The 144,179-nt window shown below is 31.5% G+C and overlaps 1 protein-coding gene and 5 long non-coding RNA genes across 8 annotated transcripts; 3 read left to right on the forward strand and 3 right to left on the reverse strand.

The window, feature by feature from the left end:
- Positions 1-18,547: 18,547 nt before the first annotated feature.
- On the reverse strand, positions 18,548-71,377 carry LOC139526483 (techylectin-5A-like). The gene is made up of 5 exons (XM_071321635.1): positions 71,317-71,377; positions 55,617-55,756; positions 52,664-52,760; positions 41,184-41,348; positions 18,548-18,834 (listed from the first exon to the last, which is right to left on the reverse strand). Exons 1-5 carry the CDS (start codon positions 71,375-71,377, stop codon positions 18,593-18,595), a joined length of 705 nt encoding a protein of 234 aa, XP_071177736.1. The 3' UTR covers positions 18,548-18,592.
- LOC139527885 (uncharacterized) lies at positions 21,289-25,587 on the reverse strand. The gene is made up of 3 exons (XR_011665477.1): positions 25,506-25,587; positions 22,764-22,851; positions 21,289-22,065 (listed from the first exon to the last, which is right to left on the reverse strand). It is a non-coding gene; the product is annotated as an uncharacterized lncRNA (long non-coding RNA).
- Positions 33,050-34,793, forward strand: LOC139527886 (uncharacterized). The gene is made up of 2 exons (XR_011665478.1): positions 33,050-33,104; positions 34,105-34,793. It is a non-coding gene; the product is annotated as an uncharacterized lncRNA (long non-coding RNA).
- Positions 71,378-97,304: 25,927 nt separating the features above from the next.
- Positions 97,305-102,874, forward strand: LOC139526130 (uncharacterized). Its single transcript, XR_011665141.1, has 5 exons — positions 97,305-99,351; positions 100,011-100,049; positions 100,964-100,999; positions 102,463-102,493; positions 102,807-102,874. It is a non-coding gene; the product is annotated as an uncharacterized lncRNA (long non-coding RNA).
- A 2,839-nt stretch (positions 102,875-105,713) lies between these two features.
- Positions 105,714-125,732, reverse strand: LOC139527887 (uncharacterized). 3 transcript variants are annotated; one of them, XR_011665480.1, is made up of 6 exons: positions 120,827-120,854; positions 120,374-120,394; positions 110,567-110,642; positions 109,588-109,650; positions 108,447-108,853; positions 105,714-107,214 (listed from the first exon to the last, which is right to left on the reverse strand). It is a non-coding gene; the product is annotated as an uncharacterized lncRNA (long non-coding RNA). The 3 variants fall into 3 exon arrangements; XR_011665481.1 differs by lacking the exons at positions 120,374-120,394; positions 120,827-120,854 and adding an exon at positions 125,329-125,732; XR_011665479.1 differs by lacking the exon at positions 120,827-120,854 and having other exon boundaries at positions 120,374-120,416.
- On the forward strand, positions 120,891-135,181 carry LOC139527888 (uncharacterized). The gene is made up of 3 exons (XR_011665482.1): positions 120,891-120,979; positions 130,983-131,106; positions 133,823-135,181. It is a non-coding gene; the product is annotated as an uncharacterized lncRNA (long non-coding RNA).
- The last annotated feature ends 8,998 nt before the right edge of the window (positions 135,182-144,179 follow it).

Here is a 144,179-nt window from a genome sequence, read left to right on the forward strand (position 1 = left end):
AGGCAATAGTAGTGTACCGCTGTTCGAAATTAAAGAGTTTATTGAGAAAAAAACAAAGGGGGTTTACAAGCTAAAACTGAGGGAAACGCATCAAATATAAGAGAACTATGACACAAGAGAAACACAACATTAAAAGGCAACACACACAGAAACGAACTATAATATTATAATGGCCATTTTCCTGACTTGGCACAGAACATTTTAAGAAAAAAAAGTTGGGTTGAACCTGGTTTTGTGGCATGCCAATCATCCTGCTTTTATGGCTATGTTAAATATCTATAATACTAAAATTACGAGGTCCAATTTGTCAGCCGTCATCGGGTAAAAACGACAAATCAAAGAATTCAACTCTATATATAACTAATATAGGACAATGGTGTAGATTAAAAATTACACCACTCCAGACCCTTTTGTTTTCCACATAATTAATATTGCCAATAATTAACAAGTTCCGGGTCTAATCCGATACCGATACCAATAGTATATACACCTGTTAGCTATTACCTTATCTGTACGTTCCGCATTTGACAGGCGCACCACCAAACGGTGTATTTAGGATTTTGCTATATACACGGGTCATAATCAAAGGGCTGACACTACTAAATTCAATCATTGTCAAATTGTTCCCTATTGTAGCTTTATTCAGCAATCAGCAAGACTTTCTAAGATAACTAATATAGGACAATGCTGTTGATTAAAAAATACACCATTCCTGGATAGCCTGGACCTTTTGTTTTCCAAATAATTAATATTTCAAATAATTGATAAGTTCCAGGTCGACGGGTTCGAACAGAAAGATTTGAAAGCAGAGAAAACTGTGTATCTTATAATCGACATGACTTTATCAGATGACAATACCAATTACTAAAATAAGGCTTAGGCATAGTTATATACTTTAATTCAGTCACGGACCCGCGATATCACGGGTATGTACTTGTAACATTAAAATGACAACATTACATGACAGGACTACAATACAAATACATAGGAGAACATATATTACAGAGAAACACACGAATAATAGCTAACAAAAGGTACCAATATTAAAATTCAACACGCCAGACGCGGTCTGGTCAATAAGGTCAATTGTTGATTGATTTAAGGTGTTTAACATCACGACTGTCGGTTTTAGTTTGAGAAAGACATCTGACATAACCTAGTCAATTTGCCGTTTAAGAATCTAATGCATTCTTGGTAATATTTTGACATTAAACCAATGACATGACGTTATTTTCACTTTAGGATCGGAGATCAATGAAAACTACCAATAATCCTTAAGATTCTATAATGTTCATATTAGATTAGAGTCAATCGTGCAATGCCACAAACGGGGATTGAACTTGTGACGTCAGAATCAATGGAAAGAATTTTGTATAGAGTTAATATGCCAATGGAATACATGAATCAGTAACAAAATACATTGTCCAACATACAGTTCTGTCCGTCCGTTTTTCCAATCGTCCATACCATAACATGCATAAGTCCATTCCATATCGGGTTAATGCTTTAGAGTTATAGTAAACATCATACCATAACATGGAAATTTGACAGCAGGTGTCTCAACTCACATTTCTCCCTCTAAACTCAATTTCGTTTAAGAGCATCCAGGATCAACAAATTTTCAATAAAAACAAACTTATACACTTACCACTGATTGTCAAGAAATACAAAATAAAAAATTAAAAAACAGATGAATTCAAAAATTAAAACTGGAAAATTGGTTGTGTTTGGAATAACTTCTAAACCATGTGGGCATTTTCGGTTTTATCAGTTCTTCAGCGTTCTATAATGGTTGATTTTTTTTTCTATTAGGGCGTAAACACGTATAGGAAACTTCCCAAATATTTGTAGCCAAACACACTTTCTAAAAGTATGAATGTTCTTTGCATAAACATCAACTGCGTATCTTAGTGTGTCAGTTTTATGAAGATTGACCAAATGAATCATTTAAACTTGTTGTATCTCTTTAGTAAGGACTCTTTGCATAACGTTAACGGCAGAAACGTTCAAAATTTGAATACTACGATACAATTAGAAGACAAAGTAAAGATTGTCTGTTCGAAACAATTCATTGATTGTTCTAATGTATCCATATTCTTTAAAGTAGCTATTTACTATGGACCAATTCGAGTGACCAACCCTTCCAAACAGCTCATTGCATGCTCGTTTTAGTAATAGTATATACCTCAAATGTACTCATATTACTTCGAGTAGCTAGTTTCGCAGCTACTACATTTGTAGCATGGTAGTGTGTGCGCTGTTGTTGTTTCTTCGTCACAGTGAACTATGTCTGTTATATTTAGAAACAATATCACTGCAATGCCTTATGGCTTTCCAATATTTAAGAGTGTTTCATTTTTTTCTGTATAGAAATAAATGACCGATATATCAGATCAAGTCTTTCTGTAGTGCTTATGACTTTGTTGTATAACATATTTTATGAAGAACCTAAACCGATATTAGGCATAACCATAAAGCATAAAAGATTTATTTAAAGTCGGTTATACATATAACAATACAACATAAGCTCTGTAGAGCTTTTATCCGACATACATATATGACAAGCACAATACATAAAACACATAAAACATAAAGCACATCGGGCAAAATAAATAATGTTATCAAGCACATAAATTAAGGTGCTTCAGTCAGATAACTCTGTAAAATTAGCAGAACGTTTTAATGACATTGTGTGCATAAGGGAATAATAAGCTTCGCAATGATCAAAATAAGTGTTTGTCAAACTGCTATATAACCAGTGTAATTTTTCTGATTAAACGGTTGGTTCAAATATTTTAAAATTTTTATATTTTTGTCAAAGGGTCAAAGTAAATACTTTGTCAAAATTTAAAGGAAATTAAACGAACCAAATTAATTTTAGTTAAAGAGCTAGGTACCACCCAAATAAGCACAATTGAAGCATATGAAGCGAACATAATAAAATTAACGGTACCAATTTTCATGCCCTCCAAAATTACTATTGTATATTGTTAACCAATTCAAACAGGAAACTCAACGGTCTTATCTATATAAAAAACGAGAAACGAGATACACTTATGGACCACATCAACAAAAGAAAACCACTGGACAGGCTGCTGACTTAGGACAAGTGCATACAAATGCAGCGGGTTTAAACGTTTTAACAAGCACCACTTCACCCTAACCAGAAGTCTGTTTAAACAATATTCGCTTACTCCAATCAAGTTCGATGTTTTGCTTGAGAACTAACGAAACATTAAAAAATAATTGTGCCTTGTATTTTTACAGAGATCGAAATACAATTCCCTCCAGAACAGGCACCATCTAATGATCAGATAATAGAATTTATCAAAAAGAAGTATAACATACGTTTTCGATCATTAATACATCTTTCAATGTGAAAACTTTATTTTCTATGAATGCAAAAGAGTACAATCATTAAAGATGGCATTTTGTTGGAAGTAATATTGATTCACTCATAGGGTCTTTGCATCAGAAATAAACCCAAAAACAGTAGTTGGCATGATACGGGTTATGTTCTTCTAGCATATTTATGATGTTATTATACTAAAACCCTAACGGGAGAGATTGTGCTTGATTTTCATATGATGAAGACATAATTTTTCAATCAGTTTAATTGAGGCCTGGAGCTGGCATGTCAGTAACTGCTAGTAGTCGTTTGTTAATTTACGTATCATTGTCATTTTGCTTAGTTTATTCTTATACTTATTCCGACATTGGACTCGGATTTCATTTAAACTGAGTTTTAATGTGATTATTGCTGTGTGTTCGTTTATTCTATATCGGCTAGAGGTATAGGGGGAGGGTTGAGATCTCACAAAACATGTTTAACCCTGCGACATGTTTGCACCTGTCCTAAGTCAGAAGCTTCTGGCCTCAGTTATTCTTGTATCTTTTTTTGTTTATTTTGGTTCATTTATATGTTTCTGAGTTTAGTTTGACGTCCATTGTTGCTGAATTAGTAGACATATTTGTATAGGGGCCAGCTGAAGCCCGCCTCTAAATGCGGCATAATAAACATTCATATTTAATTATTTAAATCGGAACAAAAAGTCCGATTGACCAGTTAACTATTTTTGTATTTGCGATAGCGCTAATTTGTGTAAATTGTGCACCTTCATTTGGAAATATTTAAAAACATTAATTTTCTTTAACTTGTTATTTTTGGACATTCACTGATCGGTCATAAAATGTTATAAAATGTCATTATATTGTTTTTCTTATCATTAATTTATCGGAACCATTTGATTTGCGCAATATTTGTCCGTCAGTCAAGGTTATTTTATCAACATGTAACGATTTTTCTTTATAAAGGTTTTTGTGTTATGAGTAACAATTGAGTGTCAGAATATTATCACGAAGACGTAAATTTGTTTCAAGATATAAATATTTTTGATGAAAAATAAATAAAGCCACAGCTTTACACAGTTCTCAAGTTTTCTGATGTAAAGAATAATTAATCCTTTGGTCGCTTATTTAGCCTAAAACTCAAGTCTTAGATGTTTTTTTTTATATTCTTTGGTTAATCCTATAAGTGCTAAAAGTATTATCTAATTGTCATTCGATAACCTTGTTTCTATTATGAGATATTGTAACCTAGCAAAATTCTTAATTTAGATATGATTTCTAAAATGTTTTACTTCAGTGAGAGACAGACAATCATACTGATAACTTCCGCTTATTTTTAAAATTACATGTATTCCATCCTGAAATCATTTAATTTTTGACTCCTGCATAGGACTTGTGTCTTATTGTACCAGTGGAGTTAAAGCGAGTATTTTCAGGCCAGTGACTAGGTCAAATTAACTAATCATAGATACCAGGATTGACATTTTGTATTTACGCCAGACGCGCGTTTCGTCTACAAAAAACTCATCAGTGACGCTCGAATCAAAAAAAGTTAAAAAGGACAAAAAAAAACGAAGTTGAAGAGCATTGAGGACCAAAAATTCCTAAAAGTTTTGCCAAATACAGCTAAGGTAAGTCATTGTCTATCGTTGGTATTGCTAATTTCTGCAACCGTTCGTGTTGCATCTCGTTATCTACGTTATTCCAGTAGCCAGTTGCCCGGTTACATTTATAGATATTCTGACGGTTAATCGACTGACAGCACTACTGTTAACTGTTAGTCAAGCATTCCCTATGTATCTGTAAATCGGGTGTTCATAATTAAATTGAAAGCGAAGTTTTCGTGATTTAATATTTAGTCATTTATTCATTATTTGACAGTTCGAAAGATATATTTTTATGATTAAGTCATGCGTTTGCGTTTTTTTTTAGGTAATAGATTTGAACTAAACAATGGAATGAAATTTACTACAAGAGATCGTGACAACGACCTTCACCCGTATCATTGTGGGCTGGGACAGCAAGGTGCGTGGTGGTACAATGTATGCGAAGAATCTAATTTAAATGGCATGTTCAAACCAGAGGGAACCGCTATCTCCAAGATGATATATTGGAGCACAAAAAAACTACCGAAATGAAAATAAGACCTATCAATTAAAATATCCCTTAATTTTTTGCCTCCTCTTTTAGTTTGCATAGATGTTGTGGCATTTATTCAGTTAAGAAATAGTGTTGCTTTATGATTTTTTTAAAGGAAATAATTGAAAATATTTGTTAGACTTTATTGTTATTTGTAAATGTTTTGTATTTTTTTTTTTATTTTAATAAAAAGTTGGAATTTTGTAACTTATAAATGTCAGTTGATCCTAGTATGTTTTAAAACCAACCACAACGCCATACAAAATCTAGCCTTTTTAACTTTTTTGATTCGAGCATCACTGATGAGTCTTTTGTAGACGAAACACGCGTCTGACCCAAATACAAAATTGCAATCATAATATCTATGATGAGTTTATATACACAATCATAGGCATTGTCAACGGCTAGTACCCACCAAATGTAAAATTCATGACCCAGCTCTCATAGAGCCATTCTTCTGTCGAGACTTTGCAAAGTATCAATACATAGCTAACGTTACAACAAACCAACAAGACTATATAACATCTACACGAATAGCACCGTCATCCTTCTCTTTGATACACTATTAACCTTCGTCGGGAACATAAACAGTTGAAAGTCGAGGATCTACAAAAACGAAGAAAAGTTAAGATCTTGATAATAAAAAAAGACCTTAAACAGATCTTTATTACATCTAATATCTACTAATATTAATTCTATGGGCTTTTGAACATTACTTGATGTGTTTGTAAAGTTTGATGAAACACAATTATCTTTTTAAGAGACATGTTTCAATGTGAAGTATTCAACAATCAACCAGCTTTACAACAAGACAACATAATCAGCCGACAGCAGAAAGTTTTAGACGATATTACAAATCAACAATTCCCTGTGTCGTTAACTCTATCCTTTTTCCATTTCTTTTTTGTTCTGGATAAAATCACATCATACGATTTATTTATTTTCAATTAACAATATCCCAGACAAACTTGAAAAGTGCGCCGATAGATCGCAGAGAGATATTCAATTTGTATTAGCTTATACAAGAATATACATTTAAATTGTAATGTTACCTCCTTTATTTAATAATTTATAAGTTTTTGTGGATTTAGTAAATCATAAATTAATTAAAAACGAACTCCGAGGAAAATTGAAAACGGAAAGTCCTGAATAGAAAGACAAAAACATGAAAAATCAAAAACTCATAAACACATAAAAAAAAATAGTTAACAACTGTCATATTCATAACTTGGCACAGGTTTTATTTTATGTAGAAAATGGTGAAATCTACTTGATTGTCTGAATTATATTTGTGAAAATTCCTAAAGCTTTGATTTGAGTTGGAGTGTCCATATTATAAACTCGCCGCAGAGTGATAACATTGAAAAAAGTTTTACTCGACAAACGTCCTCTAGTAAAATCGCTTTTTGCCAATGCATCATGAGCAATGTTAGTTTATGACGTCGTTGTGATCCCACTCTACTGAATTGTTACAAATCAAACACGGAAAGATTAACGCCAAATGTCAAAAATTCAATTCTCGTTTAAGTTTACCTTAATCTTACAAATGTCTACGCAGTTGTTGAAGCGTTTAGTTTATTGCAACAATAATGCAGTTTTCTCAAATAAATTTGCGATATGCCCTTATGAAATGCAAATTGGAATGCTTGCTTACTGTTAAACCATTTAGTATACGCTCCTTCATTGGTGTTACAATTAAAAACATACACAATACATCAGTCAACAGAACACCAGTCTTCATTACACATAACACATGAATTTATTACACAATGCACAATACACATTACACAATAAACATTACACAGTACACATTACACAACAGACATTACACAATACACAATACACAATATACATTACACAACAGACATTACACAATAAACAATAAACATTACACAATACACAATACACAATACACATTATACAATACACAATACACATTACACATTACACAATACATCATCACACCATTACACCATACATCGTTGCATAATACATGATAACACATTACACCTTAATCCATGTAGATATGACACAATAAACATTTCATCAGGAACTATTACACATTACACCATGAAGGCTTAGGAAGGGTAAGCAGATTCTGGTCAACATGTGGCACCCATTGTGTTGCTCGTGTTATATCAAACCCGGTAAATAGTCTTATTCAGTAGGTAACATTCATGAAAAGGGAAGGGGATTGTAGTTACAACATAAGGAACATAAATGATATCAACTGTGAAACGGTTATTCCATAACTGTCAACACATTTCTTATGGCGTCCTTAAAATTTACGAAGGGAATATTTCAACTTCACCATTTGGAACTCTGGGTTTAATAGCTTTCTTGTGATCAGCAACCCTCTATCAAGGAAAGCATGATAGAAAATCCAAGCCCGGGAATATCGTATCGATTGGGAGATATATACTCCGTATGCAGTCGCTGCTGGAATGTTACTACATAGAAATGAAAAATTCAGAATTGGGAAGCTAAAATCATCTCTTTTGTCGTAAAGGTTTGTTTTCAACCCACACTCATTGTCAATTTTTTGTTGTAAGTCAATGATACATTTTCCAATGTCGAATGCATTATTTCTATTCATGATTCATTAGAATAGAACCCCCGAATCCTATATATGTATCACGCATGAATAGATCACAATAAAGGTTATGAAAATAGTTTCGGACGCATGGTCTGTCGAATTGTCAACCAACATAAAACACGCTAACTAACCAATCCAATTGAAGTATTTGTAGATATTCAAATCATATAAGAATTATTACACAATTCACCATTACATAATACAGTGTACATCATTACACAATATATTATTCAACAACACACATTAAATTTTACACCAATACAACATATATCATAACACTGAACCACAAAGAAATGACAAAAACAACATCATGGACGTCGATAAACAAGTACTGACAATCCAAAGAATCGACACCATCGTCAACAGAATAATAATATCTTTTAACAAAAAAAGACAAAACAGTGAGTAAGAAGGTCGAAACGTTTCAACAAAAGTCAACCAAATAATACTGTGGGAACCAGGGCTTTAACCAACAGTCTCGTCAACAGAGATAATTAATTATCTGACAGTACTTTGTACGATTTTTATCCTGAGCTTTATCAAAGACCAAAAAATTATAATTTGTCTAGCGCTGTAAGACATATTTAGAATCAAACTCTTATTCAAACAACACCATACTAACTAGTTTATCTATTACAAATAAGATCCAAATCAACACTTAGTTATGCTTAACCTTAACGTAAAATTTGTATCTGTTTTGGGTTTTTACACACATCGTTGTCATGTAATCTTATGTGACTGTCATGCAAGTAAGAGATTCTGCTAGCTTTAAAATCAGGTTTGATTTACCATTTTCTACATAACAAACTGACTGTACTAAGTCAGGAATATGACAGTTCTTATCCCTTCATTTGGTGTATTTTAGCTTTCGATTTTCCGTTCAAACCTTTCCACGGAATTTGGTATTTTTGTTATTTTACTTTTTACTAACGACACAAAATTATCACCATCATTAATCAAATCAACTAACTGATATAAAAAAAAACCAAACAGCATTATTTTTTTAGAATTATTTTTTGTAGCACAACACAATTAGACATGATTAGCAATTAAATGGCATTGCATAAGTCATCGATAGAAAAAATTACGGTAATTATTTGTTTTCTCTTTTTTTTATATAGATTCCCTAGATTTTTTTCTGCAAAGGAATATATATATGGTTATCGAGTTTGCTTACATTATGGAGACTTTTAGTGACTGAAAACAGTCAACAACCAGTCGAGCATAACACAACCAGGAAATCCAAAATTGGCCAGTGGATTTTAACTGTTGTTATTGTATCACTAGCTTTTGTCTATGGACTATTATCACATTTACAGCTTCCACGAATATCAGTTTTCTTTACAAAGACATTTTTCAACATAACTGTTACTTAGTCGCCCTTCTTGATACTTATAGTTCTATCATTTCTGTTAAGCTTATGTTTACGAAATGCAATTTTGATGAGACACACAAGTATGACAATAATTAAGCAGTCAACTATAAGTAGAGGCAGACAAACAAGTAGGTCGGTTGGAGGTCACGTGGTTTACAATACAAGAAGCCAAAACAAGAATTCATCAGTAGGAGTGCTCAGCGGAACGAAAACACAAGAAAAAAGGTCTTCAGGAAGACGAGTGTTCTGTAGTACAGTAAGTCAACAAAGCACGTCATCAGGGAGACAGGTGGTCTGCAGTGCGAGAAGAAAAACATACAGGACAAGAGGGGGGCATTTGTTTCGTAGAGTCGTGTATTCGATTATACAGCATGTATTTTAATACTGTTTCCATATTGCTTTTTGTTTATATTAGAATTTCCATCATGGAACATATTTACTACTATTGCACATACAATGGCATCCGAACAAAAATATCATTTTGCTTAATACAAGCAAAGCTACCTCTTCTACATTTTCTAACCTTTGGCATTTTTGGAAATAAGGATTGCTTGAATTTGATCGCTTGCTTTTTGTTTATGAAGCAAACAGCAATTAACACTCGACCTGCTAGAGATATCAGTTGCATTACCAAGAAATCGTTAGGGAAAACAGTAAGCCTTCATAAAAATAGGTCTGTGTCAGTCAGTTCTTCACTTAGACTTTCTACAACTAAGTCTGTAAACAATGGTAAACTTTCTACAACTGAGTCATTTCACAGTGGTAACGTAATGATAATAAGATGCTCGAATAGCCTAGAACATCCAAGATCATTTGTGGTTTACAAGTCAAGGTCTAGTTCTCTTAACAGAATTGAAAATTAATAAAACAGACGAAGCTATTAGAAAATGTACTATGAACTCCAACAACAGTTTTCATTTGGTGAGACAAACATCATCGAAAACATCAGACATAACTAAAGGTGAAATTACACTTTCCACTATATCATGCAGCTCTACAACGAGATGAAGTCAATGTCTTTTTAACAAGAAATGGTGGAGGTCGCCGGAAGAAATTGTGAACAGCAGATCTCTTCGGAACTCAGCAAATAGTATTTCATCTATGATAAGAAAATCTTCAAGTTTGAAAAATAGGAGTGGCCGCAGAGCGAGTATTTACTTATTTCCTAGCTGGATAAAAACTCATTTTAATAATTACCAATAGATTTCTTTCTTATAGTTTATTAAAATATATTATTTGAATTCATTGTCTCATAATTCAATTCTTTTCTTCAATAATGGGAATCTTTGATACATATTTCATGTTTTAGTTCTTGACAAAACTTACTTTGTGAAAAACCAAACTACTTGTCAAAGAAATAATCCGAAATTTTTATCATACATGGACATGTTGATAAAGAACTTTTTTGAGATAGGAGAATTTATATTATAAACAAAACCGGTTTGTAAAAAGGTAATATATGTGCATCCATACTGGCAGAATCTTGATTGTACTGTTATCAAGCAGAATTCATACAAGACCTTCTCCAAGACAAATAGAAACAAATATGGCATTTTTTTTTTATTTCAAGATATATCGATGATGTCCTGTCACTCAGTAGCTCAAATAGATGATGAATTAAACGACAACTTTTTTGGGATAGCAAGAAACTCAGCGATATAATTTTAAGGTGAGATATGAGAAGACAGCTTTTAAATTTTGGAAATTAAATAAAAATATTGGGTCGAGGGACTCGTTTTCTCCTTGCATAACAGCAAAATAGATACATTTACAACAAATTCAATCACAATCAAACAAAACATATTCTGCATTTTAAAACCTTTGATAGAAGTTGTTTCATTATATATGGTAATGATTTTTTATTGGCTGTTTGACTTCCAGTTGGTACTATTTATCCATATTTGGGAGCAAAATAATGAGTGAGGTGAATATGTCTTGCGTTCTAAAACAACATCCTGAGAAAGATAGTTATATGCTATACATATAGATCCCATTGTATTAAAATATTCCCTTAAAATACCTCTTACCCCATTCACATGCATTATTCTGACTGACAAAAATATTAATTTCTTTTGCTCTTAAATGCTGCAATGCATTTAAAACGTTTTTGCTTGAGAGAAGTGGTTGAACCAATTACACACCTCTAATAATTATGAGCATGTCAATCACAATACCATCAATTTGGTCGTTTGAAATCTTAAAAGTTCCCCCATACAACAAAAGTGTTTTGCTTGCATGCCAAAACAATAACAAGGGATATCAGTTTGCATCAAAATTAAATGCTTTTGTGATTTTCATGGGAATTTACAATTCAATTCATCCACGATAGATAGGTCTATCTATGCCTGTTGAAACAAGGATCAGGGATGACGATGGTTCTTTCACATATTGGTGTGTTTGTGTCATCTAAAAAACGATTTTGTTTTTATTTCTGCATCCTAGAACAGTTCTTCAAAGCTTTAGCGAGAAGAATATCGGATAACTGTGTGTTCTATAACTACTTGTTCACAGCAGTGAGTTGACACAACTGCATGTTGACAACCCGATTTTGGACCTTTTAATTACAAATCGTACGTTTGAAATGATCGGAGCATTATGTACAACAGACGAGCGTCTATGTGAGAAAAAAAAATCAAGGAGAAATTAATTTCGGAGCGGCATGCGGATCAAATATTTGCGGAAGCGTTAATTAATTGTTTTTATTGAAAAGTCAATTTCTCCAAAACAAAATTCCAAAATTCCAAAGAACTAGAAATGAAATTGGTGTGGCCTTGTACTGTGAAAGTACTTTTATTCGTGGGGTACCAATTTTCGTGGTTTTCGTGGATGACTTTATCCACGAATTTAAGTGTCCAACGAAATAAAATAACCATTGTCTAAATCAAGACCTGGAAAGATTCCAATCGGTAGGATTGACTACTGATATGACATGTATGATCTAGTCTAAGAGAAGATATTGAATAGCACCAACTCTGAGAATACTTTAGTAGCAGTCACAGAACTACAACTGCATGCAGGATTATACCCATTTAATCTTTAATAACCTAAAATGTACAACTTTTGTTTTTGATCAATGAAAGTCAGATTTCCGGTATTGATATGCTAGTATGATAAAGTGTTCATTTTATATCCTCATAGTTCTCGTACATATAAGAAATAAAAAAATTATGCTGGTCTTGATTTTGCTAAGAATTATTTGGCAATTCATAGCATTTGTTTATGTTACTGTTTTCTTTAGGTGACATGTCAATGACCTAATTAACACCTTTGATGGTCTTTAATCTGTTGATCACTTTATCATGGGTTAATTAGTGTTATCACTACGATTTACACGGGTCAATGTTTACTTTGCAATTTCCTTCAATCTAGACTATTTGTAACCCTCGTTTCTAAAGGCTTCAATTTTTCAATTTTTTTTTTTTTTTAGAAAACTTAAATCCACGAATTTAAAAACCCACGAACATGTAAATATTGCTCAAACCACGAAAATTGATACCCACGAATTAAAGTACTTTCACAGTATATTAATTTGCGTCTGTCAAAATAACTGTTGACAATTTTGATGAATTTCTAAGCAAAGCTATCAATATGGTTACCAATGTGTGAATACTTTATTTATCTTTTTATTTTCTATATCTTTATTTATTAAGATGCTTGAAAAATATGCACCATGAATATAAGGCAAAACAATAACAACTAATGCATTCTTGTTTATGCTTGTTATAGTCTAAAAAGTTCATAATACTTTGGTTGCATAATAAAAAATTATAAGTCATTTTGTTTATTTAATATCTTTTAAAACAAGGGGTCATAACACAATTGTAAATTGACATTACTGCGTGATACATATAGATTCTACCACTGCATCGAGTGTGATACGATATTTATCCACTATCGACAGTTAAATTTTCAAATTTAAAACGCGAGGCTCGCCGAGCGTTTTAAATATTTAAAATTTAACTGTCGAGAGTGGATAAATATCATATTACACGAGCTTTGGTGGTAGAATCTGTTTCTCTAATGAATTTCAAACAATATGCAGGCAAACGTATACCTTCTTTTCGAATGATCTGCAAAAAGATGTGTTCTTTCTATGTGACGTCATCAGGCATGGTCGCCTTTTTTAATGCCGTCACAATAGGAAACTCAAAGGAAAGCAAGAAAATTCGACGTCATAATCGGATTTTAACCAATGAAGAACTGAGATCAAACGAACCACACGTTGATTAAATTTTTATACAATGGGTGCAGAGAGGGATAAATTGACGAAGAATTAGAGAAATGATGTTATAACATTAAGAGTACCAATTCTACTGAACTAGTTGCACATTTCAACAATAAATATATCTTCAAATAATGTAATTATTTTTTCCCATGTTAATTTGTGTTGCTTACTGACGTAGATGTGGAAAGTGTTACAGAAGATCCTATCAAACAGAGTCGGAACACCAATGCGTAGTTTTTAAGGTTGTTGACATCGATTGGTATGAGTGTTCCTAGTACAAGATTCAATGATTATTCTTTAAACTTTTAAATAAATTGGAGGACAAAAGTATGAATGTTTTCTATTTTAAAAAACTTGATATATGTATGTGAACTCCTGGTTGTAGTATAATTGACTGGTCCTTCGCTGATTTGTAAAGAACAAAAACCTTTGATAAAAAATTTTAATCAAATAACTCAATATATGACTTTTTGATTTTTGATTATTCTAATCGGAAAAAAAACAAGAAAATTAACGCCAAACCATCCTCCGGTGATATTGTAGCTGAGAACCATCCCCAAACTCAGGCTCAAATATTTTTGGAGGACCAAAAATTTAAAAATGCTATCGGAGGATAATTATAAATTATGCGTATGAAAAACAAATTTAATTTCTGTCACAAAAGTGACTATTTATTTTCTCGTTCTTACTATATTCAAAGTTAATTACCGTATTCGACATGTTCGAGCAGTTCCTCAAGTATCTTAGTTTAAATTGTATTATCTCAGTTGACGAGGAGGTATGCTAATGCCATGGTTCATATGGTATGATTCAATTGACTAATGTCGATATGAAAATGAATCATATAGAGTTTAAGTTCATTAATATAGTTATAACGATGTGTTGGACAATTTGTTTTATGAACATGTCAATTTGAATATTGTTATTAATCTAGTTAGATTATTATGTATTTTACATTGTTTAGAAGAGAAATGAATAAGTTACTGCGAGCAATCAAATCTATATTCGATTCTTTTTCTTATCTATACTGGTACTGTACTTTAAATTTGGACGAGCATGTCGAGAATTCACAAAACAGTTTTGCAATACGCGGCAATGTATTATCATAGTTAGTTTAAAATGTATTGTTTCTATTGATGAAACGGTTGGGTAAAGTCCCTCATGGGGGGTCCTAGTAATCACATAATCACCATTTTTTTGCCAATATAATCACATAATCATTAAATATTTGCTTATCTTTAGTAATCAAATAATCATAAACTAAAAATACAGTCCTAGGTAATCAAATAATCATGAAATATTTGGCTTAATAATCAAGTAATCATTAAAATAACGGCCAAGTAATCACATAATCAAAAACCCCATGAGGGCCCTCTTGGGTAAAGCCCTGGTTCCCATGGTATGAATTGGTTGACTATTGTTGATATGCATTGTCCATCTAACTCACGGATTTGTCTTTCTCTTGAAAGTGATTACTATTCTGTGGACGATGGTGTCGTTTTTTCTAATGATAATCACGTGTTTGTTGACGTCCATGAGGTTTGTTAATTGCATTCCGGTCCAGTGGCTCTAAAACTTTTTGAAAACTGAAGATTTTTTCATTTCGTTTATTTGTATACAATGCGTTTATTGTGACCTTCCCTCTATCAAATTTAAAGTTTATTAAAGTGTATTTACTTTAATATTGTCTAACTGAAAATTCCATTACAACTACACAATAGCTGTGTATGCCTAATTTTTAAACATTTCTGACTTAACGTAACTTACCATTTTTTCCGCTGGCCCAGTATTATCAATAATGGCAAGGATATTAAACGGAAATGTATTAATTAATTTTATGATTTACTAATTCCACAAAAACTACGATCGAGTTTTTCTGGGATATTGTTTATTGAAAATAAATAAATCGTATGATGTGATTTTTTTCAGAACAAAAAAGAAATGGAAAAAGGATAGAATTAACGACACAGGGAATTATTGATTTGTAACATCGTCTAAACTTTCTGCTGTCGGCTGATTATGTTGTCTTGTTGTATAGCTGGATGATTGTTGAATACCTCACATTGAAACATGTCTCTTAAAAAGATAATTGTGTTTCATCAAACTTTACAAACACATCAAAAAGACCAAGCAAACATTAAAGTACATTATACCCGCGTTTCGTCTAAAGAAGACACATCAGTGGCTTTCATATCACAGCAGCTGGCAGATGAAATCATAACGAAGTGGACGAGCATTGCACTTAAACAATTCCAAAATATTGTGCCAAAAACGATTTAGTCCATCTGTGATTGGGAGTAGAAAACCTTGATGTTTTGTATAATTCAGCATTTATAATTAGTAAGTTTAAATGGAATGACCATATTATTAACATTCAGTAAAGCACCAGAATAGATTAAAGTATCAGGAAGGCCAGCCATATGAGATTTGAATGCAAAATTATTTTGCAAACAGATAATTAATAACTAAAAAGAGATCGATCAGAAAAAAAACAAAAGGTGAAAAGATGATTGACCAGTTATTCACTGTTGGATTAATAACTCCTTGATGAGAAAAATAGCAATAAAAAGTAAAATATAACCTCTAGGATATAAAATTATTCGAATCTGAAAAAGTAGAAACGAACGGCATAAGTTGAACAATGACTTTTGTTATGCCTTTGTATACCATGTTCGAATGATTGTGTTTTGGCAATTTAAAATAACTACATCACATATATGCAAGTTTGTTTTGTTTTTTTGTTTTGTTTTTTCGTTTATGTATTTACTTGTTGTTTCGAAATGTGCAAGGTACTGTTTTTTGCAATTCATCTGAAGATGACACTAGTCTTACTGAACCTAAAACTAGTTGTGTATTTTGTTTGTTTCACATCAGTTAAAAATCAAAAAAAGTATTTCCTTACTGCTGGATATGTTTACTTTTCTCAGCACGTGAAAAAACAGTACCGTTAAAATATTCCTTTTATACTTCGGCCTACCATCTCAAATGAAACGGAAAAACCTTTTATACATATGTAACGATCGAATCGGGTTTGGTTTGTTTTTTTTGGCATTAGACACGCTAACACGACGGTTGCCACATGTGGAGCAGGATATGCTTACCTATCCGGAGCACCTGAGATCGACCCCCTCCCCCAGTTTTTGGTAAAGGTTCATGTTGCTCAGTCTTTGGTTTTCTAAGTATTGTTTTGTGTAATGTTGTTTGTCGGTTTGTATTTTCCTATTTTAGCCATGGCGTTGTTCGTTTATTTTCGACTTATGAGTTTGAATATCCCTTTGGTATCATTTGCTGCTCCTCTTCTTTTTCTAATAACCCCAAAATTTGAAACTAAGGATATATAACGTGAGGGTACCCAAATTGCACCTATTTTGACAGGGTTATTTTTCGCCTATGTTTATTTATTATCCAGACAAACGTTTCCAATCTGTGTTTACTTTGTAGACGAATCATTTTTCACTATAAGGTTCCACCAATTAAATTTTGAATCCATATGGATTCATAAAAAATGAGTTTGAACAGACCTCCAAACGATCCATGATTCTGTAATGACGAGTACCCAAATTGCATCCATGCTAAAATTCACATCCTTAAAAATCGAATTATAGACATTAATTTTAAAAATCGAATTATAGACATTAATCTATGCTTACTATTCATTTGTTAAGAAATGGAGGCTTGTAACATATTTTATTTGCTTATTTTTAAAAGATGACCTTTTTGTGGACGTTGCATGGCGACGTTTCCGTAAACTATACTTTTTCCAGTATACACTTCATCTGTTGATGTATACTATGAACGTTTTGTGTATATTTGAATATATATACCTATGTTGAAAGACGTGCATATTGTCAAATCATAAAAATACAAACTGTTGAGTCTCTAAGAAGAGAAGGATGACGGTGCTATTCGTGTAGATGTTATATCGTCGCTGTTATGCAAAAACCTCGTATCTCAATTTTTTGTGGAAATCTTTTTATTGATTATTTAGAATTAAATATGTATGTTCCACTGTATGCGAAAATATCTGATCTTCTTACCAATCATTAACCTGAATTCTGACATGTGACGAAAAAGTGTAGTCGGATTGGTGAGACATTTTGTTGTTCGAAAATATCGTATCTCAAAAGAAAAACACACGGCACGGCAGCTGGCATCATAACAGCTACAGTTTACTGAATCAATTTTAGGTTCTCAAAGCTAATAAAGCTAATAAAGCTTAGAAATAATATGAAAAGCTTTTAAAATACAATATAGGTGCAGACATTTTTGCTCGTCTTGGTAATTTATTGGTTAGAAGATCAGATATTTTCGCAGTGGAACATACACATTTAATTCTAAATAATCGATAAAAAGATTTCAGTTTTTACTGCCTGGTGTAAAATAATCAAAACCTTAGATACGAGGTTTTTGTATAACAGCGACGATATAGTCTTGTTGGATTGTTGTAACGTTAGCTATGTATCGATACTTTGCAGAGTCTCAACAGAAGAACGGCTCTATGAGAGCTTGGTCATGAATTTTACATTTGGGGGGAACTAGCCGTTGACCATGCCTATGATTGTGTATATAAACTCATCATAGATATTATGATTGCAATTTTGTATTTGCGCCAGACGCGTGTTTCGTCTACAAAAGACTCATCAGTGATGCTCGAATCAAAAAAGTTGTATCTTGTTTTTTTAAGACATACCAGGATCAACTGACATTTATAAGTTACAAAATTCCAACTTTTTATTTAAATAAAGAAAAACAAAAAAGATACAAAACAGTTACAAATAACAATAAAGTAAAAACAAATATTTTCAATTATTTCCTTTAAAAAAATCATAAAGCAACACAATTTCTTAATTGAATAAATGCCACAACATCTATGCAAACTAAAAGATGAGGCGAAAAATTAAGGGATATTTTAATTGATAGGTCTTATTTTCATTGCGGTAGCTTTCAGTGTAGTTCCTCTCCATAATTTCCAATATATCGTCTTTGCACCTGTGGTTCCCTCTGGTGCGTAAATGCCATTTAAACTAGATTTTGCGCATGCATTGTACCACCAAGCACCTTTCTGTCCCTGTCCACAATGATACTTGTGAAGGTCGTTGTCGCGATCTCTTGTAGTAAATTTCATTCCATTGTTTAGTTCAAATCCATTACCTAAAAAAAAAACGCAAACGCATGACTTAATCATAAAAATCTATCTTTCGAACAGTCAAATAATGAATAAATGACTAAATATTAAATCACGAAAACTTCGCTTTCAATTTAATTATGAACAACCGATTTACAGATACATAGGGAATGCTTGACTAACAATTAACAGTAGTGCTGTCAGTCGATTAACCGTTAGAAGGACCGAATATCTATAAATGTAACCGGGCAACTGGCTTCTGGAATAACGATGATAACGAGATGCAACACGACCGGTTGCAAAAATTAGCAATGCCAACGATATACAATGACTTACCTTAGCTGTATTTGGCAAAACGTTTAGGAATTTGTGGTCCTCAATGCTCTTCAACTTCGTACTTTTTTTGTCCTTTTTAACTTTTTTTGATTCGAGCGTCACTGATGAGTCTTTTGCAGACGAAACGCGCGTATGGCGTAAATGCAATATTTTAATCCTGGTATCTATGATGCGTTTATTTGACCTAGTCACTTGCCTGGAAAAAAAACTCGCTTTAATTCCACTGGTACAATAAGACACAAGTCCTATTCAGTAGTCCAAATTAAATGATTTCAGGATCGAATACATGTAATTTTACAAACTGGCGGAAGTTATCAGTATGATTATCTGACTCTTACTGAAGTAAAACTTTCAGAAATCATATATGTTGCTAGGTTACAATCTCATAATAGAAACAAGGCTATCGAATGACAATTAAATAATACATTTAGCACTAACAGGATTAACAAAAGAATATAAAAAAAACATCTGTGGCTTCAGTTTTAGGCTAAATAAGCGCTAATTGAATTGATCAAAGGATTAATTATTCTTTACATCAGAAAACTTGAGAACTGTGTAAAGCTGTGACTTTATCTATTTTTTATCAAAAGTATTATATCTTGAAACAAATTTACGTCTTCGTGAAAATATACTGACACTCATTTATTATTCATAACACAAAAAGCTTTATAAAGAAAAATCGTTACATGTTAATAGAATAACCTTGACTGACGGACAAATATTGCAAATCAAATGGTTCCGATAAATTAATAATTAGAAAAACAATATACTGATATTTTATGACCGATCAGCGAATGTCCAAAAATATCAAGTTAAAGAAAATTATTTTTTTAAATATTTCCAAATGAAGGTGCACAATTTACAAAAATTAGCGCTATCGCAAATACAAAAATTTAAATAATTAAGTATGAATGTTTATTAAGGGAGGGACGACAGACTAGGTGCTGCTTGCAAAATGAGTCAGGTTACATGGTAGGATTTCAGCTTCCGTGTGGTAATTTTGAATATTGTAAAAGATCGATTTGTTTTTGTTTTAATATCAAATAATAAATAGAATGGAAACGGGAAATGTGTCAAAGAGACAACATCCCGACCAAAGAGCAGAAAACAGCCCAAGGCCACCAATGGGTCTTTAACACAAAGGGAAATTCCCGCATTTAGAGGCGGGGTTCTGCTGGTCCCTTAACTAACATGTCTACTAGTTCAGCAAAAATGGACGTCAAACTAAACTCAGAAACATATAAATGAACCAAAATTAAAAAAAAAAAAAAAAAAAAAAAAAAACATACAAGAATAACAGACGCCAGAAGATCCTGACTTGGGACAGGTGCAAAAATGTTGTAGAGTTAAACATGTTTTGTGAGATCTCAACCCTCCCCTATACCTCTAGCCGATTTAGAACCAACAAACACACAGCAATATGCACAGTAAAATTCAGATTAAATGAAGTCCGAAACAGCCTCCGGGACAAGTTTGCAATTCCGCTGAGTGCAAAAGTTGTCACCTTAATTTTTGGAGTTAAGTCAAAACAAAGTTGATAACTTGGTTGGTATTGGTTCCCTGATATTTGTCCTAAAAAATTTTGGATCTAGCACCACTGTTGCAAAAGTTATGCCCCTTTTTTCAACAATTTCCTCAGAGGAAAAGTACTTTTCCTCAAGGGAAATCAAATTTCCCTGAAGGAAAAAGATTTTTCCTCAAGGGAAATTGTTTTTTCCTCAAGGGAAAAAGATTTCCCTTAGGGAATTTGCTGCATAATTATTTCCTTTGAGGAAATTCTATTTCCTTAGAGGAAATTCTTTTTCCTTAGAGGAAATTCTTTTTCCTTTGAGGAAATTTGCAACTTCAAATTTTCCTTGGAGGAAATACTTTTTCCTGTGAGGAAATTTGTAGCTTCAAATTTTCCTTGGAGGAAATACTTTTTCCTGTGAGGAAATTTTTGACAAACACTTTTCCTTGGAGGAAAATTCCAGACAACAAATTTCCTCTAGGGAAATCATTGTTCTTCAAATTTCCTCTAAGGAAATTTCTGAAGATCAAATTTCCCTTAAGGAAATGTTTTCCCTTATTTTTACTTGTTGAACATTTCTTCACTACACCATGTATACAAACAGTATGAATATACTTATTACAAGACTGTATAATTGATGCAAATGATATTTAAAACTTTAATAAATGTTTGACTCAACATTTTAATGACATTGAAAATAATACAGTCTGACTGTTTAGATCTAGGTATTGTTTATACTTTTTTTATAAATTTAACTTTGATTTATAATTTTTTTTTGGAGCAAATGCTTCTATTTTCTTTGTAATTGTTTCAATGCGATACATTAATAAGCAACCAATTTGAATGTCATACCATTTGTGGTGTTCTAAAGAATTTGTTTATATATTTGCAGATTAAATAATAAAATAAACACTTTTCGTGTTATTTTAATTAGAATTTCTTCTGTTTCAGCTTGTGTACAGTTATTCAATCCACTACGTAAGAATTCAGTGAATACATTAGTCCATTCACTAAACAATTCCCTTCAATTCTAAGAGAAATCATTTTTGCAAATTGTTCTTCAATGATCTTCTTCTGTATATTTGATATGAGGGAGCGATGTAAATGAGTGGATAAAACTGGTGTTCCTTTTTTCAACAACAAAATAGTATTTGTTCAGCATTCTCCTTTCTTTTGATTAAGATATGTTGTTGCTTTTATGCAATAGTGTTTTTGTGTATCTATGATAGAACTCCATTTTGTTTATGGTCATTATCATGTGATAATGTTGAAATTTCCTATTTCTTTTTTGCAGGAAAGCACACATTCCATTTCAAATTAATCCAATTATGCACTATGTAAATAAATTTCAACTATAAGTTTCCTCTTCAGTAATGACCTATTGATCATGAAAACCAAGATGTCTGATCACCTACAAATACACAAAATAAACAAATAAAATGTTATAAATGGAGAGAGAAACAGCAATAAATGTTTTTCATGTGTATCTTTCCTTATTAAAATACATTAAGTAAACTTGAACTCGAGAAAAATAAATAACTGCGATGTAGACTAGAAAGTATAAAATGCCAAATAAAGTATTCACGAAAAATTAGTTGATTTACAGAAGTCAAGTCCGTGTTTGCAGGAAATTTACATCATTGGTTGTCTGGTGGAGAGTTGTCTTATTGGCAATCATACCACATCTTATTTTTATATAACCTTGCCATATTCCTATTGTGCCTGTCCAAAGTTCAGAGCCTGTAGCTTTTGTCAGTTTAGTCTGACACTAAAATTTAGTGGTTGTTGTTGTTGTTGTTTCATACCGGTCATATTTATTTTTTGTAATTTATTTTGTTATAAACTAGGCAATTACCATGATTAGTTTTACTGTTGTTTGGATTGTTTCAATGTTTCATCTTTAGGTCTTTTATAGCTGCTTACTTTGACTATAGTATAGGGTATGGATTTTCTCATTATTGAAGGTCGTAACAGGCCTACAATTGCTTTCTCAAAGCCATGATAGTTTTCATATTTAATATACCACATCTTTTAATTTTTATAGTAATCATGATACTAGTAATCATCTTTCAAGTTCAATAACTTTTTTTAAATTAAAAGGTGCCTTACCATTTAGGTTTAGTTGGCTTCTGCAAATTTTACATTGCCTATCATTTCTGCTGTATATAATTTCTCTGTATCTTCTATAGTTCTTGTCCTATACATAAAAGAGTAAAAGTTGAATGACATCTTGCATCAATATTTTTTTCTGTTTAATGTACATTATGTATATTAATGTGTGTTTAATAAAAATCTAAACCATGGTCTTTAAGCTTTAAATGAATTTTAATGATCGACTAAAAAACTATGAGCACTGTGCAAATAAGACCCCTACCCTCCAAAAAAAACAAAACATGCACAAACAGTGGTATTGACATAAAACATGTATATAATTTGGCTCCATTTATAGATATATATCTCAAGTGACTATAAGTTTAAGGCTGTGATTTTTTTAACAAATCCATAAATTTCTAAAACCTTTCAAAGTTTTTGAAAATGGACAATTTTAAAATAACTTTGCAACAACTAAAGTTCCTTAACTCTGCATCTTATAAAAAAATATACATGATAAATAGGGAATGATACTCCAGCTTGCATATTATTCAAAGTTTTAAAGGAACATAACTGAAGAACGGTAAAAGTTTTACTACCAAAATTTAAAATTGATCTGATTAAAATTGTGATAAAAAGTATTTTTTTAAAGTTTAATAAAATTTGGTTGAGGGAAACTTAAGTTAGAAGGCCGAAACATTTTTTTCCATTTTTAAAGAACATAACTATAGAATTTAGTAAAAGAGACACTACCAAAATTCAAACTTAATCTGTATTTTGTGATGATAAGCATTGTGTATTGATTTCATAACATTTGGTTGAGACAAACTAAATTTTAGAGAACAGGAAACCAAAAATTCAGCATATTTTCCCCATTTCTAAAGGGGCATAACTCTGATACTCTAGTACAGTAACACTGACATCATCAAAATTCAAACTTGATATGAGAATTGTGATAACAAGCTTTTGTAAAAGTTTAATTGAATTTGGTTGAGGCAAACTAAAGTACTGTAAGAGAACAAAAAACAACTTTGGGACAGACGGACAAACGATATGACAAGTGTTAAACATTATGCCCCCTCCACTTTGGGTCATAACAATAAAAAGGGAGTTTGTCAAGATATAAAAACAATTCACCAAAGTTTCATAAAAATTTGTGAAAGCATTCTTGAGACTATCCTAATCCCAAGTCATGATAGTACAATGACATAAATCAGATTTTTTTTTAAATTAAAAGGAAAATTATCATGTTTATGTTATACAAAAATAATTCACCAAGTTTCATGAAAATTGCTCAAAGCATTATTAATAGTATACGTACTGGAAAAATCCCCCCTTTTATGAATAAAATCCCTAACTTTAAATTAAAAATTTAAAATCCCTAAAAATTAAAAAGGAGCTTAATTATCATGATTATATCAATAGATAATTCACCAAAGTATTATGAAAATTTTATGATTAATGTATTCTAATTCCAAGACTATCTAAGACATGGTTTGTTTGAATTAAAAAAGTTGGAATAAAGTACCTGCTAGAATTCAGGAGAATTATACCAAATCAGGCTATCTTCTAGATTATCAGACAATTGACTGTACATAGAAAAGGAATTTTCTTTTTTCTTATTTAGCTATTTGTTATCTCTGTCCTTAATATATACTGAACTAAGCCATTTTTTCACATATTTTTTTTGTTTTTTCTCTCTTGTGACTTGTTATTTAACATAACAAAAAAAACCAAAGGCAATGAAAGAGAAACTGACAATGCCAAGGCAAAACATAAGATGCAGAAAAGAAAAACAATTAAAACAAAACACTAAGCAACACCAACATCACCAAAAAACTAGTGTTGAATTCATGTGCTCAGTCAGTCAGTCAGTGAGAGTTCGCAGATCCTGACCTACTATATCTATGCTTAAAAATCTAAAAATCATATAGTTCTTAACATATTTTGTAAATTTATACTTGATTAAAATGTTGTCATAAATAGCATAGACACCTCTGAGTTTTGAGAACCACATGTGTTAATTGTGTGAGTATAATCATTGATAATCATGCACAAGATTGACAGCCTATATATTGAAATTTTCTGAAAATATTGCATGCAATTATTAATATGACCAATTTCAAGAAATGCACAAAGATGTGAGATGATTTATATAATTGTAATTTCAGGAATTTACAGTAAAGGCTTTTATCCTCACTGCATTTTGCACTTTTCCTAATTCAGGAGCCAGAAGTTATGGCCTTTGTGACCTTTGTATGATTTTTATTTTAGTTTCTTTTTTTTATATTGAAGAGTTTAGTATGACGTCCATTATCACTCAACTAGAATACATTTTTGTTTAATGGCAAGCTAAAGCATGCCTCACAGGCACGGATCCAGGGGGGGGGGGGGGGGGGCTGAAGGTTGGACATGTTGGAACCCCCCTTTCTTTATTGGACGATCAATGCATTTGAATGGGGACATGTAGTTGGAAACCACCCCCCCCCCCCCAAAAAAAAAATTGTCCTGGGTTAGGAACCCCTCCTTTAAATGACTAGATCCACCCCAGTCTCAGGTTGCGGGATTTTCTCGTTGCAATGAAGACCCATCGGTGACCTATGGCTGTTATCTGCTCTTTGGTCATGTTGTTATCTCTTTGATACATTCCCCATTTCCATTTCCATTTTCTTTTCGGTTCTATTATAAATATTAGAAACGAGTTTGGCGCCTTTACAAAAATATAATTGTCTGTGCTGATAGGGGAGTATGTGTGCATACCAATATTTAAATTTTCTAGGCCTTCTTTTTGAATATTTTGTGCATTTCTTGGTAAAATACTGTCAGACCTCGAGTGCTGTTGTATTACAAAAACGGTCAAGTAATGTAGGGGAAAGAAACTAACTAAAAAGACCAAAATAAGCCACAACTAATGGGGGTCTCATTGGGGGTTCTGTTCACGGATCCCGCTTAGTTACTACTTATTTTTTTAGATTCTCGCATGATGCCATCCCGCGTACACTATGTAAGTGAACAATTCTGCTATTTTTGTAATTTCCTATGTCCCGCTAAACTTCATTTCGCGTTTTCATGGCACAATAATTTGAGGGAGGATAGGACCTTTATCGGGACTGCGGGATCGGGTGTTTTTAAGCTCTGGATTTCGGGATTGACCCTTTCGGGATACGATAATTCTTTTTTCGAATTTCGGGACCTCTGGATTTCGTGTTTTTTAAGCCCGGGATTTCGGGATTTCGTGTTTTTAAGCTCGGGATTTCGGGATCAGTACCCCTCCTACCCTCCCTCATAATTTGACTTTCATGTGTCACGTTTACAAAAAATACGCCTCGGCAATCCCGAGTCCCGCTCAGACCCCCCTTATAGGTACATAATGAATAGTTTACTATGTAGTCAGTAATCGGGTCAAATACACATGTATACACTTTTAGACGACCTTAGATTCATTTCACAGCGAAAATTAAATACTCATTAATATTGAACATTTTAGATCACTTTACATTTAGATTTTATAACTTTTAAAATAAAGACTATATAGATTTAAGATCATTTAATCGAAAGATTATAATTTGTCAATGCGCAACTGTAACCAGGTACTGCATTTTTTTTTTTGCATGCGTTAAGTTAAAAGTGCCGGGAATAGAAAAGCAAGTTAAACTTCTCATCTGGACTTTTTAATAAGTCTGTATACCGGACCTCTTCTCTATTTTGGGATTGAAAAAAAATCTAAAGTTAAAAATGCGGTTTTGAGCCTATTTCTTCTTTTTAATTTGGTAACACGTTAAGCCATTAGTGACACTAATATGGTATATTACCAATAATAAGGCCATATATTTCGGTGTGTAGAAATACCGCAAAAGACTTCTTAGTGCACTAAGAAGAAAGTTTTTGCATTAAGGACACTAAAACGATGTTTTAAGATCACAGCGAACATGAATATAAGAGGATATGATTAAATACCTCAAATCTATAAAGTTAGGTATCAATAGATTTTGTAATTTTGAAGTTAAATGACTTTTTAATCAACGCCTGCCACTCGCCACGTGACCAACGGTTTATTGCAGATTCCCGAATCATCATGTTCAATCAACCTAATCCAATAAACAATTGTCTTTTGATCGTTACTTATTGATTAATCAATGGTTGTTAACCTAACGGTTTAGCGTGGTATAAATTCAAGTTTATGAAAGAAAAATGAAAAATAAATTTTGTGTTTTAAAACTTTGCCTTTGTTATATATTTAGTTTTTAAGGAAATTGCTATGCAAGCTTTTTTTTTATTTAAAGAACCCTATTTTGAGATAAAAATTGAGAAACAAATGCTTTTGATATTTCATTTCCTTACTAACAACACAAGAGTTTTAACCCCCTAAATCCGCTAATGATGTGGGAAAACTAAATTATTTAGTTAACTTAATCATATATGACTCTTAAGCCCGTTCTGCCATTATTAAGAAACGCTAAAGAACGGAAATGTATGATTTTATGATTTGGAAATAAATGAAATTGGTGTCACAAATGGTATGTCTGCTTGTATTTAAAATATTTTATAAATAGATATAATGCTCATATACATAATTATTAACGGTTGTTTTACTTCGTTTATTTATAGCATTTAACAAATAACTTCGTACGTATTCTTATTTTCGGCATCAAATAAAAATAATGGAATAAATATATTTTAAAAGACAAGGAAAGTGAATTAAAAAATATATACAACAAAAATAAGCGAAAGGAGATGTGGTACGGCTGTCAATGAAACACCTATCCACAAAAGTTAAAAATGAAGAAGATGTCAGAAATAAATTGGTCATAATTTATTTACAGTCTAAAACATCGAAGGGACTAAACATCAACCTATACATATTTATACTTGTAATGCATTTGTATATAAACATCGAATCAGAAATATGTTCCTTTCCTAAACATGTTTAAAAACATTGCTGTGATAGTTATCAAAAGTACCAGGATTATAATTTAGTACGCCAGACGCGCGTTTCGTCTACACAAGACTCATCAGTAACGCTCAAATCGAAATATTGATAAATGGCATAGTTCTTAACATTAGAAAAATGAATGAAGTATTGGCAACTGGACGTTAAGCAACCAAATATCAATCCTCACTTTTCCGTGAAGTGTTCACAATTATTTGTCTTTTTAAAATTAAAAGGATGAAAAATCCCAAACTGAAAAGAGTTGAAAATACGCTATTAATTTAGAAGTAAAAAATATAGCAGACAGAATAAATACGGCAAAAACAAACAAATGAAAAAAAAAAATAGAGAACAATTTGAAATACCATATATACATGTTTAATCAGTATACTAGTAGATTATTCACGGGCCAAGGTTGAGCGAACATGAATTGCTATCGATTATACTAAAGGTGACAATCAACTTTTTGAGGCACGTGTCGAGAAAACATTAGAAAAAATATAATTTAAAATTATGAAAGGAGTAGGTCCTTAGTGCACATTTTTGTTCTTAGTGCACTAAGGAGGTCCTTTGCGGTGTTTCTACGGACCCCATATATTTGAAGCTGTTCAAAATTCTGTACATTATAGGTACGTGTATCAGATCGGACAATAATTTTCATATATATATAAAAAGAATTACTGTATAAGTTATCTAGTATGAAATATGTCCACTGGACCGACCGTGTAAGTGCTATATATATTATATCATGTATATAGCCAGTCAAAAAGATGTGGTATGATTGCCAATGAGACAACTATCCACACAAGACCAAAATGGCACAAACATTAACAACAATAGGTCACACAAGGTCGTTAAAAACTTCCATTTGTTGTTGTCCACTGAAAATAAGCTCATAAAAACACGAATCACCGTTTACTGAATTCCACCTTTATTTGTTAATATTTCTTTATCTTTTTCTTTTGATTTTATCATATATCTTTTTTGTGAAATATTTTGTGTGGTCGAACGTGAAATTGCCTCCGATGCTACAAAGAAAATTTGTTTAATGTCATCTGTTGCAATATATGCTAAGTACTACACGTGGACAGGATGTTCCCCAGAAAATAAGTTATACACACCCCGATATAACCCCGAGGGTACACGCTACTGTCATATGGAAAATTACTGGGTCACCTGTAAGATGGTAATCAGCCATGCAACTAATTAGGTTACTGACCATGTCACTTCAATTTAAAAAGTTTATCGTTAGATATCAAAATGATAAATTCATTTTAATTAAAAATTTAAGAACTAAAGGATTTATCATTAAAATGAAGTGAAATAATTCAACCAAATCGTATATAGATTATATACATATTTTTTTTTTATCTATGCCGGAAAGAATTGAAAAACTGTATTTATAATTTTTGATTTGTTTTATAGAAATCTGTGTAGGTCTCATGAAATGGAACTCACGCAACGCATGCCTAATTAAGATTTATAAATTTATTGAAAAATATAACAAAAATTTAGTTTTGATATTAAATTAAAGTTACCTTTCCGCGCTGTAATTTATTTGATATGACATGAATCAAGCAATTTTTGTTGAGGGATATATGGGTTTGTCCATACAACGTATAAAAAAAGAAGTGTATGTTATTAGTATTTCACGTGCCTTGTTTTCGCCTTGAAGCTCATTATTCAGAGTGTTTCAGACAAGATGATGAAAATAACGTGCAAGATACTTTTTTCGATCATCGTGAAGAGACAATTTTAATTCCCATTCCTCGATGCACTCTACCCCTGTTGAATTGTATATATTTATAATTCCTCGTGCTTTTAATTAGCCCCCCCCCCTTTCGTGGTTACCGTTATGCCAACAAATACCCGGGGCTTGATTTACATGTAAAATCATGGGCGGATCCAGCCATGATAAAGGGGGTTCCAACTACATGTCTCCATTAAATAAGGGGTGTCGTTGCCGCTGGTTTTCTGTTACCCCACCCTTTTCATATAATTTAGATTTCAAAAGTGTATACCTTATTCATATATTGTGTAGGTTAAAATGTTATCTTTTCCCATATTGTTTGCGTTTTGATTGGTGTGTAATGCAACAGTGCAATACCTAAGTGTCAAAAGAGAGTTTTTCCCGACCTATTCACATATTTTTAAGGTTCCTATATACAAGGTGATAGGACGTTCGGTTCCGTTGGAATAGGTTACCTTTTCACGCTATGCCTTAAAACTTTTCCTGATGCACAGGTAACCTATTCCAACGGAACGTCCTGTCACCTTGTATATAGAAACTTGAGAGGATTCCCGAGATTATCATTTATGCAATGATTGCTCACAAAATGCTAGGGGAGGCCAACCCCGGATTCCATCCCCTTCGACCCGCCACAGAATACAGATATAATTGATAATTGTTATTTAAAAGTCATATACTATAGCCACTATATAGTACTAGAACCGAACACCTGTTTTCGGATATATATATATATACATACACCACATCTTCCTATGTCTATATAGCTGATTTACCGTAAATAACTGCGAGAAAATGAATAATACACAAGTTGATAATTGTCTCTTCTCTGCTAATTTTAATGTGCATGCAATATTCACTCTGATTTACTTGTGAGACCACCGACACTAATAATAATTACCTACAAAATAATAGGTGCTCCTTTACTGGGAAGAACATTTCGGATCCGATCAATTTATTGGTTCCATTCCCCCATTCTACACTTCTCCTTAGAAAAATGCCTTGCAATGCGTCATAATTATCTGGACTACTAACTTACTTCCATATAACTTCGAAAACAGACTATAATCTATTTCACTGGATGAGATTGGGCTCACGGATTTTTTAATGGATTGGTAATTTTTATTTATAGCACAAGTTTACAAAGCAAGATTAATCACATTTTTCACCCGGCCTACAAATCAAATGGTTGCCTCCTTACTGACTTACACCTACACAAGCTAAAAAAACATATTCATGGGGGGGGGGTTCAGATGGGGGATGCTTGCCTCAGTCATGTTTCTGTGATTCCCTATATAATCAACAAAATTTTTCACACAAAAAGGGGGGCAGGGATTTCTCCTTAATAAGAAATCTCTATTTTCAGCATAAGCTCATATAAATTTGCCTTTTGAAGAACTGAAATAAATATGAGACGGCTAATGATTTTTCAGATGCTTTACATTAAAATACATCCATGTGACATTCACAATTATATATAGATCCAAATTTAAAAAGCTATTTTTTTTCAATATTTAAATAATGTAGGATCAAATCTTGATACATGTATGTAGTTGAAATTGTTAGCTTTAAACATGTTAAACATTAAAAAATGAACACCCAAAGTTTAAACCACATTTAAACATAAGAATGACCATGTAGTCTTTATTAATGTATGCTATTGCTATGAAACTAGGTCATTGTAGGTAAACTGTCATCTATTCCCTTAAATCTTTGTTCCCAGTCACCCCAAGTTTGATTTAAATTAGTCAAGTATATCTACTCTATTAGGTCTCTAGTTTGGATAGTTAATAACTTGCAAATTACAAATGAATTAAAATCATACTCCTCCCAAATTTATTTCTTTAAATATTATGGATGAAATACATGTAGCAAGTAAGGGATGAAATTAAATTGGATGAAATGTGGCATTTTTTTTTTGATAAAGTAGTATGTCGTCTGATGTTGTCAAACTTAATTATAGACCCTTAAGGGGCGGATCCAGTCATTTTAAAAAGGGGTGGGGGTGGGATTCTAACCCAGGACAAAAGGGGAAGGGGGGTCCAATTACATGTCCCTATTCAAATGCATTGATTATCCAAAAAAAGGGGGGTTCCAATCCCTTGAACCCCCCTCTGGATCTGTGCCTGCCCTTTAAAAATAAAATTATCCTTATTTTGAGTTAAAGCTTATAGATTTTTTTTATAATGCTTCTCAGGGGCGGATCCAGCCATTTTAAAAGGGGGGTCCCAACCAAGAGCAAAGAAGGGTTCCAACTATATCTCCCATTCAAATGCATTGCTCGGTAAAAGAAAAGGATTCCAACCCTCAAATCTATGGTCAGGTTGTTGTCTCTTTTGACACATTCCCTTTTTCCATTCTCAATTTTATCATGTAGTCGTCGTTGTCCCAGGACATTTAGTTTTCGCTTAATAACTTTAGTACAAGTAATAGAAATCTATGAAATTCAAACACAAGGACTTAGGTTTGTGACCAGAGTTTTTGTTCAGAGTTTAGGAATTACATGAATTAGGGGCCAATAGGGGCCAATATTAAACTTTGTTTGATTTTATAGAAAATTGAATTATTGGAGTTCTTTAATATGCCAAATCTAACTGTGTATTTAGATTCCTAGTTTTTTGGTCCTGTTTAAATTGGTCTACCTTAAGGTCCAAAGGGTCCAAAATTAAACTTATTTTGATTTTAACAATATTTAAATTCTTGGTTTTCAGATTAATATGCTGAATCTGAATATTTACTTAGATTTTTTTATTATGGGCCCAAATTCAAGTTGATCCAAATCGGGGTCCAAAATTTTACTTTGTTTGATTTCAACAAAAATTGATTATATGGGGCTCTTTGATATGCTGAATCTAACCATTCATTAAGATTTTTTTATATTTTGACCCATTATCAAATTGGTCCACATTGAGTTCTAAAAGGTCCAAAATTTAACTTTATTTGATTTCACCAAAAAATGAATTATTGGGGTTCTTTGATCATGTTGATATGCTGCATCTAACCATGTATTGAGATTTTGAATATTGGACCATTTTAGAGGTTAATTGTCAATTTAAAATTTTTTAAGTACTTGGACCGCATTCATTCTGTGTCAGAAACCTATGCTGCATCAACTATTGAATCACAATCCAAATTTAAAATTCAGAGTTGTATCGAGCTTGAATGTTGTGTCCATACTTGCCCCAACTGTTCTGGGTTCAACCTGTACGTTTGTATCAAGCTGAGCCATGCATAGCATTTTTATCTGATTTATATATTAATTTGAAATTTTGACAAGTGAGACACATACAGATTATACTGTTAACAATATTTCAGAGTTTAACGTAGTCAAGCGAAACAAATTTTAGAAGAATAGTTGAATCATGTCTTTGTTGTCAAATGAAAAATTAGTACGAACACCAAGAAAAAGTATGGGAATGTTTGTTTTTTAAACTATTGACCAGGGTGAGAGTCTTTGAAAGTCATGACTGGCAAAAAGTTTGTGAAATGAAATAGCACAAATATTCCATTCTTTTTAAATATAACTGAATATAAAGAAAAACACAAACTGATGTTTTATAATAGTTTTTACCCTTTTTATGTTTTATAGGACAAGAAATATAGAAAAATGATGAAAAATATAAACAGTTACAATAGATATGAGCGCAAAACAAGATAAACAGAATACAACAAGGCCTAAATGGTAAGACCACTTCTATATACTGTAAATTCAGATTTTTCAGGGAAGGGACAACTTATTGTGATTACAAAAAAAATCTGCATAAAGATCTATATAGTTATGTTTCTGTTATCAAAATATGATTTCTTATTTTTGCGATACTCACCCAGTCACATTATTCGCATTACTAAAAAGTTTCGATAATTTCTGAATTACAGTAATAAAAGAAATTGCCTTTGAATGATGACTCATATAAAAATAAGAAAATGTGGTATGGTAAATGAGTGACTTATCCACCAGAGTTCAATGAAGCGGATGCAAGAAATTAAAGGCCAATCATAGGCCTGCCTTCAATAATGAGAAAACACTTCCTTTATAGGTCATCCATTAAAGATCTCAACATATAAAGATTTAAACAATCCAATATAGTTCAACATGTTCAAAGTCAATAACAATTAATAAAAAAAATCATGCCTAATATAAAATATTGTTTGTTTCTCCAATCCTGACCGACCCTGCAAAAATGGCCCTACTCATAAAATTTTATTGTCAAAACTAAGCCAAATATTATTTTATTCATTTCTGATTTTCAGGCTTGCCGGATCATCCGATAATATTCAGGCTTTTGGGAAAAATAAAATTATTTACCTACCTACCTACCCACACCTGGCTTGTCAGAATAGGGATTAGGGAAACAAACAATAAATTAATTTAGGCCTCATGTCTGTGAGCACTCAACCTGACCATAATATAGGACAGTGGTTCAAATATTAACACAACATATGAACATTCTATAACAACTATTGCAAGTGGCTCAACTTTAAATATCACTGCAAGGCACTAAACAACGAATATTAAATCTTGGACACAAAGCACTGAAATAAGAGAACTCTTAAGCATGACAAGTAAGAATATCAAATGAAAGTTTCTCAAAATGTTCATAAAAACATGATAAAATAAGCTTATTTATATTGCTGTTTTTTTCTCCATTTATAACATTTTTTTTTATTTTGTGTATTTATAGGTCAGATATCTTGGTTTTTATGATCATCAACAGGTCCTGCAGGTCTATACTGAAGAGGAAACTTAATTGTTAATACTTTTCTACATAATGTGCTAATTGGATTATTAATGTGAAATGAACTCAACTGTGTGTTTTTCTGGAAAAAGAAATAGAAAAAATCCTACAAAATTGCTATAAACAAAATGGAGTACTATCAAAGAACACAATTGTGTAAAATGTAACAACCTACATTCATATTAACTGATGGATTATGGAGAAATTAAGAAAAAAAATAGTATCTTTGTCATGTTTGTTGTCGAAATAAACACCTGCTTTATCAATTCATGTACATGGCTCCATCATATCAAATATACAAAAGATGTTTGAAGAACATACGTTGCCAAAATTTATTCAACCAATTGAAGGAAGATGTCTTGTGGATTGAATTATTTATGCACTGAACTGTTATGTAGGGGGTCTAATACACAGCAGCTGAAACAGAAGACAAGTTAATTTGACATGAAAAGTGTTTATTTTATTTAATATGCAAATATGAGCACAATATTAATAACATCACAAATGGTATGATATTCATAGCATTTTGCTTATTATTGTATTGTCTTAAACATGCTAAACAGTCAGCCTTTTGTTTTTGTATGTTTAATACTCACCATGAAAATTTGTATTACAGTATTAAAGTTTTAATTATCTTTTGTATCAATAATTCAGTCTAGGAGAAAATATATTAATACTGTTTGTACTGTTATGAAATTTCCATAGAGGAAAAACATTTCCTTAAGGGAAATTTGATGTTCAGAAATTTCCCTAGAGGAAATTTGAAGATCAATGATTTCCTTAGAGGAAATTTGTTGTCTTGAATTTTCCTCCAAGGAAAAGTGTTTGTCAAAAATTTCCTCACAGGAAAAAGTATTTCCTCCAAGGAAAATTTGAAGCTACAAATTTCCTCACAGGAAAAAGTATTTCCTCCAACATTTGTCCAAGGAAAATTTGAAGCTGCAAATTTCCTCAAAGGAAAAAGAATTTCCTCTAAGGAAATAGAATTTCCTCAAAGGAAATAGAATTTCCTCAAAGGAAATAATTATGCAGCAAATTCCCTAAGGGAAATCTTTTTCCCTTGAGGAAAAAACAATTTCCCTTGAGGAAAAATCTTTTTCCTTCAGGGAAATTTGATTTCCCTTGATTTCCTCTGAGGAAATTGTTGAAAAAAGGGGCATAACTTTTTCAACAGTGGTGCTAGATCCAAAAAAATTTAGGACAAATATCAGGGAACCAATACCAACCAAGTTATCAACTTTGTTTTGAATTAACTCCAAAAATTAAGGTGACAACTTTTGCACTCAGCGGAATTGCAAACTTGTCCCGGAGACTGTTCCGAGTCCAATGTCTCAATAAGTATGAGAAGAAACTAAGCAAAATGACAATGATACGTAAATTAACAAAGGACTGCTAGCAGTTACTGACATGCCAGCTCCAGACCTCAATTAAACTGATTGAAAAATTATGTCTTCATCATATGAAAATCAAGCACAATATCTCCCGATAGGGTTTTAGTATCATAACATCATAAATGTGCTAGAAGAACATAACCCGTATCATGCCAACAACTGTTTTTTGAATAAATGGGTTTATTCCTGATGCAAAGACCCTATGAGTGAATCAATGTTAATTCCCCAAAAAGCCATCTTTAATGACTGTACTCTTTTGCATTCATAGAAAATATAGTTTTCACATTGCAAGATATATTATAATCGAAAACGTATTTTGTACTTCTTTTTGGTAAATTATACTATCTGATCATTAGATGGTGCCTGTTCTAGAAGGAATTGTATTTTGATCTCTGTAAAAATACAAGGCACAATTATTTTTTAATGTTTCGTTAGTTCTCAAGCAAAACATCGAACTTGATTGGAGTAAACGAATATTGTTTAAACAGACTTCTGATTAGGGTGAAGTGGTGCTTGTTAAAACGTTTAAACCCGCTGCATTTGTATGCACTTGACCTAAGTCAGCAGCCTGTTCAGTGATTTTCGTTTGTTGATGTGGTCCATAAGTGTTTCTCGTTTCTCGTTTTTTATATAGATAAGACCGTTGAGTTTCCTGTTTGAATTGGTTTACAATAGTAATTATGGGGGGCTTTACTAGCTTGCATTTTAGTGTTAGCCAATGTTCTTTGTTGAAGGTCGTACTTTGACCTTTAATTGTTTACTTTTTACTCATTGTGGCTTGGATGGAGAGTAGTCTCATTGGCATTCATACCACATCTTCTTATTTCTATAAAATGTAAACGAGTTCCTTAATGTTCAATCCGTTGCTGCATAGTAAGTTGACAAAAACAACGATTTTCAATATATTTGTCAAATCCGTGAATAGATATGTTGTGTTTTGTATACTTATGTTTATCTTTTGGTCTTTTTCTTTTTTAGCCATGGCGTTGTTAGTTTATTTTCGACTTATGAGTTTGAATGCCCCGCTGGTATCTTTTGCCTCTCCTTTAGCCACAAAAACATTGTTTTGTTTATTTTAATTGTATCCAAGATAGAATGAAAAAAGTTCACACGAAAAACCATGTAAATTAGCTTTTTATTTATAAATTTTGTATTACAAAATGTATTTGTGTTTCGGTAGGGTTACGTTCTTTATTGTGTTTTCTCAGTTAAACCTTTTATGCTAATATATGAAGAAATTCCGATATTTATAATTTTGTATTTAATAAAATTGTATCCGGATAAGTTAAAACTCAATTAAAAGAATTAAAAACACTAGCAATCATTTAATGTCCATGGCGTACAAAATTTGCCCCCGGGTAAGGTGATTTAATAATATAAGGTGATAAATATGTTTAATTCGGCGTTTTGCATTTGCGCCGATCTGCATTTCATTTGCGCCGATTTTTTCTTTCATTTGCGCCGATTTTTTTTTCTTTTGCGCCGATTTTTTTACAGGTAAATAACAGGTAAATTACAGGTGAAATGATATAAGAAGATGTGGTATGAGTGCCAATGAGACAACTCTCCATCCCAGTAATGTTATTTTCATTTATCATTAAAGACCTCTTCCGTTAGCCAGTTGTACATGTGTTATGAATTGTCGATCATAACATGTATATAACTGTTGTCTCCTGCTTAAAATCAAGAAGTAAAAAACCTAAGATAAAAGAACTTTGTTTATACTAAAATGACGAATTAAAAATATATGTAGCAGCATTTAAATCCATAAAAACGGAATACATTCAAATCATAAATCTGTTCTTGCTGAGTATTTATAGGCAACACATCTAATGTATTCCTTTCTTATGATTTCGTCTCTATTTCTTCTATATTTGGCAAAATTGTCGATAACGAAGGCCTCTTTTCTTTGTCTGGCATACGTACTTGTGGGGACATTTCTAGAGTTTGCATTTTTTCACAAGGAAGCTATTAAACCAAGAGTTCCAAATGGTGAAGTTGAAATAATCCCTTCTTTAATTTATGAACGCCATCACGAATTGGTTGACCGTTATGGAATGTGTACTTGTACGTTGTCTAAGAATGTATGACATTCGCCATCAGAAGGAGCGTCAGACAATGTCAAACGTGAAGCAGTCATCGATTTCATTTAGGGAAAGGAACCGTAACCCGAAACATTGGGATAGCCATTTACCAATTACAATGTCCCTTGATTTGTCTGTATACTCTGTGCTCAGCCAATGTAAAAGTATGAACTTACCTGTAACTTACCTGTAAATCCAATTAAAATATAAAATCGGCGCAAATGAAAAAATGAAATCGGCGCAAATGAAAGGATGAAAATTTTCAAAATCGGCGCAAATGTCATACGCCCGTTTAATTATCCCGACAAATACTGTCAATAACGATTCCCAAATTCGTTTATTATGTATATATTTATGTATGTATATTGTGTAACCATATCAACTGTATATTACTTATATATATATAATATCTTTCAACAAATGAATGTCCAGGGAATGTTCACACCATGAAATGCTTGTAATTAATGACATATCATCACTACGACTGATTGATATTATAAGACAAATCTACTTCGTTAAATCAATGATTAAGTATATTAGATAATCAGTGATTGACAATGTTATCCTAAATAATTAGTTCACGTACATATATCAGCTTGGGACAAAATCTAAATTAAACATAGTTTATTTAACCGGTATAAGAGTGTACAATACATTTAACAATTGTAAGCTGGTCAAAGTTGACGACTTTCATTACTTACTTAAACTGAATATTTCGCAGATGTCAATGTAATAATGTTAAGCATTTACACAAGACGTTGCCATATTTCAAACAATATCATAATTAAAAAATTGTGTAATGCATGCGCAAATTTATTTTAAACACTGGTCGTACCAGCAACTTGCAGAATGTCAGGATAAACATCCACTCAGATATGCAATTAGCATCATATAGTTTTGCATTCGTAAATGTCTGCAGACAATGTTTTTGAACATAATCTTAAGTACCGATTAACCGGTAAATCAGTCGAAGTACTATCTGTGCAACCGGTTATTAGTTAAAAATGTTTTAATTTACAACACTATAGTTAAAAGATGATTTTATAGGTAAATCTATACTATTAAATGAGAAGACCTCATTTTGTGTGTCGCTTCTCTTCCTTTCATAAGAAATTAATCATCATGCCTTTGTGTCCAATATGTACCATGCATAGTCGCATTTGTTCCAAAATGTATCCTCGCTTATCCTTATTCCGTTTGTGATATATTGGGAGGGAAACCAAAATTAAGGCGTCCGGATATTGTTTCCGTCATCGGACGGACTTTTAAGTCATAGACAAGACTTCCGTTTAGGACTATTTAGAATTACACATTATTTTATAATAATAAAAATAGATAAAAAAATAAGCTTTATTTAGAGTGGGCATAGTGTACAAACAAGGACATAACATACGCTCTAATGAGCTTTTAACCGACATGGATACTTGGGGACAGGACAATTATTTTCGCGTATTTCAGTATACTATGAACATACATATATACTATAATAAATAAAGTGTATTTGCTATTTTATCAATTCCAAGTTTACTATCCACGGCGGTCACTGATATATAAAGACAGTCTCTATATAATATATCAGTGACCACCGTGGATAGTAAACTTGGAATTGATAGTATGTAGCAAATACACTTTATTTGACATAGTATACAGTCTACAGAAAAACGCGAAAATAATTGAAATAAAAAGAAAACAAAAAATAACTGATTTTGGGGAAAAAGGGGAGGGCTAAACAAAAATTGTCCTGTCCCCAAGTACCTATATGACTTTTGATACCTTTCCTGTAATTCTCCAGTCATAATCTTTTACAAAAAACGTGACAACCGTTTACATATACTTTCAACCACGCTCTAAATTCCCGAGATTTTGCGGGTGTAGTCTAGTAATATTGAAATTACAAAGGTGTAAAAAATGTATCGATCAAACGTTTTTTGGAAGGGACGTTTAACTTCATAAAGAAAATACACACTACACTCAAGACTTTACCCTAACCAACAGAAATTTTTAACGATTTTTGAAGTTCAATAGCAATTCATCATGACTATTTTCGTCGTTTATCCAAGTACATCAATATCATAAATTCCAAACACAGCGAAAATTCTAGATTTTATAGACATGAGTTTAATCTTTGAGTAAAAACATGTGGTTGGTAAAAAGAATGTTTCTGACGACACGAATGTCCCGCTTAAGCTTAAAAAAAACGAAAATGTGACAAACAGTTGGGCAAAAATACTGACAGACAGTCAAAGGCAACACATAATGCCCCTTTGCCTACGATGAATTTCTATATCTCAATTGAAGAATTCCAAGTTGTATAGGAGAAGCGTTTGAGAGCAAATGAAACCACCACGTAACAGAGACTAACGTATGAAGTAACTAAAACCTACAGGACACCGTATAGTCTTCAACAGTTAGCGAATCCAATACCGTATACTAGTAGTAAAAATCTGACAGCAGGTTTATGAGTGTGTACGCCAAACAAAAGAACAAAGTTGACGAGCATTGAGAAACCAAAAAATACTAGCAGGTTTTCCCAAATACAGCTTATGTAATTTATTCCAGTGGTAGAAAACCCTTAGTGTTCGAATAACGTTGGAAACATTAAATGTATGAATATGACCATATCAATGATATTTCAAAACACACATGCTGACTAATGACAAGCTACAAAAGGACGCGGCTTGATAGTGTGAAACAATTCATAAAACAATGTAAAATGGAACAAACAACGGTCTGATTCATTGAAGGAACAATACAAGAAAAATGCAACACCTGTTCGTAACTGTATTTGCTTTTTTCCAAGAATATCCTTTGTATCTTTTGTATCTTTGTATCCAGAAACATTTGGTGTAGTGACCGAAAAATTGGTACCACAATATATATATAGATGTTACGTTTGGTAATTTTGCTCCAGAATAACGGATCAAATGCATTTTGCTGCTTTTTGTTATATGTAAGACGAAGGTAATCTGTATACAAACAAACTACAGTTGGTTGTCAAATTACCATTTATACCAAATCTTAATTAATTCTTATCTTTATACCTCTATCCTAGGTATGGGTGATGAACAGTATTTTTATAGTTGCTGTTAGTTGTTGTCTGTCATATATGGTTTTAGTGTATTGTCTTTATCATAAATCAGGACGCTGTTTTTCTCTTTTTAACCGTTTTGAATATTATTATGTTTGGGCCTTTTATATTTTATTTTACGGTATGGGTTTTGCTCATTTATCCTCTATTATCCAGGAAATGGTGAACGGAAAAGCAAAATCTGAAATATGTTTTCAACTTGGAGATATATTGTTCGATATACAGGTGCTACTGTACATGGGATATTGCGACATTGAAATGTTCACTATTAGAAATATACCAATTCAGGTATTTGATCGTTTCCAACAGACCCTTTTAACTATTACTAAGAAACTAACACTTACCAGCAGTTCCCGTGTATCCAGAAAATGTAACCCTGTATTGTGAAGCTTCGTTGACTTACCAGCAGTGCCCGTGTATCCAGAAAATGTAACCCTTTATTATGAAATTTCGTTGACTTACCAGCAGTGCCCGTGTATCCAGAAAAGGTAACCCTGTATTGTGAAGCTTCATTGTCGACTCTAAATGATTGATATTCTGCGTAAGCAGTATTGTTATTGAAATCCTGCACTTCAAATCTCACGACATAATTTCTTGTTTTGGTTAAAATATGTAAATTGTCGTTACCTAAAAAAGAGATTTTGAGAATAATCAAATTAACAAAGAGACATCAATGCAAGAAAGACGGTTTTCCGAATCGAATCTACATGTTCGCACCCAAACTTTTGTGATAGCTTTAAGTCATCGGCTGACTTATCATTAAATTAAGACTTTGTAAAAGAGAGGCGAAAGGTACAAAAGGGACATTCAAACTCATAAGTCGAAAATAATTTGACAACGCCATGGCTAAAAAGAAAAAAAGACAGACAGACAGACAAACAACATTACACAACACACACATAAAAAAACTAAAGACTAAGCAACACAAACAACATAAGAACGGGGTCATATAAGGTGCTCCAGAAGGGAAAGCAGATCCTGCTCCACATCGTTTGCTCATGTTAGCACAAACCCAGTAATAAATCTAATTCGGTAGGTCACAGTCGGGGAAAAGGGGACGGGATTGTAGTTACGATATTTGGAACATATCTGCTAACATCTGTTAAACATCTGTAAAACATTGAGAACCATATTTTCGATCGACAGAGAATCGAAAAAAAAACAGATTCTTTGTTTGCACTTGAAGATAACGTTTCTCATTATGAACCTTTACTTAGATGTGTAGAATAGTCATTCGAAATTGTGAATTCGGAAATGATAATCAACATGATCAAAACAAAAGGTCGTAAAGCCACGTGTCGCGAAATATAAGACACGTAGAGCGATAAATTATTTAAAACATTCGGTTCAAATCCTACCTGCGCTCGAAACTATATTGTTTTAAGCGTATAGTGTATAACATGATGACATTGACCACAGTGACTTTGGTGAAATTTTTTTTAATGGTCTAATTTTAAATGACTATTATTAAATGGATGTCTACGGGAAAACCATGCAAAATCAAAAAAAAATTATGAAAGGGGTTGTGGAATTTTCAGCTGATTTTGGGTTCCTAGTAAAGTATTAAGTACATCTAATAGTTCTATGGTTAAAAAATGACAATTTATCTCAAATTATGTGAATACAGGGCAATTCTAGTTTAGTACCAATTTTGCTGGAAAATGTTGTTGAAAATGGACATTTTTGGTTTTTATTATTGAATAGTTCAAAGTATCATATGACAAAAAAATTTGTTTGGCCTTAAAATTCAGACATTCTACTAAAAGAAACTGTAATTTGGATCTTATTTCAACCTTTATTTTTGTTTTTATAATTGTGTTTTTTTTAAATTTGAAGTCAGCCTGTACTGAAAATGTCCATAAATCCTCAAAAGTCACTCAAATTGAAAAAAATATTTTGTTAAACGTTATGGTTCACTACAAACTAGTATTCCTTAACGGGATTTTGGTTGCAAATTGATAGAAGCTTATTTGAATAAAAGATGAAAAACTGAAAAAGATAGCTAAAATTATCTCCCTTTGTAAAACTCTTCACAATAAAAGGTAGATTTAGTGTCAAAAACAGAAGGAGGGAAATCAACAAATGTGCAGAAGGACAGGAAATAATGGTATTTTTGATGAATATGGTGTAGCCAAAAACTTATTTTTATTGAAAGAGTGTAACAAAGACATAGCAAACCATGTGGCAAAGACATGCCCACTGCTACTGGAATAAGTCTGATCCTGATCAGATAGTCTAGACATGACTCATGAGGCTAGACTATCACTAGCATGTCTAGGTTTCAGACTCACATTTTAAAATGCATATGCTGCAAACATGGACAGGAGTTGGATTGCAGTAGACAAGAAGACAAAATGAGTTGCTGCCATCCTTTCATGACCCTTCCAAATCTAGCAACGGAAATTCCAAAGCAAAACTTTCAGTTTCAGTTGGATCTGGTAAGTTTGTTAATTTTTTTTGTGGTAAGATAAAGCAATTTGACACCATAAAAAGACCTACTGTGGAAACATCACATCAACACATAAATATAGGAAGAAGAGCATAGACCATTTCTCTTTGGGGGAAAGGGGGGGGGGGGGGAGGTATTTACATAATTTTCTTGAAGCAAACACGTGATTTAATTTTCATTGACATACATTTATAATGATTTAAAATTCTTCTGAAACTAAAAGATTTATGTGTTTGCCTTCTAAATTTTAATAGAAAAACTTTTTTCTCTCTCAGTCTCTCAAGAAATCTATAATAATCATGATAAAATATTCTATTACAAAACCCTCCGGTATCAGGTCTGTTCGCCCTGAGTTTGTTTGCAAAATTGTCAATAGGGTCCATTGACTCTGGTTTTTTTCTCCTAATTTAAAAATAATGGTTGCTTCAAATCCCGTTTTTTTTCAAATACAACCCATTGAAATAGAAAACATTCAGTAGATAGATATACATGTAGGAAGATGTGGTATGAGTGCCAATGAGACAACTATCCATCCAAATAACAATTTATAAAAGTAAACCATTATAGGTCAATGTACGGCCTTCAACACAGAGCCTTGGCTCACACGGAACAACAAGCTATACACATGATAAAGTACCCCTAAATTACTAGTGTAAAACCCTTCGAACAGGAAAATCAATGGTCTAATCTATATTAAAAAAGGAGAAACGAGAAACACGTATAAATTACATAAACATACGAAAACTACTGTACATTTATGCCTACTAAAAAGTATGTGTGTTAACCGCACTACCCTTACCTACCTTTATTTTTATCCCTACCCTAAAGATTTTTGTGACAGGTTTTGATTAAGCACTGTTAAAGTCACAATATAGCTCCAAAAGAGTTGTGAATTTCCTGTCTTTATTCATTCCTTTACCAGTACTACATGTACATTGTACAATGCAGCTAGATTGATACAATATATGGTTCTCAAACTCAAAAAAATGTTTTACAGACTATGAGCTGGGTTTTTTTCTCTCTAAAAATTGGTTACTGTGAGACTTTTTCTTTACATTTCCTTAGTGCAGGTCATGTATCACAGTTATAAACATGGAAAGAGAACTTGTACATGTCTTTACTTCTATCGTTAATAAAATAGAATCTGAATAGAATATGCTTACAAACGTATTCCAAATTAAAGGGCCCAGAAGGGGCAACATGAGATTATAACATTACAGATTACTCAGATAAAACAAATTCAAAATAACAATACTGAAGAAATGAATTACTTGATGATGTGATTGATATCATAGCATTTGTGACATTTACACAAATTAATTATCACATCTACAAAACTTTTTTTTTCAATGAACCAATGCATTATGTTAATAAAATTGAGAATGGAAATGGGGAATGTGTCAAAGAGACAACAACCCGACCAAATAAAAAACAACAGCAGAGGGTCACCAACAGGTCTTCAATGTAGCGAGAAATTCCCGCACCCGGAGGCGTCCTTCAGCTGGCCCCTTAACAAATATATACTAGTCCAGTGATAATGAACGCCATACTAATTTCCAAATTGTACACAAGAAACTAAAATTAAAATAATACAAGACTAACAAAGGCCAGAGGCTCCTGACTTGGGACAGGCGCACAAATGCGGCGGGGTTAAACATGTTTGTGAGATCTCAACACTCCCCCTATACCTCTAACCAATGTAGAAAGGTAAACGCATAACAATACGCATATTAAAATTCAGTTCAAGAGAAGTCCGAGTCTGATGTCAGAAGATGTAACCAAAGAAAATAAACAAAATGACAATAATACATAAATAACAACAGACTACTAGCAGTTAACTGACATGCCAGCTCCAGACTTCAATTAAACTGACTGAAAGATTATGATTTCATCATATGAACATCAGGCACAATCCTTCCCGTTAGGGGTTTAGTATCATACCATCATAACATATATGAGAAGAACACAACCCGTGTCATGCTAACAACTGTTTTTAGAATAAATGTGTTTAGTTCCGATGCAAAGACCTTATCAGTGACTCAATATTAACGCCAAAATATGCAATCTTTAATGACTTGACAACAGTATCGTAATTATATCCCTTCTTAATAAGTCTATTCAAAGGTTTTGTAAGTTTCTGAGGTGAATACTGACACCTTTGTGCTTTATAAAGAATATTTCCATAAAAAATTGGATGTGAAATACCTGAACGTATTAGAAGTCTGCATGTTGAGCTATATTTACGAATGATGTCTGTATACCGATGATAAAATTTAGTAAATGTTTTGATGATATCGAAAACCCTGGTGTAATAATTTTTCAGTAATTCATAAATTTCTCTCGTTAAAATCTAAAACATTGTTACATACAAGAGCGAATCGTACAAGTTGAGATATATAAACACCGTAAGATGGTGACAAGGGAACGTCACCATCTAAAAACGGATAATTAACGATAGGAAATGAAAAATCATCCCTTTTATCATAAATTTTAGTATTCAGCTTTCCATTAGTGATATAGATATCAAGATCGAGAAAAGGGCAGTGGTCATTGTTAGTATTAGCTTTATTTAAAGTAAGTTCAACAGGATAAATTTCATTAATATACATACTGAAGTCGTCATTATTGAGAGCCAAAATATCATCCAAATATCTAAAAGTATTATTAAATTTGTTTATCAGATGTTGTTTCGATGGGTCTTTGCTTATTTTTGTCATAAATTGTAACTCATAACAATACAAAACAAAACAAAAACCAACTTAATGTACAATGTACATGTAGATGTAACTCACTGTACTGATCATGCAAATGTACAAATATTCAATATTTTATTTCTTAATCAACAGGTTAATGTTGAAGATGGAAAAGCACAAAAATAATGTTAAATGAAAGCAGATATGATAGGAGATCATATAGGTAAATATATGCATGATATGATTGATAAAAAAAAAGATTAATCAAACAAGTCATAACAAGAGACTACTAAATAGACAGCAAATAAGACCTGTGTTGTGGCATTATTTGTGAAATATAATCATATATATAGAAATTGAAAATTGACCAGTTACATTTATTATTGTAAAAACATGATAAATAATAAATAAATTAGATTAACCCTTCAATTTTAAAAGTTCAATCTGGTAAACAAAAAGTAAAAATAACACACAGAACACTCAAATTATTATTTTATGATCAATTGAGGGCCATATCAGTACAATTTACACAACAAAATTTTCATTACTCATCATTGGAATTGTTTTCTTAGAAACCTAGAAAAAAATATGTGTTCTTGTCAGCTTGACTCTGAGATCCTCATTTATAGTATACATGCATTTATGGTAAACCTGAAGACTACATTTGTATTTTTCAATTTTGAAAAAACACTTTTACCATTATTACAGCTATTTTCCTAATGCGTGTAGAGTAAAACTTTGGTAGGTTTGCTTGCTCTGTTTGTATAAATATTGATTCAAGCTTTGTAATTAAGGTTGATATCTTCAAACAATAAATATAGGCATATTTGAACCTTTATGGAGTACTTTTAAATTTGATTAGACGTTATGTCAATTGCAATTGTACAATATACAAACAAACCATGCAAGCTAACCGAAGTCTTAGATTTACATGCCGTAGGAAATTAGCTGTAAAATTAATTATATATTTGTTTCCAATGCTTATTGTTTTACCAATTTCAAATGCTTTGGCTTGTTTTTAAATTGGTCTATATCAGCTATAGGGTCAAAAGGGTCCAAAGTTAAACTTGATTTCATAAAACAATTGAATAATTGGTGTTCTTTGATATTATGCAAAATTAAACGGTGTATTGTACTTTTTTGGGTTAAATACTTCTTATATGTTTAGATATTTAATATTCGTTTTCAAATTGCAAAAAAGATCATGGGGGCAAAAAAAACTTTTGTTAGTTTATTAAAATATTAATGATTTTTTTTTCTATGCTAAATGTTATCATGCATTTAGCATGTTTAGATTTATGATTTGGGCTCAGTTTTCAAGTTGATTCAAATTGGGGTCCAAACTTAAACTTTGTTTAAATTCATTAAAAATTGCATATATGGGGTTCTTTGATATGATAAATCTAATCATGTCTTTTAGACTTTAGATTTTGGATATTGTCCAATTTCAAAATCATCAGTTCTTTTACCACATTTATTCTGTGTCAGAAACCTACATGTATGATGAGTCTAATAATTCATCACAATCCAAATTCTTAACTGTATCATGTGAATCAAGTTTGAATGTAGTGTCTATATAGTCCCCCCCACCCCCCAACCTGATGAAGGTGCAATCTCTGCATTTGTAATAGAATGTACCCTTGAGCTGTTTTATTCTCATTGTTGAAGGTTGTACAGAGGCATTACATTCATTTCATTTGAACTTTTGTGGATATTTGTCTCATTTGCAATCAATACTCATCTCCCTATTTTTGTATTGTCATAACGTCATGAATACAAGATGAAATCTGCAAAATTAACTTCATTAAAATTAAGTTTGCTGCAGATTGGAATAAAAAAAAAAATCAAATTTAGGTCCATTTTTAGCTAGTATACTTTATTTCTTATTCTATGTACTGGAATGTCAGAGTTGTGATAATCGAAACACATTTCACACTAAGACCAAGTTAATAATTAACTTGTTTTTAGGGAATTTCAACCATTAAATGATAACAATTGATTTCTTATTATTTTTTACAGACATTTGGTTATCCAAAAATAACTGGAGTTCATGAAAGAAGACTGATTGCTGAGACACATTTTTGTTGATAAACATGTTTATGATGAAAAAAAAATTAGATAATATTACTGATACTTGAATAAGGCTCTGATCTGTCTTTGATTTTTCCTGTTGATGTTGAAAAATTGCAAGCTTAAATAAAAATGAATTGAAATGGAACTCATATGCTTTGAAAAAAAGGAAAAAAACGGCAATGTGAATCTCGCTGAAGTCTTGAAAATCACCAAGTCAACACACAGTTGCAACACAAATGAGAAGAGAGAGATATTTACTAGGAAATAGAATGTTCTCACTGTCTCACCATCAGCAAGGCTTTCTCATCAGCGAATAAGAAGTCTAGAATTACTTCTGTATTAAAAGGTCATCAGTATTGAAGACAATCAAGAAGATTACGAATGTACTTGGCCATTTTATAAACATAATAATATTTTCATTTGTCAGAAATTGTTTCTTAGATTGACTTACTAGTTTTATTGATTGAATTATTAGTAAATTACCTTTCATAGTTCATGCAGTTACATGTATGTAAATTCTTATAAGATAGTATGGAAACAATTTAATACTTCCCTAAATTCCATACCTAATGCAACAATTGTCTTGTGCTGCTAAGTCAATTCGAATTATGTATTATGTATGTTTATAATAAGCTTATTCTTGCATGTAAGCACCATTTAGTGTTATTGTATTATCTTCATTGATTGTTAAATATAATACTAATGCTATAAAAAATAATAACTTTTATGATCATTTATACAGATTGAGATATTTAAAAATTTATCAATGCTAAAAGAGAATTTATAAATTTAGACATTGTTTTAGGAGAATTTTAGAAAGTACTACAACAAAAGCAAACCAATAGTATATGCACAAATGCACCAATGCACTATTAACTCTCTCTCCAGATAACCAAATAGAGATATGTTTATATTTGATTAAATTGATGCAGTGTATGTTAGTTTAAATTAATATGTACATGCAATTTTAAGGTTTTAAAAATCAGCATTTTTATTGGATTATCTCCCTTTGTACAATAGAAATTCAGATTTTATCCACACTGTCTTAGGTACTCATGATCAAAATGACTTATATGGTAACCAGCATGCAAGTAAAAGGTTGCAACGTGTCTTAATTTTGTTTACCTGTCAGACGCAACTTCTGAATGTCAATACTTAAGATTTTTCAATATGATGAACTTGACATTGAATTTCATATCATTTTTCAGTAACCAGAATACAACTTTAGTAATTAGCAAGCTACAATAACTAAAAATGGGATTACTAGGAAGAAATGAATGGATTTTACTCTTTAAAGTAATAGGGACAAGTGTACTGAAGGAATTTTGAATAAAAAAAAAATACCAAAAAAAAAAAATTGTCTTTGGCAGCTCCTCCCCCTTTTTTAAGCCTAATGCTTACTATTGTTTGTGACACAACAATCCATTTCACTTTGAATTTTCTTTTTGATTTAACTATATTGCATGTTACAATCTGTATAATTCAAGTATTTATTTTTGAATGCTTGGTTTCATTAAAATATGAGACTTTCCTCAATTTATTGCGAAAATACAAAAAAAGGGGGAGGCTATCTAAATGATCAATAAAATCTATAAAATTAATTTGCAACCGAAATCCCTTCAAATTATTTTGAAGCAAAGAAAATGCAAAGCATTTCTGAAATTTAGGGTAAATTAAAGCGACTTTTGGGTTGTACTACGTATAAACTGGTTCTCCGTTAAAGCGCCCATTTTATGACGTTATTTTGTCCCTCCGTAAGAAAGCAAACCCAACGACTTCCAGTTATATACCCGTAGCTTGTTATACTTATATTTGAGAATTTTAGAATTCTTTATTATCTATATTTTTAATTTTTATAAAGTTTAGTACATATTGCACAACGATCGTGATCGTACCGGCCGTCCATAATGTTTTCTTCGAAAAGCTGAAATTTCCATTGATGGATTAAAAGACCAAGCAGGACAAAATATTTAGTACAGTATAGAGTGTAATATGAGTTAAATTTGATCATAAGGTTACCATAAATAATGTTGTTTATAACAATGGTCATTTATTCCAAGTTACATCAGTCTGAAAAACGAAGCAAAGTTGAAAACTGCAGAGATTTGTTAAGCGTGTAATCTCCGTGGAATGGCCAATTCTTAAAAAAACATCAATTATGAAAACAAATTTCACATTCAACAGATCGATATGGATGTCAACATTAAATTTTAGTTTAACTCCGATCTTTAGATATACATATTATGGTTCATAATTGACGAAATCGTCGAAATGTAACCTCCGTGGAATGTAATCTCCGTTGACATTTTGGTAAAGAGTGCTTTCTATCACGTCCGCACTTTTATCGATTATGGCGTGCCAAATAAACATATTAGATAGTTATAATGGATGGCGGATATATCACTTACAGATCAATAATATATTGTAATCCAGACGACATAAGAAGACAACATGTAACATTTTTTAAAAATCTATTGTTTGGTCCATAATTGTTTGAGTGTAACAAAGTTGCTTCTTTCTCAAATCTAGATGAAGAAAAAAACAAAACGAACCGGATGTTTTTATATCAATCGTAATGCATGTAAATAATTTATACCTGTTTTCAATATTCAAGATATGAAGCTTTATGATTAATATAAATTTGATACCGAATTCAATACTACATAGTGTCTGTTTTAGTGTGATTTGATGAAAAGGCCATATTTTTTATCATTTTATGTGTTTTGCCACACCCTTATTTTCTATATATATCATTATGTTTAATAAAATTATGTGATTTATACTTCATACACATCCTATCTGTGCTATTAAAGTATTTAAACACTCAGAAGTATAATAGTATTTATTTCTATTTGAGAAATTTATGAAATCTATTCATTTCAGTAAATGCATCTATAAATAAACTCGAAAATACCCTAAATCCCTATCGTTGCCATGGTTACCAGCAGTGTAAGGGCTTCAAACTTGCATGACTTTCATATGAGGTCAACTTGAACATGTCAGCAAAGTTTCATCAAAATCAAACAACTTTGCATGGAGCACCATCTGCATGGTTTTCTCATAGATGTCCATTTAAGACAAAGGAGTAGGTCCGGTAAGGACCGATTTTGGCCTCAAATTTCAGGTTCATCTGACAAAAGATTTTGACTACTTTTTAAACACTTAAGTGTCTATTTCATTTGAATCAATTAGTTTATGTGAAAGATTTGAACTGATTTAGTCATTAAAAACGATCCGATTGAAGCTCAAATATGAAAAATCAACCAAATATGCAGAAAAATGGCACTTTTCAGATGTTTTTTGTCAAAAATGAAAGTGGCCGCATCCGTGTTCATCCTCAACCTTTATATATGTTATGTATTATTATAAAATACAACTTCCATTTCAATATTAAGGATGAACACGAATGCGGCCACTTTCGTTTTACACGAAAACCGTCTAAAATTTAACTAAAATGCTAGAATTGTGAAGATTTCAGTAATTAAGCATGACTTTAAGGTGCTAGTACCCGATACATGTTCATTGTATAGTCAAAAATAGCCCATATTTACGTTGCAGAAACATTCTACTGTTCAATGAATAACTAAAAGTTTACATTTTATCAACTTTGTAAAACTGCTATATTTTGGGGCCAAAATGGGCTCTTACTGGACCTACTCCTTTTATTCCATTTTTTTTTTTGGCAATTTAAATCATGCAAATTAAGAAAGTTATTTGCCCTGATTACCAAGTTTTGGAACAAATATTTCACAAAAAACAGTAGTTCATACCGAATGTTGGAACCAGTAGTGTACATACGTCAGTGGTTCATACCGCGAAATCTAACCAGTGATGTCACACTTCAGCGGTTCATGTCGAAGGAAAGACACAAGTAATATACACACTTCAGTGGTTCATACCGAATGTTAGAACCCGAAGTGTACAAATCTCAGCTTATCATATCGAATGTTAGATCCAGTAATGTACAAATGTTCGTGATTGGTACCGAATGTTGGAACCAGTACTGTACACACTTCAGCGGTTCATACTGAATGTAAAAGACCAGTAATGTACACACTACAGTGTTTTATACCGAATGTTAGAACAGGTAGTGTATAAACCTCAGTTGATGCACACAATTTCGAGGTTTGAACTTAATGAGTGCTAGAACCAGCAATATACCAACGTTAAATTTGATATTGAATACTGGAATCAAAAAATTATATCAAACTTATAAGCTATGCATACTAAATCTTTGAATCAGTAATGTTTAAACTTCAGCAGTTTATACCGAATGTGGAAACCAACTGCAGTGGTCCATATTGCATATCAGAATCAGCAATAAACCAACTTTAGTAATTGATACTTAATATAAAAACCTAAGTCATGTAAGTATTCCAGCATCAGTTTTTCATACCGTATGTTTGAAACAGTAAGTAATGTGCAAACTTCAGTGGCTCCTATAAAATATTTGGATCAGAATGTAAACTGTGGATTCATTTATTCTCGTGAGTATTAATTATCGTGGATTCGGAAAACTTGCATTTTCAAAGAAATTTAATTTCATGGTTTTGCCAAAGTCTGTCTACAAGGCTATAGTAAATTTGTAATTCATTGAACATTTACAAGTGTGGTTCACCTTTACCAACATATTCCACGAAAAGTGATATGCCACAAATACTCACACAGTCAGTGGTTTACGAAACACGTCCAAAAACATTCTTGTAATCATGGATAATGATACTCACCGAGCCAGTGGTTTTCGGAAACACTTCCAAAACCATTCTTGTAATCTTTCCAGTATCTGTAGAAATCTACAGAATCGTCAACTCGTCGCTGTACTATCTAGAAAAACAAAAATAAAATATTTCATGCATAAATGTCATGAATTTAAAACCTATGTTAATTAGTTTTTTTACAACAACTTTATCACTCCCTCACCATATTTATATTTTCATCAGTCGTCAGATACTTTATCCTGTATGAATATACTGTTATTAAAAAGGTTTTCTTATGGCATATACATGCACGATATCTTCAATAGTTTCTTTGAAATTTATTTTTTCTATTGAATTTAAGCACACTACAGATGGGTGCAGTCCTAACCTGTCCAAAACTTAGCTTGGAGTAGACATTTTGACTGCTTTCCAAGTTAACTTGAATAATTTTAAGCAGACAAGCAAGTTCACTTCATCGTTGATAGACCAGACATTGGTCTGCTTTTTTAGGACTGCTTCAGACCTATTGACAAGTCTGATCCAGACCAGACCTGTGGACAAGTCTGCTATGGATCAGCCCTGAGGACAGCTGCTCTAGACCAGACATGAGAGCATGTTTGCCCCAGACCAGACATATAGACTGGTCAGCTCCAGACCAGACCTCAGGACAGGTCTGCGTATGACAGATTACCGTGTTTAAACAATAATCGTATTGTTTTCCCCAGTATAGCAAATTATTGGTGGTGACTCTATAAACATACTATACACATTATTTTTTTTATTTCACACTCGTTGATCGACAAATGTAAATGCAGCTATCATAAAAGAAAGGAAAGGGTGTTTTTTTTAACCAGAAGCGCATAGATATGTTATCAAACGCATTGGTTAAATATTTTTATATGATGAAATATAAACATCATTGTTTACATAATATATTACTGTCAGTATTTTGATAAGAACAGGACATGCTGGTACTCTTAATTGATGCGGACAAAATTTGTAGTCATTGTGCTCCAAAATTGATGTCACTTGTATTATACAATCCATCCTGACTAAAAAATATGTACTGATTTATTATGCGGCTGTATAAATATATATAATAAAGTGCAAAAATGGTTTGTTGAGGTTGATGCGGTCTAATAAGTTTGTTATATAACCCAGCCTAAGGTATCAAAACTAATGAACTTTTGTTAAAATCATTATTTTAAACATAAAGAAGACATGCAGGCACTCTTAATTGACGCGGACAAAATTGTGTAGTCATTGTGTTCAAATATTACTGTCATTTGTATTCTACAATCCATCCTGACATAAAAAAGTTAGTAACTGTACCCCAATACTGTTTTTATTGATCATAAATATTTTACAATTCATCTGGACATAAAAACATTTGCTGATTTATTATGCGGCCATATAAATGTACATGATAAAGTGCAAATTTGGTCAGTTATGGTTGATGAGGTCAAATAATTTTGTTATACAAGCCATCCTGAGGTATCAAAAAGTAAAATCACAAAAATACTGAACTTCGAGGAAAATTCAAAACGGAAAGTCCCAAATCAAATGGCAAAATCAAAAATCCATCCTGACATAAAGTATTAGTAACTGTACACCAATACTGTTTTCATTTAACATGAATATTTTACAATCCATTGTGACATAAAACATTTGCTGATATATTATGCGGCCATATACATTTACATGAAAAAGTGCAAATTAGGTCAGTTATGGCTGATGGGGTCAAATAATTTTGTTGTACAAGCCATCCTGAGGTATCAAAACTACTGAATTTTTGTTACAAGTCAATATTTTGAATAAAAAGAGGACATAGTGGCACTCTTAATTGATGCACACAAAATTTTGTAGTCATTGTGTTCCTATATTGCTGTCACTTGTATTATACAGTCCATCCTTACATAACATGCAAGTAACTGTACACAAATATTGTTTTCATTTATCATGAATATTTTATCTAAGTGCTATGCGTAATTGCCATTGTGTATCGATTTTATCTGATAATATAACCATTTTATAAGAATATTGCTACGTTTTAAAACAGATCAGAACATTTTATATATAAAATACATATACATATACGACTTAAAAAATTGGACATTTATTGAAATATATATTCAATGCACGTTAGCAGTGAAACCAACATCGTTTTCAATTCATAAAAAGGCAGACCACGAACAAATTTTATAACTAGCAAAGTTTTATGCGTACTTTATTTACAGACATTAATTTAATTTTTTTTTAATCGATGTAGAGCGGTGCTGGGTACAAGTAATTAAGTGTTGAACAGTCAAGCCAAAAGTTAACTTGAGATCAGGTCTGGTTCGATCGGAGTTGTCATAATCATACTTAACTTATGACAGGACTGGTTTCGGAGTTAACTTATAATAGTAGCAGACCTGTTCCCAAATTAACTTTTTCCGCAGTCATAAAACAGTCCTAGGACCAAGTCTGCTTTTCGAGTTAACTTGATTGTGGTCATAGGACTAGTAAGAGCAGTCCTAAATCCTGTCACAAGTTAACTTACTGTACTGGTTAGGACTGCATCCATCTGTAGTTTTACCATTATCACGAATGTTGTATTATAACAATCGTTACTTTGAGTTTTGTTTGAATTTTTACAAAATTGTAATAGCTTTTGCTTCAATGTCCACATTTGAAATTAAAAACAATGATAAGGACTTTCATATCTAACTAATCTGATTTAAAACAGAACCTTCGACCATGATTTGATTACATGGATACGGCAATTTCCTCTCAACTATCTGTTGTAGAGACCTTCCGGGATGCTTGTTTCTGTTATGACACAAACCTTCAATAAGTGAAAGTCATAGGCTGATGTGATACAGTAATTACCAGAACACAAAGTAGGACGAAGTGTGTAGTCAAATTCTTGTAAGCGGTTGACACATGATCTCGTTTTAAATCAGATTAATGCATGATTTAACTATTTCTAATCTAAATATACCGTCCATCCACCGCTATCAGTATCCATATCACAGTATACATCTATCTTGTTAGTTACAACCGGGTATATTTCAAATACTCCGCTTATCGTGCAAGCAGGAAGTTCACTGCAGTCACTTAGTTGAAGGTTATCAATTGAATCTATAACAATTACAAAAGACATCAAATACAGAATGAAAACTCATAAGACGAAGAGAGACTAGAAAATCATGGCTAAAAAAAGAAGATCAAAAAAGAGAAACCAAACATTTATAGATAAGTGCAAACAATTCTCAGTTTTATTCTATACTAGAACACACCCGCGAAATCGCGGGCATATATAGCTTGTAAACTGTTGTAGGATGAATTTTTGTAAAAGATATTATGACTGTAGAATTTCATATAAGGTATCAAAGACACCCTCCCCCTTTTTTCCAAAGTCCGTTATTTGTTTCTTTTCTGTTAAATTCAATTATTTTCGTGTTTCTTGCCTTATACCACAATTATTCTTCCCCTTTGCTACAATACATTATTTAATAAAAGTAAAATTAGATTAAAGAATTGCACCGCTTCAAACATGAAATCAATGAAACTGTTAATAGACCATTATTATTTTTATAAAATATGCTTCTAGGACAATCCAACAGTGCTTTTCCTTTTGAGAGCCGTATTAACATGCGAATGGTAGGATTTGAATCTCGTATACATGACTATGTTCATTTGAGGGGTGGTCGGAGGGCCCTGATCCCGAAATCCCGGGCTTAAAAACATGAAATCCCAAGGTACGTATTTTAACGAAATTCATATCCCGATATCCCGAAATTCAATTAACATATTCCCGCATCCCGTAAGGCTCAATCCCGAAATCCCGAGCTTAAAAACACTCGATCCCGACGTCCGGAATAAGTCCTGCCTCCCTCTAATTTCTACCCTACTCTCATTTAGGCCAAATCACTACTTTCACTTTCAACAACATTTTTTATGTCCCATTTATGGGCATTATGTATTCTAGTCTGTGCGTCCGTCCGTTCGTTCGGCCGACCGCCTGTCCCGCTTCAGGTTAAAATTTTTGTCAGGTAGTTTTTAAAGTTGAAGTCCAACCAACTCGAAACTAGGTAAATATGTTCCCTATGATATGATCTTTCTGATTGTAATGCCAAATTAGAGATTTTACCCCATTTCACGGTCCACTAAACATAGAAAAAAATTGTCGATATGGCATCCGTATACTATGGACACATTCTTGTTTCCACATGCTTTACTTATTTCAATTATAATTATGCACCTGGTATGACCCCTTTGATAGTAAATATTTCAGAAAACAGTAAACAGAATACAGAGAGTCTCTATATATATTATAGAAGTTGTATAATCGTAGTTTACATGTGGATAAACCCGAAAAATGATTGTCTATAAAGAGGTATAATAGTTGTGATTCTTGCGATCTAAAAACCATGATATGGAGAACGGTCTGATTGGTTAATTTTTTTTTCATGCTTTTAATATATCATACGATTGGTTGTTTTTGTGCATGTATAAACCCGGAAGTCTTATCTATGACTAAAACTCAGTCTGATGACGGAAAAATATACGGACACCTATTTTGTCGTTTTTCTCCCAAAATAACTCAATCTGAATAATTATAAAAATGGATGACAAATGCGACTATGCACGTTACCTAAAGAACACAGAGGCATGCTGATCAATTTATTGTGGAAGGAAGAGAAGCGACACAAAAAATGAGGTCTTCTCGTTTAATAGTATAGATAAGTTATATGATAAGATAGTTAAAGAAAGATATTACCCATATTAAAGTTCTGCTGTTGCAGAAAATCTACGAAAGAGCATTCATTTGTTGGATCACCTGGGAAAACTACCTTTTTAAAATTAAAAAATTAAAAAAACAAACGGTTAACTGTGGCATCAAATATTAGGAATATATAATTGGATAGTATACGTTTAAATGATTGAAAATAATTTTGACAATGCACTAAACGTAAAGGGTTAAAAAGGTTATGCAATTGTGGTATTATTCGAATCTTTCAAGTTCAGATAGAAAAACAAATTCTGAAAAAAATCATCAATTTGGAAGTTCGGTATTTTTAAATATGCAACCACGTGTTTTCGGAATAGGTATGTTAAATCTACTGCCTCGAATAAAGAGGGTGTTACCCTCTCCTTGCATATGCATAGACCACTAAAAATATATGTTCAAAACAAAAGCTTATCCTTTTAAAAAAAAAAGGAATTTGAAGTGGTTTGTCTAATCTATGTTAAAGAATTATCTGTTTCTAAACCACTAACGTCACATTGCCCCCATTAAGCAAAAATAGCAGCGGAAAGTTTTCAAGTTTTCTTAAAATATATTACATGCATCTATTTCTGAAGGAATGAATGGTAAGTTTAGACTATTGGTGAATTGTACTAAATATTCGAAGAAATAAAAAAATACATCAGTTATTAGATGAATGTGAATTTAAGCATGAATGCAATTTATGTTCTCCTCATAACAGAATCATGGATCGTTTGGAGGTCGGTTCAAAACCATTTTTTACTCATTCAATAGGGATTCAAAATTAAGTTGGTGTAACTATATAGTTATTAAGGATTCACCAACACAGAATGGAATACCTGTGTCTGAATAATCAATATAACTACCCGAAAAAAAACCTGTCAAAATAGGTTTAATTGGAGAATTAAAGAACGATCTTTTACAAATTATGTCAGAACCGAAGCACTTATTTTTGAGCTAATGACATGATGGCGATTACGTGTAACAGTCTACTATCTGCGGTATTGACCAATTGCTAGTAAAAGAAAGCGCTTATCCGGATCAACATTCACCAGGAACGCACAAACCCAAACTTTTAATATGTGAGTAAATATATAATATGTATATCTAAAACGGACCTATAAGGATGACAGAAGCAACCCGAGGACAACATTACACCAAGAAGTTGGCGTGGCAGTTACTACACAGTGTGAGAAAAACACTAAATGCTTTTAAATCGTTTTTTTTTTTCATTTAGAAGACTGTCATGCTAACGCCGCCATAACAAATATATAAATAATAAAAACGACATAGTAATGTCAGACTGATCGGTCAAATTTGTTTCAGAAAAGTTTTTCAAATAGCCAAAAAAACTCACGTTGCTACAGCAATTTAAACAAATGTCACTTTTCTGTTACCAAGTTTTTCTTCTATTTAATTTAATAGCCATTGTCGCTGTAGAAATTGAAATACATTTATTATCTTAATGTCGAAAATTTGTATTAAGCTGTGCAAACTATGTTGTTAATAATTTCCAAATTGTATATTTTGCAAAGAGTTAAGTGTCATATGACCTTGAAAAATATCAACCGGAAGTGAGCGTTTACAAACCGGAAGTAGCTATTTTTGCAGTAATTCACGGGAAAAATACTTAAATTTATGAATGAATTAGTATACATCATACATATGGGAGTACCAAAGCACTCACTACTGACGTCAAAATACCCTGGAGACCATCAGTCTGTCTTCATCGGTATTGACAAGGTACTAGAAAATGAAAATGAATTCCTCTAATGTGGCTTATAAACTATGTATATAATACATAAAGGTTGGTGGCTGTTCTGCTTTGAAAAAAACAAACTTTTTAGAAGACTATAATACATTTATAGTATATACACAATGACACAAAAAAGCAGAAAAAATGAAAGGTCCGTCTTTGTTTTAGAGATTTATGCAATAAAATTTGGCTGGACACTACATATCGGAGCTATAAGGTAGAAAGAAAATGAAAGATTCGTCTCCTTGTTTTTGTGAGATAAACCATTTGAAAGTTATTTTCTTGAGATCTTTATACGTTTTACATTCAATTTGATTACTTTTTCTTTCGAAAACTTCGAAATTAAAAAGGATTTTATAAGGCTTTCAAAAAAGCTGTTAATCTATATGTTATAAAATTACGAAAAGAGTAGAAATTAGAGTGCACAAGTTTCAAATGTAACTACAGTTTCAAATTAAAGAATCCCGAACATCTGACAAAAAGTTTAAACACAATCAGCGAACATTGTTTTTTAAAAATGTTTAAAGCTAAAAATAATTAAAAAAATACCTGGAATCTTCACCATTACGTTTGAATTGTCAGTTGTCTCTGTTTCTGGTGTACTCAGTGTATCTAAAATGCAGCGTCCAGATGACGTTTCATAGGTTGAAGAACAACACTGTTGGACTATGGAACACACACCTGCGCATTCAACTGATGATCGCACGATATCTATCGATAATGTAGTGTTACCCGAAACTATTCTTTTATTTTTCTGCTTATCAAATATATTTCGGTAAAAATCCGTCGACGCGAAAGAAATAGATAGTGATATATGTAGAATAATAAATACTGTGTAAAGTGAAAACATTTTGTCTAGTTAAGAAATAAACGATAGACAAGTCACTATATGAATTTCAACTAAAAGTTAAGTTTCAGAGATTTTCTTACTTATCGTTTAAATGCCGCACAGACGTTATATATATCTCGGACATAGTTCACATCTTATATATGACAATAATCTAAATTGCTTTATCAATATGTGAAAAGAACCATATAATTCATACAGGAAACACGATTGAGCTTCCAAAGAATATGATCTACAACAACTAAATTATGCATGATTCTATAGAGTTACAAAGGTACATCTAATTACTGAAAAAGGTTTGACATTTTGAAAAATATTTGATATTTCCTTGATTTCTTTGAATTTCAATTTAAGGACTTATTTAAAGGTTACATTTGATGGCACTCGTAAATTAAATACAAATATTGATGACCAAATTCCCTTGATTCGATGCTCTGTCTGAAATATTAATGATTACTTCACTTTTAAGGATTATGTGTGATAGAACTATACACAACTGTCATTTAAATGGCTTTAAAAAAACACGTTTAACCCATCATTTCCTTTTGAAAATGCCTGATTTAAGTCAGGAACATGGCAGCTGTTTAACATCCGTTCCGTTTGTTAATAACGTTTGACTTTGGCAGTTTTTATAGACTTTTATTTTAATTTTTCCTTGGAGTTCGGTATTTTTCATTTACATTGTTCACTGAAAAAATTATGAGATTCGGACTCAGAATTTAAATCCGCCTCTGAATATATTTCAACATTTACTATTCATTTGCGTCCTTATAATTTCCGTCAATAAACGTTAATATCAAGTTTTTATCTTAAGGAAAGATCAACCAAGAGACACTAAAACCTCTAGAGATGAGTGCACTAAAACTAAAGAATATCACGAATCTGTGATGAAAATTTGAGTTATAGACCAGGGCCTCGGTCATAACTCTTTACTCGGTAATATTTGTTTCAGAATTTGTACTCGAAACACCAAACCGATAATCTGATTAGTTGATTTCTAAGTCTGAGTACTATAATCCAGTATTCTGATTGGTTTTGATTTCTGAGTCTGAGTACGATAATCGTTCAACCTTTTTGTAAATATCCTCCGTCTTTAGTAATTTTAAAGTCGGTTATATTGAAGTGTCTTTTGTTTGCTTTGTTTTAGAATGTGTATGGGGAATAAAAAATGTATAGTGTTTTTCATGCTCAAATGTATTTTCAAACATTCGTTGTTTTCGGATTTGACTACTGACCTGATGATACGATCGGGGACATGACAGTCCACTAGCAGCATTTAATTTTATGCTGTAAACATGAAAACAACAACACTTTATTAACTTCATGCGTCCGACGCACTTTATAAAAGTTAAAGTGGTCGTTGTAACAAGAAATTTGTTATATTAAAGGAGATAAAGAAACCTATATGACATGCACACTTTTTGAAGACTAAGCAGATCCGAATGACAGAAACCTTAGTTTCTTTAGTTGTGTATCCTTTTTATAGTATGTGACTATACATTTTCTGTTTTCTACTTGGCTAAAAGCATAGGAAATTTTCTTTGAAAATACATTATATTCACCGCGGAAAAAAATCACGAGATATTGATATAAGATTATGAATAGAGTCCGTGTACCTTAATATAGAGACGGGAAATTCTTGTAAGCTATTTAACGGATTTATAAATAAAATGGTTTTTAATTGGACGACCGTATTAATATCAACCAATCAGTGCATTTGTCATATAATCGTTTGAAATCGCAGACAACAAAGTCTGGCTGGAGTAGCAGAAGAAGCTACTGAAAAACGCTTTTCATCGTAAAAAGATGACGAAATAAATAATAGTTTGATAAAAAGGACTCTTAAAGTACTCGCCGATCAACAGATTCAAGCGTGAGGACATTCAGATCTTATTTACGGGAGAAAAATTTACCTGAAGATTTCAAGAATTTGTCTATGAATTGGATAGTTTTTTGTTTAGATTTTACCCTAAGGCTCGCAAATTGAAAATTTAAAATGCAGTGAGAAAATTTTTCCTGTGACTGCTACATATAATAATCTATAATTATATAGCATTGAGCTGTACAAATACGTCCATTATTTTATAGAATTGATCAGTACTAATACATTCTTTATACTATAGCATCGAGCCGTACAAATACATCCATTATACTATAGCATTGAGCCGTACAAATACATCCATTATAACACATATATAGCATTGAGTCGTACAGATACACACAAATTAATAATACATTGCATATAGCCGTAGTTGGTAACAATAACTTTTTATACAGATATAAGAAGATGTGGTATGAGTACCAATGAGAAAACTCTCCATCCAAGTCATAATTTGTAAAAGTAAACCATTATAGGCATGATAGGTCAAAGTACGGTCTTCAACACGGAGCCTTGGATCACACTGAACAGCAAGCTATAAAGGGTCCAAAAAATGACTAGTGTAAAACCATTCAAACGGGAAAACCAACGGTGTAATCTATATAAAAAAACGAAAAACGAGAAACATTTATGAACCACATCAAAACACGACAACCACTAACCATCAGGTTCCTGACTTAGGACAGGTGCAAACAAATGCAGCGGGTTTAAACGTTTAAATAGGTACCAACCCTTACCTGGAACAATAGTGTAACATCACAACAACGAAAGACGCACTATAAAATATCAATTGAAATGGCTTAAATAACTCAATCAAAAGACATATGAAAACAAACAATTGAATATACACTGAACGAATAAATTTGATCTATGACACAATGTAAATACAAAATCAATAAAATAAGGGGTTAGATTATAACCAATTTCAGAAAGTTAACCATAACCTTGAACAAAATGCCGCCATATACATGATATAACGATGTAAACCTTGATCAAAATGCCGCCAAATAAAATAATTTGCACAGGTAAAAAAAAAACATTTGTAGAATTATGGAGAACGGAAGCATTTTTTACAAATATAGAACGAGTGCAGGAGTGAAAATTCATAGTAATACCAAACAGTTATCAAAGCTGGTATAATAAATTACAAATAGAGAGACGAGATATAACTTTTAAAAAGGTAACAACAAATTCCCAAAACCATTACAACTTTTATCAACAGGCCAAATTAACACGAAAGTACGATTTGAGAGTACTCGCAGTTACTGAAAGCTAGTTAAAAGCCAAAAACAATTAATAATAATAAAAAAAATCATGCATCAGAGACTAAAATCAACTAAAACACATCCCGGGGATTTAGTATTTTAACGTCATGGACAGTCAAAGAAGACTTGCCTGTGCAAAATGTTGTGCAATGCCAAAAATAAAAGTATCGACAGGCAGTAGACTTTAGAATGTGAAATACTGTTTTTAATAAGTTTTCTACTGGTACAGCCAAATTTACTAATCAAATCTTTTTATCAATGAAAGAATTTAGTTAAAAGTTTTGAGTAATTGATGGTAACGAAATTCCAGACTTAATAATTTACCAGTGATGCATTGATTATGCATTTTCAGGTACTTGTAGTTGATATGCCTTATCTATTGCAAACATTTTATTTATTATAAGTAAATATATTTTTATAAAATTCTATTTTCATTGCAAATGACTTATGCTCAGTGAGATCCGTTATATCATAAACCAGTCATTTGCGAAGAAATAAATATGATCCTCTATTTCAACGACTTAGCAAAAATCTAAACTCCGTTAAATGTTGTGATAATATACTAATCGGGCATACTATCGGTAATTTAATGCCAACAATTAATGGAAAAGCTTGATTATCAGTGTTTTATCCGAACCATTCATTAAGAGCCACTTCGGTCCATGTATTGCATAATATTTGGAAATTCGCAAGTCGTCTTATAATGACTGTTACAGGACTAAAAAGTGACGCCAGTTTCAAAACCTATATTGGCTACACAGGTGATGAAAAAAAGAAAAATATGTCTGACACTATATTTGACACTTTGCGTAAGCCACCATCAAAAAAGCTTTGTGTTCGGGAGAATTTTGGTGACTTTGAACTAAAACCATTATCTTAAAAGTGAAATAAGAAAAATACCGAACTCCGAGGAAACTTCAAATCGAAAAGTCCCTTAATAAATGGCAAAATCAAAATCAAAAGCTCAAACATATCATACAAATGGAAAACAATCGTCATATACCTGACCTTGTACAGGCATTTCATTATGTAGAAAACGGTGGATTAAAACGTGTCTTAAAGCTACATGTAGCGAAACTTGTCACTTGTATGGCAGACGCATTTATTTCCATTATATTGACAACAATGTGTCGACAAAACAGATATAATAGGTAATTCATAGTTTAAATATTTGATTATTGGCCTGGAAATAGATATTTTTCCAAAAGTTGATGAGAAAAAAAAATATTTCCACTATATGCGCTATAGACCATCACAACAAAAAAAACAACATTAACTCACCGTGTGTTCAAAACAGAGTATTAATGTTGACAATGAAAGTATCTGCAATCGAACAGTGATTCACATAGTTCAACAATTTCCAATGTCAGTGTTGAACAATTGTTCAAATGTCACAATCAATTTCATTTTAAAGTAAAAATTTACTATATACAGGTAATTTGTTTTTTATTCTGTTGTATTTAATATTGTCATGATGGATAATAATTTCATTTTTTTGTTCTTTAAAAATTGAAATGATACAATTTTCTTTTAGTTTTAATTTCAAAATTCAATCTAACCAAGCATATATTTCACTATCGAAAAATATCAAAATTACACTGAGAACTATGGAGTGATATTATAAAGCAATTGTTGACTTTTAAAATTAATTATTCTGAAAGCTATATGCATAATTTAATTTTACACTTCATACATGTATTTGTCTTTAGGCAATCAAGTTATATGCAGATAAATTAAGACACTATGTCTGCTTCATTTGAATTCTGTTATAATTATATACACCATATTAAAACAATTTTTTTTATAAGAAGCAGGATCAATGCTGTTGAAGGTTATGTGATGGTACAGCAACTTAAAACAGTGTATCCTAGACAGCAGAATGAAACATGTGTTATTCACATGAATATTTTACCTAACTAAAAGTAGACAGATCACTTTATATGTAATGTATTACCATAATACGGCTTTATAAGTAAACAAATCCAGGATTAGTTTAAGGCAGATGACCTATTTGTACTCTCACAGTAGAATGCCTCATCAAACTACGTCACTTATCGACAAGGATAGGTTTTTAACGACCTTGACTACCCAAGGTTCTTTAAATTGAATATGATAATTTTAAATGTTTCAAAACGAATAAATGAAATTAGACTTTTTGGAATTCAAACATAGTACAAAGGGATGTCGTTTTTGCATACAAATGACACATCAAAATAATTAATTAACACAACATTCGGGCTCCAGCTTCAATATTATCAATATAACCAACCGGAGTTAATCTATAGGATAGTGACAGCTAACGAATGCTAACCCATAGTAAAGTATATTTGTTTGAAATTTTGTTGAATTCTACTCGAAAAATGTACGAACTGCCCCTTTCATAAATTAAGCTGATACAATTAACTACATAAAAAAATTACTTGCATTTTTCATACACCGTAACAATTCTTCTGTGCCTTGCTTTAAGCAGTTACTGTAATATTTGTATTGTAACTGGACAATGATTTTTAAAGTTCAAACATAAATATCTAGATCGATCAGTGAGTTTTACTTCACATTATGAATGAGCCGTATGGCGTATGAAAACCTAAACGCACCAGCAAAAATATCCCATTTTAGTGTGGTTGGTAAAATAGGATGCAAATCAGGCAAATCTTTGCAGAAAATAATATTTTTGACGGTATATAAGTCAGATAAAGCAAATTTTAAGGTTTTTATATATATATAATTTTAAGGTTAAATATCATGTATAACACACCTAGGGGTGTCTTGATTGCCAAAAGAAGACCTCCCAACTGTCGGTCTTTCATTTGACCAATACTGACACCCCTCGTTTTGTTATACAACAAGAAAAACCTTAAAATATGCATTATCTATACCATAGTGATTATAATTAATATGATTGTCATATATAAGATGAAAACTAAGTGCTTGATATCTAAAACGTCCGTGCCGCAAGTAACATGAGTAAAGAAACTTAAATATTTGTAGGAATTCATACCGTGACTTGTCTATCTTTGTTTTACTTTACAAAGTGTTTATCATTTTACATGTATCAGTATCTATTTCTTTCTCATCGACGGATTTTTACCGTAATATATTTCATAAGCAGAAAAATAAAAGAATTATTTCGAGTAACACACATTATTGAAAAATATTGTGCGATAATTATTAGACTGTGCATGTGTGTGTTCTATGGTCCAACAATGTTGTTCTACAAGCTATGAAACGGCATCTGGACGCTGCATTTTAGCATTGACATGAATTATCATTGATATGGTCATAATTATAAATTAACTGTTTACAAAACTTTCAATTTTTGAAATACTAAGGCTTTTCTACCTCCGGAATAGCTTACCTTAGCTGTGTTGGCAAAACTTTTAGGAATTTTGGTCCTATGCTCTTCAACTTCGTACTTTGTTTGGCCTTTTTGACTTTTTTTATACGAACGTCACTGGTGAGTCTTTTGTAGACGAAACGCGCGTCTGGCGCAAATACAAAATTTCAATCCTTGTATTTATGATGAGTTTATTTTGAGACGCGGGAACCTGACAATTCAAACGTATTGATGAAGATTCAATGTATTTAGAAGTCTTTTTTAAACTTTAAATATTCTAAGGATGACAGCCTTCCTATGTTCGCTGAACTTTTTATTTTTACTTGATATTCAGAATTCTCTGATTTTATCCATGTAGCACCATTTAAAAGTTTGCAAGTTAACGTCTACTTTTTTCATAATTTTATTTCATATTTATTAAAAAGACAGTTCTGAAAATCTTATTAAAACCTTGTTAATGTAGCATAGTTTGATATGAAAAAGTTAAAATGCTAAATGTATAAACACATTTGTAGATAAAAATGATAAAATATTAATAAGTCATCAATCAGAAACAAGGAAATAAACCTTTCATTTGTTTTTCTGCGTTTTTAGTTTCTGGTATTAAATTTCCCGCCAAACTATATGGCATATATCACAATAACAAGGAAACAGATATATTTTTTCTGTACTTTTTGTTCTATCATTTATATACTATCAATTATTATAGTCTTCTAAACAAGCATGTTATTTTCAAAACAAAGCTGTCAACATTTCCTATGTATTTATAACATTTTGTGAGAGCAACATCAGAGAACAATTTATAGAATCTGAATCATGATGAAGGAAATCAAGAATAGCCATTCGGATGTTTCAAATATATTTTCAACTTCTAGCACCAAGTCGATATCGATAATAACTGACTAGTAGTCGCCAGGGTATTGTCAAATCAGTATCTTCGGTATTTCCATGTTTTATGACAATTTTTTCATAAATTTACCATTGAGAAATTATCAAAAACAGAAAGCACTAGCCTAATAGAACCGATATAAAGATAATGAACGTATTTAAATTTTCTTCAGGGACAATGGCTATCAAATTTTATATAAGTAAGACTATTTGAAAGAAACAGGCCATTTGTTTAGATTGCTTTAGCAACGAAAGATTTGTCAGTTTTTTAAGCTGTTGTGTGACAAATTTGATCGAACAGTCTAAGGATAATGTGTCGGTTTTTTTACTTTTAAATGGGGGAGTCCCATTGACAGTCTACCAAAGGACCAAAATTTTAAAACATATAGTGAGATTCCCCAACTGTGAAAAAACTAACGTTCCAACTCCTTCATATAATATTGTTCTACGGTTGATTTTGCCGTCCTTATATATAGATCCGTTTTAGTTATATAACTTCTCTCGTATCATTTTTTTTTTTTTTTTTATGTTTTAGGCGTTCCTGGTGAAGATAAATCTGGAAAAGCCCTTTGAACGCAAAACTTTTATAAAAGAGTGGCGAAAGATACCAGAGGGACATTCAAACTCATATGTCGAAAATAATGTACAACGGTCTTCTATACAAGGAAAGGGTGGCACTCTCCAAATTCATTCTCCTATATTTTACTATTTAGAACATTTAAACGGATAATCTTCTTCAGTATGTCTATTTTCTTTATGAAATGAAGAGATCAAAGTATTAGCACATTTCCAAACCATGTCCAATCCTGGAACTGGAAGTATGATGCATTGCTAACGTAATTTGAAATATTGAACAATTATACTAACTTGGAAGATAATCCTAATAATGCATGCCACGATTCTAAGTTTTGTTTCAGATCCAATCCGCCAGAAAACCATGCAATATTCAGAAAATCGTCCAAATCAACATTCGCAACTTGACAAATTCTGATACATCATCTTAATCCTTAACATAAAATAAAAGAATTTTAACACTTAATTTTTCATAATATCCATTTTTAGTCACAGCCTCATTTGCATAATGCTGTTAATTCATAATGATACAATGGGAAAATCCAACCTGTTTATGCCCTTTAGGAATGACCCAGAAGAATATTAAATGGGGTAGTTGAGTTTTTAGAGTAATGTCAGCTGGAACCCATCCATTTTCTATGTTATGATCAATACAAATGAAAATTTATACGATTTGGCACATTGCCAGGAGCCCGGACATAAAGTCAGGTTTTGTATACATGAACTTACATGGTTTTTATTTGCTTATATCTTGCAAGACCCGTTCCCGATATGTATGCAACTTATATCAGTTTTAACCATTGAGTATGTTTTATATCATAGCAAAACATTAAGCTTGGCAAATGATTATTAAATGTTCATTTGTGTCTTGGAAGAATGATGATTTTAGTGTTAAAATTACACTTTTTTATTTTGATTTGAATCAAATTATAAACACAATAGTCTGTTTGCCAATTCCCGTTATTGACCCTGTAATTAGAGATCCTATTTTTGTCTCCCTTAGAAGGGACATATATTTTATTGACAATGAAGAGCTAGTGGAAAGAGCAAATTTATCTGTGCGTAATGTGTGTAACCGTAGCTATATACTTTTGATACAAGAAGTTATTTTTCAATAAAAATTTGTTAAAACCCCATTATATCACTTTAAACTTATCATGTTTTCCTTGGGGAAAAGCTAATGTTGTCCGGTATAAAACAGTCTACGTTTGACAAAGGGAAGTAATTTGTTTAAAAAGTGTGTTATAACAGAAGCAAGTCGGTAATTGGCAAAAGGACTACTATTGGAAATAAAATGGCATATAAAATAATTGAAAAGAGTATAATCAATTTGATAAAAAATGTAAATAATTCATTTATGTACTGCAATTGCAAAAATCAATAAATTGTCTGAAACTAGTGAGTCCATCTTTTGTGCTCTTCCATTGACTTATCTCTCTTGTGTTAGATCTCAAACATGTCAGTTCCCAGTGATTGTTTTGCACACAACGTCTACTTTGAAGTTTGCGACTTTTTTTAATCTTGGAGAAGCATGTGGGCAATCCCATTACTATACATCCACATATAACAAACTATTTGAAATATCTAAATGCACTAACGAACAAAAAGGATTTCCAAAAAGAATAATTACTGTTAAGAAATTTGACAATTACCAGACAATAATATTTAGTGAATAAATATTGTGGAAAAATAAGTCCAGAACAACACAAAGTGTTTTGAGATTTCAACGAGCAAAACATAATAATATTCTAATTCATTCTTAGTAAAAACAGTGATCGAGTTGAACCATCGTGAAGGCACTGTATATGGTCGCACTGAGCATTGAGAGCGTCAAAACTGCTCTAGCGCACCGTCAATAAATCAACGACGCCCACTCTATCGTTGTATTAAAACCAGTATTGGTATCCAAACATATTCATACAGATACAGACTACCGTTTATCTCAAAAGTTTGAATAATAATGAAAACTATGGTGGTATATTTCCTCCAGGACTCCTTATTCTATATAAGACTAGAGTGGTTTATTTTCCCATACACTACAAACCATTAAAGTCTGAAATGGCCTATATCTGTACTAGACTGTACTGAGTTTTACTCGACCAGTCTGAATTAGTCTGACTTTTACTTGACATTACTCGACCCCAGTTTGAACCATACTCGACTGTACTGAATCGTACTTGACCCTTATCTTTGCTGTTGAAAATAGTCTGAACTATTACTCGACCAGTCTGAAACAGTCTTAACCCATTCTCGACCTGTACTCGACCTATTTTTCCAGTATTAACCATACTTAACCAAAGGTCTGAACAATATTTGACCAGTCTGAACCATACTAGACCAAATTACCTCTACTTTTTGAACTGTTAAAACATAATTCTTTTTAACTGACATATATAACAACAGCCAACAAAATTTAAAAATTGTTTAACCTTATATTAATAATATATCTATTATTATATTTAGGATAAAAAAATATATCATATATAATTTATATCAAAAAGGGATAAAATTAAAGAAATAAATAAAATTGTTTTTCTGATAAGTAGAGAAATATACAGTATTACCTCTGCTTGGGGCAAACTCATAAATAAGATCACACCTGGTCAGAGGTATTAAATTCTAAATAACATTTATTCAAAATTGCAACATCCTTTTTATATTAAATAACAAGGCCTTTCGAATATACTAGATAAGTAATACACGAATTTAAGAAAATAGGGCTTTCTTTTTACCTGTAAATCACACATGTACTGAGGTAATTAGACCATATTAAATTTAAAGTGCTTTATGTATGCCATGTCTTTAATTTGAACAAAAAGTTTCTTAAATTGATTGAAATAAGTTTTTACTGTTACTTTGGAACACATTTCCTTTTTTAAATAGGTTTTATCAAGGATTGCATGAAATACTTCCGAAATATTCATAAAATTTTAAATAATATTGAAAATATTAGTCAAAATTCATTTTTTAGGATCAGCTTGTTTTATTTCGATAGATACATATAATAGGTCTAGGTCGGTTAAGACTTGGTCGAGTATGGTTCAGACTTGGTCGAGTACGGTTCAGACTAGGTCGAGTATGGTTTAGACTAGGTCGAGCATGGTTCAGACTCATATAAAATGATTAATTACTTGTCAAGTACAAATTCAGACTGTTAAGTATGGCTCAGACTACAGTCGAGTATTATCAAGTAAATTTCAGACCAATTCAGACTGGTCGAGTAAAAATCAGTACAGTCGTGTACAGATATAGGCCATTTCAGACTTTTACTGGTTTGTAGTGATAGTTGTTACATCATCTTGTCTTAGAATATGCCAGTTGTACGGGAACTTTTATGGAATTCATTGGCATATTAGTCGAGCAAGATGTCATCATCCCGACCCACCCTCTTCCAGCAAAGCCAAGGCTGATCGAGGACCTTCACCTACATAACGGGCTGTATACATGTTGAGTTATTCCAGTAGGAATAGGTACAAATCTTACAATCAATTTTCATTTGTTCCTTATAGTCCAGCTGAAATTAGGGGACCAACATTTGATATTCTAGATTAAAAAGGGGGCGGGTTGAAGGGGCATGTGGATATTCATTTACACCTGTTTCTAAGATATCTTATTTATATCCTATGGCAAAGTGCAAACTAATAATATCACTTTTATATACATTTTTTGTCTTTGGCAGGGTAAAGGGACGACCATTAGATTTTGAAAAAAAAGGGAAGGGGGAGGGGTAGAACGGTCAAAATCTTTATATCCTTGCCAGCTAAGGACAGAATATTAATTTTCAAGCTTTAAACCAGGGTACAATATTTATTCTGCTTAAAAAAAAAGACAAAATAGGTTTTAATTCAATTATCAGGGACCTTGTAAAAATTGTAGTGATATATTACTTTGAAATATTGCTACAGAATGTACAAAAAAATGTTCAACACATGAATTTAGAAATCAATCCAAACTACTTTTCATTTGTGAACTTTCTCCCTCAGCTTTTGACAAATCATCAAGAATGTACATGTTAAATTTAATAATCAAAGACACAAATGTTGTTCAGCTCTGTGTCTACTAAAAAACTTGTATCTAGTTGAAAAGCTCCGGAAAACATAACACTAGACAACTTTATCCAGTGAATAATCATTTTGAACTGGGCCATGGAGACTAAACAAATGAAAAGCATTGCAAACTTTTGTAAAATTATTCTATTTTAGGACCCTTCATGTACATGTATATAGATTACTTATAGAATATTGAAATACATGCACTGTAAAGCTACAGTTTGCACTTTGTAAATACAGCTGTTTTTCAAACCACGCCTCTTTTGGAGAGATATATAATATTCATAGATAATTAATTTTGTTTATGTACTGGTTCACAGATATGATCTCTATGTTTCATCTCGTAGAGACATAACTTGGGAATGTTACCAGTAAATATACATATCCATAACGATCAAATTGAAATCTGTGGAAAACCTGAAGTCAAGGTTGGGGTAGTACAGAATTTTAGTGTAAGTTTAAACTCTTAGAAGTTAGGGGCATCTAAACGTTGAAAATATGCCGCACAGCCCTATATTTTGACCTTTGAAAAAAATAGTAGTGCATATCAACTTTCCATTCTAGGACATAATTTATTTCAAAACTTCATAGTAAAAGTGGTACAGTTTTAGCCAAAAAAAGGAGTTCCTATGGGAAATTGCATTGTCGATATTTACAGACATGCAACCTACACTACACTACATTTCCTGCTTCATTGACTTTGCTTTAACTTATGTATTATATATTTTATTTCATATAAAACAAAATTGAAGAATTATTTTATAGTTTTACACTTTTTTATTTGTAGGGTTATGCAAGCAGTGCTAAATGAAGATAAAAAAATTGGCAAAAGTGACAATAGCCGGGTCAAACTAGATACATGTATAGAAGAAGATATTAATAAGATATTTTAACTCCTTAATTTAACTGTTTATTAAATATGTTAATCATACAAAGTATAATTAATCACTTACATAATTACATAATTATACATCAGTTTGACTGAACAGGTCCTTTTTAACTGAGTTTTCCCATTGAAAAATCACTTTACTAGTTTGTGGTACTATAGTGGGCGGCTCCAATAGTTTCCATGCAATAACTAATGAACTGTTCATACATTTCATTTCAAATATAATAGGGGGAGCTTTTTATTGGTACTTTTGAAGATATTTTACCTGTTAGATTAATTGATTGGTTGGTGGTTGCTTAATATCCAATGGCAAATAATTAATGCATGTTTAGGACAAGAACAAAAAAAAATATACATTATTGGGGTTCTTTAATATCCTAAATCCAACCGTTATTTAAATTTTAAATGTTGCAGTTGGGTCCCATTTTAAATTGGTGCACATTGATGTCCAAATGGTCCAAAACAAAACTTTGTTTGATTTCTACAAAAAGTGAATTCTTGAGGTTCTTTGATATAAATATACAGATTGCAAACGTTTATTTAGATTTTTTATTTTGGTAAGGTTTTCAAATTTATCCACATATTAAGGTCCAAAGGGTCTAAATTTTATTTTTTTGATTTTTTATTTTGGGCCCAGTTTTCAAGTTGGTTCAAAACGGGGTCCAAAATTTAACTGGCTTTGATTTCAACAAAAATTTATAAATATATAGTTGTTGTTTATGAGACTTATACCTCGAATTTGACATACACAGTCATCTCAGTACAAGAATCTATGTCAAACGAGAAGATTTTAATTTTGAAATATCAATTTCCCGCACCTTCGTAGCAATATACCAACTTCACCTGCATATGGGATATACATTTCCCAACTTATTCGGGATTCAAGAGCTTGCAGCTCCTACTCAGACTTTGTAAAACATCATCAGTCTCTGAGCATAAAGTTGATGAACCAGGGGTATGTCAAAGAACGTCTCGTCCTTTTTCAAAAAAAAATTCATCGGAAGGTACCAAGACAGTGTTGATAAATATTCCGTATCAACTTCACAAATAATACACGATGATCTTGAAGTACTAGTATTTATTCTGAGTACTGACGTTGTTTATCATCTTAATAAATTGTTATAGTATTCTTTTATTTGTCTTTATGAATATTACTTTTACTGTTTAGTCTGTTTTTGGTGATATCCATTTGACGTGACTCTGTACCTTTACATCCCATCATTGTGTTATTGTTCTATGATGATTAGTGTATTCTTGTCTTTCATTTTTGCTAATGTGCTTTGTCTATATGCCTGTATGTGTTTCTTAAATACATATGACGTGGATCTGTACTTATACATCCCGTCATTGTGTTATTGTGCTTTTGTAAACTTTTGTATTCTTTTGTTTCATTTTTGCTAATGTGCTTTGTCTATATGCCTTTTTGTGCTTCTTTGTTACATATTTGTTCGTTTTTATAATGATTAAGGTTATAACACAATGTTGATTGCTGTGCCCCTATTTTTGACATTTTACCTATTATGTCTGTTTGTTTTGTTCATACACCGTTGTCAATAAAATGGAGTTTTATGCGACTGTCATACAAGTGAGAGGTTTAGCTAGCTATAAACCCAGGTTTAATTCACAATTTTCTACATAAGAATGATAAGATTATGCCTGTACCAAGTCAGAAATCCAAGTCAGGAATATAACAGTTGTTATGCATTTGTTTGATGTGCTTGAGCTTTTGATTTTACCATTTGATTAGGGATTTCGTTTCAAATTTTCCTCGGAGTTCAGTATTTTTGTGATTTTACTTTCTGGTATGCTGAATCTAACCTGCATTTAGTTTTTGGATTTTGGGCCCTGTTATGAAATTGGTTCACATTGAAGTCCAAAGGGTTAAAAATTATTCTTGGTTTTTTTTTATATGTTGAATCTTTCAAACCATGGCCTTATAGCATATTTATTCTGTGTCAGAAACCTATACTTTGTCAAATCTTTAATCCAAATACAAATTCATAGCTGTATCATGCTTGAATGTTGTGTCCAAACTTGTATTTTTTCTTCTTCTGCCACAACATTTGTCCTTCTTGTTTCTCTGAGATGACTGGTCTAACCTTTTAACATGAAACTTGAATGAAAACATGAGCAGAATATGTAGATGATTATCTGATGTCAAACAATTTTAGGATGGCCACCAAAAGGGCAAAAAATTCAACACTGGTTGATCATGTTGTTATTAATTGTTATTTAGAGATTGTCATGGTAGTCATGGGTGTTGACATGCTAAACAAGGTAAGGTTGTTTTCCTCCAAAATGGCCAACATTTCCAAGATGGCCTTATAAAGGGTCAAATTGTTATTTTTGTCCAATTTTAATGAAAGTTGACATTTAGGAATAGTTAATACATGCCAACAAAACAAGGACATTTATTTAAATATGACCACAAAAAAGGGTCAAACTTCACCTTTGTTAAGTTCGATTTTACAAAACATATATTACCTTAGCCGTAACTTTTTGAAATTTTGGGTCCTCAATGCTCTACAACTTTATACTTGTTTGGCTTTTTAACTATTTTGATCTGAGCGTCACTGATGAGTCTTACGTAGACGAAACGCGCGTCTGTCGTATCAAAATTTTAAGCCTGGTACCTTTGATAATTATTGATATTTAGCTGTAGTTTGACACAGAGAACATATATTAAAATGGCCACCTTTTACAAGATTGTCACCAAAAGCGGTCAAATTTTCAGCATTGTCTGATTTCAATAAAACATGATATTTAGAGGTAGTTTGACAAGCCAAACCAAATGGAGGCAATTTCTATTGTAACTGCATCCACTTATAGTAAAAAAATTGTCTATTTTATTTCCTGTCAGTGGTATATGAAATATAAAAAAAAGATGTTGTATAATTTCCAATGAGACCAAATGACATAAAAGTAAAGCTACCGGTCACCAATTACCTTCAACAATAGTCAACCACATAGTCAGCCATAAAAGACCCCAAAATAAAAAAAAAATAAAAAAAAAATTCAAACAAGAAAACTAACAGCCTGATTTATGTATGTATGTTTTGTGGTTTTCAGATCTAGACTCACAGCTAACCTTTCTGTCAACAACAACTGAACTTTCGCAGCAGCCAACATCAGATTGGGAGACTGATTATGCTTCTGACAGAGACAAATTCAACCAAGCCATGAATATATTTTCGGCAATGAATACTTTCCAACTTTAAAACATCAGTTAAATCTTCTTTTAGTATTTCGTTAATATCTCATTTTAGCAAAATGGCTTGCCATGAAATAAAATGACATTGAGTTTGGATATTTTACATTTTCTAGCCATGGCTGATTTTGAAATAGGGCAAATAGGATGATTTTCAATGAAAATAAAATATAGGTTAAGAATCATAACAAGGTGCAAAGCATATCTTATGTGACAGAAACATGAAGTGTCTGTGTAGATTGAATGCAATATGTGTATCGTTACAACACTTGCTACATATAAGGTGTTAACTTGATGTTATATCATGTCTTGTTATTGGAACTTTTTTAGGTTTCGTGGAGCACTTGGAGGACCCAGCAATGCAGTTTTGTTTGTGAGGACACTTATGTAGTTTAGGTATCCAATACAGTGAAGAAAAATTCAGTTCTTCATCTTTGGTTGAAATTCCAATGGAACTTAGAACAGACTTGTGATTATCAAGGATTTCCTTCTGTAAAAAAAATCAACGTCCAGATGCCGTTTCATATGTTTTAGAACAACACTGTTGGACTAAAGAACACACAACTGCGCATTCAAATAATGATCGCACGATCTCTATCGATAATGTCGTGTTACTCGAAACTATTCTTTTATTTTTCTGCTTATATATATATAATTATCAAATATATTTCGGTAAAAATCCGTCGATGACAAGAAATAGGTATGAGATAATTATGTAGAATAATAAATACTGTGGAAAATAAAAATATTTTGTCTGGTTAATAAATAAACGATAGACAAGTCACTATATTAATTTCTAATAAAAGTTAAGTTTCATAGAATTTCTGGACTTATCTTTTACATGCGGCACGGACGTTTTAGATACGCACTTAGTTTACATCTTATATAAAACAATAATCTTGATTGTTTTATCAATATGTGAAACTAACCATACAATTCATACAGGAAACACGGTTTAGCTTCAAACGAAAATGATCTACAACAACTAAATTATGCATGATTCTATTGATTTACAAAGGTACATTTAATTACAAAAAAGGTTTTATATTTTAAAATATATATTTCATACTTCTTTGATTTCTTTGAGTTTCAATTTAGTGACATATTCAACGTTTACATTCAATTACACTCGTAAATCAATACAAATATTGAAGACCGAATTCTTGATTCTTGACTCTTGATTTGCTGCCCTGTCTGAAATATTAATGATTACTTCACTTTTAAGGAATATATGTGATAGAACTATACACAACTGACATTCAGGTTGGATTTTAAGCTAGCTTTAAAACTACGTTTTACCCACCATTTCCTTACGAAAATGCCTGTACCAGATCAGGAACATGGTAGTTTTTAACATTCGTTCCGTTGATTAATAACGTTTGATTTTGGCAGTTTTGATGGACTTCTCCTATTTTTAATTTTTCTTTGGAGTTCGATATTTTTTATATAACTTTTATACAGAAAAAAAATTATAAGATGCGGATTCAGGATTTTAAAATCCGCCTCTGATTATATTTCAAACATTTATTATTCATTTGCGTCCTTATAATGTCCGTCAACAATAGAGAACATCAAGTCTTCATTTTAAGAAGATCAACCAAGTGACACAAAAACCTAAGACCTCTAGAGATGAGTGTATTAAAAATAAAGAATGTCAAAATTCTGTGAGGAAATTTGAGTTATAAAGCACGGCCTCGGTCTTAAAACTTTTCTCGGTAATCTGTGTTACAAAATTTGTTCTCGAAACACCAAACTAATAATCTGATTGGTTGATTTCTGAGTCTGAGTACGATATTCTGATTGGTTGATTTCTGACTCCTGGTACGAAAATCGTGCTCGAAAGTATTATGACTGCAAGGCCAGATACTTTACGATCAATACACCTATAAAGATACCAGTTTAATTAGAAAAAAAACCAGGGAAAGATGAACGACCGTTTACTCGAAGTCCATAAAAACAGAAAACATAAAGATATAACCAAAGACAACCATCGACCAGAAACCAAGTCGATTTATAAATATCTTCCGTTTTTAGCAATTCAAAGTCGGTAATATATAAGTGTCTTTTGTTTGATTTGTATACTGTATAGTATAGTGTATAGTGTTTTTCATGTTCAAATTTATTTACAAACATTCGTTGTTTTCGGATATGACTACTGATCTGATGATACCATCGGGGACATGACAGTCCACTAGCATCAGTTAATTCTGTGCTGTAAACATGAAAACAACACTTTATTAACCTCTTGCGTCCGACGCACTCTATTTATATTATATGAATTTACATTTTCTGTTTTTTAATCGGCTTAAATCATAGGAAATTTTCTTTGAAAATACATTATATTCCTCCCGGAAAAACATCACGAAAGCTGATATAAAATAAGGAATAGAGTCCGCGCACCTTAATATAGAGGCAGGGAATTGAACGACCGTATACATATCAACCAATCGGTGCATTCGTCATAGAATCGTTTGAAAGCGCAGACGACTATTACATGTTTTCCAACAACAAAGTCTGGCTGAAGCAGCAAAAGAATACTGAAAAACGCTTTTAATCGAAAAATGACTTTATGCTATATTTTTAGAGAAGAGGTGATGAAAACAGTCATGAACTTAAAATCACAGATTTCGCAGCCGCAACACATGCGGATTGGAGATGAACACAGAGCTGATGGCAGAATGTATGCTAGTGATGGTTAGTATATAGTGTTTATTTTATGTATTCTAAATTGAAAATTTAAAATACAGTGGGATAAATTTCCTGTGACTGCCACATACAATAATATATAATTGTATAGCATTGAGCCGTACAAATACGTCCATTATTTTATAGCATTGATCAGTACTAGTACATCTATTATATTAAAGCATTGAGCCATACAAATACATCCGTCATATTATAGCATTGATCGGTACTAATACATCCATTATATTATAGCATCAAGCCGTACACATACGTCCATTATTTTATAGCATTGATCAGTACTAGTACATCATTCATATTAAAGCATCGAGACGTACAAATACATCCAATATAACATATATATAGTATTGAGTCGTACAAATACACACAAATTAATAGTACATTGTATATAGCCGTAGTTTGAACCAATAACTATGTTCATCATTTTCAGATACTTGTGGTTGATATGCCTTATCTATTCGAAATTTTTTATTTATTATAAGTAAATACATTTTTCATAAATTTCTATTTTTCATTGCAGATGACTTATGCTGAGTGAGATCCGTTATATCATAAAGTAGTCAATTGCGAGGAAATAAATGTGATCTTCTATTTCAACGACCTAGCACAATACTGAACGCCGTTAAATGGTTTGATAATATACAAATGAGGCATTTTATCGGTAGTTTGATCCCAACAATTTATGGCATAGCTTGATTATCATTGCGTTATCCGAATCATTCATTTAGAGCCACTTCTGTTCATGTATTGACTTATATTGGGAAATTCACAAGTCGTCATAAAATGACTGCTACAGGACATAAAAGTGAAGCCAGTTTCAAAGCCTATACTGGCTACACAGGTAATGAAATAAAAAAACAATATGTCTGACACTATATTTGACACTTTGCGTAGGCCACCATCTAAAAAACTTTGTGTTCGGGAGGATTTTGGTGAATTTGAAATAAAACCATTATCTTACAAGTAAAATTACAAAAATACCGAACTCCAAGCAAAAATAAAATCGGAAAGTCCCTTATCAAATGTCAAAATCAAAATCAAAAGCTCAAACATATCATACAAATGGGAAACAATTGTCATATTTCTGACCTTGTACAGTACTACCTGTGACTTTATCTTATTTATGGTGGCCATAAGAATATGTTCACCATGGTGGCCCTATATGTCCATCATCACACCCCCTGTTGCTTTTTTTTAATACACAAGGTATTAATCAAAAACTAGTCAAGGATAAAGGGAAATCTTGAATGCATTGAAGTGTTAAAATTATATAACTAGTTACAGGTCATGTGTCTCAGGTAAAAAATACATGTATGTGTTTGTCAAATTTAATAACTGATTATGACAAGAAATTCAAAAATAAAATGAAATAATAAAACTAGTTGAACAAATTGCTTAATAAAAAAAAAATTGTCTCATGACTATTGGTTTTGATATAATACCTTTTAAATATTTTTTAATCAATTTAAGTTATTTTTTATTTTATATGTATTAAGTCTATTTTTTGGTTAGTGAAGAATAAATGAATATCATTTTCAACTGCAAACATTTACAATGCCTGCCTTTTTCTATTGAAAAGGTGTTTCTCAAATTAATTTCCTAAAATTAAAATGGTTTATTATTGTAGATAGACTGATCTGAATTCAACATTGTTTAACATATGTTCATGATTGTCTGAGGACTTATGCTAACTAAAATTTAGGAAATTCTCTATTTCTTTATCAAATAAAATAGAAATATTAGAAATATTCATTACAACAAAATTTGATCATATTTTTATTGTCATATGATATTTTAAACATGATCCAAGATATAGAGGTTAAGCATTTCTTTTACTTTTTGTTCTTGGGTAGGAGACATTATTATGAGAAGGTAAATAATTTTCAAATAGATTATCTAAAGCTGTTTTGTTAATTTTACAATCAAGGAAGGACTGTTCTTCATTGACCAACAAGTGGTGCAGTTTACATATTCTATCCTTACTAGGAATTATATATTGTCCACTATTTTCTATTTCTAAAGTATGACCAACAATTCTCTACCTATTGACACAATCAAGTTTACAGTTTTTATCATAAGTTTTTATCCTTAGATTTTTCTTTTAATCATTTTTTATTAAGGACTTTAAAAGTCTGAATTCATTCAAGTCCCTGCAATTATTAACTTTATCTAAAAGGAATAGGTTGAGTGAAATATTCTTTTCAAATGTATACCAAGAATATGTATCATGCCAGTCCAGCACTTTCGACAATATAATACTCAGAACAAAATTATGATTTAATTAATAGACCATAAAAGTGTCACCATCTTTAGAAGTGCACTTAATTTTTTCTGGAGACAAATTTCGACAGAAATTAACCAAACTGAAGATAACATATTTAATAATTTTCAAGACGATTTCTTTAAATAATTTCTTTTCATAAGATTCACTTTATTCAGATAAAAGAACATTTTCATTATGATTAGCATTTTTAATGAACATCTATCAAAATTTGATGATGATTGGCATTTGGAAAATAAGTCTAAATTCAGTGATTGTTTGTGCACAACTCTTGTTTTGAGATTTGAAAATATTTAGATAAACAAATTTTTGTTTTCCTAATTAGTTATCAAAGGTACCAGTATTATAATTTTGTACGCCAGACGCGCGTTTCGTCTACATAAGACTCATCAGTGACGCTCATATCAAAATATTTATAAAGCCAAAACCATATAATGGTACTTGTAGTTTTCCTGAATAATATTAGATATTATCAATATTTATTGTAAAAGGATTGATATTGATCATCTTAGTTTGTTAAGAAACTGACTTTTTTAATTACTTTCATTTAAAAAAAATCATTTGCATGATTATTACTAATAATAATTAGTTATCAGTAATAGCAATAATTCATTTAATAATGCAAACAAACAATTGAATACAATGTACATCATGTACATTAGCCTTTTACTAAAAAATAATTATTAAAAGTCTGTTGATTTCAAATGCTAGTCGATAACTTTATCTTTCACGTGTTGCCATTTCTACTCAAGATTCTTACCAAGAAGAAATTAAAAGAATAAGAAACAAAAAAGAAATAAAAAAAACAATTAGAAAAATAAAAAAATTATATAAAATTAAAGATAAAAAAAAATAATAATAACAGACTAAAACAATATTTTATTCTACATTTTCAAAAAAAGTTGAAATGTCAATTTTAAAAGAAAACTGAGTTACCTGTACAGGTAAATATTAATGAAACATACCAGCTGCAAACTTCAACCCTGATTGATTTTAACAGGTAACATAATTAGATAAAAAATCTACCTATGTTTTATGACCCCAATAAATGGTCAACATCTCAAGATTGAATACCCCAATAAATGTTCACCATTGGATGTTGACCATGCAAGAGGGTGGACATAACTAAGAGGATGTCACGGGTTGTACTGTACTGGCATTTCCTTATGTAAAAAATGGTGGATTAAACGTGTCTTATAGCTACATGTAGCTAAACCTGTCACTTGTATGGCAGACGCATTAATTTCCATTATATTGACAACAATGTGTCTACAAAACAGATATAATAGGTAATTCATAATTTAAAGATTTGATTATTAACCTGGATATTGATATTGTTCCAAAAGTAGATAAGAAAAACAATATTTCCACTACATGCGAAATAAACCATCACAACAAAGAAAAACATAACTTATCTTGTGTTCAAAACTGAGTATTAATTTTGACAATGAAAGTATCTGTAATCTCACAGTAAATTAAAAAGACCAATGATTTCCAATGCCAGTGTTGAAAAATATATTGTTTAAATGTAACAATCAATTCCAATTTAAAGTAAAAATTTAATATATACATGTAATTAGTTTTCTATTCTGTTATATTCAATATTGTAATGATGTTCTTTAAAAATTGAAATGATACAGTTTTCTCCTAGATTTAATTATGCAGACTATAATGCCTAAAAATCAGAAATCCCAAGAATGAAACAGTCTAGGCAAAGTACAATCTACCCAAGGATATATGTCACTATATAAAAATATCAAAATGACACTGAGAGTCATATTATAAAGCAATTGTTTGTCTTTTGAAATCAGTTGATACTATGATTTAGAGTGTTTATCTATTGTGATAAAATTCATAATATCAAATAAGATTAGAAGATTAGGCTAGTTGAGTCCTTATATTTGTAGAAAGTAAATTTCATTTTAATAGAAAACTGTTTTAACGTCAATTAATCTCTCTCTAATTAGTTTGTTAGCCCCTCTTTGTGATTAATGTAAAAAGTAAAATAACGAAAATACAGAACTCCGATGAAAATTCAAAACGGAAAGTCTCTTATCAAATGGCAAAATCAAAAGCTCAAACACATCAAACGAATGGATAACAACTGTCAAATTCCTGACTTGGTACAGGCATATGTAGAAAGAAATCTTGGTAATTTTCACAACATTTTATCATTTTGGTGAGTTAATATAATTCGGTTTTCATAGTCTTTAAAATATTTTATGTAGGTTGCAATCATACTTTTTCACTAAAGCATTCACATACTTTTGAAGTTTCTGGAATAAAGTGGTGGTTATGGTGTTCCTTTTTTTCTTGCTTCCCTTTTATGTCCCATAACAGTCATTATAGGACGACTTGCGAAATTGCCAATATTAGCCAATTCATGGACAGAAGTGGCTCTTAATGAATGGTTCAGATATCGCAATGATATTCCAGCTTTTACATGAATTGTTGGCATCAAATTACCGATAGTATGCCCCATTGGTATATTATCACACCATTTAACGGATTTCAGTATTTTTCTAGTTCGTTGAAATAGAGGAAATCACATTTATTTCCTCGCAAATGACTAGTTTATGATATGACGGATCTCACTGAGCATGAGTCATCTGTAATAAAAAATAGAATTCTATAAAGTACATTTACTTGAATTAATATCATTTTTTGTAATAGATAAGACTTATCAACCACAAGTATCTGAAAATGCATATACCGAGTTATTAGTACACACTACGTCTATAATTTTTTTATACAATATATTATTGATCTGTATGTATTTATACGACTCAAGGCTATATATATATATATTATAATGGTCGTATTTGTACGGTTCCATGCTATAATATTATGGATGTTTGTACTGATCAATTCTATAATATTATGGATGTATTTGTACTGATCCATGCTATAATAGTATGAATGTATTTGTACTGATCCATGCTATAATAGTATAGATGTATTTGTACTGATCCATGCGATATAATAATGGATGCAATTGTACGGCTGAATGCTATATATAAATGGATGTATTTGTACTGATCCATGCGATATAATAATGGATGCAATTGTACGGCTGAATGCTATATATGAATGGATGTATTTGTACTGACCAATGCTATATAATAACGGATGCAATTGTATGGCTGAATGCTACATACAAATGGATGCATTTTTACGGCTCAATGGATTATTCTATGTAGCTGTCTCAGTAAATTTTTCCAACTCCATTTTGAATTTCTGACCACTATCAACATTGGATAAGTCATTGTTGGTTCATGTCTTAATTGAAACAAACTAGATTTCTTGTAAAGTTCCCCGTTTTCCGTGCGAGCCTCGGAGTGAAATTTTAACAAAATAATATCCAATTCATTGTAAGGCAAATTGTTTAAATATCCAGGTAGATTTTTCTCCCGTAAATAATATTTAAATGTTTTCACGCTCGAATCGGCGAGTACTATTAAAGTTCTTTTCATCAAACTATTTTAATTGCTTCATCATTTTACGATGCGTTTTCCAGTAGCTACTTCTGCTGTTCTAGCCAGACTTTGTGGTCTGAAAATGCGTAACAGTCGTCTGCGATTTCAAACGATTCTATAACGATTGCGCTGATTGGTTGATATTTATACGGTCGTCCAATTCAAAACTGTTTTATTATACATCCTTTCAATGGCTAACAAGAATGTCCCGTCTCTATCGTCAGGCATTTTCCGAAGGGAATGGTGGGTTAAACGTAGTTTTAAAGCTAGCTTAACATCCCTTTTGTATGACAGTTGTGTATAGTTACATGTAGTCCTTAATAGTAAAATAAGCATTACTATTTCAGACAGGACAGCGAATCAAGGGAATTTAATCATCGATATTCGAATTAATTTATTAGTGTAATTGAATGTAACCTTTAAAAATGTCATTAAATTCAAGCTCAAATATGAAATATTCTTAAAATTGTAAAACCGTTTTTTTAATTGAATTTACCTTACGTTTGTAAATCAATAAAATCATGCATTATTTAGTTGTTTTAGATTAAACTGTTCTTTTGAAGCTCAATCGTGTTTCCTGTATGAATTATATGGTTATTTTCACATATTAATAAAACAATTAAGATTATTGTCATATATGAGATGTAAACTAAGTGTTGGATATCTAAAACGTGCCGCATGTCAAAGATAAGTAAATACAATCTATGAAACTTAACTATTAGTAGAAGTTCATATAGTGACTTGTATATCGTTTATTTGTAAACCAGACAAAATGTTTTTACTTTACACAGTATTTATTATTCTACATATATCACTATCTATATCTTTCGCATCGACGGATTTTGACCGAAATATATTTGATAAGCAGAAAAATAAAAGAACTATTTCGGGTAATACGACAATATCGATAAATATTGTGCGATCATTATTTGAAGGCGCAGGTGTGTGTTGTTTAGTCCAACAGTGTTGTTCTACAACCTATGAAATGGCATCTGGACGCTGCATTTTAGATACACGGAGTACACCAGAAACAGAGACAACTGACAATTCAAACGTTATGATGAAGATTCCAGGTATTTCAAAGACATTTTTAAAACTTTAAACATTTTAAAATTGTCAAATTTACTTAAGAATCTGGCAGTGGTGACAACATGGCAAACAAAACCCCACTCAAATTTATATTAAGTTCAGTATCATGGATCAAGAATATAACATTCGATTCCTTTTCCTGTTCTTATTATTCAAGATATCATTTGATTGAAGTGTACTAGAAATTACCAAAATAAGGGGGGCTAATTCCATAATTTGCTATCATTCAAACAAAAAGTTATTTAGAGAATTCTCGAATTACCAGACATTAAGAAACAAAAGACCTACCATTTTTAAATCAGGAGGAGGGCAACTTCAAAATATGATGGTTAGGTCGGCGGGTTTTTTCAGTCTGGTTTTGAAATTCTTCTAAATTTCCTGATTCTTACAAAGATTGATACTTAAGAACGTTCGCTGATTGTGTTTTAAACTTTTTGTCAGATATTCGAGTTTTTTCTTTTCATTTTAACCATGTAGCTACATTTAAAACTTTTCCACGCTAACCTCTACTTTTTTCATGATTTAATACATATAGTTTTATTAGCAATTTATGAAAACCTTATAAAGTCCGTGTTTATTTGTCATGGTTTTTGAAAGAAAAAATAACCAATGCTAAATGTAAAAATATCTCTGCAGAATAACTTTCCGCCAAATTTTCAATGGTTTGTCTCACAAAAATAAGGACCAAACTTTCATTTTTTTTCTACCTTTTTACCTCCGTTATTTAATTTCCAGCCAATTTTCTATGTTTATCAATGTATAATATTCTTCTTAAAAGCCAATTTGGGTATTCGGGCAATTTGAGCAATGAAACGTTAGTGGTCTAAGCATATGCAAGGAATTGGTAACACACTCCTGATGTGAGGCAGTAGATTTAACATACCTATTCTGAATTTTTAAACATCTCGACCTTCTAATTTGATGTTCTTTTTTTTCGGACAACTCGCAGTAGGCCAAATAGTATGGTAGACTAAAGGTTAATTATTGTTATATTTTCTGCTGTACTTTAGGCAATAAAATGGCTCAAAACACGTGTATTCCCTCAACTTTGATTTCATTTTTGTTGTTGCTCTACGACTTCTTACAATCTGTAATCAAGACAAGACAAGACAAGACAAGACAATATTTTATTAAAGTCTCACCTCTTCATTTTATAAAACATACAAAAATTTATATAAAACAATATCATAAAACATACAAGAGCCACTTTAAAAAGAGTTATGAGAAACTATCTAAAATGTATATACATTATTTACACTAAAATTAGCAATACAAAATACATCTTCTTTTCAATAAAATGTCATAGCAGATTTTGGCAATATAAAAGAACATATTTTCAACTGTGAATAAAATATAAATTTATCGTCATCAGACAAATGCATAAAATTAACATTAAATAGAGATGCTTGATAAAACAAATAACATCGCAAATCTTCAAACGATGGACAATTCATTAAAACATGTTTTTCATCTTCAATTAAAAGATTTTCATTACAAGTGTTGTTTTAACAAATTCTATTTTCAACTAAAAGACCTTCATACCTTCCAGTTTCAATTTTCAAAGGAGCAGTACCACTTCTAAATTTGGCAAATGCACTCCTATATTTTCCAGGTATGTTTTTAAATAAATAATTTTCTTCGCCAAATTCATTTTTGAACAGTTTGTTAGTACGTAGTTAGTTACGCTTGTTTGACATTAAATCATTATACCATTGTTCTTTTAATCTATTAAAACAGCTATTCTCAATATTTTTTATAACATGTTTATCAATAGTTCAATCAGTATTAATGCAATGTCAAAATCATTTTATATTATCCGGAAAACATAATCCTTAAAATCGATTCCACAGTTCAGTCTTTTTCCTTTATATTGGGTACAGTAATCTCTTTCTTTAACTATCTTATCATCTTTACTACTAAAATAACAAGGTTTAATTTGTTAGCCGGCAGGAGGCAAAAACGATGAATCAGAGAACTCAACTCTATATGTGTAACTAAAAAGTAAAATCACAAAAATACTGAACTCCGAGGAAAATTCAAAACGGAAAGTCCCTACTCAAATGGCAAAATCAAAAACTCAAACACATCAAACGAATAGATAACAACTGTCATATTCCTGACTTTGTACAGGCATTTTCTTATGTAGAAGATAGTGGATTAAACCTGGTTGTAACCTCTCACTTGTATGACAGTCGCATCAAACCCCACCATATTGACAACGATATGTGAACAAAACAATCAGATACAATAGGCAAAAATGTCACAAATAGGGGTACAGCAGACAACATTGTGTTATAATCTTAATCACTATAAAAACAAACAAATATGTAACAAAGAAGCACAATAAGGCATAAAGACAAAGCACATTAGCAAAAATATAGCTGTTGATTAAGAATTACACAATTCCAGGCCTTTTTATTTTCACATAATGTCCACATAATTAATGCTACTATTAATTAACAGGTTCCGGATCGATTCTGATACCGATACCAATAGTCTACGTCAAATGTAGTTTCCGATTGTAGTTCTTCCTTTATTTTGCCTTTAGATGCCACATGTTGCCAAAGCACAAACCACAATTTCGGAGGTGTAAGGGACGGATGGAGGGTCAATAATTACAAATGAAATTATTACATAAAATAAACATGTGTATCTAATCCATATAAAAATTACAACTGCAACTTAAATAAATTTATAATGTACCCTAGACAAGTAAGGGAGGAGTTACTTAAGATTGACATGCCTTATATCAAACAAGATAGACTATTAACATTGCGGTCAGACAATTCCCAGACTTCCATAAATAAGTCAAGATGAAGTGATAAAAGTACACAAATGGCATCTGCAAGGAAATACACACTTACATAAACTTTAATTAATGAACATTAATACACATTTATGAGCCGTGTTTCTATTAATAAAATTTTGAACGAGCGATGAACTTTCTCCAGCTGTTACATATTAAATCTGTCATAGATACAGATTTAAAACGACTGATGAAGTATAGCAAATTGACATCTAAGTTAAAGTAATCAAATCAATTAAGAATGACTACAATTATTTTATATAATTACACAGGCTTGTATTCAATTATAATATATATATACAAAAGAAATGAAAAAAAAAAACATAATATAATAAGAAATACCAAATATAAAATTGGCGTTACGGGCAACATGCTAGCAATTGATATGTATTTAAAAAATATAAAAAATAAAATACATATCTCAATTAAATTCACATTATTCGAGCATCTATCGCGGCACTTGCACTTGACGACAGAGTGTAGATGTAGTACCGTGACTTCAAATAACTTTGACCATATACTTTAAGGAGAAAGTCACGAGCCACTTTAGCATACATCAAACAGAAACATAACTCGTAGAGTATTGAATGAAACCTCAAACAATGTGAACCTAATAGCAAAGCGAGCCTTTTAAAAGAGAGTATTTACAAGAGCTCGAAGCATAATTCAAAGATTAATATGTTACTTCAAAATACCTCTCTACGAGTGACATGTTGAGCGCTGGCCCATCCCATGTCAAACATAGGTAACTCAAGTATAACCACTATTTTAGTTTATTTTAATTTAATTGTAATAACTGCATGTTGCGCGCTGGTCCATCCCATGCTTAGAGGGTATGGGCTCACTTTGCAACCTGAGACGGATACCCTCGAGTGAAAAAAACATTTGCACACTAAAACATGTATCCATAAGAACTGTCAAATGGACAAACAAATGATTCGTTCACCCGACGAGAGGACTGCCTAGTTATCCATTTTATTCAGGGCTGCCTGAGAACTCAGGTAATAATTTTGTGACAAGTAAAGAATGGATGAAATTAATTATTACATTGACCAAACGAAATGCTAAACATTCTGCCCTTGTAACGCATTGAGTATCCCCAAAATTATTCCGAGAGAGTGGTTTTGCCAAATTGAATATTGTTACTTATTTACATGTTTTCGACTAATTAGAGCAAACTTTACAAAAATAAGCAGAAATAAATCGATAGTCTACTTAAATAAATAAAAAAATAATAATAAATCATTAATTTTTATTTTTTTTTATTATTTTTTTTTTTTCATTCGAACAAAATTGTACTAAATAAATGTTTGATTTTTTAACAAAAGAATCCTAATATTATTTACACATTTTCAACAGAGCTTGACGAATGTCAACTTCAGATGTTCTTATATAACGACTGTAAAATTCAGATTTCCAACGTCCTAAAGTTTGAATCATATGATCTTGGATACCATTAGAACTACAAGTTGTGGCTGCTCCTTTTCGAAAAGAATGTCCACTATATTTATCGGCATTTAAACCCAAGTGTGATAGAATTGTTTTCAATTTATCTATAAATAACGATCTGCGTAAAGCTAAATTACTACTGTCAACCAATAGCGGATCATTATCTGTTGCACCGTTAATTTTTCTGGATGTTACGTATGTTGACAACTGTACATATGGACAAATATTATAATTAGTTTTAAATAGTTTAATGATTACTCCATGACGAAAAATGTCGGTTTTGGATGCCTTCAAACGTAAATTAACTTGACAATCAGATACAAATACTACATCATCCATGGTTAAATTCAAAGCTGAATCGAATGACTGTTTGCATGTAAATTCAGAACAACGCAGGAAACCGAAAAAAAACCTATAACAGCTGCAGTTAACATAGTAAAATCTAAATGCGGATCGAAAGTACTTTTCTGTAAATGTTGGTAAATCTGATGAAGCACACTATAAGTAATCGGTAGTTTTTGTCGTACACTTTTGTTTTCAGTTTTTTTTATACCATTTAGAATATTTTGTAAACGTAGCAAAGGCTTACCTACATTATCTATTAAAGGATTGACACTACAGTAATATCATTATTTCTAATGATTTTGATCTTCCTTTCTTTCTAATTAAAACTGTAGCCATATTATCACAGTAAAATAGGATATGCTTCCCTGACCACTCATTATCCCATATAATAGCAGCAATTACTATCGGATATAATTCCATGTAAGCCATAGACAATGGTAATTCGGTATCTAATTTCATTTCTACGGGCCATAACGCTTGAAACAAGCGATTTTTGAAATAACCTCCAAATCCCACGGTTGACTCAGCATCAGTATATAAATCAAAATCAGACGCATATCATTTCTACAACTAGAATTTAAAGTGACATAGTGATGAAGTTCTTTAACAGAGTGAGCTATGTTAAGTAGATAAGATATAAACGATCTCCCAGGAATAATGACTCTCATTGCAAAATTTAAATGACCCAATAAACTTAACATCTCGCGTTTAGTACATGTTTTGCGATTGAGGAAAAACAATAGGTATCCCTTGATTCGACATAATTTATCTTCGGGTAATCTAGCTTCCATACGAATAGTGTCCAATATAATACCCAAGTATTCGATGCATGTTACTGGTCCTAAAGTTTTATGTGTTGCGATCGGAATTTCAAGTGAAGCAAACACGGAAACTAAGATTTTCATAGTAGCATTTGCTGACGGTCTGTCGATTGTTAAGAAATCATCTAGTAGATGTAAAACTGTATTAATTCCATAATTATTGTGTAAAATTTAACACATAGCGATAGATAAATTGTCAAAAATTTTAGGACTTGAACGACACCCAAATGCTAATCTAGTGTAACAGTAATACATATTTTCCCATTTAAATACATATATCCATATAAATGCCATAAACTCGGATGAATAGGGATTAATTTAAATGCATTAGATACGTCCAATTTACAACACCTTGAGGCAAAACCGTATTCTTTGATGATTTTAATGGCATCATCGATTTTAATATACGAAAGCGAAAAATCTTCTTTGTTGATGAGGTCGTTGACACTACTATGCTTGTCGCTATTGTGAGGTGCAGATAAATCAAGTATAAGTCTTTTCTTTTTAGAATATTTACCTTCAACAATGCCAACAGGACTAACCCTGTATATATCAAAAGGTGCTTTCGTAAATGGGCCAATAACAAAATTATTGTCTAACTCTGATTTGACTAATCCGGAAACGTCATCTGGACATTTTGTAGTAGAAAGCAGGTTTTTACATTCTATAACCTTTTCCGGTAAAGATGATACGCCCGTAAAAAATCCTTTACGTAACCCGTTAATTAATAAATTTACGAAATATCTATCTGGATGTCTTTGTAGCTCCCACGCTAACTTATCTACATTAATTGGTGTCGTGGCATGCATATACACATTATCATTATCTAGGCATATATTTGCTTGCTTGGTTGTTTTTGATACACTTGTAGAGGGTTTGCTTTGAGTTGACGATTTTATATTCATGTCAACACGAGCATAGCGGCAAGCGGATCCCCTGTAGCAATTACCAGCGAGATAATAGTTGCAGATTATTTTCCCTCTGTGGAATAGATTTGGTCTTCCGTATGGGTCAATATCGACTGATTGTGGTTTAGAATACGGTGTTGTAGGATTGCGCTTTTGTTGGGAATGGTTGTTTTTGCCCTGTGAGGTATCAGATAAGTAACACATTTCAGTGCTATGCAAAGAACTTCCACATACGCCACATGCATCTATAGCTCTCCCTAAGCAAACTGAAGAATACAGTTTCTCATCTCTAATTGACCAGTCAATAATTACAAATAAAATTATTACATAAAATAAACATGTGTATCTAATCCATATTAAAATTACAACTGCAACTTAACTAAATTTCTAATGTACCCTAGACAAGTAAGGGAGGAGTTACTTAAGATTGACATGCCTTATATCAAACAAGATAGACTATTAACATTGCGGTCAGACAATTCCCAGACTTCCATAAATAAGTCAAGATGAAGTGATAAAAGTAAACAAATGGCTTCTGCAAGGAAATAAACACTTACATACACTTTAATTAATGAACATTAATACACATTTTCAGTATTCGTATTGTCATTTGACAAATTTATGCTGATTATACGGTGCACCGTTTTCTCAGCTTTTAAAATCTTTCTGTTTCAACCTGTCATGGTTTTCTTCCTATAATGGAGTAGTGGTATTCCAAATCGTGGAGGGAAAAATAAAGGAAGAACTACAATCGGAAACTACATTTGACGTAGACTATTGGTATCGGTATCAGAATCGATCCGGAACCTGTTAATTAATAGTAGCATTAATTATGTGGAAAAGAAAAAGGCCTGGAATTGTGTAATTCTTAATCAACAGCTATATTTTTGCTAATGTGCTTTGTCTTTCTGCTTCTTTGTTACATATTTGTTTGTTTTTATAGTGATTAAGATTACAACACAATGTTGTCTAGCTGCTGTACCCCTATTTGTGACATTTTTGCCTATTGTATCTGATTGTTTTGTTAACATATCGATGTCAATATGGTGGGGTTTGATGCGACTGTCATACAAGTGAGAGATTACAACCAGGTTTAATCCATTATCTTCTACATAAGAAAATGCCTGTTCAAAGTCAGGAATATGACAGTTGTTATCCATTCGTTTGATGTGTTTGAGCTTTTGATTTTGCCATTTGACTTTCTGTTTTGAATTTTCCTCGGAGTTCAGTATTTTTGTGATTTTACTTTTTAGTTACATATAAAGTTGAGTTTCTCTGATTCATCGTTTTTGCGTCGTGCCGGCTAACAAACTAAACCTTGCTATTTTCGTAGTAAAGATAGTTAAAGAAAGAGATTACTGTACCCAATATAAAGAAAAAACACTGAAGTGTGGAAACGATTTTAAGGATTATGTTTTCCGGATAATTTAAAATGATTTTGACATTGCATTAATACTGATTGAACTATTGATAAACATGTTATAAAAGATATTGAGAATATCTGTTTTAATAGATTTAAAGAACAATCATTATGGTATAATGATTTAATGTCAAACGAGCGTAACTAACTACGTACTGACAGACTGTTCAAAAATGAATTTGGCGAAGAAAATTATTTATTTAAAAAACATACCTGGAAAATATAGGAGTGCATTTGCCAAATTAAGAAGTGGTACTGCTCCTTTGAAAATTGAAACTGGAAGGTATGAAGGTCTTTTAGTTGAAAATATAATTTGTTAAAACAACACTTGTAATGAAAATCTTTTAATTGAAGATGAAAAACATGTATTAATGAATTGTCCAGCGTATGAAGATTTGTGATGTTATTGTTTTATCAAGCATCTCTATTTAATGTTAATTTTATGCATTTGTCTGATGACGATAAATTTATATTTTTATTCACAGTTAAACATATGTTCTTTTATACTGCCAAAAGACAAACAGATAAACAATAGTACACATGACACAACATAGAAAACTAAAGAATAAACAACACGAACCCCACCAAAATTTAGGGGTGATCTCAGGTGCCCCGGAAGGGTAAGCAGGTCTTGCTCCACATGTGGCACCCGTCGTGTTGTTTATGTGATAACAAATCCGGTAAATAGTCTAATTCGGTGGGTCACATTCATGAAAGGGATGGGGATTGTAGTTACGACGTAAGGAACATATCCGATATCATTTGTGAAACGGTTATTCCATAACGGTCAACAAACTCGTGAAGGTGTCCGTAAAATTTACGAAGGGATGATTTCATATTCATCATTTGGAACTCTTGGTTTAATAGCTTCCTTGTGAGCAGCACCCCTCTATCAAGAAAATCATGATAGGAAATGCAAGCACGGGAAAAAACGAAAATAGAATTTTCTTTTTTTTTTGCATGATTTCTAGTCCCTCTACGACTTATGAGTTTTGATTCTGTATTTGGCGTCTTCTGTTATTTTTACAGATTCAATTGATAACCTTCAACCAAGAGACTGCAGCGATCTTCCACCTTGCACGAGGAGTGGAGTATTTGGAATATACCCGGATGAAACTAACAAGATAAATGTATACTGTGATATGGATACTGATGGCAGTGGATGGACGGTACATTCAGATAAAAAATCGTTAAATCATGCATAAATTTGATTGAAAAAATCCCAGATCCTTTGTAAACGCATCGCTTACAAAGATTTGACTACACTCCGTCTTACTTTGTGTTCTGGTAATTACTGTATCACATCAGCAAATGACATGTCAGCATTTGACTTTCATTTTTGAAGGCATTTATCATAACAGAACCTTGGACCTGGAAGGTCTCTAAAAAATATCTTAGAGAGTGAAATTACAAATCATGGTCACAGGTTCTGTTTTTAATGATATTGATTATATATGAAAGTCCTCATCATTGCTATTAATTTCAAATTGTACATGGTGCAGCAAAAGCTATTCAAATTTGTAAAGGATGACACAAATACCTAAGTTACGATTGCCCTAATACAAAATTGGTGATTATGGTAAAACTAGTTTGCTTAAAGTTCAATAGAAAGTGATCTATCAAAGAAACTATTGAAGATTTAATGTGTATTCCATGTGAAAACCTTTTGAATAACAGTATATTGATACAGGATAAAGTATCTGACGAACGATAAAAATATCAATATGGTAAAGGAGTGATGAAGTAGTTGTAGTTAATTAATCAACATAGTTTTTAAGTCAATGACATTTATGCATGAAACATTCTATTTTCATTTTTTAAGATAGTACAGCGACGGGTTGATGATTCTGTAGATTTCTTTAGATACTGGAATGATTACAAAAATGGTTTTGGAAGTGTTTCCGAAAACCACTGGCTTGGTGAGTATCACTATCGAAAAATTAAAACACAGGCGGAAGTTACCTAGGGGACAATTGAAGTTCAAAAGTAAAAAAAAAACTGGCAATCAATAGCAAACCATTTAAGAGAGGCGAATGATATCAAAGAGACATTCAAACTCATAAGTAAACTCCTCGGTAATTGTTGTTAGGGTATATGTTAAGTTTCCAAGTGAATTGTCAATACATAATTAATGTATCGAGCAGTTTATGTAATGTGATTTTCACTAATTAACGATGTTGTTTGGGGCTTTATCTACGGGGACAACAACATATTTGAAGAAGCCGAAAAGACAATCAAGTCAACATAAAATTATAGAAAAAGAATGGTAACCATATAATGTTCAACTATTTGGTATTTTTCGCCTTCCATTTACAAAATCTAAATTGCATGATAAGTCAGCCGATGATGGACGTTAACATTTATCTTCGATTCAGAAAAAGGCGAATTAAACGACAAAAAAAGAAACAACACCGTCTTTCTTGCATTGATGTTTCTTGTTAATATGGTTATCCTTATAATCTCTTTTTCAGGTAACGACAATTTACATATGTTAACCACGTAAAGAAACTATGTTGTGAGATTTGAAGTGCAAGATTTCAGTAACTATACTGCTTTCGCAGAATATCAATCATTTAAAGTCGTCAATGAAGCTTCACAATACAGGATTACATTTTCTGGATACACGGGCACTGCTGGTAAGGGTTAGTTAAAAGGTTCTGATGGAAACGATCACATACTTAAACTTGTATATTACGAAACGTGAACATTCCATTTCATAGTCGCAGCATTCCATAGCCAGAAGTGCCTGTATATGGAACATATATCTCCAAGTTGAAAAAATATTTCAGAGCTTGTTTTCCAATCTTGATTTCATGGATAATAGAGTAGACGATAAATGACCGAAACACATGCCGTAAAATAAACTATAAAGGACCCAAATCATCCTGATTAATGATAAAGACAATACACTAACACAAAATATGACAGACAGCAACAAACAGCAACTACTAAATTACTGGTCCACACCCTTACCTAAGATAGAAGAATCAGAATAAGAAGATGTGGCATTACGGTAATGTGACAACTGTAGTTTGTTTATATACAGATTACCTATTACATATAACAAAAAGCAGCAAAATGCAGATGATCCGTTATTCCTGAGCTAAATGACCAACATTCACATCTATATATATTTTCGTTTGTTTGAGGCTTAAGCATTCGTATCCTCAGACACATTCTTCTTTTATCAACAACATGTTTTTATTCAAAGTTTAAACACATATAAAAGAGAAGAGGTGGTATGATTACCAATGAGACAACTCTTTTCAAGAGACAAAATGACACAGAAATTAACTATAGGTCACCGTACGGCCTTCAACAATTAGCAAAGCTCATACCGCATAGTCAGCTATAAAAGGCCCCGAAATGACAAATGTAAAACAATTCAAACGAGACAACTAGCGGCCTAATTTGGACTGTTATTTAGACGAATTATATAATCTGTTGTAGAGTTGTCACTGGCTCAGACGTACTTATAATTATTTTCTGTGACTGTATCTTACATTAATTTGTAGGATCCTTTACTATAGATAATTTAGCTGATCTGTAAGAATAACATCTTCATGCCTTATATAGCATGTACTGTAGTACAACGCTAGATTAAAACTGACGTGGAAAGGTAACACCCGGCCACCGAAAGCTTCATTTTTATGAAGCCCAGGTGGTCGTGTGGTCTAGCGGGACGGCTACAGTGCAGGCGATTTGGTGTCACGATATCTCAGTAGCATGGGTTCGAATTCTTGCGAGGGAAGAACAAAAAATTTGCGAAAGCAAATTTACAGATCTAACATTGTTGGGTTGATGTTTAAACGAGTTGTATATACATAATGTACACAGCCATGTATCACCATCACTGCTGGTGATCCGATGGATACATCTGTTGTAGAGTTGTCACTGGCTCAGACGTACTTATTTATATATCGAATTTAATTTTCAGTGACTAGGGTATCATCGAATGTGTGCAGTCGAATACACTATTACATATCAATGGCCTATTTACAGATTTTGATGTAACGCTCTTAAAACACATGTTGATTTTCTTTGCCAAATATTCACTGGTTCTGAACTTGAAAAATGTTCATGCAAAGCAGGATAATTTGACAATCGTATACAGGCCTTTGAACCAATTGTAATGAACAAAATAATTATTGATATCAACATTCATTAGCTAATTAAAAGATTGATTATAATTAAAAGATTTCAAAACTTTACACATTGTATACATTACGCTCAATTACTTTTGCTCGTATTTGGAAATGCTAATTTATGCCCCTACAATGCATACTGTCAGTTTTGAAACTTTAACTACAGGGTCACTAACATAATTGGCAATTACCTTTGAAATCGTAATAAAGATGATACTAACAGTGATGTATATCAACACAAGGAATAATTTTCATACTACAATTCAACGTAAGAAATTGTCAATCCTTACATTGAAAATCGATGTCACATGTGTTGCCTTCTAAAAAAAACAAAAAAAAAACACGTTTTGTTCAAATATTAAACAAAGAAATTCCGTAGTACGGTAAATCAGTACACACATGTGTCGCATTTATGTCATTTATCAGGTCAGTGCGTTTCGAATATCAAAAAATGAAATTTATTGTGTTGTTCTTGGAGCGTTGACAAGGACAAATTTGTAAATGTAAGGTGATGTTGTATTTTTGTGTGTCAAAACCTAGTGAAGCAAGAAAAACAAGTAAAGATGTTGCAGTAGTAATTAAGTGTAAATAAACACTATCCCTTGCTAAAAAATTAATCATAAGTTGTGTAAAGCTTTTGAACATTCAATCTATTTAGCCAGCTATTGTGACGTCATGAAACTATTCTCAATCTTGTTGGTATTAGTCGTACTGTCTTGTTTTACTCAACAGGTCTTAAGCAAACATAGTAAGTAATATCTTAATTTTTATAACTACTAGTATGTATCATTTTTTGAATAGTTTTTGGACAGTCGTACTGTCTAGTTTTACTCAACAGTCATGAGCCAGAAGAGTAAGTAATAACTTATTTATTATGACTACTAGTATATATCGTTGTTTGTATTATTTCTTGACAGTTTAAAAAGGCTTTATGAACCATTCTCACTTTTTTCTTTTGCTTAAAATGTATAGAATCTTCCTAATTGTACATGCCAGTGTAACCTTTCTTAAAAAAACTATGTGACTAGAATGACTGAAATCGACAACACATACGTTTTGCAATCACAAAATGATTAATCAGTACTATGCGTCGGTGTCTCTATTCACTAGCGACAGAATTCGTAGTCGTATACATTTTTTAAATACTAGTATAGGGGTCTAACCTATAATACTAGATTGTGTCCAATCCCCATAACTGACATTTTGACTTGATGAATTCGCATGGCGATTTGTGCATGTATACATAGCAAGAGACGCCCTGTAGGTGCATAGAGTCAGCCTCCTTTTGGAGTTCATGTAATTCCCTCAGTGTTTGTTTGTGACATTTATCTGTCTCTTCTTGATCAATTTGCTAGATATGAACATCGGTAAACAATTGTGGCCTCATTTAATAAAAATACTTGTTTTATACAATAACGATCATCTATAGTTTCGTTCCTTTTAAATGATAAAACAAGTTTAACAAATAAGTGTCGTTATTTTACGATAACAATTATCTATAGTTTCGTTCTTTTTAAGTGGTGAAATTAGTTAAATAAAATAATACTCGTTTTTATGATTTAATTTTTCTATAACACCTTTGTTTACATTATGGATAACGTAATACTATTCTACGCATTTTCAAAGTGAATAATTCCAATGGATTAACATGTATATCTGGAGCTTTCGAACGTCAATAAAGTTCTCGATTAATTGTAAAGCAAAGTTGATACTTACATCAATTTCAATATTCGATTTACTACTTATATTGACATATACACTTGTTGATACTTATACTATTTTATACATACAGATAATGGTAAAAGCTGTAACAGTTGTAATCGTTATGAAGGTAAGTTTTCGTACTATTACGAAAATTATATTGTTTGTTGATCAGGGTTATAGTGATTAACATTTTAAATTATACGTTAACACCATGATTAATGATAACTTTAGGTGATTTAATAACATTGTAGTTTAGTTGGATGGTCCTCTTATAAATAATAAAATTGAGAAAGGAGATTGGGAATGTGTCAAAGCGACAACAACCCGACCATAGAGCAGACAACAGCCGAAGGCCACCAATGGGTCTTCCATCTTATAAATGTCTTCATACTTGTATAACTCTCATACAGATGAACAACTATCAGAAAATGACAATTAACGTACTAATGGAAAACATATCATGTGACAATAGCATTAGAATATGAAATGTTTTCAACAATCATAGTGGTAAAATAACGGAAACATTGGCAAACTCCGGAAATATAGGCGATCTTGCTTCCCTAAATTAAAGTCAAGGTAGAGTAGCAAGGATGACGTCACACCTGTTTCGAAGTTTGGAGGAGTAGAGGATAACAAGTTTAATTTCCCCGTTTGTTTTTGGTATATACTTTGAAAACGCATCAAATAAACGATGGCTTTGGTGAAAGTATACAATTTTCAATATATGTACAGTGATAAAGAATATTGTGTTAATCTTGGTTAACAATTCAAATTTTGCTCTTGTAGGATCTGAATTTCGTAGATGTTACAGACGTTGTATGTGGGGTAAGTCAATTATCCATATAACTTGATGGCTATTTTCACACACTTATAGATATAGTAGGGTCTGGATGCACGGCCCCCTTTATGTATTCTTTAATTAGTCATGCATGTTTCTTTATTCTTTTTGTCCAATCATTTCTTTTATTTATATTTGTTGCTTTTTATTTTCTATATTGTGAACCCAATTACACCCTGATGTACTTGTAGTCATAAATACAAGTAAATTACTATCATTATATATTAAAAACAAAATGTATATCCGGTAGAATAGTTATAAAGATACCAGGCTTATACTGTATTACGCCAGACGCGCGTTCCGTCTACATCAACAGCATGCTCTAAGTTTTTGGTATTTGAGAGTTGAACCGAGCAAATTAACCATGATTCCTTTTTTATTAGGTTTTGAAATTCAAAGTTGTTTCAAATTGAATGAATTATCATTTGCTTATTCACAAGGTTCGTTTGACTTTGACATGTAACATAAATAAATTGATCCTTTATATTTTAATTTTATCTATCAGTCTCTTAGACATATATTTTATTGATACACGTATTGCTTTCATAGTTAGAACAAAAACAAGTAGATTCCTAAGAGGGTGGAAAAGGGTTATTTTCATGCAACGTGTTTTGCCATTTTAATGTGCAGTCTTGAAAAAGGTTCGTTATTCACAGTGTTTCGTGAAATCGGTAACAAGATCAACGTGTAAATGTTTTTGATTGGTCGTTCATCGTGAAATGGCAATTTTATTACGTTTTTTTTGGTGCAATTCCCCTTTACGCCCCTCTCCTAACAGTAGTTACAATACATGAATCAAGGGAACTAACACATTGAACATTTGTATACCAAAAATGTCTCTATGAATATTTATTGATTGACGTTTGCATATATAATTTACAATATCATTTCTATATTAAAGCTGAAAGGTGTGTGAGAAGATGCATGCGTTCTGGCGGTAAGTGTTGTACAACTATTTTTCTATTTTGTGTGCCTTTAGGTATATTGATGATGTACTGTCTCTTAATAATAATAAATTCAGTGATCACTTACATTTAATATATCCAGTGAACTTGAAATTAAAGATACTACCGACACAGATAAATCTGCTTCATATTTAGACCTTTCTCTCGAAATGATTACTGATGGTAGGTTAAATACCAAATTTATGACAAACGGGATGATTTTCCTTTTCTTATAGTCAACTTTCCATTTCTGTGTAGCAACATCCCGGCGGCATCAGCATATGTAGTATATGTGTCTCAATTGACACGTTACCCTAGAGCTAACTCAAAGAACGTTGATTTTGTTGAACGAAGAATACTGCTTTCTCAAAAGTTGCTAACACAGGACTTGAAATCAATCAAATTAAGGTTATCACTCAGACAAGAAATGTTACGGTCGCCATCATTAGCTGATTGGCCATTATGACAAAAGTTTGTCAGAAATCATATCTGATATTCTTCCTCAGTCATACTAACCTTCCATCCTTACCGAACTGAACAAAGAAATAACACGACGAATGCCGTATACGGTGCAGGAAATGCTTACCCTTTCGGAGCACCTGATTTCACTCCCGGTTTCTAGTGGAGTTCGTGTTGTTTCTTATTGATTATCTATAACTGTTGATGTAAACGTCTTTTGGTTTGATGAGTCTTTGTTTACTCCTTGGTTTTGATTGTTATCGTCTTTCACATTTCGTGAGCGGTGTGAAAAAACTTTTTCAGCAAATGATTGGAAGAAATTTAATAATGACGTAAAATTTTCATGTTTCTCCTGAATTTCATATCTTGACGTTTTGAAAGAAGACGACCATGTCTGATGACATCACATAAAGAGAACATAATTTTCTGCGAATCTTTGAAAAGGAAGAGTAAAAACCATAAGAGAAACAAACAGACTCCACTACTGTAACTCTGTTTTTTTATATTTTTTCACTCTCAACAATTAAATTTAAATCTAAAAAGCTCGGCAAGCCTCGTGCTTTTGATATTAAAATCTAGCTGTCTCTAGTGGAAAAATACCATTAAACACTTGTTGAAGTGATGAAATTTATATGTAACGTTTATAAATATGAAATTTATTCATTGATGTACATTTTTAGTCTGAATTGACAATACAAAAAATCCATTATATTTTCATCATCGTCATTACGATACAATAACGCATGTAAAAGTTCAACTATACGAGATTTATATATAATAAGGATTTAAAATAAAATCATAATAAATTATCTAAACATTTCTACGTATCAGGAATCTAATATTTAACATGTACTGAAGCATTGCAGAATGCAGTTTATATTCAAAAGATTTAGTTTTCCCTAATATATATAATACTTTTTATATGTTTCTTCGAGTTTAAGATACGAAAACTGGTAATATAGCAATCATGATCTTCTTTATTTTTTTTGAATTGCAGAAAATCGTGGACAGTGCATGAAATACTGCAGGTAAGAGATACTCTTGAAGTTTGTATTTATTTGAAATAGATATAAAATATGTGGTATGATTGCCAATAAGTCAACTCTCCATCCAAGTCACAATTTATAAAAGTAAACCATTATAGGTCAAAGTGAGGTCTTCAGCACGGAAAATAATATTTCATTGAAGAGTAACTGTTTTCAATCTTTATATAGAAGAAATTGATGTATAAAACAGTTCTTTTACATGATTCTGTAGAATTTAAATGAACTTGAAATAATAAATTAACTAATGTACCATATCTTTTATATCATCCTGTCATTATTTTATTTTAAATTTCAGAAGTTGATAAAAGAGACAGAGTGAGAATCCAAGATATCTTCAAGTGAAATAAAATAATTTTTCATATCATGTATCTCTTTGGCACACATAATCAGCTCTGAACTTACAATACATGTTAAAGCCTGGACCTGTTAGTTGGTTTCGCTTTATTGTTTTGAATTAGAATAATAGTTGGAAAATGTTATTCGTTCTCTTTGGAATTTACACGTAATCTGTGGTGCGGTAGAGGCCTCGGTGTCTGTATGGTCTATGCAGCCAAAATAATGTATATTTAGCCTATCAGAGTTCGAATGCCGCATGTAGAGGTTCGTTCGATTAACATTTTTATTGACAAGTATTGCTAGTTTTCCTACCTTTCCCCGCACACTATATTTGCTTGAACTGTTCAGAATTCGACCTTGGCGGTCGTATTAGGCTGCTCTCAGCAAAGCAATTTATTATAAATTTTGTTTCGCCTTGACAGAGCCAATAGACTCAATTAAATAGGCGTAGTCAAATTGTCACACGGCACATACAATTTGCTTCGTATATTTAACTATCTCTCGCCCAAAAGAGTGAAGGCTTAACCTTTAGGTTCAAGTTCGTACCAGAATTATGTCATCTTTGTCTACATTTTACATAATTAGATAATATACAATATTTATTTGCACAAACTAGAATTGTCAAATCGTTAAATTTTGCCTAACCGTTTACTCTGATAATTGTTCGACTGATTAACCGGTTAACCTGTGGTTTAAGGTGATGGTTGAAGGCATTATCTATTGTACCCTACAAATGTACGCTTTTATAATACGATGAATTGAAGTTTGTCCTTTGACATTATAAAGCTTGTCTTGATGATTCTTTGATGATTCTTAGCGAAGTTTGACTTTTAATAATCAAATACCACGGTGTCTACTATGGTGTTTGTAATATCTTCAGACCAATAAAAAAACCTTCTTGAACTTGTCGAATTGAGTATATTTGAAACCGACGATTCTTTCGTTTTCTCTTGATGTCTCAGAAAGTAATGTGGAATGTTTTAATTAAGCCGATGCCTCCCCTAACCTTGGACAGTGGTGTATCATTACAACACAAGAACTAACTATAAAAAACAGAATCAGTTGAAAAAGGCTTAACTCATCAGATTGATACAAATAGAAATACTACACAGAGAAGACGTGGCCGGGTACTCTGTTTCATAACAGCAAAAGGACATTATATTCGCAGTTTATGACAGCTAGTTCAAAGCAACTAACAACTAATAAAATAAAATCATGCATCTAAGACTTAATGTCTATTTATGTACGCTGATGAAATGATGAAATGCTTTTATTTTCTGACTCAGTTATTGGCATGCAAGATGTGTTATACACACTTTTATCATATGGACTTGTTAATGTTGTTTGACTGTAAATACTTACCCCCCCCCCCCGCAAAACCCCAAAAAAGTTATTAAACAACGGAGGTTTTGTGCGAGACGAAGTTATCTGGTATTATGATGACAATGATATAGTGAATGCATTTTGTTACTTTGCAGTACGTACTGTGTAAACATATAGCTAGGGAAAGTTAAAAAATCTGTATTTGGTTTAAAGTCGATCGAAGGTTTCGTCATTGTATGTGAATGTATGTGAATGTTTGTTACATATTTGAATTTGTTTGATACTTATACATGTCGTATTCTATGTTATGGTTGTGAAATAACGGACTTTGAATTATGTAGATATCCTATGACATATCCTAGAATGTACAAAATAGTAAAGTACTGGTTAAAATTATTATCCACAGACAACTGTATTCTTCAAATTTGTTATAGGGAACAAATGTATAATGTCTGTTATATTAGAAGCAGCTGGATTAATCAACTACAACAATTATTATCTAACTTAGGCTAAAATGGAATTTGGTATAACCAAGACTATTGGATTATTGATAAAAGTTTATTATTGATTGTAAAACAAGGATATATGATCAAGCAAACCAGACTGTAAATCATAAAAGAACATTTCATCTAAGTGTTTTTCATATAAATATATGTGTATGTTTATAGAATTATCTCACTAAAGATATGTATTTTAGAGTGTATTTATCCCGTCTTAGATTGTCTTCACATAATTTGTTTGTTGAAGTAGGCCATTATCATGGAGTGAATAGGTTGACAGAAAATGAACTCGTTGTTCTTTGAATACCATTACAGGTAAATTCCATTTTGCCTTACAATGTGAATGGTATAGAGATAGTTTATTAAATTTAAATATTACAGGCGTCCATCGTCGTTCAAATAAGTTCAACTTCTTGGTTTAATTGAGAACCGTATTGGATTGAATTGTTTGTAGGATATGTTTTTCTTTAAAGAAACAATATGTCTTTTTCCTAACCCTTTGTGGATATTTACGGCATGACAGAATCAAATAGATCGGTAAATTATTCCCAGTAGCCACACATGAATTCCGGTACTACATCATCACTGAAAATAGACTTACTCGGTATAACCATATGATCGGGTTGTTAACACTGTCAACTTTCGATATTCGTGAATTTTATTACGGTAAAAGGTAAGATCCTGCTCCACATGTGGCACCCGTAAAATATAGCAGTATTATAGAATTATAGAACAGACTCTATTTTAAAAGAGTAAAATCCATTTTATTCCTTTTTATAATCTTTTTCAATGTTAACCATAAATTGAATGAAGATTTCATAAAGAAACACACATTTTTTACAACATTCCATGTTTTTATTCTTATAATTGATAAAATTTACATTAATTGTTCGGGAAAGTTCCCAAAATATATGAAAGTTTCAAAGTTTTTGTAGTAAAGATGTATGTGACAACAAATTATTCGGGAAATGTCCCGAAATCATTCTCAACATTATTATTTATTACATATATGTTGGCAGAGCATTTTAACAAACAGATCTGAAACGCATTTCGGGAAATATCCCGACAAAAATAAACTAAGTACAACATGTATAACACAGATGTCTTCAAATATTTCGGGATTTATCCCGAAAATTCAAATGTATATGCTAGACCTCATGACTAATAATTTCTTTTCACATTTCGGGAAAAATCCCGAAAATATAAATCTAATATCATGAATATCAGACACACACTTGTTACATAGATTTTTTTTACCCATTTCGGGAAAAATCCCGAAATAAAATCTACAAGAAAAAATTATGCATTTTGGTTTTTTAAACATATTGGGGAAAATTTAGAAAAAAAAAATCATTCAGATTTTACAACACATAATTTTGATACATTAAAAAAAGTTTTTACATAAATTTGTTTCCAACATTTGTTAAAATTTTAATTCATAAAAAATATGTTTATAACCATACTTTTCATTTCTTTAAAAAAAAAAGTAATTTCTTAGAAAAAATAAGGTTACTCTATACTGCATCCCTTTTGTCATGCTTCAGTAATTCCCTAAATATAATATCAACCAAATTTGTCCCACAAAAAGGGGGGCCTATGCATCCTCTAAATCCTATTTATAAGTGGTCGATATTAAACTGGCCTAAGCATAAACTTTAACATATAAACAGAAAACTGCAAAAGATTGTAAGTTATAAAACCATGATTCAGCGTTCAGGATTATTAAAATCCCTAAGCACATGCATTGTCCAAAAGCTTATTCAACTGCATATAAATTATCCCTGACCTACTTTTAGTGGTTCTCCTTAAACTGGACTTATCACAAATATTTCAGTGTAAACAAAGGAAATTTTCAAAGTCAATATGCCATTACTGAGAAGCTGTGAGGAGGGCGATGCTCAATGGGATTGAGATATATATATATGTGTCCATAACACATTATACTCTGCTTCCACAATCAGATTTCCATGTTCAGTAACTTATTTGTAATTGTTTAAAAAACACTGACTTAAATGAACACTTGAAAGTACAAAGTTTCAAGTTTATTTGACCATTACATCATAGTAAACTATTGTACACAAAACCTTAACCTTCTCTACTGTTGTACATCTTGAAAACAAAATAATTGATAAAAACTAGTTTCAACTCATTATTTCAAATGCCAATGAAATTTTAAAATAGGAATGAAAAAAAAACTCAAACTCAAAAATATTCAATAATGTAGCCTCATTTAATTTTCCTAATTTGCACATTTTTTTTGTCACAGAAAACATGGAAGAAACTATCTTTAATTGTGTTTTTTCTAAATTTCTTTGATATTCTCCACAGCAAAATATAAAAATTAAAATACTGTTCTAAAGTAAAATACATGTACTTTTAATATTACAAATACATACAATAAAATATAACTACAAATCATAGTATACATGTGAATAAATCTTCATAGCATGTGCAATGTTTGTTATATTCAGATGGAATTATTACATATTATAAATTGATCTGTTTCTTTACTGATGCCTAGCTTTCTCTTCCTTTCACTCCTGCCTATAAAGCAAAGTAAATTAACATTTAATAAAATATAACAAAAACGTTCTATTCTGCTGAACATGCTAAAAGTAAATATTAACTGTGAAATCAACAATTTTGATCATGCTGATAGGTTGAGACTATAACCATTTGACATTTATAATAAAACTTCTTTTCCCCCCTGACCATTTTGATTGCCTTGTGTGACGTTTCACACAATCAACATGATCATAATGTACATAATGTTTTTGACATTTTTATAAATAAAGATAGTATAGCCAATAAGTTTTCAAAATTATTTAGCCAAGAGTTGTGTTCTTTTCCCTTTCTCCAATTTGAATGTTCCTGCTTTCTTTTATGTTACTTTTTTCTTTTTACAAACACTGATCAAGATTTAAAAGGGGAGCAATATTGAGTTTGTATGTGACTTAATAAACAGATTAAAATCCTTAAAACAATATGTTTTATCTGTATGAACATTATGGATTATTTATTCCTTTTAGAGTTTTATGAATAAATAAATGATGAATGGGTCCATGGGACACAGATTATGCCCCTGCTTGCATATAACATTTTAAAGGGTCATAAATCAAGAATGGTAAAAGTGACACACAGTACCCAAATGAGTACTTGATCTGATTTTTGTGGTAATAAGCATTGCGTTTAAGTTTCAGTACATTTGGTTAAGCAAACTTAAATTTATAGTGAACTAAAACAAATAAACAGATGTGCCATGTGAACATGATACCTCCGTCTCTTTTTCAAGAATAACTTCTTCATAAAATTGAGAATGGAATTGGGGGAAATATGTCAACAACCTGACCAAAGTGCAGACAACAACCAAAGTCCACCAATGGGTCTTCAACACAGTGAGAAAATCATGCACTATAAGTGTTTGTCTTTTCTCTTTTTTTTTTATATAGATTAGACTTTTGGTTTTCATGTTTGACAGCTGGTTTCACAAAAGTAATGTTTTGGGTCCTTAAATTAATAATAGCTTACTGTTTGGTGTGATCCAAGGCTCTGTGTTGAAGACTGTACTTTGACCTATAATTGTTTTTCTTTTACAAATTGTGACTTGGATGGAGAGTAGTCTCATTGGAAGTCATACCACATCTTCTTATATCTAATATTATGTACAAACATACAAGGATAAAACTTACTGCCCCCTCCGCTACGACGGGGCATAACAAAAAGCATATGTATATATAGAGAAGCAGGACTCTTATTAAGACTGAATATTACAGTACCTTATTCTGCATTCTTTCATCTTATCCCCTGATTGCTGACATGAATGGTTCTTTATTTCTTTTACTTCCAGGCAATTTTGGTATGAAAGCACCATATTTCAAGCTAAGTGTACCCATGGTTTGTCCTGGGTGTATTTTGATAAAAATGATAAATGTTGACCGCATCTTTTGGTGTCTCTTGTAAAACAATAATGCAAAGCCTCTGTGTGTTGTTTAAAATTACAAATCAAAGGAATTAACCAGTAAAACAAATTGTATTATAATTTCACTTCTGAAATAATCCTGACCGGTGACTGTACAGTTTCAGCATATTTTCCTTTGTTCTTAATTTTTCTGATATTTAGCTGAAAGCAGGATCAATGAAAATCTTCATGTGTGTGGCCAACAGGTTCTTACGACCAGAGAACCTGAAAAAAATTATCTGTTGAGGTCATAACTAGTATCATTTATTTATCCATTAATGAGATAGAGCTTTGTTAGAATATTGAAAGGTGGAAGCAGTATAATTACTTTAATACACTAAAATATGTAATAAATAAAACAAGAATGTGTCCATGGGACACAGATGTCCCTGCTTGTAAATATATCTCTGATATATATCCTTTTTCCTATTAAAAAAGTAACATATTCATGATAATATGAGAATGGAGAAAGTGACTTGATCAGTGTTTGGTGTTAACAAGCATTGTGTAAACATTTCACAACACTTAATGGTTGATACAAAGTAAAGTTAAAGTGCAGTTTGGGATTTGAACAAGTTTTCAATTACTTCAAGTTCCCGTAAATCCCTGATATTCTTTAATGTTTTTTTTTATTGCAGTACAGTAATAATCTGATGGTTCAAGAGAGCACAAAACCACAACAACATGTTTAATGTTTATCAAAATATCATTTTCCTTTGTTTTTTCTTAATATTATAAAACCAAAAGAAAAATAAATTTCCATATCTTGCCCTATTTATTGCATTAGTGCAATATTGGAATTTATTGCACGCTAACGTTTGGTTACATTCTGTGGGAAATATTATATTGCTATGCAATAAAAGTAAACACTGCATTTTCCACCTATTTTCTATTTTTAGCCATGTCTGCCATGTAGGTTGGCAGGGTCATCAAACACATTTAAAACTATATATACATACCCTAATGATGAGTGTGGCCAAATTTAGGTAGATTTGTCTCAGTTGTTTCAGGAGACGACTTTTCTAAAAGATGAAAAAAAATTATGAGAAATTATTCATTATTTATTTCTTTCAAAATTCTCTGAATAAATAAATGTCATGATTGGGTCCATGGGACACAGATTATGCCCCCACTTGCATATAAGTTTTTAAAGAAAAAAAGAAAAAAACATACAATAGATTGTATACCAATATGCGAATTAAAATATTAAGGTACAATGTAATGTATGTGCCTGTTCCAAGTCAGGAGCCTGTAATGCAGTGGTTGTCAATTGTTGAAGTGTTACATATTTATTTTTTTTCATTTTTTGTACATAAATTAGGCCGTTAGTTTTCTTGTTTTACATTTGTCATTTTGGGGCCTTTTATAGCTGACTATGCAGTATGGGCTTTGCTCATTGTCAAAGAGAGTACAGTGACCTTTAGTTTTTAATGTCTGTGTCATTTGGTCTCTTGTGGAAAGTTGTCTCATACCACATCTTCTTTATATATAAAGTTAAGTACAACATTTAAAAGTGTTGACAATGGTTGATGTTAATTACATTATATTAGATTTTCTTGAGGAGAATAACTAAAATATGATTTTATTAGGGCTTGGATCCCACTAACATGTTTAATCCTGCTATCTTCTGTGCCTGTCCCAAGTCAGGAACCTGGACAATCAGTGGTTGTTGTTTGTTGCTGTGTTGCATATTTGTTTTTAGTTATTTTATTTGTATATTAATATTAAGGTCATTAGTTTGGAATTATTTTACAATTGTAATTTCAGGGCCTTTTTTATATATGACTATGCAGTATGATCATTGCTGAAGGCTGTACTTTGACCTATATATATAGTTAACTGACCGACGGAGGGACAGGTGTAAAACAATATGCCTGTCAACTTTTTCTTACAATTTCATACATTTCCCATATCATTGACTATTTTATCATTACTTACATCTGTCCATTATTATACTGTCTTTTAGGTCACATTGCATTTCAAGCTGATGTTCAATACTTGCACAGTTGTACACCTACAAAAAAAATATGCAAAATTAAGATAAAACAGTCTTGTGTTACTGTCACACTAGTTTAGATAGAGTCGTGTGAGTTTCTAACAGAAAATTTACAACACATCAATGAAAAATTGAAAAAAGTAAATAAAATTATACATTTGTCATTTTTGCTGTTGAGGTTACATAAGTGCATTAGCTGCCTTATTTTTACATGTTCACAAATCAGTATCCAGGAGAAGAGTAAATATATAGAGGCTCTGCATCCTCCCCCTGAAATGTTGTGTTCTTAAGGAAACCAGGTGCTTTTTCCAAATTAAGAAAGAGTTTTAAAACTATCCATGCATGTCCTCAAATCTAATTTATAAAAGATGATTAAATTGATCACTGAAATATGTATCAGAGTGAGAACTTAATTCTCAATGTTCATTTTTTTTTTTTAGGGGGGGGGGGATATTTATTACCCTAATTTAATATTTCTATTGTCTTTAATTAAGTAACTGGGACCTACAGTACTGAGGATAAAATTTTCATATCTCTTCATTTATATACACAAATTCTAATGTTTCACATCCTGGGGGATTAAAACCGAGATTAAAACCCATGAAATTGAAATTTTTCACACATAATTGACTTATAGTAGTAATTGGTAATGTAAACATGTAATAATGTTTTCCCAGTAGGCAGTTTCACCAAACTTAAGATAGACAAGACATAATAAATCTATTATACAATATACACAGCATGCACATGACATGTGCTCCAATCATAATGATGAACTGAGTCCATACTGTCCCTTTAACATGTTTAACAAATAATGCGAATTTTTTTTTAATTAAGATTCTGTGATTTTTTTTAATTTTATAAACATTCTTATAGTTTGCTTGAAATAAATATAAGTTATATATACTTAATCATCTATAGAATTTTTTTTATTAATGAACAAAAAATTAGCTTAACTGATTAATCAATATTTAGGTCACAAGGCTTTTTACCCTGATGATCGAAGCTTGTCTAGAAATTGCTTCAGATTACTTTTAAGCAAATAGAACAGTTTTGAACATTCAAAAGGTCCCAAGTACATGTAAATATTAATGACACACATGTTTGATGACCAACAATGTATGAAGAAATTTTCAAAGAACATAAAAATAAAAAACACAAAAAAAATCACATTATAAATCGAACACTGTTTCTGTTAGCGCTTTCACTGCATATCCCTTACAGTTCATCAGACAGAATTGTTATTGTTACTAGTAACAACTTGTGATGTTACCTAATAGTAGCGTCATGTGGTAGTTTGTATAAATTACGGAGTCTTATTCACAGACCGAATTTCACTTCCTATTAAAAGTCGGCTTATATACAGTTAAATAAAATAACGTTCCTTGGCTTCAAGTGGAATTTTATCTTAGGTCCACATCTGAAACTAGGTGTTGCTCACCTTGGTCTATGTGCATATATCATAAACGAAGGACACAGCAGAGTGATGGATTCATGACAAAATTGTGTTTTGATGCTGGTGATGAGTTTGTAGATCTTACTTTACTGAACATTCTTAGTGCTTACAATTATCTCTATCTAATGAACCTATAAATCTATCCCAGTAGTTAAACTATTTTGTAAAATTTTACAAGATTTACAAAATTTATGAAAATTGTTAAAAATTGACTATAAAAGGCAATAACTCCTTAAGGGGGTCGATTGACCATTTTCATCATGTTGACTTATTTGTAGGTCTAACTTAGCTCTACATTATTGCTGTTTACAGTTTATCTCTATTTATAATAATATTCAAGATAATAACCAAAAACTGCAACATTTCCTTAAAATTACCAATTCAGGGGCAGCAACCCAACAACATTTTGTATGTTTGTTACGGAAATTTCAGGGCAGATAGACCTAGACCTAACAAAACAAATATAACTACGTCAGATTTGCTTAAAATGCTTTGGTTTCTGAGATTTTAGCAAAAAACTGCATTTTACCCTAGTTACAATTTTTTGCATGTTGGCCATCTTGGTTCGCCGGATGGCATCATTTAACACATTTTTTAAACTAGATACCCTAATGATAATTGAGGACAAGTTTGGTTAAATTTGTCTTAGTAGTTTCAGAGAAGATTTTTGTAAAAAAAGAATTGACAAAAATTGACTATAAAGGGCAATAACTCATTAAGGGGTCAACTGACCATTTTGGTCATGTTGACTTTTTTGTAGATCCTACTTTGCTGAACATTATTGCTGTTTACAGTTTATCTATTTCCATAATAATATTGAAGATAATAATCACCAACGGCAAAATTTCGCTAAAATTTCCAATTCAGGGGCAGCACGACAATGGACGACGGACGCCAAGTGATAAGAAAAGCTCACCTGACCTGAAAGGAATATAGTTTAAATTTTCCCTTTCCACATTGGTCAAAGTGTTCAGAACATGGAGAGTTTCTAATTGAAGGGACCTTTGTCCAGACAGCTGTTTGTGAACTCTTCCTCTATCAAATGGTTTGACCTGTATGTAGTTTTGATTACAAGTGGGACAGGTTGCACAATAAATATTATTTTTCGGTGTAATTGCTGTGCCTGATTTCAGAGTTTTACTTCTAGCATTTAGCATGTTCCACATCTGGGATCCCCCCATTTTTGTATTTCTGCCACCTTCGTTCTGTGTACTGAATTTTGCTCCTGTCAGAAGTTTCTTTAGATTTGGTGCTTGTTGACGGCTCCCAAAAAGTCATGATTCATCGACTAGATCTTTCATTTGCTTGATCAATGCAGAATAGGTAAAAAAAAACTTAGCAGAATTAAAGATCAGTGACTTTTTTATTATCTCCCTTTAAAGGACACTTAGCTTTCACTGTGAAAAAGTCCTCTTATTGAATGTCAACCTTGTAGGACAGAATTTAATAGTACTTTATCATAAAAGAATGTCCAATTGAAGGACACTTTTTCACAGCATCTGACAAATCAAAATATTTACATTTTCTGTAAAAAAGTGTCAAGGTGGTTGATAGTAAACAAATTAGGTATTGTTACTTAAAGACCAAACAACCTATTCATTTCTACCAGTGATTTTTCCTTAAAATTTTGTGTGAAGGTATTTCATGATTTGAGGAACAAAATGTGATGAAACAAATTGGGGGTCACCGACTTATTTTTGTCACTATATAGCGACCTCAGTTTCGCGTTTCCTGAATATTAACATAATATTTGCTTGTTATCTAAACTCTCAAAAAAATCCTTTATATCAAACCTACAAGCATAGTTCTTGTTTCACGTTAAACAGTAGATTTGTATCTATCAAAACAGGTTCAAAAATTTAAAACTCATATTGTTTTGACCTTTAAAATTATGATTTATTTCATCCCCGCCAAAAATAAAAATGAACTAGAGGCTCTAAAGAGCCTGTGTCGCTCACCTTGGTCTATGTGAATATTAAACACAGGACGCAGATGGATTCATGACAAAATTGTGTGATGGTGATGTGTTTGTACATCTTACTTTACTGGACATTCTTGCTGCTTACAATTATTTCTATCTACAATTAACTTGGCCACGTAGTTTCAGAGGAGAAGATTTTTGTAAAGGATTACTAAGATATACGAAAAATGGTTAAAAATTGACTATAAAGGGCAATAACTCCTAAAGGGGTCAATTAACCATTTCGGTCACGTTGACTTATTTGTTAATCTTACTTTGCTGACATTTATTGCTTTTTACAGTTTATCTCTATCTATAATAATATTCAAGATAATACCCCAAAACAGCAAAATTTCCTTAAAATTATCAATTCAGGGGCAGCAACCCAACAACAGGTTGTCCGATTCATCTGAAAATTTCAGGGCAGATAGATCTTGACCTGATAAACAATTTTACCCCTGTCAGATTTGCTCTAAATGTTTTGGTTTTTGAGTTATAAGCAAAAAAACTGCATTTTACCCCTATGTTCTATTTTTAGCTGTGGCGGCCATCTTGGTTGGTTGGCCGGGTCATCGGACACATTTTTTAAACTAGATACCCAAATAATGATTGTGGCCAAGTTTGGTTTAATTTGGCCCAGTAGTTTCAGAGGAGAAGATTTTTGTAAAAGATTACTAAGATTTACGAAAAATGGTTAAAAATCGACAATAAAGGGCAATAACTCCTAAAGGGGTCAACTGACCATTTCGGTCATGTTAACTTATTTGTAAATCTTACTTTGCTGAACATTATTGCTGTTTACAGTTTATCTCTATCTATAATAATATTCAAGATAATAACCAAAAACAGCAAAATTGCCTTAAAATTACCAATTCAGGGGCAGCAACCCAACAACAGGTTGTCCGATTCATCTGAAAATTTCAGGGCAGATAGATCTTGACCTGATGAACAATTTTACCCCAGTCAGTTTTGCTCTTAATGCTTTGGTTTTTGAGTTATAAGCCAAAAACTGCATTTTACTCCTATGTTCTATTTTTAGCTGTGGCGGCCATCTTGGTTGATTGACCGGGTCATCGGACACATTTTTTAAACTAGATACCCCAATGATGATTGTGGCCAAGTTTGGTTAAATTTGGCCCAGTAGTTTCAGAGGAGAAGATTTTTGTAAAAGTTAACGACGCCGGACGACGACAGACGACGGACGACGGACGCCAAGTGATGAGAAAAGCTCACTTGGCCCTTCGGGCCAGGTGAGCTAAAAATGAAAAACCTTTTCCAGTATTAAAAAATTCTGCCAGTGATTTATCCATACAAAATTTCAAGAAGGAAAGTGCCATGTGTATGTAATCTTCAAAATAAAGCAAAAAAAAGTGTGTGTCACCGACCTTTCAAAAAAGTTATGAGTAATTTTCATGTTTTTTTTTCTCGTTTGTTTTGAAGAAAAGAGTTGTCTTTCTTTAGAACATTGCATCTGACGTCATAGTACAAACTTTTCTTGCCGGCCTACTATTTGAAAAATATCGCAAATTGGACTTTTGAAACTCACATTTAAATTTCCAAGAATAGCAAATATATTCACCTACTTTATCATCCGGTAATGTATCAGTCTCAGATCTTATGATGCTGTTGCCGCATAATATTTACCTTCAGAAACACCATCCGTTGGAATGAAAAATTGTTTGAAATAACCTTTCACGCCGCTTTTGTTATGAAAATCTGTTTTTGTCCTCTGTCCCTCATTAGAATAATTATTGAAAATACAAAAAATGAAAGATGGCACTGGCTAACTTACAGAGTATTTGACTATATCAGACTCAAAGTGTGGTTTTTTTTTCGTGTCAATTTCAGAAGTCTGCCATAATGAACTTATTCGCTACTGTTGACAGACGGACACACAAAATCATGAATGAACGTCTTTATACCATTATTTTTCCTGACTCAGACAAACTTAATTATTGCATCAAGTTTGTGATTCATTATTTCTGAATATTTAACAGTCAGGGGACTTACTTAAATGAGTGATTTTCTAAATCACTGATTAAAGTAACATTATTTCCATAAAGATTGGAAGTAATAGTTGTCTTTCTTTAATAATCACCTATTTAAGTAGTACAAATTAATCATTAAAAGAAGTGATTTAATTTTATTATAGCTTTAAATATAGAATACTAATGATCCAGGGACTAATTATGTTTCTAAAATTATCAGAACCAACATCTGTTTTGTCTAGGATGACCAGGTCATTTCAGGTGATAACCTTGTACTGAATCTAGGATAATGACATTAAGATCACTTGTTTAAGTATCATACCTCAATTTCCTTCCCAAAAATCACTTATTTAAGTATCATTATTTTAATAACCCCCACTAATTTCAACTGTCCCCTAACAGTGAAATTTTTATCAGGAACAGTAGAATTTTATTACATAATCTGAAAGATGAAACCTTGAACTTCACAGGAAAAATACTCCCACTGCTGGGAAAAATCTGTTTAGAAAGTATCAGTTCATTATGTTAAGCCATTATTATAGCATTTTTTCAACTAAAATAGAATTTGCAGATAAATGATAGCATCAAAGGCATAAACCTTGCTACATAAAAGAAGCAAAAAGTTCATTTTTTCCAAGTTTATTAATGAAAAGATATTATTTAAACCTATGTCACAGTTTAAAATTTTGGTAAAACTTCAAAATCACAATTTGTGACAAAACTTCAAATTTGCTACTCAAATAAGTGATTTAAAAATCACTTATTTCAGTATTTAGTCCCCTGACTGTTTAAGATATAAGGAAATTAAAATTATAGTATAATATATGAATTAAAGTTTTTTATTCTAAAATGTTATAAATCTATCATAAAATACAATCCCTGTTATTACTATCTCAAGTGTTTTGAAAAGTTTTTAATTCAAAAATTATTTTAGAAATAATTTTCCGTTGAAAACTACAAAGTAAGATTTCTCCAACAGGATAAAATATTATAAATCTAAATTGCTCATTTTGGAAATTTAAACAAAGGTTGTTGCCGGTATTAAAAATCTAAATTTGTTTTCAATCTTTCCGGTCATAGTTAAGCTAAATGAAAGGGAGAGATTTAATGTTGGATATTATTCTTGGAGCAATTCTTTTTGTCTTAAGTTAAATTTATAACTATATTTAGTTTTTACCACCGACAATTTTGATTTTATTTCACATTCGCTGAGTATTAATTTTATTATTATGTTTTGCCATACAGCTAATTTCCTACTGCATGTAGGGTAAAACTTTGGTTGGCCTCCTTGATTTGTTTGTTTAAATGTTTATTCAAGCTTTGTAATTAAGATTGACATCTTCATATATAGGTATGTAAACCTGTATACATGTATATATATATGATATTTAAATTCAATTGGATATTATCAAAAAATAATTAAACAAAATATAAAAACAAAGAAAGCAAGCTAACCAAAGTGTTGATATACATAAATTAGGTAATTATCTTCAGTGAGATCAGGGGAAATGTTTGTCATTTCTCCTTTAGACAATTTGAAATGAAACAAATGACAAAAGACAATGACCCTTTGTCATAATTTTATTTTTACTACAAGATTTTGTGAAATAAGCAGTATAAATAAATTTTAACTTCATTGCAAGATCAGACATTATTTTACGAGAATCATCAAGACATTAGTTCCATGCATACGTTGCCAGTATGTCAAAACATCTAGGAATAATTGTTTATCTGAATACTCAATTTTTGAAAATTGTGACATTAAATTAGAAGGATCATATCATAAGGAACATTGTGTATTAAGTTTTAAGTTGATAGGACTTCAATTTCATAAAAAACTGCCTTGACCAAAAACTTCAACCTAAAGCGGGACAGACGGAGGAACGGACACACAGACCAGAAAACATAATGTTCATAAATGGTGCTGAAAAAGAACTTTCACCTATCTAATTTACATGTACACAATTGGAGAAAATGAAAGACAAAATCTACGCAAGTGAAAGATAAAATAAGAAATGCCGATTGGCACAAATACAAGACAAATACGCATGTGAAATAATAAAAAAAAAGATATGCAGATCGGCGAAAATGCAGAAAGTCGAGATCAAAATTTATATTTGATTATTTTTATTAGAACGAAGGTCAAATATAGTGTAGTATCTTTTGTGTCCATTTGTGTTAAATTTTACATAAGACTAGAACACACCCGTGAAATTGCTGGTCCCTGACTTAAATAAAGTATATAACTATGTGTAAGCCTTATTTTAGCCTGGATATTTAGTTATCTGATAAAGTCATGCTGATTATAAGATGCACAGTTTTCTCTACTTTCAAAATCTTTCTGTTAGAAACCGTCGACCTGGAACTTATCAATTATTGGTAATATTAACTATTTGAAAAACAAAAGAGCCTGGAATGGAGTAATTTTTTATCAACAGCATTGTCCAATATTAATTATAAATAAAGTCGAATTCTTGGTTTTGCTGTTTTGCGTCATGCCGGCTAACAAATTGTAAACTGAACCTGTACGCCTTATTTTAAGTCTAGATTTTTAGTATTCATATTATCATCTTTTAAAGTCATACTGATTAAAATACTACAATAGGAAACAATGTGATAGAATTTAGTATTGTCAACCTTGTGATTATGACCTTTGTATATATAGCAAATCCTAAATACACTGTTTGGTGGTGTGCCTGTCAGATGCAGAACGTACAGATAAGGTATAGGTAAAAGGTGAATATATACTATTGGTATTGGAACTTGTTAATTATTTACAATATTAATTATATGGAAAACAAAAGGGTCTGGAGTGGTGTAACTTTTAATCAACACCATTATCCTATATTAGCTATATATATAAAGTTGAATTCTTTGATTTGTCGTTTTTATCCCATGCCGGCTGACAAATTGGACCTCATTATTTTAGTATTATAGATATCAGCATAACAAAAAATGAAACATCTGAGTGGATTGAGTCTCCAAAAACACATTTTATGAGAATTATTTTACTTGAAATTGATTTTGTTTTTTGTCTGTTTTTTTTGGGGGGGGGGGGGGGGGGGGCTGGAGGGGGGGGCCTTTTCTCCTTATTTCTTATATTCTGCTATGATAGAACTTTTTCCTAGGAAATACTTAAATAAATAATATATGTTTATAAGTTAATGAAATTATTTTAAATGCTGTAACGACAAATTATTCTTGAAAAGAGAAGCCTTTTATGTCCCTCTCTGGAATGCTGCGTAAATTTAATTTTCTATCATAAATGAGTGAAAGTTACCCCATTATTTTTACTTATTGACCTGAAAAGTTAAAATTTTAAGGAAATTAGAGGTATAAATTGACCAAAAGAGACCTTATAAAGGAGACAATGAGGTCCATAAGTGGTATTTATCTTCCTAAAATCATCTTAAGTATCATATTCAACTGTTTGTAGGCAGATAAGATAAATATTTGATCATTTATTGGTCCACACTATATATTTTATCTTGATGCGGCTTGGTTTGGATTTGTCGAAGAAATTTTGCTTGAATTGCTGTAGATGTCGTCTTTCATTATGCTAGATTTTTCTCAAACTATTGAACTCTGGTTATGACAAAACTTAACAAAAATGCTTGAAATAACCAGTATTACAAAGGAAAAAAGTCACATTCAGTTTATTAAACAATAATCAGATAATTGTCTTCTTTAAATTTAGTCCTATAACAATTCTTCCTTTTTTTACATCTTCATTCCAGGCAGGGATAGGGGAAACCAACAATCATTTTTGCATGGCCTGATCTGGGCGAATAGAAAATAGGGATTGTATGCAAGTAAGGCTTAGATTTATGTAAAAAAAAATAGAGACTTTTTCTTAGTTTGATCTATTACAGATTTTCATTGTGATTAAGTCACTAATACAAGTATGATATGTTCATGCGAGCATAATCATTTGTTGTTTACAAAGAGTCCTACACAACTTTAATTTGAATACAATCAAAAGTCAAGAACACCCTGGACCCAAAGCCAAAGGTGCACTTGAATGGATTTATATACTTCATGTATTTGGTAGATTGATTTATAAATGAATAACTTTATTTCTGAATTTTAAATTGGTTTTTTTTTTAAACTGCGTAAGATAAATAATTGCTCTATCTAATAAGCATTGACCAGTTGACATTATTGTGGTCAAACAAATGACAAAAAAATATTCTGAATGATGAATCCAGATTTTCCCGATACCTGTCACTGTCAGTGTCAGGTAACCTGAGGATTCCCAAAACCGAAGTGGTTCGTCTGAAAAAGGTGGAATTTACAGAATAGGTGACGCGGGTAACAGGTCTGTGGATAGAACAAACATCCTCACCTTCAAACTGGTAAAGTTCAACTTCTACAACATGAAACTTTTTTATTTCTCAAGACCCCATCAGGGGTATGTGAATATAAACAATAATAACAAACAATAACATATATACAAAATAATGAGATCATAGAATGACATGGTTACATATTCAATGGTATACATTACATATTCAATGGTATACATAAAGTACATGATTTAAGGAATTTGCAGTGGAAGGCAAATCTAATTTATAAAAGGAATTTGCAGTGGAAGGCAAATCTAATTTATAATAGACAGAACAATTTTACAAAATTTGGCAAGTTTGACAATTAAATTGTAGTCATCAGAACAAAAAAGTTCACAATATTTTATAGCATTTGGCTTTTTATACACATTACAGGGCAAAAGCCTTTTTCTTTCATTTGAAAAAAAAGTACATTTAAATAGATAATGAAATTCATCACCAATTTCACATACCAGTCCAGACAGAAGAACGTCTGTTATCCAATGTAGCTATGCAATCTGGGAACCAGTTCAGGTAAGACCTTGAACTTGAAGATGCAGAGCTTTGCTTGTCGGTACGACAGTAGCCTGTTGTTGAAGTGATTTCAATATATATGGTCCTATATGGTAAACATTTAGTTAAAACAAGTGTGAGAGCATTATTTACGTTTAAAGAAGGACTGGGTGTTTCGTTTTGTCCTTCTTTTTTTCTGTTTTTTTTTTTGGGGGGGGGGGGGGGGTCACAGTCTTCTCATTGGCGGATCCTATTCCAGGGGTTTGAACCCCCATTTTTTTTGCCGATCAATGCATTTGAATGGGGACATATAGTTGGAACATCCTCCCACCTATGTCCTGGGTTGGGACCCCCCCCCCCTTTTTCAAAATGGCTGGATCCGCCCCTGCTTCTTGTACATGTATATATATTAACTTTATGTTTTACATTGTGTACTTGATATTCCCGATTTAGTATACACATTTATGATATAATTGGTTTACAGCTTTTAAAAAAGTATTTCTTGACGATCCCTGCCAATTTAAGTGTTTGAAAATATTTGGTTGGTTATATAGGGAATCACTGAAGTGTGACGGAATCGCCCCTCCCCCCTTTAGGCAGACAGTGGGCCCCCTCTTATGAAAATTTCTAGATTCACCACCGCTGAACGTCAAATTAAAAAGTTAAAACATGTTGAAAGTAAAATAAAAACACAGGTTGCAAGGTGAGAGGTATAGATAACCGACCTACCATTTGGTTTTTAAGGGGGGGGGGGGAAGGGGTGGTAGGATGACAAATTTTGTCCTGCATTCTATTAGTTGTTATGTATTTTTCACTCTGCCTTTTTTGTATTAAAATTGAGAATGGAAATGGGGAATGTGTAAAAAAGACAGCAACCCTACCAGAAGAGTGTACTAGTGAACTGTCTAGTTCATTAGTTTATCCTGCCCTTTTTTACATACATATAAATAGATCTTAATAGTCATCCTGCCTTTTTTTTTCATATTATAGTCTACATGTAGTTGCATAATGTAATTATTACTAAAACCTCAGTCTATATCAAAAACTTCATATTGTATGAGGATCTGGATGGGGGGGGGTCTGTTTATTCTGTAAACATTTAATTTTCACCCCTTTTTTCTCTAATCTTCAAAAAATTAACCCCTTTTTTCTCTAATCTTTATTTTTTTTGGCTTTATTCTCTAATCTTCATTTTTTAAGGGCATTATTTTTTAATCATTTAACCCCATCCAAACCCTCTTGTTTTCCAGACCATATGAGTATTTAAACCGTACACCTATATTCGTGTGGTGGGACCATATGTGTACGGTCAGACCAATATATATGAGTATACTAATACAGTCTAGTTAGGACTAACTGACCCCTATATATGTATTTCGACCCTAGGGATTAATTTTTGACAAACATGTATCAAAATTTGTTATTGAATATACAAACATAAAAATTAATATTATGAAAATTAGATGAATGGAGTGAAATATATCATCATATCACCAACCCTAATAATCTGGAAACAACTATTATTAGAGTAACAAAGCTGACCTTATTTATTCTTTGCACTAGTTTTTGACACATTTTTATTATATTTTCTATATGTGTTTTCAAGGGATTTTTTTATAGTTTTTGTCATGTATCGATCTGTGGAGATTTTGTAGAAAAGTTCCTAAATATTCTAAAATATTTTCTTCCAACATTATGTTTATTCTGATAACTTCAATTTCAGCCAGCATAATTCAATCTGATGTATTAACTGACATGCTAAATGTACAGGAGCTTAACAGAATAAAGCTGTGATTAATATAATGATACTGTTCCACAACATTTTAGGGTCAGAGAAATTTAATGCTTGATTGGGAGCAATTATTTGTGGTCACTTAAACTGAAGAAATTTATTGCTTTTAATTGATTGACCATGTGCAGCTGGTATAAGCACATAATCAGCTGATTTACTAAAACAACATTGATTACCTTGAATATTATTATGGATAGAGATAAATTATAAACAGCAATAAGGTTCAGCAAAGTAAGATCTACAAGTAGGGCAACATGACCAAAATGGTCAATTGACCCCTGAAGGAGTTATATGTTATTTAAAGAATTTTTCGTAAATTTTTGTAATCTGAAACTACTGGTCCAAATACATGTACATGGATATATATATGAAAGAGATTCAAAGGAGTAGGGGCAATAAAGGTCATTTTTTTTCGTCCAATTTTGCTTATTATCTTGAAAACTATAATAATAGATAGAGAGAAACTTTGAAATGCAGAAATGATCAGAAAAATACTCTTTTGTGTGTGAACTTGAAGCAAGAGCTAAATAAGATCATAAAGATAGAGAGAAACTAAACAGACTTCATTGATCAGCTATAGTTACGTACGATACAATTTTTTTTATAGTAAAGAACACGATGTATTAAAAAAACATACACAATATAATTTAAATCATGCACATGTATATATATATATAAATCAAGCACATGTATATATCACTACAAACTCCTCAGAGTCTGAATTGACCAGTTTTTATGCTCGACCAGTAAAATCGAGCACACATTTTACTCGACTAGTCTCGACATTGTCTCGACTGTACTTAACTGTACTTAAGTGTACTCGACTAGGTCTCGACTTTACTTAATTAGTCTGATTCAGTACTTGATGATCTTTGTGTAGTCTGAAATGGTCTTGACCAAGGCTCGACCTGTCTCGACCTGTCTTGACTAGTCTCGACCTGTCTCGACTAGTCTTGACCTTCAAATTTAGTTTTGACTGGTGTAAATCAGCCCATCTAACTAAATTAAATATTGATCTTACAAAATTCAAGCTTATTAGGTAGTTTGATTTATTGCTGTGAAATGAAAGAATTTAATTTTACAATATGTAAAAAAAAAATTATAATGTAAAAATTCAGATAGGCATCTTTAATTTTTTTTATAACTTTTTCAAATCAACTTGGATTGTCATCAAACTATGCAGATATCTTAGATAGATATCAAGCTTACTGAATCCCTTTTCATTTAGTTTTTTGTTGTATTGCTGTAAAATTTAAGAATTAAAGTAATTTTGGTAAAAAAAAAGCTAGGATTTGCAATTTGGACAAAATAGAGATAGTACACTTTAATTTTTTTAATAAATTTTTTCAAATCTACTTGGATTTTCATGAAACTATGCAGCTATCTTACATATATATCAAGCTTACTGAATCCCATTTCATTTAGTTTTTTGTTGTATTGCTGTAACATTTAAGAATTAAAGTAATCTTGGTATAAAAAGCTAGGATTTGCAATTCGGACAAAATAGAGATAGTACACTTTAATTTTTTTAATAACTTTTTCAAATCAACTTGGATTTGCATAAAACTATGCAGCTATCTTACATATATATCATGCTTACTAGATTCCCATTTCATTTAGTTTTTTGTTATATTGCTGTAAAATTTAAGAATTAAAGTAATCTTGGTAAAAAAAGCTAGGATTTGCAATTCGGACAAAATAGAGATAGTACACTTTAATTTGTTTAATAACTTTTTCAAATCAACTTGGATTTTCATCAAACTATGCAGCTATCTTACATATATATCAAGCTTACTGAATCTCATTTCATTTAGTTTTTTGTTGTATTGCTGTAAAATTTAAGAATTTAAGTAATCTTGGTATAAAAAGCTAGGATTTGCAATTCGGACAAAATAGAGATAGTACACTTTAATTTTTTTGAATGTGTGCTCGATTTTACTGGTCGAGCACAAAAACTGAGGAGTTTGTAGTGTATATATATATAAACTTTCTTTTTTTTTTTAGCTCTCAGAGAAATTCAAACTCATGCTACTGAGATATTGTAACACCAAATCGCCTGCACTTTATCGGACGGGCTACATCACTTGACCACCTGGGCTTCATAAAAATAAAGCTTTCGGTGGCTGGGTCTCCCTGTTACCTTTCCTCCTTTTATTTTATATAGTTTTTATTTAACGTTGTAATACAGTACATGATATATAAGGCATGAACATGGAATGTATATATATATATACGACGTATTAGTCAAATGCGTTTTGTTAAAATATACTTTTTCACTTTTTTGGTCTTTTGGAAAACGTTGTTTGTGCTGTATTTACACCCTTCTTCAACGAAATTTGTTTTACATGCACACGTATAAATTGCTGTTTTAATCCAACGCAATCATAGGTTTGAAAGTAGTTTTTAATTTAGATTTGTATATGTACATATATATATATGTCAAAATATTCACTTCAAACTATCCTGTCTAAGCCAGTTATTTGAAGACATTAAATACATTTGTATATAGTCATAATATGCATTAATTAGGGAATGATGTGTTACTGTTAAACTTCAAACCCACTGTTGTTGAACTTTTTAAGAAATATTTGATAGAGAATTGTTGACATTATCTTTTTATATTATATTACTGTATCTAAAGTTCAAAGTGTAATTTTTAAAATAACTTGCCATTTTCTTCTTTGAACTGTTTTCTTTCACTGCATGGTTCTTCACAAAATCACCACAAAAACAATATTGTAATAAATTGAAGATAGTTATAAGATGTGTATTCTTGATGAATTTCAAACTACATTTTATTTTGCTCTACACATTTTATGATGTCCAAGTAATGAGGTCATGACATCAATATGAATCCATATAGTAACCAATGAAATAAAAGAGAAATTCATTTTATGTCTTCCTAGATCTTTGGATAAAAACAGGCCACATTTACTTGTACATGTTGTGTGTATTGTACTTAAATATAAAAACACCAGTAAATGTTATACATATATATCATGTAATATACTCTCACCGCATTCAATGTCATTGATTCAATGGACTTAATTAAGTATAATATGGGAATAGGTCTTATAATTAGTGTAAATAAAAGTGAAATAATTAGAAGGATGTTAGTATTGTATTTCACAATGTACCATGATGACATACAGGAATAGAATTTTGAAAATTTTATTGTAAGTAATAATTTCATACTTAATGCGAATTATAATTATGATACATTTGTAATTGTATATTTTTTTTGTTTTGTGTATGGTCTCCTTAAAGTTTTATTTTGAGGAGGATTAAGGGGGATGGGGCAAATGGACCCGGGCATTCCCTTTTTGATAAAATTTTGTTTGATTAATCTATTTAGGGATCAAATCACTGAAGCATGATTTGTACGGGTCCCTTTTAAAAAATTCTGGATTTGCCACAGGCATACAGAAGTTAAGGATGTTTTATAATTTTAAGAAATTCTAATATATATCAATTAAAAAATATGTATATATATACATTGTATGCATTAGTGATAAATTTAATAATCGTGTCACCTAAGGATATTTGCCTGTAGATGTTTTATGTCCCACCTTTGGGCATTATGCTTTCTAATGAGTCATGAGTGTGAGTCTGTTCCTCCATCTGTCTGTCTGGCTTCAAGTTTTTGATGAAGTTGAAGTCCAATCAACTTGAAACTTAGTACATGTTCCCTATGATATGATCTTTCTTATTTTATTATCCGATTAGAGTTTTGCCCCCAATTTCATGGTCCTCTAAACATATAAAAATGATAGTGCTAGTGGGTCATCTGTTCACTAAGGACACATTATTGTTATTGATTTAAATGCAAAGTATTTAAGAATAAGTTTCTGAATTTCACCAGTTGATAATTCCCTACAATTTAAAATTCAAGAATTTTGTACAAGTATGTACCACTTGAAAGTATATTTGACATGGATGAGAGTTTAGATGGGGTTTACTAATTAGAGAATAACAGGCAAAATGTGCAGAATAAATTGTAAAAAAAAAATAATAGGGAAAAGAAAGAAAACTAAAACTAAATAAATATTAGAAAATTTAACAGGGTGCTGAAATGAAATATAAAAATAGAGATTAAAGAAAAACAATTTAATATACATGTCTTAAAGAATAAAGATACATGTATACAGAACCCCTATCTAGACCTTAATAAATCAAGCCATATAAATAGCATATTAATCTATTGCAATAAAAAATCATAATATCTAATAAAATTTGTAGATTTAGCTAACAAAGTCCTTATATTTGTATAAAGTAACATTCGTTTATAGTGGAAAATTGTTTTAACGTTGAATAAGCTCTGAGACTACTATAAATGTGTTATAGTAGTCTCAGATAAGCTACAATTAAAAATTGCTTGCTGGTCCCTCTCTGTGATTATCATAATATTAGGCTGGTTCATTTCCCAATCAATCTGTCACCAAGGGAAGATAAATAAATCGATTTTCGTTCATAGTCTTTTTCAAAAATGATGAACGGTTCTTTATATTGGTATGTAATCATTTTAAACGTTTCAAATTTATGAAATTATATTCGTACATCAATGTTTTTGATACACCAATAACAAAAACTGAAATATATTGAATTAATACATTTTGTAATTATTCAAAATTATATCAGAAACCTAAACTTAATTATAAAATAATGAACCTGTTAAGGGGAGAGAATACTCGCATAACTTTTTCGAATTGGCACATAATACAACGAAATGTCACTCTTGCATACAAATGGCACATCAATATAATTAAGTATATGCGAAATCGTCCCCCACCTTCAATGATGATTCTAAATTATAAATATAACCAAAAGTTGTTAATCTATAGATAGTTAAGACTAATGAAAGCTAACCCAATGTAAAAATATTTCTTTGCAATTTTTTAAAACTTCCTCAGAAAAATACTTGAGCCACTTGACTTTCATAGCTCAAAATTAACGTTTTTACACAATATTTGAATAAAGTAGTTAAAGATTATTCGCTTCTCAAAGTGTAAGAGGCAATACAAATCGTATGCTTGCACCATCCTATTGAAATACGGATTTAATTAAGTCCTGAACATTTCGACATTTCTTCGTATATTTTGAACAAAACCGGTCTTAACCAAATCACAAGTACGTGTTAAGATCCCACTAAATACCTATTTTCCTATATGGTCAGGTAAAGTTGCTAATATAAACACATAAATGACAAATACTCTGATAATTGTGATTAGGTCAGACAGGAGTTTGTCTGCAAAAGACTCATAAGTAACTCGATCTCCAATAAAAAAAAATGAAAGGCCAAATAATTTACAAAATTAAAAACTTTGATAATCAAGAGAAAAACTGAGAAAGAAATATATCTATGATTCATACATAAAATACAAAACTTAGAACCTGAAATTGAAAAATTATAAACAGTCAGGGGCGTTACTAAACAAGTAGTTTTTTCACGTTACTTATATATATATATATACTTATATACAACTCGTCTAAACATCAACCCAACATATACTAATTTTTGTTTTTGAAAATAATAAGATTACTTAATCATGTTAATAGAGTTATTTTAAATTTGAATAGAAGCATAGATTAAATGTAGTTTGAATGAGTTTTTATATAATTTTATATGATAAAATAAAGAATTTATTAGATTGGAGAGGAGTATGGAGATAAAGGTTTATAATGACAAAAACATTACTTGAATTAAAAGTTATTTTATACATTTTAATTTTTTTTAGTAATAACACTTATTTAAGAAACACATGTAGTTGATTTGGGTTAGCAGTTATAAATAACTTGAAATCTTAATTAATTCACAAGTATGTTAACTTTCTATTTATACCAGTCTACCTTTAAGATTTTGGAGGAAAATGATAATTTAATAGTCCCTGAAGCATGTGAAGAGACCAATCTAAATTTACCCAGAAGTATCCATATGAAAGATAAGTGATAATTAAGTGCATCAGCAAGTTAATTAGTGTTTCAGAAGAAATTTATATTTCATGGGGAAAATAACCAGATGACTGTGAAAATTTGTTAAAGCTAGAAAAATCTGCATTTTTGGACACCTATAAAAATAATATTTAGAAAAGTTACCTAATATATAAGTAGTATTGAAAATAGCCTGGTTTTCAACATATCTTATATAGGCAGTTTTAAATGTTACTTAATGTTTAAATAATGCCCCTGACTTATAATTTTTTGTTTGTTGGTCAAAAGTTTTATTTTCTATTTAGCTCACCTGACCTAAGAGGCCATGTGAGCTTTTGCCATCTCTTGGCATTAATTGTTGAATCATCCATTAATGTCTGGTGTACACTTTTTCATAGATCTTCTCTTCTGAAACTACTGTAATTAATTAATTTTAACCAAAATTTGGCTAAATGATCCTTAAGGTATCTAGTATATATTTTGTAATTTTTAGCTCAGTGAGGCCCAAAGGGCCTGATGTGAGCTTACGCCATCACTTGGCGTCCTATGTCGTCTGTCGTCGTAAACTATTTAAAAAATCTTCTCCTCTGAAACTACTGGGCCAAATACATGTACCTTCAAACTTTAACTAAATGTTCCTAAGGGTATCTAGTTTATAAATTGTATCCGAAGTTTTGATCCATTGACAAACATGGACGCCATGGCTAAAAATAGAACATACTGGTCAAATGCAGTTTTGTTAATTGGCCCCTTAAGGAGTTATTGCCCTTTAAAGTCAATTTTACACAATTTGTTGATCAAGTTTGCTAATTATATATAACATTTAAAAATCTTCTCTGAAATACAGATGAGCGATTCAGGCTCTTGAGAGACTCTTGTTATCTTGTCCTTTAATTAAGAAACACTGCATAGTTTGGTAAAAAACAATAACTTTAATATTTAACGTAGCATTTCAAGATTAATCTGCCTTTAAAATTAAGACCAATCTTGAAAACCCTTGGCTATTTGAAGTTGTTGCTCCTGCAATAGCAAGTTCCCACAATTTATACATGTTATATATATGTTCTTGTTAACAATGATTGTCATATTGAAAACAATTATAGATATCATAAAGATAAATTTAAAACAGCAAAATAGTAGTGTGGATCCTTATATGAGTTATTGCCCTTGAAAGACAAAATTTTAGCAGAATTTCAAGTTTCATGCAGGAAGTATGATAGATGTAGAGACATTTATTTATTGTTCAGCTAAGTTAAAGATCTGCGAATAAGCTTACATCATGACCAAAATAGTTAATTGATCCTTTATAGGATTTTTTGTCCTTAAGAAATTATTTTACCAAAAGTGATGTTTTTTTGCAACTATAATAATAGAAAGAAGGAATTTTAATTTTTTTTTAAGTGATAAATATGTTCAGCAAAGTAAGATCTTGGAATAGGACTTATATTATTTAAAAAGCCAATTGATCCTTCAAAGCTGTTATTGCCCTTGAAAGAATATATTACCAAATATTTTTTTCTTCGGTTTTTTGATTTTTGATTTTTTTTTTTTATGGAAGTATTATATTTCATTTTTCTTCCAATGGTCGAATATAGAAAAGCAGAAATTTAAGTAGCCCACACCAATTATAGGGGCCATTGGCGATTGGGCCCCTGCTAATTTAAGTTTTTCATAGTAAAGAAGTGTCTTCATCCGAATTACAGTTTACATGTGTTGTTTACATTAATGTCATTAATTAGTTCTGCACAGTTAAATTCTTTATAGCTGTTTAACTAATTCACCAATGTTTCTATATCTTTTGAATCCTATTGATAGGTTTTTATTGAATTTGTCACCTATTGTAGAATCTATTTTGATAAGATTCCAGTATTTCCTGAATATTGTTTGAAGTTTTCTGCTTAAGAATTCGATTGATTATTCGTAATGAATGATATATTTTATCTATTTTCAACTTTGTTCTTTTTCTAGACATAAATTCATAGAAATTGATCCAATATCCACCTATTTAGGTGAAAATCCTAACTCTGTCCTGATTTCATAGAAATTATTCTAATATCTATCTATCCATTAGTGCATATCACAATTTTGAATTAAATAAATGTGCCTTCAAGTAGTTCATGTGTAAAAAAAATGCTAAGGATAATGCTGTGGATTCATTTAAATTTTGTGGTCACATGTATCAATTTTCGTGAATCAAAGAAATTTTGTATTTGTTTTGTTTGGTTTTTTCATAGTCTGTATACAACCCGATGGCAAATTTATAATTCGTTTAACATTTAAATTCGTGACTCAGCTGTTTCAATGAAAACCACGAAAATTGGTATCCCATGAATAATAATGAATCCACATTGAACATTTTCAGCATGAAGGTTTATGCCATTCTGTTCTTATTTCAGATTGACATATCTGTAGGACATGCAGTTAGCCTAGACAAATAGGAAGAGAAAGGTCTTTGATTCTGAGTTCTTTGTGAAGTTCAAGGTCTTTTTTAGTCTAAATTATAATGGGAAGATGTGAAAGGTAAGTTTGAAAGTTTGTAATTGTGCAAAAATATGTTATTTTTAACAAAATGTGCTGTTTCACAAATAAAATCCTCTGTCTCTTAGACACTTATGTAGCAATAAGGCCACTTTATTGGTATATGAAATGATTGTAAGCTGTATTTGCTTGACTGGTTAAACTGACCATGCCTTCATTTTCACGGATCAAGTTTATGTGATATTATTAAAAAAAAAAGCGCCAAATTTTCAATCATAAGTAAAGCAGGCTTAGTTGTTAATTTATGTGTCATTTGGGCTCTTGTGGAGAGTAAATGTCTCATTGGCAATAATGAATTATACCACATCTTTTTTATATGACATTTGAATGTTGCATTTATATATATATATATTATATACATATTGCAATCACTCATTAGCTGGCCAATTGTTTATTAGCATCCATGTTTACAAATTTGTAAACTACATTTGTGCAATAATGGGATGATTTTGTGGCACCATGTACTTTAACTGTTCCAGAGTAATGCCCCTTTACAAACAAACAAAAGTGCTGAATTTTGTTTCCATTTTCTAACTTTATTAAGTTTGCCTCTGAACCAAATGCTATGAAATCAATACACAGCAATGCTTATTACCACAAAATACAGATCAAGTATGTATTAAGGGGGTGGTGTCACTTAACTGTTCTGTAGTTATGCCCCTTTACAAATGAAAAATATGCTTATATTTATAGTTTCCGTTCTCTAACTTTGATTTGCCTCAACTAAATGCAATTAAACTTATACACAATGCTTGTTACCACAAAATAAAGATCAAGTTTGAATTTTAAGGGGGTCACTTTAACCGTTCTAGAATTATGCCCCTTCACAAATTGAATGATTGCTGAAATTTTCATTTACATTCACTTACTTTAATTAGCTTGCCTCAACCAAATGCTATGACGTGTATGAATAATTGTACACAATATTTATTGCCACAAAATACAGATCAAGTTTGACTTTTGAGGTTGTCATTAAATTTTTTAGAGTTATGTCCCTTTGAAAATGGAAAAATTGCTGGATTTGTGTTTCCTTTCTCTAAATTAAGTTTGCATAAACTAAATTTTATGAAACTTATACACAATACCTATTACCACTAAATCAGATCAAGTGTTTTCGGTAGAGTCACTTTTACAGTTATGTCTTTTTATAACTTTATATGATATGCAAGCGTGGGCATCATCTGTGATCCATTGATACATTCCCCATTTAATTTGTTGTTAAACATCAATTTTTTAATTTTTTGGTTGTCAGAGCCGATTAATGCCCCATTTGTTTGTAGGTAAGAATTGGTAAAGTAACACACACACATATATATCAAACAAGAGTGCACACGCTGAAATGTCTCGCCTTCTTTACTAATTATTGATATTATGTTGATAGTCCTAAGTATAAAACTTTATTAAAAACTGTCACATAAACTTAGCATTAACCAAGATAACTAAACAAAGACCAATGAACCATGAAAATGAGGTCAAGGTCAGATGAACCATGCCAGGCAGACATGTACAGCTAACAATGCTTCCATACAACAAATATAGTTGACCTATTACTTATAGTTTAAGAAAAATAGACCAAAACACAAAAACTTAACACTGAGCAATGAACCGTGAAAATGAGGTCGAGGTCAAATAAAACCTGTGGGACTGACATTTAGATCATAAAATATTTCCATACACCAAATATAGTTGACCTATGGCATATAGTATTAGATAAAAAGACCAAAACTCAAAAACTTAACTTTGACCACTCAACCATGAAAATGAGCTCAAGGTCAGATGACATCTGCCCGCTAGACATGTACATCTTACAATCATTCCATACAACAAATATAGTAGATCTATTGCATAAAGTATGAGAAAAACAGACCAAAATACAAAAACTTAACTATAACCACTGAACCATGAAAATGAGGTCAAGGTCAGATGACACCTGCCAGTTGGACATGTACACCTTACAGTCCTTCCATACACCGAATATACTAGACCTATTGCTTATAGTATCTGAGATATGGACTTGACCACCAAAACTTAACCTTGTTCACTGATCCATGAAATGAGGTCGAGGTCAAGTGAAAACTGTCTGACGGGCATGAGGACCTTGCAAGGTACGCATATACCAAATACAATTATCCTATTACTTATGATAAGAGAGAATTCAACATTACAAAAAATCTGAACTTTTTTTTCAAGTGGTCACTGAACCATGAAAATGAGGTCAAGGACATTTGACATGTGACTGACGGAAACTTCGTAACATGAGGCATCTATATACAAAGTATGAAGCATCCAGATCTTCCACCCTCTAAAATATAAAGCTTTTAAAAAGTTAGCTAACGCCGCCGCCGTAGCCGCCGCCGGATCACTATCCCTATGTCGAGCTTTCTGCAACAAAAGTTGCAGGCTCGACAAAAATGAAAACACCAGATTAGAAAAAAAAGATGCAGTATGATTGCTAAGGAAACAACTGCCATAATAATTATAAGAACAAAATTTAAACATCATCAGAGTATTAAGGCTTCAATTATTGAAGAAAACAAATGACATACAGTATAAGCTATGAAAGGACCTGTGATAACAAATTCATCTATTATCATGATTATAAGACAGAACAAAATATGTCCGGGGGAAAAAAAATCATGAATATTAATATGCCTGAAGGACTTTAGAATATTGAACTTGAATTGACTTGTCTTTGTAGGATACAAAGAAATCTTGGAGGACAAATTGGTGCGAGTCTTAAAAGACACAGATTTGAAGATAAATGAAAGAAAAAGAATGACAAACATAGTTTAAAGGCTGCAGACTTCCTGATATCTTTCAAACTGTTCTTTTGGTATACATGGTATAAATGTAATATTGCAATATCATTTTATTTGTATAGGTATACATCCTGTAAATCTTGTTGGTGCCTTTTAGCTCCTTAAATGCAACCACTATTTAGTAAACATTGTCATGATTGTTGTTCTATATGTGAGCTTATTAGTTAACTAGAGCATAGTAATTGCATATATATGCATTCTTAGTCTTTTTAATTCAGAAATAATTTTTAAAACAAGTTATTCTAATCAGACTAATGGAATTTTATTTTGTATGTTTAACCTGTTATATGCACTTTGTCAAATTTAGCATGCTGCAAATGTGATGCAATATAGAGCAACCTTTATATTTCTTAGAAAAAGCTTTTTCTGAAATGTAATGAAAAGTATGGTTGTACATAATATCCAAAAAAATTTTTTTAAGTGAGACATATGTTTTATGAATATTTCAATAAATGTTAGAAACAAGTTTACATAAAAAATTTCTTATGTATCAAAATTCTGTGTTGTAAAATCTCAAAGATTTTTTTTTCGGGATTTTTCTCAATATGTTTAATAAATCAAAATGCGTAATTTTTGCTTGTAGATTTTATTTCGGGATTTTTCCCGAAATGGGTAAAAAAAATCTATGCATCAAATTAGATTTATATTTCGGGATTTTTCCCGAAATGTGAAAAGAAATTATTAGTCATGAGACCTAGCATATACATTTGATTTTTCGGGATAAATCCCGAAAATATTTGAAAACATCTGTGTTATGCATTTTGTAATTAGTTTATTTTTGTCAGGATATTTCCCGAAATGTGTTTCAGATCTGTTTGTTCAAACGCTTTGCCAACATATATGTCATAAAATTTAATGTTGAAAATGATTTCGGGATTTTTCCCGAAATGTTGAAAGAAATTATTAGTCATGAGACCTAGCATATACATTTGATTTTTCGGGATAAATCCCGAAAATATTTAAAGACATCTGTGTTATACATTTTGTAATTAGTTTATTTTTGTCGGGATATTTCCCGAAATGTGTTTCAGATCTGTTTGTTCAAACACTTTGCCAATATATATGTCATAAAATTTAATGTTGAAAATGATTTCGGGACATTTCCCGAATAAATAGTTGTCATATATACATTTTTACCACAAATATTTTAAAACTTTCATATATTTTGGGAAATTTCCCAAACATTTAATGTAAGTTTTATCAATTATAAGAATAAAAACATGGAATGTTGTAAAAAATGTGTGTTTCTTTATGAAATCTTCATTCATTTATAGTAAACATTGAAAAAGATTATAAAAAGGAATAAAATGGATTTTACTCTTTTAAAATAGAGTCTGTATTAGGTGATTTTGTTTTAGAAGACAATTGAAATCATCAAATTTGCATTCATCCAATTTTGTTACATGATATTAACTGTTACTTGTATACCATCAAGTTTACATTGATTACATCGATTTGCGTTTAACAATTTTTGAACTGGCATTCCATTTAACGTATGACAAAGCCTGACGGTTTAGATAGCGCATTTAGATGTAGGTCTATTCAATATTATATTAAAAATAAACTAATTAAGTAAATTGTAAAATTTAAACCGATTACTGATTTGAAGTTTTTGTTAAAAAAAACCATGTATTATATACTAATTATATTTACTTAAGATCTTGCCCCAACTGACAGCCAAATTGTCTCAGTTTTTTTTAATAACAATAGCAATCAATATACTGGACGATTGATCTGCCAGATTAATTACCACGATGATGATTTTTTAGATAGAACACAAATTTATTTAATGATTTCAATACACATTTATATCAAGTCTATCAAAATTGATAAAAAGTCTGGTTAATCGGTAAGCTTTTTTTGGTATTCGATATTGGGTCCTTCCGATGGTTAACCGTTAACAACACTACCACAAACACATTTACATGTGTGTATGTTTTTTTTAGTGATAAGGATTATAGCACATCGTTGACTGCTGTATTACTGATATTTTTAAACATATATCTGACGTGAGTGTTTGTTTTGTTATTTTATGCATGTTAAGGACGACAACAAATTAACCATAAATACCTAGGTAGGTCCTATAATAAGAGGCCGTTATGGATTAAGGTCGTTAAAATTTAGACTGCCACTGAAAAATGAGTATATATTGGATAGGGACAGTCATTTTGCCTTGCAAGTGGTTACCTACGGATCCCTAAAATAGTTATTGCGAGGGTGCTCAACGTGCAGAGAGCAAGGCTTCGGATTTATTGTCACAATTCTGACCATACGAGGCTGCGTATTTGTACATCCCGCACAACCGAACGGACGCCCCTCTTTTACAAGGTTTCAACTGGCTGTCGGGAAAAGACGAACGTGACCATATTTCTCTTCCCCAGTCACCCTTGTGGAGTTCAATTATTGCGTCATTGTTGATCACAGTTCAATAATACTTCTTTGTAAGGGTTCGACACGTGCAGAGAGCGTGAAACTCTCTCTACACGAGCATTATTTGTTTTTCTCCATTTTATGACTTTCTGTGGGAAATATATTCTGAAGAACAACGACCGATATTAGAGAGAGGGACATCATCAGGAAAAGCACTTTGACCTTGCGAATGTAACTGTTAAAGTTAAACTTGATTATTTTGTACGTAAATGTTAAGCATTGTTTCTATTGTACTTGAGTTTTTCGTTACGAGTAAATTTTAGTACACCATCTTTAATAATTCGCCGTAGTATTTTCAAAAGTGTATTCCCAAACGTTGTGATTGACGTCATAAACAATGTGTGACTTCAACCAATGACGTGACCCCGTTTTGGGGTACGAACAATGAAATTACCCACGATCCTTTAGATTCTAAAACGATTGATTGTGTTGTACGTTCTTACTTTTTCCTTTCATTTTTGTACTGATCAAGTTCATATAGGAGAGGAGTTCAGATCTCAATTAAAAAAGGTTAAGATCGCCACATATCCATGTGCTTGTACCAATTTTGGAGTCTCGTCAGTGCTTATTTATCTTTGGTTATAATTATCATTCAGATAACTGCGGAGTGTCTGAATGGGGTCCTTCATTTCCGAATTCATTTTGTCCATTATTCTCTATTCGTTATATTTAAGCAAACTGTTATTCTGTGTTCCACTTTTTTTATGATTAATCTGTATCTTTATTCTCCCTTTTTCACATGGTTCTGTGGTCTGTTAACAACTAGACTCTAATTCCGTCACAAGCATTACAGTTTGTTTCTGCAGTGCAGTGACCAAGATTTCAAAATGTTTACTTGTTAATTTTAAGTTATTGTATTTTCCAATATTAGAAAAGATATCCAAGCTATGCTTTTCCTAGTGCGGTCGAAAAACATACCGAATGTTACATTAAGACATTCGCAGTATGCTTTTCTAAGTGCGGTTGGGAAAAAAAAACAACACACTAAGGTGTTACGTTCGTTGTAATAAAAGTATGGACATTGCGTCTTTAGTAGCATACATATAAATTCACAGGATGCTTTTTAAGTGCGATTGAAAAAAAACAACAGACACCAATATGTTACCATCCTTGTAAATGTACGGTTATTGCTTCTCAATAACATAGATATAAATTCATAGGATGATTTTCTTAGGGTAGTTGGGGAAAAAACTCACACCATAGATTTTAAATTCATTTTAAATGTGTGGTCATTGCTCCACTAATATCAAGTTTGACGAATTGTCAATGCAAGATATTGTTGCACTTCGGTTTAAGAATACAGCATCTTTAAACTATCCAAGTAGCGAATTTGACCCTTAAACGCAAATAACGACTTGTGACATATATATAAGGGAATAACCATGGTGATGGTGGTGGGAAGGATGATTTTTTTAATGAATATTCTGACCAGAATAACTTGACAATAGGATGACAACGAACGTTTTTTTTTTTTAAATAATAACACATTATACTGCAAAAAATAGTTGTGTATGTAATTAGTGAAAATGAATTAGCCTTACTAGAATAAATAAATATTCCATCCTCAAAAATCCTCCTGCTCCAACCTTCCTCGATAATCATATAATCGTCCTTTAGCACATTTGGCGTCTGATCTTTTGCCGGTAGTTATCAAAACATATGATATATATTAGCAACTACAAAATATATTTGAAGGTACATATATGTAGGACAACAGCAACCACCAAAACCTCACTCCTGACAAAAAACGTATAAACAAAGACAACCAACAATGGTAGAGATAGCCAGACTTTGTACAGCGCAAATGTGATAACTTTTATCCAGTCTCCCATGCACATAAACTTCCCTAATTGTTTTTTTTAGGTTATATGTTTAAACAGTAAAACACACAATGCAAACCTGACGATATACCTACAAGATGACCACCACTTACTTGTATATATAAGAGCACTTCAAATGGAAAGCAGGTTAAACATGTGCTTGCTATTTCAGTTATGTCGCTTGTTAGGTAGAAACTTGTTAAAAAAGGTCGTAAAATTCAAGATACATATTTATTAAGATTTTCTTGCCATTTGGATTTGGCATCTTATTTCACATTAGGGATGTACTAACAGAAATTTGAATTATCAATTGAAATGGTTCAATCTTGATTTCTTGTCGTAGTTCCAGTTTCTGGCAGTTTATTACATTATCATGCTTTGATATATTCCTCCAATTATACAATCTGGCCTGATAAAATTACTGAAATAAAAAGAGAAAAGAAATAGATATTTAGTAACATAAATTGAAATTGCTTCACCTCAGGAATAGATTATCTTGGCTGTATTTGACAAAACTTGAAGGAATTTTTGGTCCTCAATGCTCATCAACTTTGTCCTTTATTTTGCCTTTTAACCTTATTTGATTCGAGCGTCACTGATCGGTCTTTTATAGACGAAACGCGTGTCTGGCGTAATTATAAGATTTCATTCCTGGTATCTATGATGAGTTTATTTACATGTTTTAGTGCATAGAACAGACTCAATAGATAAAATTATGTTTACACCACACCGTTTATCTGGAAGAGTATTGTTCCAGTAATAAGTTTGCCGAGTCCAAAAAGCTTTTCTATATGAGAAAGACTTTGAGGTCACATTGATAATCATACGAATGAAAGAAGAAAAAAAACACAATTAGGGTCGGTTGAGAACAAACTTCACGACAAAAGACATGATTTCAGCTTCCAAATTGTGAGCCTTCTAATTCTTTATAACAACATTCCAGCAGCTCCAGCATATGAGGTATATATCTCCCATTTGATATGACCTTACAGGGCTTCCATTTATTATCATGATTTCCTTGAGAGAGGCTCGCTGCTCAATAAGAAGCCTTCAAACCGAGAGTTCAAAGTTGTGAAGTTGAAATCATTTCTTCTACAATTTTACAGACGCCATCAGCAGTTGGATGATAGTAGTGTAATGTTTGTTTTACATATGACGACGAATATGGTCAAATTGTCGTTACCACAATCCCGTCCTGTTTTTCCTGAATCTGACCTACCAAGTTAGACTTATTGATGGATTTGTTCTTACATGAGGAACACGACGAGTATCGGAGATCACCTCCGTTTTTTTAGGGGGTTTGTGTTCAGTCTTTAGATTTCAATGTTTTGTTTTTGTACTACTGTTTGTCTTTTTTGTCCTTTTTTTGTTTTTGTCATGTGACTACCAGTTTATTTTTGACTTATGAGTATGAGTGTCCCTTTTGGTATCTGTATATCACCTCTCTTTTATAAGTCTTTTATCTCTGTTCAGTAGGGAATTTAATTTGATTTGTCATATGTTATAGTTTTTGTATACCTATGCAAGATGATACATCAAAGTTTTTCCGACCGTCTTTCAACACTTTGTACGATAATTCTAATCTGCATTAATTTGGCTCACCAGAGTTGAGAGACTTTAATTGACAGATCGACATACTTTTGTTTGACTGTTGTACCAAAACAGGACCTAAAAAAAAACCTAAATTCATATTTACATGGAGTATAATTCCGGATCCTTTAAGTTCTATAAATCCTTAAAATTGATTAATTTGAAATAAGATTTTTCAATAACATGAATAACGTTGATGATATTGTAGAGCATATTTATTTAAATGTTAAATGTACGAAATAGTAGAAATCTGGTTATTTATTTCAATGTTTTATTTTGTGATGAAAAAGTTGTCAATTAGGTCAATTGATGAAAATATTAACAGGGCAAAACAAGTATTAGAGAGAATAGATTGGTTATGACATCCACTGTTTAAGTATTCTTCTTATAAATCTAAATAACATAATTCAAATAAATATACACATTATATTGGTCAAGGGTCTTTAATTTGTATTTGAGAAATAGTACTGCGTTGGTGAAGTAGTATGAATTCGAAGACACACGTAGGATCAGCCAAACAAAAAGCAACAAAAGCTACATAGAAACATTGAGGTTACATTACACAAATTAAAGTCCCTACTCCATTAATGGAATACTTGTGGTAAGAAACGGCTCGATAAGTTGAATTAGAGGATCAAATGAACAATAAAAGAAAGACAGGACTGTTGAAACTAAACACGGAGATCACTCTGGACTATATTGTTAAAATGTATCGGAGATGACATCAAATTATGAAAACTTTTGCGAATGACTTCATTAAAAATCATCAACTCTTTGTCAATGAATGGCAAATACCATGGTCATGATAAAGTATCGTCTCTTATGCCATCGATGGCTGAACTTTAATTCATCTAGAAGTCAATAAATCATAAGTGAATGATTATGTCAAAGTATACACCACTTTCGTTAAGATGATTAAATGCTAATGTCCATGTCCTCACACAAAACAAAACTTAATACGTAAAAAAAAAATCATGATATGTAGTGTAAAATAACAAAGCAAAAAATGATAAAATATTCACTCTATGCACAACAATATGTAGGCTTGTGTAATTATTTCCATCCATAGCTAACAATTATTTTGATACACGACTAAGTGTACTTTATTCAAATGTATTTTAAAAATAATGTTCACACTTCTCAAAAAAAAAAGATAAATGGATGTAGTATGTTTTACTGAGGAATTTCAAACATGTATCTAAAAATGATCAAACCACTATATGATATGGGATATAGCAAATTGTCTCTAGAGATTCTCTCGGATTTTTTTGATTGATGATCTAGCGTTTGTTGAAAATAATAACAGACTTCGGGGTCGAAAAAAGTCCAGCTCCAGCAAGAAAAGATCATATTTGTCACAATTAAATATTTAGGAACTGAATATTTACATAACTTAACTTCGTACTTTGTTTGGCCCTTTTTAACTTTTTTGGATTCGAGCGTCACTGATGAGTCTTTTGTAGACGAAACGCGCGTCTGACGTATATACAAAACTTAGTCCTGGTATCTATGATGAGTTTATTTTATCGTTATTTCGCTTTTGAATATATAAATGCCATTGTTACATTTTGAAACATTAAAGTTTATAAATTGATTTTTTCGAAACAACAAGATGTATTTTGTCATAGTTTTTTGTATAACATTTTCGGAATTTTGGGTTTTTAATGCTCTAAAACTTATTGGATTATACACATTTAAATGATGTAAGACAACGTAACATTTGTTTCTAATATTAAACAAATAATATCACTTTAAAAATGGGGAAAGATAAGAATCAGCATATTTCCACTTATATAAAGAACATTACTTTTTATACAAGTTAGACTGATAGTGTCATAAACATGATAACTAAATAAAATTCTCTATTTTACCTTAGTTTAAGACCTAGTAAAAATACCGAAGGTTTTAGTACAAATTTGTCATCGTATTTTTTTAATGTCTCATTTCCTGTTAAATACACATGATGCAGACGTTATATGAGACAATATCTGAAAAAGTCTAATTTCCATGTCCCGCACTTCACCAGCAATTATTTTTTTATTCAACCATCTTTTTTGAAAATTTTAAGTTTTAGTATAAACTAAATTATATAATGCACCATGGCCTGCCAATTAAACACTCATTCTTATATGTCTTCCAATAAAATATTGTAATTTAAATGTTCAACCCCCCCTAAAATCATGTTGTCCCCTGTGTTTTTTTTAAAACTAAATCATTCAAATAATATCCAAATTAATTAAAAAGGCGTCCGATTCTCACATATATGATATATTATGTAATCAACTTGCCCCTAATTTGTCTTTTTATATTATAACTATAGCATGTAATAAAATTTTGCAAATTTTAAGAAAAAAATATTGTCCCCAAGGGTAATTTCCCTCCTGTTACCACTGGTTTTTTTTTTACCTGTGGAAACGTTTACAAGACCAAGAGTTATTTTCCCCTTATGTATTGTGAAGAGCATCATTCCCTGCATGTATTAGTACAAAGAAATAGTTGGAAAGGTGGCCAGGTTTGAAAATTCAAGCCCATCCAAGGTAAGAATTTATAGAAAAATACTTATTGGTGTTCTATCCTGTTATAGCCTTTTTTTACACTTTCTGAGAATATTTTTAAGTGTGCACCACAACATTAAGTGTGTTTTTATATCATCTTTTTAAAAGTTATATGTCACAGGAAATACACTTACATTTAATGTGATAAAAAGGACAAAAACTATCGCGTAATTCCTTTCTGTTACGTTCTGTCATGTTACCTGATCAAAAGTAACAGCATAACCATCATCAGTAACAGGAAGGATGTTCAAGACAATTTCACTGAAGAATCGAACAGTTAATCTACTATATGCCAACCATTTCATTTAATATAAGTTATCACCACCATATCAAATAAATTTCATAATAATATACAGTATATTGAATAAAAAAATAGGTTTTTTGATTTTGATAACAGCAGAGAACATTGTGCAATTCTAGTATAGTAGATAGTAACAGAAAGGAATTTATTTTAGAATTTTTCATTACCTAGGCAAATTTTTCATCTTGCAAATACAGTTTCAAAGGATAAATGACATTGTTTGCTGTTATCTTCCAATTGTGACCAATCTAAAATGATTTATTTTTCTTAAACTTTAAAATAAAGCAGAAAAATCCTTTCTGTTACCAACTCTGTCCTGTTACCGTTGTCCTGTTACTCAAGATTCTTTCATGTTACCGACATATCTGACTATATTTAAGCATATTTCTAAACCTTTTGTATTGCAAATGCTAAAATCAATAATTGGCATTTGATAAACTATTGCAGGATATACTAGTAAACCACAAATAGTGTCTTAAACTTATTCCTTATTCCCATTAGAAACTTTTTAAAATTGATTCACTTTGGTAACAGGAAAGAACTGGATTTTTTTTGTACCATTTTTTAAATTGCCATTGTTTCCTTATTAAACAATTATTTGAATTACAGACAACAGTTCCTTGATCCCCAATGTGTGTTCTTCGATTTGTGCTATTAAAATACCGGGTCTAAAGAATTTTTTTTTGGTTTTTTCTTATTGCCAAAAACTAGACTTTTTCAGATATTGTCTCATATATATATTAAAGTTAAATTTCAATCACTAATTTTATCTAATTGTGATCGATAACGTTAAAAAAAAAAAGACAGCGTCTTCTAACGTAAAAGTGTTGAGAAGCTCTGATCTTACCTAATTACACTACTAAACAAAAAATAATATCCAATATTTATGGTAAATCACATACATGTCACTACCCAAGTTTCTCTTTTATGATAATTTATATACTTTTTTAAATAAAATTATAAATTTGTAAAAACTGCATGAAACATTTTATTTCAATTAACATTTTTGCCTTTATTAGTTGTGCAATTGTTAAAGCAATCAAACTTCAAGAACATCAACATGATGTGAAAATTTAAAAGATATATCCTTACCTGTAAATAATGTCCCTCCACAGATAGCATGTCAACAATCCCTCAATCCCACAATCAATACTTTCTGTGCGACAGGTTGATGTTAATTTTATTGCAACACTTGGTTGCATTCGTATCGTGTCAAATTATGTAGTGTATATATTTTATTTTACGACATATTATCAATGTAATCAAGATACATAAGATATTTTTATAATTCGAATCGATTTGTAGTTTAAAATTGTACCAATACTTGGGATTAAAGGGGATTTAGTTTTTTGACCAAATAGGTTTTAGAGTCAAAATATGTTTTCTGGGCTTCAAACACTTTCCAGAACGGTATATTGAATAGTTATTATCAGCTATTTGGTTCAATGTCGGCATAATAAGCCATAACACAAGGTTGATATATAATTTACTTGCAAGACTACAATTCGATCTCATTTAAATCCATAATACTTTAATTTGA

This window comes from Mytilus edulis, chromosome 6 (genome assembly GCF_963676685.1).
Source record: "Mytilus edulis chromosome 6, xbMytEdul2.2, whole genome shotgun sequence".
NCBI classification, from domain to species: domain Eukaryota; kingdom Metazoa; phylum Mollusca; class Bivalvia; order Mytilida; family Mytilidae; genus Mytilus; species Mytilus edulis.

Excerpts from the sequence above, each read along its gene's own strand:
- LOC139526483 (XM_071321635.1), bottom strand. The coding sequence starts at position 71,377 with ATGTATACAGCCCGTTATGTAGGTGAAGGTCCTCGATCAGCCTTGGCT. Across the intron at positions 55,757-71,316 it reads CTTGGCTTTGCTGGAAGAGG|ATTCAATTGATAACCTTCAA; the intron begins GTGGGTCGGGAT and ends TAATTGTTATAG. Across the intron at positions 41,349-52,663 it reads TTCCGAAAACCACTGGCTCG|GTAACGACAATTTACATATT; the intron begins GTGAGTATCATT and ends TCTCTTTTTTAG.